Here is a 135,954-nt window from a genome sequence, read left to right as displayed (position 1 = left end):
AGTGCCACGGGCCAATGGAACTATTACTACCCAGACCGGTTGCTGCAACTGCCAGATGGGCCCCACCCACATGATGTGACACTGACTCGCACCTGTGTCCTACCATTGCCTTCCTCTACAAACACAGTTATGGGTCTCTTTTATCCAACCGTCAGTTCAGATTCAGACCTTAAGAAACCTATGGTGGCTCCAAGGCATTGCAGCTTTTCTAGAGGAGAGTGCATAGAAGCTCATAGGGCTGGATTCAGTGATGACTGGGGCCTTTGCAGCAATGCCACATTCCAAAGATGTCAAAGGAATGACTGCTCTGCTGTTAGATTCCCCTGCATGCTCCACCCTGTGGTAGAAATGTATAATATATATATATATATCTATACCAAAAATGTAGAAGGCCGCACTCAGTGGACTTATAAATCAATTCCCTATGATTTATTGTAGGCAAACAAACTGACATTTCGGCATATATATACTGTAGATAGATAGAAGATAGATAGATGATGGATAAGGGAAGATAAAGAAACATATACTGTAGATGATAGACAGACAGATAGATGATAGATAGAGAGAGTGAGAGAGAGAGAGAGAGAGAGAGAGAGAGAGATAGAGAGAGAGAGAGGGAGATAGAGAGAGAGAGAGAGAGAGAGGGAGAGAGGGAGAGAGAGAGAGAGAGATAGATAGATAGATAGATAGATAGATAGATAGACAGATGATAGATATAGATGATAGAGATAGATGATAGAGATAGATGATAGATAGATAGATAGATGATAGATAGATAGATAGATAGATAAATAGATGATAGATAGATGATAGATAGATAGATAGATAGATAGATAGATAGAGAGCGAGAGAGAGAGAGAGAGAGAGAGAGAGAGAGAGAGAGAGGTGAATGAGTGAATAGAGAGCAGGTACTTGGAGAGACAGCTAAACAGATATAGCCATAGAGACAAATGGATGACAGATACTCCCTCCTATTTTCTATATTTCAACACTCCTTCTTCTTCTTCTCCACCTTTCATATTTGACTCTCCCCCTTTCCCTTCAATTTTCCTTCTTGCCCCAAACCATTATCTCTACAACTTCTTGTGCTTTTCTGCTCCACTTTCTCCCCCAGCGCTTGTCTCCCCATTCCTGTCTCATCCCCCATTTTTCTGTGCCCTCCCTCCCTCTCTCTCTCTTCCCTCCGCTTTCTTCTCTCCAATGCCCCCCTCTCCTTTGCTCCTTTCACCTGATTTCCATCCCTATTTCAGCAGGCAGGTCTCTCTTGCCTCATAGGGGTGCTGCTATAGAGGAGGGGTGGGAACAGGTGAAAGCACTAATTCACTGCACTTCCCTGGTATATTACTGAATTTATGAACCCAAATCATGACAGACAGAAAACCCCTGGAGGGGGCATCATTAAAGATGGGGGGACTATACTGGAAAAACCAGGGCTAAAAGGAACCCAGTGCTGAGTTGATACAACAGCGCCACCTACTGTTCATTTTATCCCTCTGATGTGACCTTAGAACTGACCGGAGACCAAGGTCTGGTGACTCTTCTCACTTCAGTTTCTAAGCAGAGCAACATTACAAGATGTTCTTTTTCTTACTGAATACATTTTCAGCTGACTGTACACTGTCTCTGCCCAAATGAACAGCAGGTGGCACTGTTGTAAAAATGGGAAAAGTTGTGTAAACTGCAAAAGTGCTCAGACAAGGGTGTGGCGTAGCAGATCAAGGGGAGCAGGGAGGCCATAATTAGACAAAGGGGGCATAACTAGGTGGGAGCACCCACTGGGCACACTGGGTCACCTTCCCAAATAATAAGCACTTTGCTTTCATTCTCTATCTTGTAGTAGGCTGCTCATATGTAACTGCTGATTGTTACCATGGTTACTGCACTGCAATTTAGCACCTACATTAGTAAGGCACCCCTGCACTAGCAAGTTATTATTTGGGCAAATGTATTTTATGGCTCTAAGCCATGAAATGTGTTCATGGATCTCCCCCTAGTGGTCAAATTGCAGAAAAATTTTCCATCAGTGTAAAAGACTGATATATCCTAAATATTCCTTTGCGGTGTGATCGAATATTTTACCTCCCTATTGTACTTTTTTGATAAGAACAATTCAGCTACTGAACCCCACAACAGATGTCCAGCAAGGTTAGTCCCAGTCAACCCCTGTCTTTTTTGCTGTCCCAAATGCCTGAATGAGTTAGGGTGAGATTTGGGGTGAGTGCTAATTTGTGCCCTGGGTACCCCTGGAACTATAGCAGGGTGACACCCCAATGTTTCTATATATCTGTAACCTTGTTATGAGCTAAGGGGGCCCAGTCTGAAGGTCAGTTAGGGGGAGATTTGGGGTGAGTGATTATTTGTGCCCTGGGTACCCCTGGAACTATAGCAGGGTGACACCCCAATGTTTCTATATATCTGTAACCTTGTTATGAGCTAAGGGGGCCCAGTCTGAAAGTCAGTTAGGGGGAGATTTGGGGTGAGTGCTTATTTGTACCCTGGGTACCCCTGGAACTATAGCAGGGTTACTGTTACCCCAATGATTCTATATATCTGTAACCTTGTTATGAGCTAAGGGGGCCCAGTCTGAAGGCCAGTTAGGGGGAGATTTGGGGTGAGTGCTTATTTGTGCCCTGGGTACCCCTGGAACTATAGCAGGGTGACTGTTACCCCAATGTTTCTATATATCTGTAACCTTGTTATGAGCTAAGGGGGTCGTCCAGCCTGAAGGTCAGTTAGGGGGAGATTTGGGTTGAGTGCTTATTTGTGCCCTGGGTAACCCTGGAACTATAGCAGGGTGACTGTTACCTCAGTGTTTCTATATATCTGTCCTGGGTACCACAGGAACCCCAAATATTGGAGCCTAAATGGGTTGTAATGCCAAAACACTTGAGAACCACCAATATAAGTCATCGTTGAGTTGTAATTGTGGCCGTTTGCATGCAGGATGCCCAGACGCACACGTATTTGCTGAAGTCTCTGACCATGAGAAATGAGATTTATTCAGACAAGTATTTATATAAGAAGGCAACAATGAGGAATGTTCACGGACGCTGCACTTGAAACGTTGCCTTCCCAGTGAATTTCCTGGTAGGGCCGCGCATGTGTTTCCCCAATTCTGTGATATATCAATGACACCTCCCTACAGCGGAGAGACATGTTGGGGAGACATCTTTGGCATTGAAGGAATTAGTGGTGTTTAAGAGGACCCGGTGACGAGATGCTGAACATTTCCACCAGGACAGGGAATCAAAAGCCAAGATGGATCATTCATGCGCCGAGGCTTCATTGCAAACCATTAGCCATATGGAGTGAGTTATAGGGGAGCATGAAGTGCAGAGCAGAAGAGGTGTGCGGAACATGGAGACTGACTGATATCCTACATCATAAACACTCTACCTGCTGAGAGCACAGTCACCGTATCCGCAGCTTAAGGTGCCACCAAGGACAGAAGCCGATCCAGATGGAACGTTCACACTTTTCCTTTCCCAAGCCCAGACTTTTCCATTATGGATCCAGCATCTACCCTCCCCTCCCACCCAATGTCTTTGGATTCCCAAATCTTAAAGGCAAACTAAAAGTAAAGACTAATTATTGCTGAACATTTGGTGACTAGACCCGTGGGTTCTATCGTCCTTTGACCCGTCGTTATGGTCCATGGGGTTTTCACAAGAGCTGAAACCCTTTTTAATGATTTACAGTATTTTTGTAGGCACCAATCCCACATCTGACCACAAGCTAAGCCTGACCCGATGGCAACACCCATTGGGTGCAAATGAAGCCTTTTCCAGTAAAGTGCATGGAACGTGGCCCTTGAAGGATCAGCAGTAAATAAGGCCTTGAGCGTGTGCTGAGTGTAACAATAAACAGTGAGATGTTCAGGCTGAACTTGAAAAGGTCTGAGCACATAGCAGAGTAATGTGTGCTGGTTCTGCCTGTTCCCCAGAGTGCGTCTGGGCTCCGACTTTGCCTTTCCTGGAAGCTGGAAGAGCGAGCGAGAGCCAAGATGCCGAATTGTGGTGTCCGTCTGCTTCTCACATTTTTCTTTCTGCAGTCGCTCCTTTCTCTGGGGCTCAAGGTTTTGCTTCTCATTAGGGAAACCAAATGGCTAAAACAATACAATGGTTGGAACCCCCAAGCCTCTCTTGCCTGAGATCCATTGTATATTCCAGTAGGATCCCAGCCATTTTGGCATTGTCAGAAGACTGTAACTTGTTCCCACTATTCAAAGAATGTGTCTGATTTTAGGCCTACTGGGCCATACTTATTAAGATCAAGGGTGGGAAACTCTATCTTCTCTTGCCTTGTGGGATGTATGTGAAATTGCACAGCGTTAAACTGTAGTGTGTCCTAAACCTCAGCTTCAGCCACACCTCAGGGTCCTACACCTTCCTGGACCTCAGGTTAGGCCATACCATTGTGTCCTTCACTTTGTGGCAATGTGGCCTTCACCTTCTCCAGATGGAGAAAGCAGGTCAAAATGGCAGCATTGAGTTAAAAGGAAGACATTAGGGTAGCTATCTACCCTAATGATAGATATGATATGATACGATAGAGACAGTAGGACTGTATGATGACAGTAGTAGAAAATGGCGGCAGTTGCACCTTATATCAGTTTGCCCAAGCTGCTACCTTTCACTGAAGTACAACTCCAAGGACCCATCAATAGGTTTGAATTAAACAATAAGGTTTTTCTCCCAGTGCAGGACAATAAGGAGGAAGAAAATAATTCTTGGATTCCCAACCTTTCTTCTAACCACAAATACACCCTGAACTGAAGGTCTGGAATCTGACAAATGCACAGTCAAAGATAAAGACGATAAAAGATGCCCCGTGCGATACACAGAAATAACCAAACAAGCACAACTCATATGGAAACCATATTCCCCCTCAAATAAAGTCAGTGAAGTGGATCTTTATTTCAATTCCAGGCATTCGATGGACACCTTCCAGCCTGACCTGGGACCCTTGAGGCAAGGAATTGATTTATTCCAGGGGGTCTGTCCCAACTCAGGCAAAAGTGAATTGAGGCTATTTCAGCATTTTATAGAGTCACTGGGCATAAAAAATAATCTTAAACTTATTTCTCCTAAAGCTTTGCTCCAGTTATGCCAGATGTGTTTCCTGATAACCACCCACTGTACTGGGCTTCATGGCTGCTTGAAACGCATTCCATGGACTTCTTCTAAAATAATTACAGACAGTCAACATTTGGGTCCAGTTTCTAGTAGGGATGCACCGAATCCACTATTTTGGATTCGGCCGAACCCCCGAATCCTTCGCGAAAGATTCGGCCGAATACCGAACCGAATCCGAACCCTAATTTGCATATGCTAATTAGGGGTAGGAAGGGGAAAACATTTTTTACTTCCTTGTTTTGTGACAAAAAGTCACGCAATTTCCCTTCAAATCAGGATATGGATTCGGTTCTGCTGGGCAGAAGGATTTGGCCGAATCCTAATCCTGCTGAAAAAGGCCGAATCCTGGCCAAATCCCGAACTGAATCCAGGATTTGGTGCATCCCTAGTTTCTAGGACCTTTTCAAAGACAGGAATTTAATCTGAGACTTGCTGGATCATGAGACTTGAACCCCAGGGGCCCTAAACATTTTTTATTATGGAGCCTAGTAACTTCTGATGGCACCACAACCTTCACCCCCTGACAGTTACATCATGAGCAAATGGACAAGACCCTCTCTTTTGGGAAACTCCTTATTTTTTTCCTCTATAATTAACAATTCCCACCTCTGACCTGGGGGTTGTTTAAATAATCATAATTCCTTGTGGTCAGAGCTGACCAATAACTTTCAGACTGTTTTTGGCAAAATCCTTAGGGAACTGAATGCTGGGCATCTTGAGGTGCTTCAATGAAACATGAACAATGGAGAACCTACAAGCTTCTCTTTTTGCAAGAGAGTTTAATGCATCACTGAGTCATCAGAGCTTATGAATTGAAAACCAAACTTCTTCCATTTAAAGCAGATGGAAAGCCGACTTGTATCTGTCCTCGTCAGACCCTTTATTACTTGTACGCCAGCCATGTAATCCCATTGTGATCTTGGTGGTGAGCCCCACTGTGGGTGTCACTGTTCCTTCCATTGAAGGCAAAGATCTTCCAGGCTTCGGGTCCATCTGTGCACAAGCTGAGCTGTGGGTTGTGAGAGCATTTCTCCAGCCATGGTGATGACAGCTGCTCATAAGTCGCCTCCATGAGCAGTGCTTGGCTTCTTGAAATGAGGTATTACATCTAGGAGGTCATAAAAAACCCCCATCTGTTCCCACAGGACGCATTGAAGGCAGTTATGCTGCTGAGTCTGTTAATAGAACATCTTCGATGGATTAGGTCACCAGCTAACCACTTTCTCCAGAAGTGTCAATAAAAGATCCTTTTAACCTCAGTGTTAGTCTGCATACAGGCCCAAAGTATGGTCCTTCCATGTTGTTAATGGAGGACATCCAGCACCTTGAGAAAGTAGCGATAGCCAAAGAGTAATGGTTATCCCAAGGTCCAAGGTAGAGCAACAAGGAACTCATAGATCTCAATAGAAACCAGAACAAGGGAGTGGGCTCATCCACATAGGGGTAATAAGGAGAGTGTTGGATAGTAGAACAACATGGAGACAGTAGGACATGGCAACACTAGAGCAAGATGGCAGCAGATGGGAAAGATGGTGACAGTAAGGACAAAATAGTCTAGTAGAACAGGATGGCAATAGTAAGACAAGTAGCCAACTTTAGGACAAGATAGAGACAACGAGGAGATGGAGGTAGCAGAAGAAGATGATCACAGTAACATTTTATAGTAGCGTTGCCCAACCTGCAGCTCTTCAGTTGTGGTTGAATAAAATCCCCATAATGTCTTTGCCCAGGGCTCAACCATATAGCCAACTCTTGGTGGGACTTTGGAGACCTTGGGAGGTTGTCTTCCCCTGTTGACCCAGGTTTAGTGTTGCATGCAAAACTGGTTGATTTCCCTGGGTATCACATATAGTGGAGTACCACCAAGCATCAGTAGGTAGGAAGAGTGTGGGAAAATCCAATAAACTGGTGATTTCTAAACCAAAACACAAGAAAACAAAATTGCTGGTGTTTAATGAACATTGGGTTCTCAGGAGGCTTTGTGGGTACAGACCCTCGCCCGCTGACGTGCCATAAATGTCTCTGGCTTAAAGCTTGAATTTCTAGGGGGTCTTCCGCCATGGAAATGTTCATGCTTAGTGTGTCCCACTCCTATTGTGACGTCACACACACGCAGGCATTCCATTTGTGGTTTCAGGGAGTGGGAATGGTGAGTACTGGGAGGAAGGAAAAGCGGGATGGGTTCCCCCAGCCTCTGGCGTTTTGTGGGGTCTACGCCTGGAGGACATTCTTGGAGCCCACGCATGCAGATGTTTGCTCTTCTGTAATGGAGTGAGCAACATTAACCCTTTCTCTGCCGCAGGCCAAGCAACGTTTGTCACTACAGTATGGCTGTTCGTTTCTGAAGGACCTTTAATTTGGCAGATTGCCCCCTTATTTTTGCACCTGGTAGGAAATGCCCCTTATGGTGTTACTAAAGCTATCATTGGTTCCTCTAATGCCCCCCCTCAACCTTGACCATAATACACTGCATTTTCAATACTGACCAGGCCAATGGTAAAAAATATCAGCAACTTTAGTGTTAACATTGCTATTATTAAGGGTTTGGATGTTGCATGACTTGTGCCCATGAAAGGGCTGAGGACACACTGGCAGCCATTGGCATTACAGACACCAACTGTAACATTCAGTCCAGCACATACCCTGCCTCTCAGCACTACACTCCCTGCACCCCAATAAATCACGCCGCTCGCTAATCCCGATCTGACAGTTGCCTTTTGTTTAGTCATTTCTCTATGGGAAGAGGCTGGCGACAGTCCACCCCCCCATCCCCCGGGCGCCTCTATGTGACAAACTCCAGCTCTGCTGTTGCCTTTTTTAATTTTAAATCTGCAAATGTTCCATCCAAAAAGACCACTAATTAGTCAGTCCAATGGAATGTTACTACCGTTAATGAGAGGATGATTTCTCTTTCCATGATGTCTTCTAAGGACATTTACTAATAAATCTCAGCTGTAGCTCACATTCTCTGTGCAAACACAATGGCGGGTACACCTGGGCCTGCTTTATACAGATACTATTTTACTATCAGGACTGATAACTAGAAAATAACTAGAATCTCAGCTGCCATAAAGCAGGGCTGGAATGCTGCTTACAATGGGGATCATATAGGATCTGTGCAGCCACTGGGACAGAATGTTCTGTTATACAGATAGCTAGAATCTCAGCTGCCATAAAGCAGGACAGGACTGCTGCTTACAATGGGGATCAGATAGGATCTGTGCAGCCACTGGGACAGAATGTTCTGTTATACAGATAGCTAGAATCTCAGCTGCCATAAAGCAGGACAGGACTGCTGCTTACAATGGGGATCAGATAGGATCTGTGCAGCCACTGGGACAGAATGTTCTGTTATACAGATAGCTAGAATCTCAGCTGCCATAAAGCAGGACAGGACTGCTGCTTACAATGGGGATCAGATAGGATCTGTGCAGCCACTGGGACAGAATGTTCTGTTATACAGATAGCTAGAATCTCAGCTGCCATAAAGCAGGACAGGACTGCTGCTTACAATGGGGATCAGATAGGATCTGTGCAGCCACTGGGACAGAATGTTCTGTTATACAGATAGCTAGAATCTCAGCTGCCATAAAGCAGGACAGGACTGCTGCTTACAATGGGGATTAGATAGGATCTGTGCAGCCACTGGGACAGAATGCTCTGTTATACAGATAGCTAGAATCTCAGCTGCCATAAAGCAGGACAGGACTGCTGCTTACAATGGGGATCAGATAGGATCTGTGCAGCCACTGGGACAGAATGCTCTGTTATACAGATAGCTAGAATCTCAGCTGCCATAAAGCAGCCACAATTGCTCTGATGAGCCCAATAGACTCCGACAAAACAGTGATCTCTGGTTGTTTACCGTTGGGCATGTAAAGGCAAAAAAATAAAATCCAATTTTACTTACTTTAATGAAAAAGAAACCTATCTCCAGTATACTTTAATTAAAAAACGTGTACAGTTTTTATAAGAAACCTGACTGTATGCAGTGAAATTCTCCCTTCATTTACTGCTGTGGATAGGAATTGTCAGACGGTCCCTAACTGCTCTGCAGGGAAACAATCATACTTATGAACAGCAGGGGGAGCCCTCGCCTTACTTCCCAGCCATGCAGAAGTCAAGCAGCTTTGTTTGTTTCCCTGTAGAGCAGTCGGCGACTGTGTAGAGATTTATATTGGATTTTATTTTGCCTTTACATCCCCTTTACTGTTTCCAACTCCAGCTGCAGGGACAAAGATCATGGAGCCAGATTTAAACAGATTAACTGGGATTCTATTTGGAGGATAATTTGGCTGCAGCCACTGGTTCTGCAGAGTTGGAGAAAGTTTCTATTAAACAATACAAAAACTATAAAATCCACATTAGATTACATGACAACACAGGACCCAGTGCAGTCTGTATATTCTGATTATTAATCAGTCTTGTTGTATCGGCTTCTGGCAGATATTATTTGACTTGATGATAATTTATGACGGTCCCTAAGCAGCCCAGACCACACTGAGCATGTGCACAGTCTTGGTCTTGCAAAGATGTATAACAAAGTTACAAGATGGTGACCCCCTGTGGCCAACTTTGAAAGCATAAATCATTTATTTGATTAGGCTTGTGGTGCAGTAAGTTCATGTTTATGTTTAGTATACAAAATACTGCATTTCTAGCCTTATTCTATTTTAGACTTTACTTCCCCTTTAAACTTTAGGCTGAAGTTACATTCTCTCTTATATCTGAAACCCAAGGTCCCTCTAGGTACAAATCTAAGACTGTTCATAGGTTGGGGTTTTGCTGCTCTCTAGTGGCAAGATGAGGAACATACATCTCTATACAGATAGTGATGGGAATCAAACCCAGAGAAATAATAAATCATTAGCAGCATAAGGGAACAGACAGAAACATTATTAAACATTTTATGAAATATTCTTCATATAATTCCTTCCTAGGCACCCCCACCAACCGCTGATTTTCTTTTTCAAATCATTGCTCAAAATGACCATTGGATCAGCCCTTCTATTTCAGAGCTGAATATGAGTCTGTAGAAATACAAGAGAAAGAGAAATAAACCTGTTGTGTTTACTGTACCTTTGTACTTGTATTACAGGAATGCTGGGCTCAAGCCCGACGATGTATTATTTTTTCGTTTTCAAGATATCGGCAGTTTTTACGCTGCTTATCTAATGAATTTGAAACAACAGCGCCACCTGCTGTTTAATTTGGCCGACTGGACACGCTTGGCGGAGAATGAATTGCTCAGATAATGAAGTTAGTGAGCACGGATGAGTCAGGTGACGCCTCTGGTCAGTTTTAAGAAGCGCAACAGCACAAGACTTTCCTCTTCTCAGCAACTTAACTGTGTCCCCCCTCTTTCTATTTTTTCAAATGTAGAAGGTATTTAAAAAAAAGTATAAATATAGGTCTCGTTAAAGGGGAGGTATGCCCTCTTCTTCCAACATTAGTTCAATAAATAGGGTTTGTGCCGAGAGCTGCATTCTGCTTCTTGTGCAAGGGCTTCTCAGTGGATGGGGGTTTGTTTTCACTGTGCTCGGTGGAACCAGGAAATAATAAACCATATATATTACCCTAATTAAAACAACATGAGCCCTATTCACTGCACCTGTATTGGACAAGGAGGTTGTGCTGCTCCCCTATAAATACTTTAATAATAGTTTTCTCCGTTCCTCGCTCTCTTTAAAGGAGAACTAAACCCTAAAAAATGCATGCGGCTAAAAATGCCATGTTTTATATAGTGAACTTATTGCACGAGGCTAAAGTTTCAGCTTGTCAATAGCAGCAATGATCCAGGACTTCAAACTTGTCACAGGGGGTCACCATCTTGGAAAGTGTCTGTGACACGCACATGCTCAGTGGGCTCTGATTGGCTGTTGAGAAGCTAAGCTTAGGGCTCGTCACTAATTATCCAGCAGAAAATGAGCTTCCCTGGCTGTAATATAAGCTGATGCTACAGGTTTGCTGATTATTCAATTCTGATGCTAATTGCACTGGTTTCTGTGCTGCCATGTAGTAATTATGTGTATTAATTACTAATCAGCCTTATATTGTGACATTTCTATTCTATGTGTACTGTATATTGTGAGTGGGTCCCTAAGCTCAGTAAGTGACAGCAGCACAGAGCATGTGCAGTGAATCAGCAGAAAAGAAGATGGGGAGCTACTGGGGCATCTTTGGAGACACAGATCTTTACTGCTAAAGGGCTGTGGTTGCCTTGGGCTGGTACAGAAGCACAAAACATCATGTACAACATTTCTAGCTACTTCTTTAGTTAGGCTTTAGTTCCCCTTTAAGGAACGTGTTATATAAAATGTCACTTACAGATGATAATGCTAAATATGGCTGTGATTTATTCACCCCCTCCCCCCGCTCAGGGGGGATATTTATTAATGAAGCTGATGGAAGCGGCTTTAATACACAGTTACGCTGTTACCATTCCTATGCCAGCGTCAGTATCCCCTTACTTTCAGCTTCACACGCTCCAACAGCAACAGCTCCAGCCCAACACACTAACACTTATCATTAGGCTACTGGCACCCTGTTTGGGTTCCCACCTTTGATCTTGACAAAACCTGGATTAGGGAGAAGCCTGATAACATCTGGGAGCAGATGAAGGTTATTAATTCAACACTCAGAATTCATTGGAGAGAATTGATTAAAGGGGTTGTTCACCTTTAAATTAACTGTTAGTATGACGTAGAGAGTGGTATTCTGAGACAATTTGCAATTGGTTTTCATTTTTTATTATTTGTGGTTTTTGAGTTATTTAGCTTTTTATTCAGCAGCTCTCCAGTTTGTAATTTCAGCCATCTGGTTGCTAGGGTCTAAATTACCCTAGCAACCAGACACTGATTTGAATAAGAGACTGGGATATGAATAGGTGAGGCCTGAATGTATTAAGGAGTAATATATAAGGCAATAACAATACATTTGTAGCCTTACGGACCATTTTTTTTTTTAGATGGGGTCAGTGACCCCCATTTGAAAGCTGGAAAGTGTCAGAAGAAGGCAAATAATTAAAAAAACGATAACAAAGAAAAAATTAAGGCCAATTGAAAAGTTAGCCATTCTATAATATACTAAAAGTAAACTTAAAGGTGAACCACCTATTTATGGGTATGAATAAACTTGCAGGCGCAAGAAGCCCTCCCACCCCAAAACATTTCTTCTTCCCAGACCCCCTATACATCCAGTATAACCTGCACTTTCCTGACAAGATGCTCCCCTGACTCCTTATGTAACACAAAACCACCGGCTCTATTTTAGTCTCTAAATAACCCAGATTAACATGTGAGATTAGCTCAATCCCCGTCACCTTCTGATTTCACATTTACTAATCTCCTGAAGTCTCTGGGCTTCCAGTATAGGGACAAACTGCGAAGGAACCAGAGGCTACAGGGAAAAGTCCAACTGTAAAAAAAGGATTATTTTTAAAACCTTGTCCCGTACAGACCAATTTGTCCCATAATCTCTGGTCCAACCTGTGGGTTGTCTACAGGGCCGCCATCAGAAACCGCAGGGCCCCATATGAAAAAAACTCCTGGGCCCCCTGGGCTGCGCCCACCACAAGCCCCACCCACAGGTCCGCCCCCAACACACACTAAAAAAAATATTGGTGGCTATGGTTCCCACATGTTAATAAAAAAAATATTGGTGGTCAGGGCCCCCCCATTGAAAAAAACATTTGTGGTCAGGGTCCACCATTAAAAAATATTGGTGGCTAGGACCCCACATGGGGAAAAAAATTGGTGGCCAGGCCCCCCCCACACGTTATAAGAAAATTGGTGGCTAGGGCCCCCCTTAAACGTCCATGTAAAAAAACTTGCCCCCCCCAGAAGTTTAAAAGAGGTTGGTGCCCAGGGCGCCACCACACAACAGGGACCACAAAGGGTTACCTTTAGGGGGGCCCTGCCATGTTGCACTTACTTCATTAGTGGGGCCCACCTGCTGTCAGTGAGTTGCCAACTACAGAAGGGAGGAGGGGAGCACAGGCGGCTGCATCTTCTACAGTGACAGCATTTTCTTCCCTTATTGGTCACAGAATTTCAAGTCCTGGTAAAGCTGCATGGTGATTGGATGAGCTGGAGGAGAAGTTCAAACCTCAACCATCCAATCCCTGAGCAGCTCAACCGGGACTTAAACTCTGTGACCAATAAGGGGAAGTAATGGACAGAAGATACCTCCCCTTGTGCTCCTGCCCTGCCTTCCCAAAGTCAGCAGCTCTCAGAAAGCAGGGGGGCCCGGCTAATCAAGAAAGTGTGACGTGGCTGGGCCCCCCTTACCCTCAGGGCCCCTACAACTGTCCCCCCTGCCCCCCCCTGATGGCTGCCCTGGTTGTCTGTATGGGGTCCTTGAAATTCTGAGCTCATATTCTGATTTCTGAGTGCAAATTTTCCTTGCAAAACGTATATGTTTGGTACAGGATAACAAATACTATTGTTCTATCTTTTTTTAGCTCCCTTCAATCACTGCATGTAATTATCAGCCTGGTATAAATCAAAGAGTCAACCAGAAACCATAACCATGGCCATCTATTTGGCTGGCACTGTGGCAGGTGGAGGAGACAGAGATACAGTATATGTTTGGGCGCACCAGTCACTGAAGGTGTTGTTCCCCTTTAAATGAACTGTTAGTAGGATGTAGAGAGGGATATTTTGAGACAATTTGCTATTGGTTTTCATTTTTTATTATTTGTGGTTTTTGAGTTATTTAGCTTTTTATTCAGCAGCTCTCCAGTTTGCAATTTCAGCCATCTGGTTGCTAGGATCCAAATGACCCTAGCAACCATGCATTGATTTGAATAAGAGACTGGAATATGAATAGGAGAGGCCTGAATAGAAAGTAATAAAAAGTAACAATAACAATAGGGGGCCGATTCACTAACTTTGAGTGAAGGATTCGAAGCTAAAAAACTTCGAATTTCGAAGTGTTTTTTGGGCTACTTCGACCATCGAATGGGCTACTTCGACCTTCGACTTCGAATCAAAGGATTCGAACTAAAAATCGTTCGACTATTCGACCATTCGATAATCGAAGTACTGTCTCTTTAAGAAAAAACTTTGACCCCCTAGTTCGCCACCTAAAAGCTACCGAACTCAATGTTAGCCTATGGGGAAGGTCCCCATAGGCTTGGCTAACTTTTTTTGATCGAAGGATAATCCTTCGATCGTTGGATTTAAATCCTTCGATTTAATCGTATGATCGAAGGAATAATCCTTTGATCATACGATTGCACTATTTGCGCTAAATCCTTCGACTTCGATATTCGAAGTCGAAGGATTTCAATTCCAAGTCGAATATCGAGGGTTAATTAACCCTCGATATTCGACCCTTAGTGAATCAGCCCCCAAATGTGTTGCCTTATAGAGCATTTGTTTTTTAGATGGGGTCAGTGACCCCCCCATTTGAAAGTTGGAAAGAGTCAGAAAAAAGGGCAAATAAATAACTATACCAAAAATAAAATAATGAAGACCAATTGAAAAGTTGCTTAGAATTGGCATTTCTATAACATAAAGTTAACTTAAAGGTGAAGCACCCCTTTAAGGAAGAGATAAAATAAAAATGGAAAGCTGGAAAGAGTGAGAAGAAGACTATAAAAATGAAAAAATAATGTTTAGAATGTGCCAGTCTATAACATACTAAGGGGCAGATTTATCAAGGGTCAAAAAAATACTTCGAAATTCGACCATCGAATTAAAATACTTTGAATTCGAATATCAAATTGAAACTTTTTTCATTCTGCGGTCGGAGTAAAATTGTTCGTTCGAACGATTAAATACTTCGAATCGAACAATTCGATCGATTTTAACGTACGATCGAACGATTTTACTTCGACTTCAAACAACGTTGAAAAATGCTGTAGAAGGTCCCCATAGGCTAACATAGCAATTCGGCAGGTTTCATTTGGCGAAGTATTGAATTCAAAGTTTTTTTTAAAGAGACAGTACTTCGATTATCGAATGGTCGAATATTCAAACTATTTCTGAAGTAAATTCGAAGTCGTAGTATCCTATTTGATGGTCGAAGTATCCAAAAAAATTACTTTGAATTTCTAATTTTTTTACTTCGAAAATTCCCTCGAATTCACTTCCACCCTTGATAAATCTGCCCCTAAGGGGCATATTTACTAAGGTTCAAGTGAATTTTCGAAGTACAAAAAGTTCGAATTTACACATCGAATAAAAATCCTTTGATCGTAGGATTGCAAAAGTCGGTGAAAAAACTTTGAATTCGATATTCAAAGTTTTTCAATTCTATGGTCGAATTTAGATGTTTTTTGTACTTCGGAATTCGACCCTTGATAAATCTGCCCCTTTAAAAGTTCACTGAAAGGCGGATCGTGTCGAGAAGATCAGAACAAACAAGCGCAGTATAAGGTTGGCCGCTGGGTGGCGCAGAGTTCTGTTTAGCGGAGCCGTTGGTGAGAAAAGGCTGCGCATGGGAGGCTGTCATTCTCTATCTCCGCCGCTAGTCGGCAGCAGAGCGCCCTACCTTTGTCCATCTCCCCGCCCGCTTGGCTCGGGTCATTGAAACCAGACTGCACAGAAAGTTTCGCTCAGAGGAGCTGCAGGGAGTGCGGGAGTCGCTTGTACTGGGATTGGGAATCGGCATCTGATTAATACAACAGCCCAGGACCCAAATCTAATATTTCCACTGCCTTCTGGGACCAGGATCCTCCTCTAATCAGCAGCCTGAGATCTGCACTTACCTGGGAACTCACAAGCTCCAGCTGGAAACGCAGGTAACACTAGAGGGGAAGGTTTATTAGATACACAGGCACTGGGGCCCTTAGTGTGGCCCCTTCTGTAACAGACTGGGGCCCCTTGTCTCCTCTATTAACTGCTGCTTTGCTGAGCTGACTTCATCTGATCTATAGGGGGTTAACTCTCTTAACTTCCCCTTTATTCTCCTGACACTGATTCCCTGTCATGTAAGAACTTGCAGTGATTCTTGTTGTTCCAATGGATCTCTCTCTGCTGCCCAGTCACAGCCATATACCCAGCCATATACCCAGCCATATACCCAACCATATACCCAGCCATATACCCAGCCATATACCCAGCCATATACCCAGCCATATACCCAACCATATACCCAGCTATATACTCCGCTATATACCCAGCTATATACCCAGCCATATACCCAGCCATATAATCCGCTATATACCCAGCCATATACTCCCCAGCTATATACCCAGCCATATATCCAGATATATAACCAGCCATATACCCAGCTATATACCCAGCCATATACCCAGCTATATACCCAGCCATATACCCAGCTATATACCCAGCCATATACCCAGATATATACCCAGCCATATACCCAGATATATACCCAGCTATATACCCAGCCGGCACACACAAGGGCAGAAATTCCACTTTTATCAGGCTGAGATCCCTCCCCTGGGGCAACTGAAACTGTCCTGCCCCTTTAAAAAAAAAAAAAACCCAGGTGATTTTTGGAAACGGAATTGGCAAAATGCGGAAACTGGTATTGAAAGAAATATTGGACTTTCCGTGGATAGGAGGGAATTTTTAATATATACTTAAAAGATGGGGTCACTGTGCTATATAAATGCTATATAATTATATTTTGTGGGAAATAAATCTTCGACTGCGATATCTTATCTAAAGTAGGTTAAATTGGTAATGGGGTGTAAAAGCTCCATTGCTGCAGTGTCAGGTTCCTATAGGATTCAGTGATTTTGGGGAAAAGAGAAGAGCAGAAAGTGTTAATAACTGGGTGCAAAACCATAATATGATTTAAAGGGTTAAAGGGGTTGTTCACCTTTAAATTAACTGTTAGTATGACATAGAGAGTGATATTCTGCAATTGGTTTTCATTTTTTATTATTTGTTTTTGAGTTATTTAGCTTCTTATTTAGCAGCTCTCCGGTTTGCCATTTCAGCCATCTGGTTGCTAGGATCCAAATTCCCCTAGCAACCGTGCATTGATTTGAATAAGAGATTGGGATATGAATAGGAGAGGCCTGAATAGACGACTGAGTAATAAAAAAATAGCAATAACAATACATTTGTGGCCTTACAGAGCATTTGGTTTTGAGATGGGTTCAGTGACCCCCATTTGAAAGCTGGAAAGACTCAGAAGAAGGCAAATAATTAAAAAAAAAAAAACTATAAAAGAAATAAACAATGAAGACCAATTAAAAAGTTGCTTGGAATTAGCCATTCTACAACATACTAAAAGCGGTAAACCACCCCTTTAAAGCCTTAAGGTGCATAAGGCTTTAAAGGGGTGGTTCGCCGCTTATAGAATGGCTAATTCCAAGCAACTTTTCAATTGGTCTTCGATATTTATTTCTTATAGTTTTTCAACCCTAACAAAACCCCTCCCCCCCAACACAATGAGTGGAAATTGAAACAGTCGTTAAGCCTTTAGAAAGTTGCTAATTATTAACCAATCAGCTACGGCTTAATTGTCTTACCTGCAAAAAGGGGTGGAGCTGTGAGATATGCATGTCAGCTGCAGGAGCGGGTGAGACTATCGGATGCAAACGCAGCGTGTTGCGTCTAATCAACGATGCGACACCATCCGACAATGCCATTACTTACCTTATTTCCATCGCATGCAATTTGATGCCGGTGTTTTGTTGCAGCGTGTCGGATCGCGCCGAAAATGTCCATGTAGTCCTACCCTAAGGGCTCTTACAGACGAGCGTTTTTACCTGCGTTCAGCTTTCTTCCGTTCAGCCGCAGGGGAGCGCAGGAGTAGACGCACTGAATTATTGTCAATAGGCTGTACTCACACAGACGCATGTAAGCGCCAAACGCAGGTGGGACGCAGCATGTTGCATTTTACCTGCATTCGGCGTTTACATGCGTCTGAGTACAGCCCCATTGACAGTAATTCAGTGCGTCTACTCCTGTGCTCCCCTGCGGCTGAACGGAAGAAAGCGCAACGCAGGTAAAAACGCTCGTCTGTAAGAGCCCTAAATCAGCATTGCTCAGTATTGCAAGAATTCACAATAGGACTGCATCGTGCTGGTAACCCCAGGAGCTGACTATCTAGCCGGGTGTAAGAGGCACTGAACTCTGTTGTTGCTAGGCTCGCTGACAGTTTGACTTGTGGAGCAATCGCTTCCAGCTGTTTTCTTATGAAATTGGCCTGTGCCAACCGCAGACGTGTAACTTGAGTTCACATGCGGGTACGGGAGGCAAGATGGGTTGCTCCGTGCTATTTTAGGGCAGGGTCCTGCACCCTAGGAATAAAGTGAGGGCCCAGTATCCATGTATTAATACTAAATAGGCCCCATAAATAGGGTAAGAGATCTGCAGCACTAACTGGCGTTTTCTCGTGCAGCACTAACTGGCGTCTCTTCCTGCAGCCACATAAGCACTGGGGACGGAGTGGAAAAAAAAACAAAAAAAAGTGCTAAAATGTGAAAGTGCAACGTCTTCACTGCAGGGACCCCCTGATTGGCCCTGAAACTCCTTCCCAGGTATTGGCAAAGGCCAGTGACCCAACAGCAGCAGCAAATTACTACTGATAAGTTTTAAAGGGGTTGTTTATCTTTAAAGGGATACTGTCATGGGAAAAAACATTTTTTTCAAAATGCATCAGTTAATAGTGCTGCTCCAGCAGAATTTTGCACTGAAATCCATTTCTCAAAAAAAAATAGATTTTTTTATATTCAATTTTGAAATCTGACATGGGGCTAGACATATTGTCAATTTCCCAGCTGCCCCAAGTCATGTGACTTGTGCTCTGATAAACTTCAATCACTCTTTACTGCTGTACTGCAAGTTGGAGTGATATCACCCTCTCCCTCCCCCCCCCCAGCAGCCAAACAACAGAACAATGGGAAGGTAACCAGATAGCTCCCTAACACAAGATAACAGCTGCCTGGTAGATCTAAGAACAACACTCAATAGTAAAAACCCATGTCCCACTGAGACACATTCAGTTACATTTTGAAGGAAAAACAGCAGCCTGCCAGAAAGCATTTCTCTCCTAAAGTGCAGGCACAAGTCACATGACCAGGGGCAGCTGGGAAATTGACAAAATGTCCAGCCCCATGTCAGATTTCAAAATTGAATATAAAAAAATCTGTTTGCTCTTTTAAGAAATGGATTTCAGTGCAGAATTCTGCTGGAGTAGCACTATTTACTGATGTGTTTTGAAAAAAACATTTTTTCCAATGACAGGATCCCTTTAAATTAACTGTTAGTAGGATGTAGAGAGGGATATTCTGAGACAATTTGCAATAGGTTTTCTTTTTTTATTATTTATGGTTTTTGAGTTATTTAGCTTTTTATTCAGCAGCTCTCCGGTTTGCAATTTCAGCCGTCCGGTTTCTAGGGTCCACCTAACCCTAGCAACCATTTGAATAAGAGACTGGAATATGAACATCGGTAGCCTTACAGAGCATTTGTTTTTTTTTTAGATGGGGTCAGTGACCCCCATTTGAAAGCTGGAAACAGTCAGAAGAAGAACAAATCATTTGAAAAGTATATAGTAGAAAAAAAATGAAACGTTGCTTTGAATTAGCCATTCATGTAGATACATAATGTTGTTATTTCCCTGAGGCTCTTCCTGGTGACCTTGTGTCAGGGTGCAGAAGTCACCTTGTGTTTACCTGGGCAGCCGAATCTCCTCTTCCTCCTCCTCCTCCCGGGATCTGAGATTGAAGAGAGTCTTGTTTCACCTGGCTGCCATCCAGACTCACCCACCTGCACTGGTTCTCCAGTTTTAACCTGACGTACCCCAGGGAGGTGCTGGCTACATCCAGTCCGAGACTGAGTTTTATGTCTCTGTGGACTACCATACCCAGCATTCTTAGCGGGAAGCCAGTGAAAGAGTCTTGCACTGGACCATTGACAGCTGCTCCTGTATTAAAAGTCTCATGAACAGGCGGTTGATACTCCATACAGTTATAGAACACCGCGGTGATGTCTAATATCCCTTTGTGCTGCCACAGGAAATGTTATTTCCTGTATATTTGTCACTCTCTGACATCACACAGTCGCAGATATAAGAAGATATTTCACCTGTGTGATCAATGTACATTTTTTCTGTTAAATTGGAATATTCTTGGCAACTCTTAACGAGTGTTACCTGCTAATTACATGTCGTTAGGTGAGACATATGTTCTCCTCTGGCCTGAGAGCCTGATCAGCTTGTTTGTGCTTGTTACCAGCGAACGACCTGTATATTCTTCCCTCGCTCACCGTGTACTTTGGCATGAGAATCTGGTGCTGTTATCTGGATTCGTCTGTGTCTGGCAACCGCTCCGTTATGGAACGTTCTGTCCTCAAACAATCCAAATCAGGGCATTTTAACCCAGAATTTAACTCCGATCGTCCTGTTATATAACATATTAACAATCAAACACGTATGGCCTTCAAATATAGTTGAATATGATGGCACTGATGATAGTGTTTATAAAGTTCTTTAGTCTACTGGAGCCAAGTGATGCCCCCCAGCCCAGGGATTGCCTAGAATTGGCTACCCATCCCCCTACATCCACCATACAGTTCCCTGTATAACTCAGCCTGCAGCCTTGTGCCTTTATATGCTCACAGAACAACCCCTCAGTGACTTCTAATATCCTTATCATTTACAGTAGGGGGTACATTATCCCTTATAATACATGAGTGATACTCAGAGTTCCCTGTATAACTCAGCCTGCAGCCTTGTGCCTTTATATGCTCACAGAACAACCCCTCAGTGACTTCTAATATCCTTATCATTTACATTAGGGGGTACATTATCCCTTATAATACATGAATGATACTCCGAGTTCCCTGTATAACTCAGCCTGCAGCCTTGTGCCTTTATATGGTCACAGAACAACCCCTCAGTGACTTCTAATATCCTTATCATTTACAGTAGGGGGTACATTATCCCTTATAATACATGAGTGAAACTCAGAGTTCCCTGTATAACTCAGCCTGCAGCCTTGTGCCTTTATATGGTCACAGAACAACCCCTCAGTGACTTCTAATATCCTTATCCTTTACAGTAGGGGGTACATTATCCCTTATAATACATGAGTGATACTCAGAGTTCCCTGTATAACTCAGCCTGCAGCCTTGTGCCTTTATATGGTCACAGAACAACCCCTCAGTGGCTTCTAATATCCTTATCCTTTACAGTAGGGGGTACATTATCCCTTATAATACATGAGTGATACTCAGAGTTCCCTGTATACCTCAGCCTGCAGCCTTGTGCCTTTATATGGTCACAGAACAACCCCTCAGTGACTCCTAATATCCTTATCCTTTACAGTAGGGGGTATGTTATCCCTTATAATACATGAGTGATACTCAGAGTTCCCTGTATACCTCAGCCTGCAGCCTTGTCACAGAACAACCCCTCAGTGACTTCTAATATCCTTATCATTTACAGTAGGGGGTACATTATCCCTTATAGCCTGCAGCCTTGTGCCTTTACTCCCCAGATTTTTTTGACAAAGCACACTTTTTGCCGGCGGATTTTCGCTGCAGTTTTGCGAATTTATTTGCCTGCGGCGAAACGCAGAAATTCGTTGCGAATTCACGCCTGGCGAATTAATCCTTATCATTTAAAGTAAGGGTTACATTATCTCTTATAATACACATAATAAAGGGCAAGTGGGTCTGGCTATACCAGGTAGTTTGTATGTAAATATGGAATCTTTCATTGGCCGCCAATCTTATCTGCACTCAGTACAATGGCTGGTTATTCGTGTGTAAGAACAATTCTTGAAGATAAGGGTCATATGTCGCAACTACAGTTTTACACCCCTGCATGATACAGTGTAATTCAGTGTCAATATCCGCATGCCTGGCTGTGTGTGTTCCCAGGAGGAAGTCGGTGAATTTAAAGTCCAATTCCATTTCTTGGAACGGCTCAGGGTTCTCAGTGTGGGTGAAGGAACTAGGCCCAACTGTGTCTATGGGGTAAATGTGATATTAGGGACACAATGAGAATTGATACATAGGTGCTGGACATTTGTCTGGTTCTTATAATCCCACTGTGCTTTTCTCTATAAGTTCCAGTTGTTTCTGAACTGTCCTATTTTCTCCAATGCGTGAAATTGAGCATCTCCTCATTGGTCTGTGGGATGGTTTTTGGCAGATCCCCTGATCCTGTTTTCCATCCCGGAGCTGTGAGAATGTGCAGAGCCGTTCCATGTTCCACCTCGAGCCAGGAGTGAAGGGAAAGACGGGATGGTTTCCTACAGGGCTTTGTTGTAAAGTTGCAGCTGTTGGGAATTCCTGGCCCTCGAATGTCAGCGAATGGTCAGGGTTTATGGCCGCTCCTTCCTGAACCCAGGTACATAAATAAATCTGTGCTCAGGTTGGAAGGGAAGTCATAACTCAGTACCGCTGTATGAATAGAGATAGTTTTAGTTCAGCATCACAGGGGCCCAAGGGGGAGGTGAGGGCCAGGACATAACAGACTTTGCTTAGTAAAGTAGTAGTAGGAGGAATAAAAACATGTTGCTCTTCAGATATTGTTGAAATACAACATAATGATGCTGGGAGTTGTAGTATAACAACAGCTAAAGGGCTTCAGTTTGGACAATTGCCAATGACCACCATGCTCCAGGGATGGATATTGGTTGGATCAGGGGATTTGGCATGTGGGAAAATCCATACACTGGCCGTTATGGTGCATTGGCAGATGAGGAAGCGGAGAGGATTGGCCCACGCATGACCAATTTAAGACAGAGAATGTCCAACTCTGAGATAATTGCGAGTGACACAATGAGCAGATGATTATCCCATGAAAAGGTGAAGAAAACACTTGTCTTCTTCCTGCTGGGCCATTTGGTGGCAAACACTTGGGACCAATAATTATCCTTTTGTCAAACTGGAGGATTAAACCTCTGTCTGAAGGGGGGTGGGGGGGACACAAATCTGGAAGCTTCAAGGAAGAACTTTGCCTTGAGCAAGGAAAAAAAAAACCTTTAAATTTGTCGTATAATCCCACCAACAGGAACTTCTAAAGAGATCAGAAGACATCTCCCAGGGTTGTAGCCTTTGTGGTTTGACTCTAAATTTATCCACGTAATGATCTAGGGGGTTTCCGGCCCAAATGTGGAATTATAATTATCTCTGGTTGTTGAGAAGGCATCTGATGAGGTTCCTTGCGTAGGGTCACACCCTTGCTGCTGGGAGAGGGAATACTAGTTGTGTAGCTTCCAAGAACGGGAACCCAGATAGATTGATGCTCCGTGTGTTTGGCCATCAAGATGCTGAAGATGAACCTGAACTATGAAGGTCAGCAAGCAGCTGTCTCAGAGCTACAGGCAGCAAGTTTGGGGCCACTTTTCTTGGGTCTTTGGTGGTGCTCTTCATCCAGGACCATGAACCCAGGAAACAAGGGCCTTATTGGATTCCAATGTCCAGACATGGAGGATGCCAACCCTACTAAACTGTTCTGTGCTTTCAGTTTAGCTCAGGGGAGCAGGGTCATTCTTGGGGGAGTCATGTTGATGTGGTTGAGGTGAGGGAAGGGGGGCTGTGTAGGGTTTAGTTCTCCTTTAACCTATACCAAGGTATGGTTGCTTTTTGGTCTTTATGTACCATCTTTCGCCATCACTGGATCACAGTAACCCGAGTCCTGCCCAACCGCCGGAGACCTTCCCTCGTACACCCTCCCCAGCCACCTGGCATCATTATAATAGAAATATTATTCCTGCTTCTATTAAATGGCAATTATGAGTCAAGTCATTAGACTTTTGGCTCCGGATCAGAAAGATGAGCCCCATTCATCTGCATTGTTTGGTGGAGCTGGAAGAATGGCCCTTTATAACCTCCCGCTGTACATGCTGCGTCGAGGCCAAAATTCCCTGTTTTCATCGCTGAAAATTAATAAATATTACAAAATGATTTTTTTTTGTTTTTAATGGCCCAGACGATAGTTCAGTGTCTTTTTCAAGCACACTATAAGTCTATTCCTCTTTGTAGTCCCCCCATTAGCATTTTTGGTTGTGCATATGATTTCTTTAAGACGGTATATCGTTCACAAAAAGGCAACATCTTGTTAATTAACAGGAAGGTTCAGGTTGTTGTGTATATGCTCAAGATTCCATCCCTGTGTTTTATAAGGCACGGCAAAAAGGACAAACTAATACATAAATTCGTTAGAAATATAACAGGAAGGCCGATGCATCCCTTGGGAAGTCTTGCAGCCAACCAGGTACTCCATACTTAGGAGAGTAGAATAGGCTGCACATGTAGAATATTTGTGCTATGAAAGAGCCTGAACAGCAGATTTATAACAACTCAAAAGTATCCGAAGTTATGTGTATATAAAGCGAAGCTCGCGCCACAATTAAGCATTATCTTACTTGTCCGAGACCCCCCAGCATCCTAAGATTACCCTGGTGTCCTTGAGGGAAGCAAATTTTGGAGATTTTGAACTGTGAAGCCTATTAATTGCAGGTAAGAAAGTATTCGTACCTTGTTATAAATGTATATAAACCATCAAGAAATTCCTTATGAACAGTGAAAATTAAGTCGTAGGAGAATGGCCAGAATAGTGGGTACTTTTGACAGTATTTGGCCAGTCACCTTAAATATTGCATATATATGGACCAAGACATTCTGAGTTTGTTATATAAAGGGAAGCCTTTTTTTTTCAGTACCAGTGTTACTGCACAATAATGTCTCTCGTGTCTTGGTATGAATATAATTGAATAGTGTAATGGGTGGGCAGAGGAATCTTGTATTTGTCTATGAGTATTGTTGGTGGTCCCCAGAGGAGTGGTACCCGGCCACAACTGGTCGACACCACTCACCCCAGTAGTTCAGTATGGCGTACAGAACAAAGTGATAGTGTGGGAAAGTCCTAAAGCTGCTGTTCCCTCCCCCCACCCCCACTGTAGGGAAGATTGGGAGACACCATGGGAATGGGAAGGAATGGGGGGAGGAGCTGGTATGGGGTGAGAATAAAGGGGCTTTGCCCAAACAATGGCTGTCAGGGGAGACCAGGGGAGAGGGAATCTGTCTGGGAGCTTCTTTCAGAGCCTCGTGTTTGTACAGGGGGACCCCCGCCCCTTGCCCTGCGGTGGTACAGACTCATCCCTGCAGCCAATGAGGCTCATTTAACCCCTTTGTGTCTCAGCACAGACTCTGTTACAATAGGATTGGGGGTGGAAGAGGAGGGGAGGGGGTAGGCCTCATTTTCTGTTAGTCCAAAAGTGCAGTTTAATGAGTATTTTACTAGTGGGGACGTGGGGCGTGCCAGTAAAGAGGGAAGTTCGAGAGAGGGTTTATAATTAAAGCCTAAAGGGCAACAACCGTGAACGGGGATTAGCGGGTATTAGTTGTGCGCAACCCAATCCTCCTCCGTAACTTAGAAATGACCTTCCACTAATTAAACCCATATAGGAATCTTAAATGAAAATCAGATGAACTAATAATCAAGCGTCCCGACCGATAGTAGGACTGGCCAGATTATGAGGATTGAAGAATCGCGCAGCAGTATGGCACTCACGTACGAGGTAGAGGAACGACTTTTAGTTGTGCGGGCCGCAGGGCGACTTAAATCAATTGCACGAATCATTCAGGAGAATCTAACGAAGCACAAATCCCCCTGTTTGCTGTATGTGCTCAATAACCAGGGGAAGGCCTGAGGCGGATTTTTTCACTATATTTCAGTAGCACCACCGGCGGGAGTAAGTGGGAATGGCACACCAAATCTCTGTCGTAAGGGGACAGATAGACAGTATTATTATGATTAATTAGTCGTGGTTTGGTGCAGAGAATCTTTATTTGTCTACATTATAGTCTAGGGACACGATACTTACTAATACCATATCCTAGATACCATTCCGTGAGTGCATCATTCATACATTAACAATACTCCATACATACCATACATAAAGAAGATGTTGTCCATCAGGTAATCGCGGTGGGTTCACCAGACTATATAAACAGATCAGTAATACACAGGTTACAAAAATATAAATAAGTGGTGATGGCAGTTTTGCTGTATTGGGAGAGAGAAAAAGGTGCTCCCTCCCAGATATACTGATTTCAGGCTTCAGAGAACTTTACACATCTAAACGTCAATTCCACAGGGCTTTGCAGCTCCTGACTTTTCCTCTGATGAACCTGCATTTATTTCCCTTAAAGGGAATACTGTCATGGAAAAAAAGATTCAAAAATGAAATCAGTTTATATGGTGGCTGCGTTTGACCAGAAGAATTTGGCAAAATCCAGATAATTCGATGTACTATTTTCATCAAAGAGAACAAGGAGAAATACCCTGACACAGAGGATTTTTGTTCTGTTTTTTCTAATAATAGGATGTTCAATTTTTGATCTCTGACGGCTAGGATGTGGGGAGGCACAGACAAAACCTAGGCGGTCTATGAAAATGAAGCTAGGAGATGATCAATAAAAAAAGATAACAAAAACCCAATGCAGCTGGTACTTTCATTATCAGTTAATTTTTTTTAATGGAGACATACTGCATATAACAATTCAGCAATTATAGTGGTGTACACGTAAAATACTGTACCTCCAAAAGCTTGCCCCAAACAAGTCATCTAACTAGCAAATGAACCGAGATGCTTATAGAAGCTCCTCTAGAGATAACATTTTAGAATTGATATCAACATCTCTATAACCAAGCAAAGCCGTAAATCTCATTCGACCTCATTGCGTCTTTTACTGCTTATGATTAGCAAAACAAAAAACCAAGGGAAGCAATAGAACCTGAGCACCAAAAAGAGTTGAAAATGTCCTGGCACTACAAGGAAGTGAATGCCACAATAGGTCACATGCCAGCATCCACACAACTAACAAGGAATTCAATACCTCTATTAATCCGCTTTCACTATCCACCAATTGCTTGTCACCGTGGGAAAGGGGATGCTTGTTAAACTTGTTGAAATTCTCCCACCCCGAGGTGCGAGAGAATAGTAAGAAGTTAGAAAATACATGAGAATCTCATATAATACAGGGGTTTTTTGTAAGAAAAGACTAAAGAAAATCATATTTGTAGGAAGGATTTTCTTTGCAATTTATATTTGGACCATTACCAAAAATAATCAGGAGCATTCCGTTGCTTTGTAGAGTAGTGAAAGATTGGGTGTAAACTTTTTAATAATAAAAACGTACCTACCCCTGGTCATGAAAAAGATCTACAATGATACAAGAAATCTGATTTGATTCTACATTCGTTCTTTTCTTCCCCCGAGCCGCAAATAGTCAGTTTCTTCGGCGAGCGGTTATGGTTTCAGATCCCTAGTGAAATACTATAACCTAGAAATAATAGCACATGGGACAAGCATAAGAGTAGCAATTGTAATATTATTTTATTCCAGGATATATGAACTTGGAACACACACATTAGTAGTTAAGCGGGGCAAAGAGAGCCTCTCCTGTATTTAAACAATAGAAGATTACTGTTGTCATCAGATGACAATGATACAAACATCACTCCTCCCAACACCAGATAAAGTCCGCTCTAATGGTATAGATCTAATGAAGGAGTCGAAGATCATACGTACTTCGCACAATAGTAAAAACGACTAGGAACCCATAGATGTAACACAGCAACGAGATTCCCAGATTCAGGTTTCGGCCACTATCAGGGCCGATATCCAAAGAGAACGACTAGGTCCAACATCGAATTACACTGTGCAGAAGAAGAAAAAACAGCCAGCCACGCTTGGTTGCCGCAGACAAGACACGTTCTCTCCTATTAAGGTCAAGCACGAAAAAAAGCAGGCACAAGTTCACATGACCTGGGGCAGCTGGGAAATTGACAAAATGTCTAGCCTCATGTCAGATTTCAAAATTGAATATAAAAAAATCTTCTTTTTCTTTTGAGAAATGGATTTCAGTGCAGAAGTCTGCTGGAGTAGCACTATTAACTGATGCGTTTTGAAAAAAACATGTTTTCTGATGACAGGATCCCTTTAATATTCATTAACTTTCGCCTTGTTATGAGCTAAGGGGGCCCAGTCTGAAGGGTCAGTTAGGGGGAGATTCTGGGGTAAAAAGAACTGTTTGATTTTTGGATACGCCTAGGTACGCCTGGAACTACTAGCCAGAGTAGGGTGACTGAAACCGACACCAATGTCATTCTATAATCTGTAACCTTGTTATTTAGCCAAACGCTTAAGGGGCCTCAGTCTGAGGTCAAGTTTAAGGGCAGGGAGATTTTCGGGCGTGAGTGGTTCAACTTTGTACCTAGCAGCCATACTCTGTGTTCCCACTGGAAACTATAAGCAGAGGTGAATGCGTTTACCACACTATACGTTTGTGAATCACTAAATGTTTCTATAGCATGCTAAAAATTCTGTATAACTCTTAATGTTTTATGACTAAGGGGGGCCCATCTGAATGTCAGTTTAGGGGGGAGCATGGGGTGATGCTTCTTTGGTTCTTTTATTTGTACCGTCTGGGTCCCGACCTTGATACTAATAGCAGGTGTGACATGTTACATTACGCTATGGAAACCTCAAACTCCGTAAATACTATACTATGGATCTGTAACCTTGTTATGAGCTAAGGGGGCCCAGCCTGAAGGCCAGTTAGGGGGAGATTTGGGGTGAGTGCTTATTGCTATGTAGGATAATTCCCCCGCCAGTAAACAGAGACTGGAGTGTGGGTGCTGGCACGTGTCCGTATCACATGTTCTTGCGTAATGAGTAATGAGTAACACTGTACCTTGCGAGCAGACACCTGCTGGATACACAGGTGAGAGAAGACCAGGTGGGGCTCTGCCTCTCAGGGCTCTGACATAGATAGGCCATGTGACCACTTGTTTACCTGCTATGAGCGTGTGGGCAGATTTAAAGAGACAGTAAGACTTTCTTTTCCCCACTCCGCATTGATTTAAGGCAAGTTCCTTTACCAGCAGTGTCCTTTCTATTCCTCATATTAAGGGAAACAAATATGTAACAACTCTGCAGAAGTTTTAAAACAAGAAATGATATGAAATATATAAGTAGATGTAAATAATAACAGAAACTGTCCACAATGAACTGGAGCAGCAGAAATGATCCTGTCGGTGCCAGTAGTTTGGTGCTTGTGTGTGGCGTGCGATGATGAGGAGTGACGCATTTGGTGCGAATTGTTCAGTTCATCATAATCCTCTCTGTTTATCTGGTTGTTGGGAGAACGGAGGCAAAAAGCACAGAACATGACACATCTTTTAGTTATTTTCAGTATTTATCCATGTTCCGTTATTCTTCTTCCAAATTCTACCCAGCAAGGGAACAAAAGCCTATGGATGCTGGGATTCGGCTTAAATCTGCCTGATAACGGCAATTACTGTAATGCAAAATTTTAAAGCTGCCACCAACGGGCAGTTCATTTTAGCCAATTTAGGTATTTTATACAAAACACCCTGAGCTAATACAGCCAAATGTACCTACACACTATTATCACACTGTTACTATAGGCACCATCTCTCCCTACTATACCTGCTATCCCACAGTCACACTCCCTTCCCAGAGACTATTATCCCACTGTTACTATAGACACCATCTCTCCCTACTATACCTGCTATCCCACAGTCACACTCCCTTCCCAGAGACTATTATCCACTGTTACTATAGGCACCATCTCTCCCTACTATACCTGCTATCCCACAGTCACACTCCCTTCCCAGAGACTATTATCCACTGTTACTATAGACACCATCTCTCCCTACTATACCTGCTATCCCACAGTCACACTCCCTTCCCAGAGACTATTATCCACTGTTACTATAGACACCATCTCTCCCTACTATACCTGCTATCCCACAGTCACACTCCCTTCCCAGAGACTATTATCCACTGTTACTATAGGCACCATCTCTCCCTACTATACCTGCTATCCCACAGTCACACTCCCTTCCCAGAGACTATTATCCACTGTTACTATAGGCACCATCTCTCCCTACTATACCTGCTATCCCACAGTCACACTCCCTTCCCAGAGACTATTATCCCACTGTTACTATAGACACCATCTCTCCCTACTATACCTGCTATCCCACAGTCACACTCCCTTCCCAGAGACTATTATCCCACTGTTACTATAGACACCATCTCTCCCTACTATACCTGCTATCCCACAGTCACAGACTGTTGTCCTAGGCTAGGTAGGTAAATATATATTGGGTTATTTAAACAGTAGAATGCCAGATAAAATAACCTTGTTACTATCAGCACTTAGTGATGTGAAATGCATAAGGCATACTGAATCTGCTTAGAATCATACAGGTTCTGTTCAGACACAGAGTGAGAGATCCATACAGCTGATAATTTTATAGTTTCGCCCATACTGTACAGACATTGACAAATCTACAAATATATGAAATCACTTGAGTCATTTCTAAAGGAAAGTAGTAGCATTTAGCCCAATGAGACAATGTATTACCTGCAGTAGAATGAATGCTGATTTAGCTGGGGACAAGGGCTACTCATAGCGTGAGCTGAAGGAAGGGTTATAAAAATCATCCCAAGTAGTGTCACATACCTAAACTCACCCCAGGAACCCAATGAACTGCTCAGTGCAGCTTCTCTCATTCGATCTGGAAGATGATTTTGGGTTTTTCTTCTGTGCTTCTAAGTCTGCCTCTTGTGAGCTGAAAAGGTACAATATATAGTTATTATATATAGTGTCATTTTTTAAAGGGACATAGCACCTTATTATGGATAAGGTTTATTGTTATGGTAAGTGCCCATATATCATACAAAGAAATGGAGCAGAGAGCATGGCAGGGGCGGAGCAGAGCTGGCACAGGGGTGGGGCTAGGGGCGTGGCAGGCACAGTCAAGATGTCTCCTCATCATTTCGGATCCAGGTTGGCATCTCTGTATCAGGAAGTAGAAATTAATTCAGTCGCAATGTCTTGGATGATCAAAGGTAAGGTTGGCATCAGGCTGGCATTTTACTGACCAATTGATATTATAAATGTACCCGCTATGCATTCACTGTTAATTTTAGGCTTCCCAGATATGCCCTCAATCTGTCCAGTTACACCCATAATCCAAACCATAACCAACCGATGCTTCTCCTGATGTCCTGACCATCCCCCGATTTGCCCAATTTCCCGTCCCTTTATGTCAAAGCCCACTTCCATTTGTCTTTTATTTATTTTTTTTTATTTTTCTTCTTGTCATTTGCGGGTAATATTGACTCTTCCAGCCTCTCTGGTGTGAAATTCATTTTCCTGTAATACTCACGAGAACTTTACACCATCGTCCTGACTCGTAAATAAGGGAAGTGGCTGTTTCTGAATTTTTACCATAAACCAGTAAACGATGCAGAAAGGGTGAACTAAATATAATCTAAAATTGCCACCCACAGGTCCTAAAATCACTGCCCACAAGGTCATATGTTGTACATTAGGTTACTGCGAGTATCTTTTCTTTGGTTTTGTTTTTTGAAAGTGGTGGCTTTAAAAAGTGGAAGCCTTTAAATACACCCTCGTAAACAGAATACATTGGTATAAAAGGGAAAGTAAATATCTCTTCTGACGACAGGCTGAGTTATACGTGAGTATCACTCATGTATTATAAGGGATAATGTACCCCCTACTGTAAATGATAAGGATATTAGAAGTCACTGAGGGGTTGTTCTGTGACCATATAAAGGCACAAGGCTGCAGGCTGAGTTATACAGGGAACTCTGAGTATCACTCATGTATTATAAGGGATAATGTACCCCCTACTGTAAATGATAAGGATATTAGAAGTCACTGAGGGGTTGTTCTGTGACCATATAAAGGCACAAGGCTGCAGGCTGAGTTATACAGGGAACTCTGAGTATCACTCATGTATTATAAGGGATAATGTACCCCCTACTGTAAATGATAAGGATATTAGAAGTCACTGAGGGGTTGTTCTGTGACCATATAAAGGCACAAGGCTGCAGGCTGAGTTATACAGGGAACTCTGAGTATCACTCATGTATTATAAGGGATAATGTACCCCCTACTGTAAATGATAAGGATATTAGAAGTCACTGAGGGGTTGTTCTGTGACCATATAAAGGCACAAGGCTGCAGGCTGAGTTATGCATATCTTCAAGAAAAAACTAAGGAGCACTTTTGGAGCACTAGGACAATAGTCTAATCCTGGAACCTATTGGACAATGCCTTTACCTTTTGCACTTTTCCCCTTCAATTTGTGCCTTTATGTTAGCCACCCATCCGCTTAGACTGTAAGCTCTACAGGGCAGGGACCTCCTTCTTACTGTAACTCTTACTACTCCCTTGTCCTAATGATCATGACATCACTACTCCTGTTTCTTATGTTCTTTTAGCAGCTCAGGTGTCACCTTATTAGTCAAGTTTACAGTTTGTTAATTAGACGAGAACTTGCAGTGAAAGAAAAGGGATTTACAAGCTTGTTCCCAGCACACTCCCAACAGTAGGGAATGTAAGTCTATCCAGTCGGGCAGATTTATTGTAAATATAGGCGTACCTGTCAGACTCCTGTGATCCTCTGATGAGATTCTAAAGCTACAGGAAGGTGGTTGAGAACAGAAACCCTCTCTCTGCAGTTTATGGACTACAAACAGTTAAAGTGTAAGCTCATATGACTACCTTACCAACCCAGCGGATCTTTGCCTGAATGGCCCCCATTACACAATGGAAAGTTGTCGTCGGGAATCAAACCCAGGTCTCCCTGGGTCTAGAGGCTCATACATTTCTCATAAATTTGGGGCTTCATCACTAGTAATCAGTGTATTTTCCTGGTATCTTGTAGAACTGTTGAGTCTTGAGTGGATTTATAGCTCCATTGAACACAATGGAATTGCGGCTGAATGGGCGGGGGTGTTGTGTAAATGGCACATCAAAGGTATTTACATTCAGAGGGTGGAGGAGCAAAACAAACCTCAATAACACGGGCAGTCATGATTGTCTCGTCCAGCCCCTGTGCAATGTCCCCTAGCCGGATAACAATACCTGTTAAGCCAATGGCAGTTAATCATGATTCTCTTGTTGAGTCACTGGCCTATTAAAGGATAACTACAATGTAAAAATGAATCTGGCTAGAAATACTGTATTTTATATGCTGAACTTACTGTACCAGCCCAGAGGTTCAGCAGCCCTATAACAGCAATGATCCAGGCCTTCAAAGTTGTCCCCCATCTTGGATCTTGTTAGGCATCTCTTGTGAGTCAGTGGCACTGCACATGCTCAGTGGGCTGCTGTTGGGAAGCTGAGCTTAGGGAGCGTGGGAAATTATCAAACAGAAGCTGATGCTACTGGGCTGATTATAAAATTCCGTTGCAGACTGCACTGATTTCTTCCTCTGTCTGGATCAACTGACAGTCTGGTTAAAAAAGTAAAAATGTTGAACTTGATAGACGTGTGTCTTTTTTCAACCTAACTTACTATGTAATTAGTTACTAATCAGCCTTATAGTGTGACATTTCTATTCTATGTGTACTGTATATTGCGAGTGGCTCCCTAAGCTCAGTAAGTGACAGCAGCGCAGAGCATGTGCAGTGAATCAGCAGAAAAGAAGATGGGGAGCTACTGGGGCATCTTTGGAGACACAGATCTTCCCTTCTAAAGGGTTTAATGTAATACTCCTTTAATTAACATTCATTTTATGTAAACAGCCTGTCAGTGTATGCAAAACTCAGCGTGAGAGCTCTTGGGGTGTGTTACCCCAGCTGTACAGTATCAGGAGATGAGTAACAGCGTTGTACTATATATGGGCAGTGTTTGTTCTGACTGCTGACACACACACATATTACTTAACTTCAGAATACAGTCCAGTTCTGCCATATTCAATACTTGACTCTTTTTAATGCCATAATTACTCCGTATTGGATCCTTGACTTTATATCAAGCTTAAAGTCACACACACACAGTGTTGATATAGATGAATGGCCGTTTTGCACAATATCTGAAAACCCTGTGTGTCGCCAGCTTCAGTCATCACCCCCCAAGCAAGGGCACGTGGATCTGCTGCGAAACACTTTCCGTTCCTGTTCTGTCTCCTTCCAGTGTTACTAGGGGAGGATTCCTCTATTGCACATATGTGTTAAAGGGCAACAGAGCCATAACAAAGATTTCTGATTGTTAATTCTTCTTACGGAAATCTGGGGGTGTTTGTAGAGGCAGGAATAGGTACTTTTTGTAACACACTATCAGTGACAAGCAGAGTATCAAAGAGGGTCATTTTTCTAATTAGAGAAGCCCGTAATCTGCATCTTCATTTTCCCTTTTCTGTAGGCGGAAGTGCATTTCTATTGGGTTTTTTTTCAAGTCATCATTAAAAATAGAAGAAGTTACAGATAACTGCAAAACTAGCAGTTTTGTGTGTGTGTGTGTTGTATTAGAGAGATTTTGGATAGAATAAACAAACCATTAAAGGGGACGATCATCTTGAAATTGACTGTTACTACTGATGCAAATAAACCCTGACCTGCTCCCACTGGGAGGGTCCACATCGTAGGGTCAATACGAAGAAGACAAATGCCACAAAAGGTAGGGACCCTGTCTCAATTTGGACCCACCAGCCACTCAAAACCATGTACATGGGGTGATTTTTCTACCCAACCGTTGGGTAAAACAGAGGGTATCACAGGTTTCTGGCTGTCCTGAGCATTCCTAATTGTTATTTTGACCTTTCAGATGGGTTGGAGACCCTTGGCTGCCTAGGAACTAGGGTTGGAGAGCTTGGCCACCCATGTGCTAGGGTTGGAGACCCTTGGCTGCCCAAGTGCTAGGCTTGGAGACCCTTGGCTGGTTGGAGAGCTTGGCCACCCAGGTGCTAGGGTTGGAGAGCTTGGCCACCCAGGTGCTAGGGTTGGAGAGCTTGGCCACCCAGGTGCTAGGGTTGGAGACCCTTGGCTGCCTAAATGCTAGGGTTGGAGACCCTTGGCTGCCTAGGTGCTAGGTTTGGAGACCCTTGGCTGCCTAGGTGCTAGGTTTGGAGACCCTTGGCTGCCTAGGTGCTAGGGTTGGAGACCCTTGGCTGCCTAGGTGCTAGGGTTGGAGACCCTTGGCTGCCTAGATGCTAGGATTGGAGATCTTTGACCACCTAGATTCTAGGGTTGGAGAAGGAAAACACAACTGCCACTGTTGCCTGTGCATCATGCTATAGAACAGTGATCCCCAACCAGTAGTTTGTGAGTAACATGTTGCTCTCCAACCCCTTGTATGTTGCTCCCAGTGACCTCAAAGCAGGTGATTATTTTTGAATTCCAGGCTTGGAGGCAAGTTTTGGTTGCATAAAAACCAGGTGCAATGCCAAACAGTGCCTCAATGTAGGTTTACAATCCACATAGGGGCTACCAAATGGCCAATCACAGCCCTTATTTGGCACCCCAAGAACATTTTTCATGCTAGTGTTGCTCCCCAACTCTGTTTACTTCTGAATGTTGCTCATGGATTCAATAGGTTGGGGATCCCTGCTATAGAAGGAAGTGTGGTGAGAATGGTTAACAGACCAAATGATAAAGACTTCCTAGTTGACTGCCATTTCTCCAGACACTTCACATTTCAGGGACTTTTCTACATCTTGGTTTAATTTCCAAATAACATACAGACATACAACAACATCCTCTCATCGTTATCTAGATAGTCCTGGACAAGGGCCAACATTCAACAGTGCTTCTATTAAGCACTTCTAGGAAGTCCCTCCTGGGATTTACCAGAGGAGCCACTTCAGTGAAGTGTAGTGAATCCGGGGGTGTCCGTTTATAGTCATGGAGAACTGTTCTTCCCAGGAGGGCCCCAATGCTGGCATGGACAGTTAAGGTTAGTGGATGTCTATAACAGCAGCTGAAGCTTTGGTTACGTTATTACCAGCTTTTAGATTGTAACCTCTTGCGGGCAGGGCGCTCAGGCCTTATTTTATTCTGTATTCATGTTATAAATGATTGTAAAGCACTTGTAGGCACTATATAAATAAGTGATGGTGACGATGGGTATAACATGAGAGCTTTGCCACTTGTTCCTTCTCTGAGGATTAACTTGATGTAACTGCTTTGCCTGAAGCTGAGATTACAGATCATTTCCCATCACTTGTGTTTTGGTTTCAGCCCCTAACCCCATTTGCCCCCCTTGTGTGAAGCTGGATTCTATACACTGGCTGGCAGGGCTACACGTGGGAACCAACTCCAGCTCTGTTTCATTTACATGAGCACAATAGCAGCGCAGACACAATGGGTCAGATACGGACATGGCTCTTCTCCGCCGCTCCAGCTGCCAGACTCGGCTCTTCTGCTGCTTTTGTTGTCGGGGCCCCGTCAGCTGCTGCATTTAAGACTTTGCTAAGGGATATCCCAACTGTTCCACATACAGAGGGGGTATTGTTCTGCCTCCTTTACATACGCATCTCCCAGTGTGGCTGGGCTTGTGCTTCTCACATTATATCCAGCGACAAGTCGGGAGCAAACAATAAGCCCATCCTGCCTCTATCAATACTTATGTGTCCCCTTTATGCACATGGAAAGCAGCTTGTGGCCCCGGGAGGCTGACCTTGCAAATTAAGGATGACATTGGCCGTGCCCTTTGGGTCAAATCGGAGCGGGTGTCACCAAGGCTCTTTAGCGAGATGGAATGGATTTTAAACTTGCTTGATTGGCAAAACCACAACGCCCAAATTAACTTCACCTCCCCATGTGTTTATTGTAATGGGATGCTCTGGGTGTGGGAATTTTAGAATTACTTTTTAGGTTGTGAAACTGCTTAAGGTGGCCATACACAGGGAGATCCGCTCGTTTGGTGATCTCTCCCCGATATGCCCACATTGAGATGGGCGATAGGCTGATTCGATTGTGAGCCCTAGGGCCCAACAATCGGATCAGAATGGAGGTAATACGGGCGGTTGAATTGCGGTACCGCATCAACGAACAGATTCTGGAATTTTTACCCTGCCCAATCGACAACTGCCCGACTTTCTGCCAAATTTAGATTGGGGATGCCCGTCAGATGGCCCCACACACGGGCCAATAAGCTGTCGATTTGGCCTATCTGCAGCTTTTATCGGCCCGCGTATGGGGCCTTTCGAGCACGGAGTAGTCACAGCTGGCTAAGGATTCTGGGGATTGTAGTACAATGCCTGCTGCCGAGATAGGGTTTTTATGTTGTTGTTAACAAAACCAGCTGATGCTGTTATATTGGGCTTGTCACTAGAAGGATTTGTGACCTTGCCGATCCCCGGGGCACCATGTGATTGGCCCCGGGCCCTTAGAAAATCAGGAGGATTGTCATGAGAAACTTGTATGAACATCCTGCAACGCCTGCTACATCAGGGCATGTGATTTCTGACAGTCACTTGTTCCATTCCCAGAAACCCCCAACAGACAGGAGGTCTGGGAATCCCAATCCGGATTATACATGAAGCGTGCTGTATACTTGCTTCTTGGCACAAGAGCTGACTCTTTGGTAGGATACTTGCCAGCTGCCTGAATTAAATGTACAATTGTTTAACCTTCGCAGCTCTGTTTCTAAACTTTCTGTGCCTCATATATTTCCACTTGAAATTTTCCTCCCTTCTCCTGCCAACCCTGCTGGCAAGCAGTGCCCAGTCTTGCCGGCTCACCCATTTTATACCACCCACATACCCACATTTTATACCACCCATCTCCCGCGCTGTGTATGGGAAATAAATAACCAAGTTCTTGAGGCTTATAAACCAATGCAGTCAGCAGCATGCACCGGTGTTCATAAATTTTGATTTTCCACGGAGGGAGCTCATATATGGCAGTCAATATGTTAACGTTTTGTTGTTGGTGCAACTGTAGTTAAAAGGAAACTAAATCCCTAAAAAAAATTGCATAATAAAGACCAACTGGAAGGTTGCTGATGATGAGGACAACTTGCAACATACTATGGCTGAAGGGTGATAATTAGAAGTCAAGTTTTCTAGCAAATTAATTTAAGGCCCTTCATCAACCAGTCTCACTATGACCCATATACCTTTTCGAGTCGCAGGATCTGTTTCCTTAATGGGAAAAAAAGGGGTCACCCCATCTAAAAACAAATGTTCTGTAAGTTATTACTACTTTTTATTGCTCATCTTTCTATTCAGGCCTCTCCTATTCATATTTCAGTCTCTTATTCATGTCAGTGCATGGGTGCTAGGGTAATTTGGACCCTAGCAACCAGGTGGCTGAAATTGCAAACTGGAAAGATGCTGGATAAAAAGCTAAATAACTCAGAAACCACAAATAGTAAAAACTGAAAACCAATATCACTCTCTACATCATACTAAAGGTAAAATTTCACTTAAAGCACGGAAAATATGCAAAAAAGAAAAAAAAAGCTTCCGGCTGTTATTTTCATTTTCACTATATATAGTACATAATGATGTGTCTTTTTTGGCTAAAATGTCCTTTTCCCTTATACTAAAGATAGAAGCCACACACTTATTTTAAGCACGTTGCTGTGTAGTAGAGCTGTGTGTATCTGTGTAGGCTGTCCTGTCTCACCATTACGATAATGTGTGCTGTGCTAAATGTCATCTGTATCGTCTAAAACAATGCACCCCTTAAAGGATAAGTAAACCTTAATAATAAGTGAGTGTAAAATTGATGAGGTGCTATTCTAAGCATATTTGCAATGTACATTCATTATTTATTTATTTTTAATTCTGACATATTAAGGGATACATGTACTGTTAATATGAATGAATTTTGTTACAACAGCGCCACCTGCTGGTCTGTTTCCCACCAGTCTGACCAGCAAGTAGTCAAGGAAGTTGTCAGGAGAAAGAAAGAGGCTGCTCTGATGTTCTTCTGCTTAGGAAAGATTTGAGAAAGGTTTCTATTTTTTTCCTAAGCAGAAGAACATCAGAGCAGCCTCTTTCATTCTCCTGACAACTTCCTTGACTACTTGCTGGTCAGACTGGTGGGGTGGCGCTGTTGTAATAAAATTCATTCATATTAACAGTATATGTATCCTTGAATATCTCATTAAAAATAAATAAATAATGAATGTACATTGCAACGGTGCTTAGAATAGCACCCTCTGCAATTTTGACCTTGTTTTTAAGGTTTACTTATCCTTTAAGGGAAAGGCTGCTTTAGGCCTCCAGCACATTTAGAGGCCATAGGGTCAGAGTATGACCTTGGTTATATTACTTGCTATTTTCAGAGCTGTCAACTCCCCCTGATTTTATCTGGAGTTACCAAATTTTCCACTGTCCCCCAGCCTCTGATGCATTCCCCCAATTTTGGATGATTTCTGACGATTTGCAGGCAAAACTCCAGTGTGCGCAGAACATTTCAGGGACATCAGCGGAGCAAAGCGCACAGGCGCAGCGCAGTTTCAGTAGCTTCAGAAGATGTTTTACACGTGTGCGTGACGTCAGAAACACAGAAATTTATTGTGGTGTCCTGCATGTACTGCAAATTCCCCGAACTCTGGCTTTTGGAAGTTGACCGCTCTGTATTTAAGTTTGTAATAGGTATTCTATGGTATCACTGACTGGAGAGCTGCTGAATAACAAGCGAAATAACTCAAAAACCACAAATAATAAAAAATGAAAACCAATCGCAAATTGTCTCAGAATATCCCTCTCTGCATCATACTTAAAGTTAATGTAAACGGTGAACAACCCCTTTAAGTGATCTGACTGGGGTTAGATGCTTAAGGTGGCCATACACTGGCCAATTAAAGCTGCTGAGTTGGGCCTACTGGTGGTGTATGGGGGCCCACTTAGCCATACATTGGCCAATAAGCAAACCATTGGGATCACAGGCACCTCATTGACTTCTCCCTAAGCCAAAACAACATTCAGTCATACCGGATTAGTGTCTGTTTTTTGATGGGTGTCATAGAAGATCTGCTTTGAGCCTCCTGCACCCCGGGCAGTGTTGTGTCCCAGCTTGCCTTCATGTTGGAGCTGACCCTGCAGGTTCTGCTAAATACACCAAGAATTGGGGAGCGGCTCCTGCAATAACAGCTAACAGAATTTTGCTTTCCTGTGCAATATAAGCGAGCTGTTGTTGAGCTGCTACTCCCAGCTTATGCAAGATTCTGGGAGTTGTACAACCCCATTCCCTGTGGTTCTGGTCCCTAGACGTCCAGCCATCTTGTTTTTAGTCTTTTGAGACTGTACTGTCTTGTAATTGTGTTATACATCATATCAGGCCTACTGTTCCCCTGCACAGGAAGTAAATATAGTCACATGATTACCAGCAAAGGAAGCAGGAAGTACAACTGTAACTCCATATTAAACTATATAGTAAAGTATATCCAAACTGTGTTGTAACTGAATACACATAACACATTGCTTTCTTGCAAAAATAAAATCTTTTGCTTTAGTTTGTGCCACACTTGTGGTATGGGACGCCAAACCCAGGATTGGACTCAGGCGTCTGGGGCCCATGTAGGGTTGCCACCTGTCCATTTTTAACTCAAGACAGCCCTGTTTTTGGGAGGACTGTCTGGGTTAAAACTCCCTGCCCGGAAACGGGCAGGATTCTCTAAGATTGACACAGTAGCCACGTCATCAACTTGTCCACAACGTCACTAGCCCATCCCTGTGATGTCATTGTCTCGCCCCCAGCCTGGAGTTACCGGCAAGGAAAGATGACAAACCCAAACCCACAGGGGATGAACTCAAGGGCCCCCCTCCTGGTGTTCTCTCTCCACACTCCCTTCTTAAGTTTACTTATGTTTGAGGTCCAGGACTCCGTGCGGGGAGCAGGACTGGGCCGGCTGGGACCATGAATGTCGGGGCCCACCAGATTTTTTCCTGGTGTCCCGCCTAGGGTTGCCACCTGTTCGGTTTTGACCCAAACAGTTGGGTTTTTCTAAGGCCTGTTCGAGTCTCAAGTTTCTGTGCGGTTTTGAGCCTTGTGAAAACCAAACACTAATCTGGCCAATAAATTATCAAGTGAGGTTAATTTCTTATTACGGAAACAACAAAAAAAGAGCAAATCAATCAAAAATAAGAAACTGTTTTTCTAAACTGTCATTGCTGTATTTCAGGGCTTTCTGGATTACCGATTTCTAGATAATAGATCCCATCAGGCCCGGACTGGCAATTTGTGGGTTCTGGCAAATGCCGGAGGGGCTGCTGTAAGATGCCATAGAAAATGACTGTCAGGGCAGAGACACACGGGGAGATTTAATCTCCCAAACTCCTCGTGAGTCAACTTCGGAAAACGAAGTGCTCCGAGTGCCATCCTGCCGGCGGGAAGGAGGTTTGGGGAGATTAGTCGACCGAAGAAGAGGCGATTTGTCTAAACTCCCCAAATCTCCACGTGTGTCTCTGCCGTTAAGCGGGCTGGTGGGGGTTATTTGGGCCTCTGTGTAGTAGGAATTGCAGGGACTATTTTGAATCCCAGTCCAGTCCTGGATCCCATACCTGTAATTAAAGGATTGGGCTTGAGGCCCCCATACACAGGCTGATAAAAGCTGCCGACAGACCGAGTCGGCAGTTTATTGACACGTGTGTAGGACCATCCGACGGGCTCCCCCGATCGATATCTGGCCATCTTGATGGGGCAGGTTAAAAAATCCCGTCAGATCGTGGCCGCATCTGTGCGTCTATGCGGTCCCACGATCCGACCACCCATATCGGATCCATTCTGATATCGGGTAGAGATCCACTATTTTGGCGACATCGCCAAATGAGCGGATCTCTACGTCTATGGCCACCTTTATTCATCAGGCAGAGTATAGTTAAGAAAAAGGGTTGCCACCAGTGTGGTTTTGATCTGGACATCAAAGCTTTCTGTCCAGTTTATAACATTGAGAAAACTGGATGGAAATCCAGACAGTTGCACCTAAGTGATGCCCTGGCGCCATAACTCCACCTACTTCATTGTGTCTGCCTCTGTCACCACTGCTCCACCCCCAACGATATATGCCCCTTCCCCTTTATTCGGGTTTAGGGACCCTAGTCCCGCCAGCTCAGTCCGGCACTGGCTGAACCAGATTCTGTATCTCAGAAATGTTTATTTCTTTATAACTGACCTGTTTTACCTCAGATAGTCACACAGTTTGGGGTGCAAGCAAGCCAGGGAGTGGGAGTGGGCTGTGGATGTGTTTTGGGCAAAACCCAGGCATGTACAAATGACCCGTAAAATGGCTTTAGTTTAGGATTTTTTTCTCATAAGTTTGCAATGCACTGCTTTTATACACTTGTAACTTGTTGTCTTTTTCCTTTCCTTCTCAGAACCTGAGACACTGACAAAATGGCGACCAGCGGCTGCATGAAAGTCACCAAGTACTTCCTGTTCCTGTTCAACCTCCTGTTCTTTGTAAGTAGGGTGCACACCAGGGTGGGAGGTTTATTCTGGACCTACAAGCCTATTTTTTCCTTACTATTTATGCGTATTCATGTGAATAATGCGAGTGTCACATGATCACAGCTGCACGCATGTGACTGTCAGTATTATATTTTTTTACATGAATAATAAGAATGTATTTTTTTAAACAGAATGTGACATTGTAGGTCTTTACACAGAGGTTTCAGCCATAACTTTATTTTTTTATTTTAATTTGGACAAATTCCCATAGAACCCAAAGAAAGCCTGAAGACTGGACATTGGAGCTTTGGCATTATTGCCCTTTAGGGGAGATGTTGCCGTTAGTCTCCTGGTAGAACATTCACATCACTGTGCCCCATCATTCCATTCCTCTATTACTGTTACAATTGAATTGAGTTTAATCTAAGTTTTATCCCCTGCATCCTGAACCACTTACACCCACGAAGTGGTATATTCCGTGATGTTTTCATCAACCACCCTGTGCTTATGTGTCTCAAAAGGCTCCCCAGTAAGAGGGAGACCCCCCATCTACAATGTGCAACCCACCCATTATAATGTGCAGTCTGTGATCCTCAACCTGCCGTCATACCATAGAGATACGGCAGATAAGAAATGAGTCAGGTGGACTTTTCCTTTCCCCCTTGGAAAACCTTAAAGGGATACTGTCATGGGAAAACGTTTTTTTTTTTGAAAATGCATCAGTTAATAGTACTGCTCCAGCAGAATTCTGCACTCAGAAGAGCAAACAGATTTTTTTTATATTAAATTTTGAAATCTGACATGGAGCTAGACATATTGTCAGTTTCCCAGGTGCCCTCAGTCATGTGATGTGTGCTCTGATAAACTTCAGTCACTCTTTACTGCTGTACTGCAAGTGGGAGTGATATCACCCCCTCACTCCCCCCCCCTCCCCTCCCAGCAGCCCATCAGCAGATAAGAACAGCACTACATATAAGAACTGCACTCAATAGTAAGAATCCATGTCTCACTGCAACCCCATTCAGTTACATTGAGTAGGAGAAACAACAGCCTGCCAGAAAGCAGTTCCATAGTGCAGCACTGGCTCTTTCTGAAAGCACATGACCAGGCAAAATGAGCTGAGATGCACCTACACACCAATATTACAACTAAAATAAATACAAGTGTTGGGTTAGGAATGAAATTTTACACGGTAGAGTGAATTATTTGCAGTATAAATAGTGTCATTTAGAAATAAAAACTACACCATAAAAATCATGACAGAATCCCTTTAAGGCAGGGGTCCCCAAACTTTTTTTTACTCGTGAGCTATATTCAAGTGTAAAATAATGTTGGGGAGCAACATAAGCATGCAAATAGTTCCTGGGGCTTCCAAATAAGGGCTGTGCTTGGGTATTGGTCGCCCCTGTGTGGACTTAAAGCCAAAAGGAGGCTCTGTTTGGCAGTAAACGTGGTTTTTATGCAACTAAAACTTGACGCTAAGTTCAAAAATAATCACCTGCTTTGAGGCCACTGGGAGCAACATCCAAGGGGTCGGAGAGCAACATGTTACTCACGAGCTACTGGTTGGGGACCACTGCTTTAAGGAATACCTTCTAAGGTATTTAAAGCTGCAGTACTTCACTGTTTTCCATCCACTTGCTGTTTTAGTGCTAACTAAGCTCCACCCTCTTGCACATATCTCAGTGGATACCTGTGCCCGAAACCTGAAATTGACTACACTGGGCCCTGGCGAACGGCTGAGAGTTTTAGATCTGGAAAAAAACTTTGTGTTTTTGTCTTTTCGGTTAGAATTATTTGTTCGGCACACCCCAGAGCTATCTGTGCTCTTACCCCTTCTCCCGTTCTGATTAGAGGCTGTGCCAAAATAGGGAAGAGATAAGGCTCTGTGATCTATGGTTTCCTGTTGGCAAACATTGGCCTGCAACTAGATAACTGACTTCTGCTCAGCTCTGTTCTTTTAACCTTTTGGGTGCCACTAAAGAGTGTGACTCCCCCCCCCCCGGCCTTTAGCAGGACTTTAAGGTACACCTGACAAAGTGTCAGATCCAAAGGAGAAGAATTGCTTTCCTTTTTAATAGACCATATTGTATATTTGGATTTGGATAGTTTAATTGGATAAACATTATGCCATAAATGTGTGAGACTGTGGCACCACCATATCCAGCTTGGCATAAACATAGATGCGTATTCCCAGCCCAGGGCATCTCATTGTGCACTGCCAGCTGTTTCTGCCTTGTGTAAAGTATGGACACCCATTGTCATCCCTTTGTTTAGATAAGCAAAATGTATCCCGCTGTAGTGCACCCCAGTTCCTGTGTAATGATAGTGATCTGCTCCCCTCTATGGCACATCCCATTAAACCCACTATACTGATAATGACCTGTTCCTCTCCATAGCTATGTTACTAATAGGGACCGGCTCCCCTTTGGTGCTTCTGTATTTAGTGACCTGCTCCCCACTAAATTGCACCTAAGTATTCCCAGTGTAACATTAGTGATCTGCTTCGCTCTATATCAGTGATCCCCAACCAGTAGCTCGTGAGTAACATGTTTCTCTCCCACCCCTTGGATGTTGCTCTCAGTGGCCTCAAAGCAGGTGCTTATTTTTGAATTCCAGGCTTGGAGGCAAGTTTTAATTGCAGAAAAACTAAGTATAGTGCCAAGCAGAGCCTCTTGTAGGCTGCCAGTCCACATAGGGGCTACCATATAGCCAATCACAGTCCTTATTTGGCACCCAAGGGACTTTTTCATGCTTGTGTTGCTCCCCAACTCTCTTTACATTTGAATGTGGCTCACGGGTAAAAAAAAGGTTGGGGATCCCTGCTCTATAGTATTCCCTAGTAATCTTACTTTAAAGGAGAAGGAAAGGCTAAAACTAAGTAAGCTTTATCAGAAAGGTCTATATAAATACACCAGTAAACCCTCAAAGTAATGCTGCTCTGAGTCCTCTGTCAAAAGAAACAGCACATTTCTTTCCTTCTATTGTGTACTCATGGGCTTCTGTATCAGACTTCCTGTTTTCAGTTTAAACCTCCAGGGCTAGGGCTTGAGCATGCTCAGTTTGCTCCTCCCCTTCCAGCTGTAATCTGAGCCCAGAGCTATGAGAGAGCAGGTAGAGACTCGGGCAGGAAGTGATGTCACAGCAAGCTAATATGGCAGCTGCTATCCTAAACAAACAGAGACAGTGTCTACAGCTGATTACTCTGATATGGTAAAGCATTCTGCAGAATAAATATAACATTCTATCTTGCACTATTGTTTTTAATCTATTGGCAATAAACTGCCTCAGTAGCTTTCCTTCTCCTTTAATGAAGTGCAATACCCCCCCCCCCAAAATATCGTACCCCAGGTATTTGCATACCAATAGCAACCTGATCCTCTCAGTAGCACATCCCAGGAGTCTGGACTGATAGTGCTCCCCTCTGTAGTGCACCGCAGTATCTATGGGTTGACAGTGACCTACCTCCCTCTATATTGCATCCCATTTATTGACCATGACCTGCTCCTACGTATAGTGCACCCCAGATATCTCTGTACTGACCCAGGTCCCCAAACCAGGTATCGGTGCTGACAGCGGGTTCCAGAAGGTGCCAGACTGGAGGCCGTGAGTACAAAGGGCAGATAGAGAGATGGAGCAGGTGGTGGCAGATAGAAAGCAGCTGCCGGCCTGACTGTATCAGAATGGAGACAGCTGGATTCAGCCTGGGAATGCAGGGAATGTGCTTTCCCCCTTTTTTATGGGAATGGATTTTTCCACCCCAGTGTTAACCAGTTCTGTGCTGTAAGGACAGGCAAATGCATAATGGTATCCCAGACCTGGAGTGACCATAGAGGTAGTGCAGGATCCCAAGGAATAACAGAACAGGCTGGTAAGGGTTAAAGGGAGTCATGGTATTTTGGCAGTGGACATCCCTGAATGCAACTTGTCTACCAGAGGTCAGATTCTTCCCCAACAACTCGGCACTTTTTTTCAAGAGGGGGATGGGGGGGACTCTTGCAGTGCATGCTGGGAAATGCAGCAAAGCGGTGTCCAAAGTACATATTGCCTGTCCCAACCCAGCCTCCTGAGCTACAGAGGGGATTCCAGTAATAAGACCCATCCTGGCTGCTTTCCCAGAGATATGAGCCCCCTGTACCAGTGAGTACCAAGCACAGGCCCTCCCGTAACTCCCACCTACAATATATATATATTTCATTATTCTGCGCCTACCCCCACCCCTGCGCCTCTCCTTCTTCCCTGCGCTTGTCACCTTCCCTACCTTGTGGGACCAGTTGGTCCAGTTTGGTGGCGGGCACTATTGTTTATTGATATACAGAGTTAACCCTTTGACTGCTGTACCCAAAGTCTTCCTTGTTAAAGGGCACTTACAGCTTAATTTATCCTCTGAGTATAGGATAATATGATATTGTCTTTGAGACTAACTGCATAACCTTGCCTATTACTTCCCTTAACTCTCCTGCTGTGTTATAATTCACTAACATGAGTAGAGAGTGTGTGGGCAGCCAAACAGGATTATAAACTGTACATAGAGTTGCCATAAAACTATGGCAGCATAGGTATCCCCTGCACTAAGCACAATTCAGCAGGAACAGTCCCCTAAGTTTGCTCATAGTCTGTACAGAGAGATCCCATAAAACTATGGCAGCATATGTATTCCCTGTACTAAGCACAATTCAGCAGGAACAGTCCCTAAGTTTGCTCCTAGTCTGCACAGAGAGATCCCATAAAACTATGGCAGCATAGGTATTCCCTGTACTAAGCACAATTCAGCAGGAACAGTCCCTAAGTTTGCTCCTAGTCTGCACAGAGAGATCCCATAAAACTATGGCAGCATAGGTATCCCCTGTACTAAGCACAATTCAGCAGGAACAGTCCCTAAGTTTGCTCCTAGTCTGTACAGAGAGATCCCATAAAACTTAGAGGAACAGAACATAAATCAATGCCAACACAGTACAGTTCTAGCTGTGATCACTAGAGGGCAGTGACAGGTTCTGATATACTTTGTTGTTTGTCCCCCCAGATTCTTGGTGCCGTGATCCTTGGATTTGGAATATGGATCCTCGTGGACAAAACCAGCTTTATTTCAATCCTGCGTAAGTACCACGGTGCACCATCATCATCTGGGAGGTAGAAGGGGGTAAATAGTCAGACAATATTCTGCATTCCCCTGGGGATATACTGCCCTTTACAACTTCCAGTTCCCCACAACAACTTGTTGCTCAGAAGATCCCTCATGTAGAGTCCCCCAGTTCTCTGGAGTAAACAACAAAAACCTTTAGACTCTTAGAGTCATAATAATAACTGGTCAATCATTGTTTGTGCCTAATGTCCTTTGTTTTCCCCACAGAGACCTCCTCTTGGTACCTGAGAACAGGCTCCTACATTCTCATCGCTGTTGGGGGTTTAACAATGGTGATGGGATTCCTGGGCTGCTTGGGAGCAGTGAATGAGATCCGCTGCCTGTTGGGCCTGGTAGGTAACAAACAGCAGAAGATTTGCACCCAGTGGTGGTTCAGATGTTGCTCAACTCCCTGCAACTCCCAGAGAGCTACAGGTCTTTGTAATAGAGGATACAATGAAGACAGTCACACATATATATTATTATGCAATAGCCAATAGTAACCAATCAGGGTTTTCCTTTTTATTGATCTCAGGCAAACACTAACTGTTGATTGGTTGCTCTGGGTTACTAAATGTTGATTAGCCTTTGTGGGAACCTGTGTCCTTACTGAGCATCTGTTCATTTTATTGCAGTATTTCACCTTCGTGCTCATTATCCTGATCGCTCAAGTTGCAGCTGGAATTCTGATTTACCTACAGCGAGATGCAGTAAGTAGATTTGTGATTGGTCGCCTGGTGCTGTCCTTCTGCCTTTAAATGTATTGATCACCCCTTTGTTCTCCGTCTTTCTCTCGGGTGTGCCTCCCCTACTTCTGTGGCCCCTGAGTGCCACTTTCTGTACTCCCCTTCTCCAGTCTGGCAGAAGGATCTGCTCTCTACCAATTTAATGGAATGGAAACCCCTAAATCTCACCCCTTCTCATGTCCCTCAAACAGCTAAAGTCCGAGATGTCCTCCATCATCCATAAACTGATTGTCACATATGACTATGAAGATGGAAAGAACACGAGCTCCGAGACCACCTGGGATTATATCCAGAGAAATGTAAGTACAAGATTTGGGCATGGAAGAGAGAAAGACATGTCTAAGGGGTTCTCAAGGGATTTGGAGTCATTCAGCAGGACATTTGGGATCGATTATAAGGGGATAGGACTGGTATCATCTGCTTGTGGGAACACTATATTTGGGTTGGTTTAGGGACCTTAAGTTCCTGTTTTGTCAGTGATGTGGGGTCTGCCAGTGATACCTGGGGATCTTTTGGATGTGTCATTGGCGTTGTTTTGGTATGCCAGTAACACTGGGTTTTGGGTGTGCTAGTGACATTTTACTAGCTGTTGTGTATACTGGTGGTAAGGGGTGCCTGGCGGGTAAGTCAGTGGCACTGAATAATTATAGGGTGTGCTGGTTGTATTTGGAGTGTTCCAGTGACACTGGGTAGCTGTCATTTGGGTGACCCTTGGGTGAGCTGGTGATACTAGGTATCTTTTGGGTGTGCCATTGATTCTGGGGGGAGTAAGGAACACAGTATAATTTGGGTGAACTGTTGATACTAGATATCTATTGAATGTGCAATTTGCACTAGGTGTCTGATAGTAAGGGATATCTGTTGGGTATATAGGAGTCTGTTGGGTGAGGGACATTGGGTATCTGTTGGTTGTGCTGATAGTAATGGAGATTTGTTGGGTATGTGGATGTCTGTTGTGTGAGCTGTTGATACTTGGCATATATTGGGCGTATCATTGACACTAGGTTTAATATATTGGGTGAGTTGGGGATAGAGGGTATTTGTTAGGTTTGCAGTTGGTAATAGGTATCTATTGGTTGTGTCAGTGGCAGTAGGGTGAAAACTGGGTGTCTATTGGGTGAGCTGGTGACTCTAGGTATTGGGTGTACCATGGACCCTGGACATTTGCTTGATGAGTCAGGGACACTGGGAGTCTATTGGTTGTGCCAATAACACTGGGTTTTGCTGGGTATGTCAGGGACACTGGGTATCTATTGGGTGTGCCAGTTGCCTTTGTTATATATTGGATATGCAGGCACCCCATGGTTTATTTTTCTGGGGTGTCCCTAGGCATCTGTGGGTTGCACTTGTGGCTGTGTGGGCAGAGCTGGTGGCACTGGATATATGAGGATGGGGAATGTGTTACTGACTATCTGGGGGTGGGGACCACATGGCTCTGTTAGTGGCACTTTTGACTTTAATTTGGGCAAGGCTGGTATCACTGTGTATCTGTAGTACAATGCCACGCCATTCATTTGTCTCGGTGTTGCTTTTATTGCCAGCTCCAGTGCTGCGGTTGGACCAGCTATCATAACTGGACTGAGAACGCCCTGCTTAAAAACTCCACCAATGAGTATCCTTGTTCCTGTATGACCAACCAGACTTCTTCCAACGGCTTCTGCGAGTACAAAGGTTCCTTGGACTCGGCCGTGTACAAAGCGGTGAGTAATGGCGGAAGCCTATTACTAATCTATGTGGCGCCCCCTGGTGCTGTGTATTTACTCTGTGCTGTGCTGTGTTGCAGGGCTGCATTCAGGGAGTGGAGAGTTGGCTGCAGGATAATCTTGGCATCATTCTGGGAGTCTGCGTTGGAGTCGCAGTCATTGAGGTAGGTCCAATGTCACCCATAATAGTTCCTGGAATAAGATCACCACTTTTTTGTTTTGTAGTTAGCCATATGAACATGCCGGGGGTAATGGTAATCTTAGACCACACATCCTCCATTTCTTTTCTTCAATATTCCATGTTTTCTATTAATCACATCTCTGCTGAGCGGCTGCTCTGTGACTACCTCTTTTTCCCCCCAACTCACATTTAATTTTTACTTTTTAACCCCTTCAGCTCCTGGGTCTCATCCTTTCCATGTGCCTGTGCCGCAGCATTCAAAGCGAAGACTACACCAAGGTCCCCAAATACTGAGAATAAACTGCACCCCTGTAACCCCAACTGCTGATGGAAGGGGGAGAGGAAGAGTATCGCCAACTCCCTGAGACCCTTCCAAATTCTCTCCCAAAAAAGCCACCGTGTATATAGACGCCCCCACCACAAGGACTAAGTTAATAGACAAATGTTATTATTTTTTACCCCCTTTACTAGGTATTTTGGATCCGTTGCACCAACCCCCCCCATCTAGGCAGTTAGGAGAATAAAGGCAAAGTAGCAAGTAGTATTTCTTTTTTGGGGTGCAAGGGGGAACGATGTATAAATATATATATAAATATGTGATATAGGGAGGAACGGACCAGATCCTTACTGAATAGAAACTTTTATTTCTGTAAAAAAAGAAAAAAAAAATATTGATTTGTGTCTGTAAATAAATTTTGGTTGCCCTTAGTAACGCTAATTTGCTGCTTGTGTGGGTGTGGTTATAAGTATTTGAGAATAGCCCCGGGCGGGGCAAACTTTTGTACAGACAGGGACAGGATCAAACGGAATTCCTGTGTACTGGTTTAAAGGCAAAGTAATAAAACGCTATTGCTACATTTGATATTATATTACATTTACGGATTTAAGGTTTATTTTTTTTTATAGCTTGATAGAATTTAATCGTTGAAGTTAATTTTCTATGCTCTGATTGGTTGTAATATTTACCAGCCCCCTATGCGACACTTCCTGGTTGTGGACTGAACCCTGCCCTATGTGGGAGGTGCGATTTTTTTTTTTGGCAAAAAAACCAGAGGATTTTCCGAACACTAGGGGGCAGTACAGCCTCCGACAACACGGAATCTGCTTTCCTGAAGTCCTTGCTAAATAAGATAATGGACCTGTATGGGATAAAACACATGAGAGAAGGAAGCCTGAACTTTCTTTGGATGCATCTTCAATGCCTGGAGGATTAATATGGAGTTCAAGGGATAAGGGCACATGACGACCCCAGCGTCCGATTTCTGGGGCTCAATTGTATTTAACTTGCACACGCAGGCATCAACTATTCCAATGTGGGGGGCCCCCAATTAAAAAGTAATGTTTAATTTAATGTGTGTAATCTCACAATTAAAGGGTTCAGCTACGTGTTGTATTTCAGTGTTTATTGCCTATGAGTATATATACTGGGGAAACGCTGGGGCAATGGGTTTGGGGGGCTGCGCTGTTGCAGTTGAGCCACTAGAGGGCTCTACATTTTTTATTTTGATTCCCTGTAACTGTATTCTCTTATATAGAATTGCTTTAGCCTGAGGGACCCAAACCAGTGGCTACAGCCCCTCCGAGTCATTCCTTTCTTATATTTCCCATTAATCAGCCAGGGCTGTAACTGGAAGCTACTGGGCCCTAAAGTAGGATGTCAGGGGCCCTGAATTATTAGTTTCTGGGAATAGGATCAGTTTAGAGCATATGTAAAAGAGTTGTTCACCTTTAAATTAACCCTGGTCCAAATAGGATTGACCGTGAACAGAGCGCTTTCATTAAAGGGGTGGTTCACCTTTAAATGAACTGTTAGTATAACGTAGAGAGGGATATTCTGAGACAATTTGCAATTCGTTTTTATTTGTGGTTTTCGAGATATTTAGCTTTTTATTCAGCAGCTCTCCAGTTTGCGATTTCAGCCGTCTGGTTGCTAGGGACCAAATGACCCTAGTAACCATGCATTGATTTAAAAAAGAGACTGTAATATGAATGAGAAGCCTGAATAGGAAGATGAGTATTAAAAAGTAGCAGAAGAAAATAAAATAATGAAGACCAATTGAAAAGTCGCTTTACTAAAAGTTAACGTAAAGTAACCTTTTTTTGAATTATTTGCTTTCTTCTTCTAACTCTTCCCAGCTTTCAAATGAGGGTCACTGACCCCATCTAAAAAACAAATGCTCTGTAATACATATTTATTGTTATTGCTGCTTTTTATTACTCATCTTTATATTCAGGCCTCTCCCCCAATCATATTTCGGTCTCTTAGTCAAATGAATGCATGGTTGCTAGGGGAATTTGGACCCTAGCAACCAGATGGCTGAAACTGCAAACTGGAGAGCTGCTGAATAAAAAGCTTAATAACTCAAAAACACACAAACAATAACAAATGAAAACCAGTTGCAAATGATCTCAGAATATCCCTCTCTACATCAACAGTTACTTTAAAGGTAAACAACTCCTTTAAGTTTTGTGTTGAAGACAATACATGCAATAGACTGTATACACATCACCTTGGGGCACCCTTAGGTCCCCCTATTCAGATCCCAGCATGCATTGCTGCCCAGGAGTTTTTAGGAAAACAAAGAGTGCAAGTCTTACCCTAATTGGACCCCTCTCAGCCAAGGTTCTGGGTCTCCCTGGGAGGGGGGACAACCTGTGAACCTCTGTCCTAAGCTTTCTGGGTACATGACATTATTTGTGCAGGGTATAACAGGTTGTAGCTTGTCCTCCATCAGGGGCCCTTTGGGTATAACAGATAATCCAGAGGGTGGAGGTTCTGTAGTTACAGGTTAAGACCACCCAGAAGTGAAGAGGTTAATGGACTCCCTGCAGGGCTCATTTCCCCATATTGCTACACCCCGTCACTGCCAATACCGTTGCCCCTGTATTATCACTAGGAGAGCTTCCTTCTGGCAGATTAACGTTTTAGTTCCCCTTTAAAACCTTTCATGCTTGCCAGCTGATTAAGGCATGGGTGCTAGGTGATCATGTGACATATGAGAAGCAACTGGAAGATTAGCAAATGCACTCGCACACCCTAGCCTTGGATAGAAGATAGTCCCTGGTGCACAGCAATGGCAGAATCGGCGTCCCACCTTGAATTGACGATGCAAAAGGAAATTCACTGGCACACAGGTAGTACTAGCAGGGTAAACCCTTGCTGTTTTATTCGATGAATAGCAGCATGCAACGTTTCGGGGTAACCCCCTTTATCAAGCATGCTGCTATTCATCGAATAAAACAGCAAGGGTTTACCCTGCTAGTACTACCTGTGTGCCAGTGAATTCCCTTTTACATATGAGAAGCACCCACGCTCAAACCTGTAACTTGTTCAATACATATGTATTGGATAATGTTCTTATTTGTAAATATGAGTTCATTACTCTAGGTACCCCTCTGGCCATTTTTATATCCTCCCCCACAGCATCCGATTTGACCTGACATCCTGATATATAGAGCGAGTGTTACTAGGCCAAAGATTGCTAGCCAGTGGATTTTGCAAGATGATGGGAGTTGTAGTACAACAAGAGCTGAGAGTGCGACAGCTGAACCCTTGTAACAGTTGTAAGAGTTACAGTTCTGGCAACCCATAGCAATCAATCAGCGGATAGCTTTTACTGATCAGCACAGATGTGAGCGGTTGCCATGGGTTACTAGACCTGGGTAAACTTTGTGAATGAAAATAATGTTACTGGACCTTTAATTCCTGTAATTACCTGGACTTGCCACAAGGTGGAGGCATAAGGCAATTTTATTTGACCAGTAACCGTTCGCTGCCATTGGCTTTATAATTATGTGCTCAGGCCTCTGGCAGACAAATGGTTAACATTAGACAGATGATATGGGAGATAATAGTTGGGATACATTGGGTGCCTCATTTTTGGGAATAATAAGGATCCCTTTGGCTTCTGGAGCTCTGCGGTGCCAGGACTGATTGAGAAGGGACCTGGTCATTAGGGATCTGAGATTTTCCCAGGTCTAGAGAGAGTGAGAATCTGTTCAACTCAGAAATTAACTAATTCTAACGAGCCAAGGGGGGGGGGTGCAGCCAGGGAACAACAGACAGGGCGTCCTATTGGCTTGGCTGGCCCCAAGGCAGATGCACCACTATAAATATACCCTTCTGTTAATTTGGCTTTATGTTCCCTTTATCTTGCAATTAACGTTCAATAGAAGGACAGTCGGCATTAAAGGAAAAGTAATGCTTAGTGATACATAGCAGACTGCAGTACTCACCTGATTTCTGTCTGCTTCCTGGTTCTGCACCAATTAACTGCCAGGTCACATGATCAAGGAATTAATGCTGATTAGCCCCACTGCACTACTATGAGCATAATATAATCCAAGTCTGGGACTGCTGGGGCTTCCCTGGAGATTATATAAACAGCTCCTGAATGACATGATTACATATAGATATTCCAGATTCAAATGTGTTCCCCTTTAAATTGAAGCCTCAGCTGTACTAAGTACAATTCAGCAGGAACAGCCCCCTAAATTTGCTCATAGTCTGTACAGAGAGATCCCATAAAACTATGGCAGCATAGGTATTCCCCTGTACTAAGCACAATTCAGCAGGAACAGTCCCCTAAGTTTGTTCATAGTCTGTACAGAGAGATCCCATAAAACTATGGCAGCATAGGTATTCCCCTGTACTAAGCACAATTCAGCAGGAACAGTCCCTAAGTTTGCTCATAGTCTGTACAGAGAGATCCCATAAAACTATGGCAGCATAGGTATTCCCTGTACTAAGCACAATTCAGCAGGAACAGTCCCTAAGTTTGCTCATAGTCTGTACAGAGAGATCCCATAAAACTATGGCAGCATAGGTATTCCCCTGTACTAAGCACAATTCAGCAGGAACAGCCCCTAAGTTTGCTCATAGTCTGTACAGAGAGATCCCATAAAACTATGACAGCATAGGTATTCTCCTGTACTAAGCACAATTCAGCAGGAACAGTCCCCTAAGTTTGCTCATAGTCTGTACAGAGAGATCCCATAAAACTATGGCAGCATAGGTATTCCCTGTACTAAGCACAATTCAGCAGGAACAGCCCCTAAGTTTGCTCATAGTCTGTACAGAGAGATCCCATAAAACTATAGCAGCATAGGTATTCCCTGTACTAAGCACAATTCATTTTGATAAATTAAGTTTATAGTGACCTTTAAGAAGTGCGTCAGTAACATGACCTCCTTTTTACTTTGTGGCAATGTTGTTGCTGATGCGACTGGACTGGAACGGAGAATCGTGTCTGAGATTTATGGTACTGCTGTCTTCATGGCGCCAATCCATGTGACAAGTCAGTTGAAATAAGCTAAATATATTTCCCCTAAATATCCCTGTTCCCTTTCTGACATAAAACAGTTGGAAGTGAAGATTGTCTGTTTGTCTTCTAGAAACCATTGGCCGTTAGGACCTTCCACCTCCATGTGTCTCCGTCTGCTATTTAATGAAACACTTTGTCGTAACCAATACCGTTACTGGCTGCCCTCTACCCTCTATTTATTTGCTCTAACAGGTGTGTAGTGTGGTGCTTTCTGATTGGCTCAGACAGGTGTCCTGGAGTTTGTCATTGGCACCGAATACTCAATTTCCTCATAATTATTGTATCTATATGTTTGCATATTTATTACCAATTCAGTATTTGTAGTCTGGAAATTGTAAGACAGAATGCTCAGAATCTCAGCTGCCATAAAGCAGGACAGGACTGCTGCTTACAATGGGGATCAGATAGGATCTGTGCAGCCACTGGGACAGAATGTTCTGTTATACAGATAGCTAGAATCTCAGCTGCCATAAAGCAGGACAGGACTGCTGCTTACAATGGGGATCAGATAGGATCTGTGCAGCCACTGGGACAGAATGTTCTGTTATACAGATAGCTAGAATCTCAGCTGCCATAAAGCAGGGCAGGACTGCTGCTTATAATGGGGATCAGATAGGATCTGTGCAGCCACTGGGACAGAATGTTCTGTTATACAGATAGCTAGAATCTCAGCTGCCATAAAGCAGGACAGGACTGCTGCTGCATGAATGCTCTATTATACAGACAGAATTAACCCGTTATTGTCATGCCCTGGCACAGATGCCTCAGCTGTCTATCACATCACAGGAGGAATGTGCCCGGGAGGAGGGCCGTTCAGGTTTCAGTATTGACGGCACATTATGACACTAAGTGGTTTGGGTGCTGCTTGCGCCTGTCAGTGTGGACGTCTGTCTGACCCTAAGTGATGTTTGCCCCCCCCAGTGCTCACACTAATAAATTACACAGAAAACCTGATTTCAGGTCGTTAGAGAGGGTCCCTTCCCCGCGCAGTAATGAGATCAGCCTCACGTGATTTCTCAGATATAGAAATAATAGAAGGAGGTGGTGGGAGACACACAAGTCCCCCGAGTCACCGGGAGTCGAGTCGGACCAGTCTCTGATGCACAAAGAGAAACAAATTCACATAAATATAAAATGATTAGTTTGGGCTTCGGGGATCCTGGGTCTGGTCCAACAGCTCTAGGAATCCAGTAACATTTCCAGGTCTTGTATTGCTTCTTACATTCAGTTTGCCCCATTCAGTATTTAGCCCCATGATTCTACCCCTGGAATCTGATCCCAACTAGTCATGTGACCCTGACTTGCCCTCCTTCCAAATGTGTAAGATCTGGAAGTGCCCAAGTCATAGCCAAGGCTCAGGGCACTCTGATGAAGTGCCCAGCTATGGGGCATGAAACGCGTTAGAATTGTACACCCTCCACTGTTATCCTTCCCATGCGTGAATAAAGCCGAACATTGATGTTAACTGTGCCGGATTCCTGGTGTTCTTGATCTGCGCTCCGCAGCGGTTCGTGGGTCCAAGGCTAAAGGTGCCTGTTATTTATTATAACCCCATTTGTCTCATATTCTAATCTACAGAGGTATTATTGGTGCATGCCAATCAAGTGAGATACTGAAGGAAAATGCTTGGCACAAAACACAGTAAGAGTGATGCAGGCAGGGCGTACAGTAAGGTTGATGCCAGGCAGGGCGTACAGTAAGGTTGATGCCAGGCAGGAAGTACAGTAAGGTTGATGCCAGGCACAAGATACAGTAAGGTTGATGCCAGGCAGGAAGTACAGTAAGGTTGATGCCAGGCAGGAAGTACAGTAAGGTTGATGCCAGGCACAAGATACAGTAAGGTTGATGCCAGGCAGGAAGTACAGTAAGGTTGATGCCAGGCAGGAAGTACAGTAAGGTTGATGCCAGGCAGGAAGTACAGTAAGGTTGATGCCAGGCAGGAAGTACAGTAAGGTTGATGCCAGGCAGGAAGTACAGTAAGGTTGATGCCAGGCAGGAAGTACAGTAAGGTTGATGGCAGGCACAAGATACAGTAAGGTTGATGCCAGGCAGGAAGTACAGTAAGGTTGATGCCAGGCAGGAAGTACAGTAAGGTTGATGTCAGGCAGGGGGTACAGTAAGGATGATGCCAGGCAAGAGGTAAAGTCAGGATGATGTCAGGCACAAGATACAGTAAGGTTGATGCCAGGCAGGGGGTACAGTAAGGTTGAAGCAAGGCAAGAGGTACAGTAAGGATAATGTCAGGCAAGAGATACAGTAAGGATGATGCCAGGCAGGAGGTACAGTAAGTTTGATGCCAGGCACAAGACACAGTAAGGATGATGCCAGGCAGGGGGTACAGTAAGGTTGATGCCAGGCAAGAGATAGAGTAAAGGTGGTCATACACGGAGAGATCATCGCCATCGCCAAACAAGCAGATCTCTCCCCGATATGCCCACCTTGAGGTGGGCAATATCGGGCTGATCCAATCGTGGCCCTAGGGCCCAACGATCGGATCCTAACGGTGGCTTTACGGGCGGTCGGATCGCGGGACCACATCAACGAACAGATGCGGGCGCGATCTGATGGGATTTTTAGTCCCGTCCGATTGAGATCTGGCCAGATCTCGATCGGGGAAGTCCATCGGGGGGCCCCATACACGGGCCAATAAGCTGCCGACTCAGTCTGTCGGCCCGTGTATGGCCACCTTAAGGATGATGCCAGGCAGGGGGTACAGTAAGGTTGATGCCAGGCAAGAGATACAGTAAGGATGATGCCAGGCACAAGACGCACTACGGTTAATGCCAGGAAGGCGGTACAGTAAGGATAATAATTTCTATTTCTTCCTTACGTAGGTCTCCAAGACTTTAGCAAGTGAAAGGGGTGCTGGGGGGGGGGCTGCCTCAGGACACAGGGATACAACCAGTCCTCTCCTCCTAACAGTCCCTTTCCGTGTGTTTATGGTAAGTGGCCAAGCTCTGTTCCTGGGCATCACTTTTGCCCCCTCTGCCTCTCATAAGCCTGAGCCAGTTGGTGCCCCAGATCAGGGAAAAGAACCTACAGACCAGTGAAGATGTCAATTATAAAGGGGAAGTAGGACGTGACATCTTTCTCCTATAATAAGTGCATTTCATTTGTTCTGAGTGCATATCCCCCCCCCCAGCTGGGACAGACCATAATGGCCACAAAAAACCAAAATGTCATTGCAGGTCAGGACCCAACTGACACATTAATCTCAATTTACCTACAATATGCTAATGAGCCTTCTTGCATGACGAGCTTTCTAATTGCAAGCTTAATTGCACTGACCTGACATGCAGCCGTCAATATACTTCTCTGCTCTTCCTGGGGAGAAAATCAGGATTAAAGGGGAACTTCAGCCAAAAGCTGTTTATTGACTAATGCAAGAAAATGTCAATTTCAAATACGCAGTTCCGCTTTAAATGAGATTAGCCCTTTTCATGGCAGTTTGTCCATATGTCCCATTCTGACTCCTGTTTACTGACACCCTGGGGCACAAGCATCTCCCGGGCACAGCTAAACCTACACCCCCACCCTCTATGTACTGATCCCCTATTGACACCGGCATTCCTGACTGCCCAAACAAACAGGGACAATAGAAGATTCCTACCAGGAATGTCCAAATCTTCCTCTCTACCTCAACTCCCAGAATATCATCAAGGGTTGCTGGGAGTTCATAGTGGGTATAGCACCCAGAGAGCTGCATCTAAAAATAGGGGCACCCAGCATGGTATGCAGGGGCATCACTATATATGGTAAAAATAATGTTACTTGATGCCAATGTCTTGAATAGGGAAGATCAAAGTCAAGGGCCTGAATCATTTGCATTCATTGTATATATTTATATCACCCAATAAAAACATCACTTCATATGTAGCACCTATAGAGATGTGTATCTTTATAACAAAGGGATACCCAATTTTGGGTACCCCTGGAACCATATCAGGGTGACTGTTACCCCAATGTTTCTATATATCTGTAACCTTGTTATGGGCTAAGGGGGCCCAGTCTGAAGGCCAGTTAGGGGGAGATTTGGGGTGAGTGCTTATTTGTACCCTGGGTACCCCTGGAACTATAGCAGGGTGACTGTTACCCCAATGTTTCTATATATCTGTAACCTTGTTATGAGCTAAGGGGGCCCAGTCTGAAGGTCAGTTAGGGGGAGATTTGGGGTGAGTGCTTATTTGTACCCTGGGTACCCCTGGAACTATAGCAGGGTGACTGTTACCCCAATGTTTCTATATATCTGTAACCTTGTTATGAGCTAAGGGGCCCTGACCAAAGCTCAGACCTCCAAGAAGGACCTGAAGTGAAAAAGCCACACAACGACTGTTATAAAACAATATGACCCATAACTCTCCACCTGCTGTTGTACTACTATTTCCCAGAATTCTTAGACAGCCAGTGGATGTAGGGGTTTGTGAAAGATATAGTGCAACTGGAGAGCTGTGGGCTGCCATTTACATATAAAACCCTTTGGGTGCAGCGGAAGGTCAGGACAAGGGTGTCCTTATCATTGGTGAAACCAATTGAGTTACTTGGGTCACAGCAAGTTTATAGAGAGAATGAGGATCAGAACGGTTCTGCCCAACACAACCCATGATTAATGCTGTGTATTACTCACAATGAGGTGACTCATCACAACGCAGCGTCTCCTCGAAAAACCTTGTCTGTATTTTATCAAATGAGTTATTTGTATGAGTTCAGCCATGGAATGTTCCTGATACCAAGATGGCGGCGATCAATCTAATTTACTGGCTCCCTTAGTTACCTAAACACAACTAACATGCAGGATATAAGCAATATACAGTAATATTGTCTTTATATTGGCCTGACCTGGGTCTGTTTATTTATAATCTATTCATATCTATCTATCGATCTATCTATCTATCTATTAATCTGTCTCTCTCTCTCTCTCTCTCTCTCTCTCTCTCTCTCTCTCTCTCTCTCTCTCTCTCTCTCTCTCTCTATCTATTAATCTCTCTCTCTCTCTATTAATCTATCTATCTATCTATCTATCTATCTATCTATCTATCTGTCTGTCTGTCTGTCTGTCTGTCTGTCTGTCTGTCTGTCTGTCTGTCTGTCTCTCTCTCTCTCTCTCTCTCTCTCTACTATCTATCTGTCTGTCTGTCTATCTATCTATATTTCTATCTCTTTCTCTCTCTCTCTCTTTCTCTCTCTCTCTCTCTCTCTTTTGCCCATCTTGCCCCAGTTCGGCCCCCTTGTGTGACAAAACATGATAGAAACCTATTTGTATGAGTTCAGCCATGGAATGTTCCTGATACCAAGATGGCGGCGATCAATCTAACTTACTGGCTCCCTTAGTTACCTAAACACAACTAACATGCAGATTATAAGCAATATACAGTAATATTGTCTTTATATTGGCCTGACCTGGGTCTGTTTATGTATAATCTATTCATATCTATCTATCTATCTATCTATCTATCTATCTATCTATCTATCTATCTATCTATCTATCTATCTATCTATTATCTATCTATCATTATATCCATCTCTCTCTCTCTCTCTCTCTCTCTCTCTCTCTCTCTCTCTCTCTCTCTCTCTCTATCTATTAATCTCTCTCTCTCTCTATTAATCTATCTATCTATCTATCTGTCTGTCTGTCTGTCTGTCTCTCTCTCTCTCTCTCTCTCTCTCTCTCTCTCTCTACTATCTATCTGTCTGTCTGTCTATCTATCTATCTATATTTCTATCTCTTTCTCTCTCTCTCTCTTTTGCCCATCTTGCCCCAGTTCGGCCCCCTTGTGTGACAAAACATGATAGAAACCTATTTTAGGCTGTGCAAGAGTAAAAAATAAAGCGGTAAATGATTTCTATCCGTATTCTTTCCAACACAACAGCCTTTTGTATGGAACATAGGGCCGGGGTAACGCTACAGATGGGTCATTGGGCAGAGCATACAGACAGGCCTGTAGATGAATATGATGCTGGAATCTCAGTGCCACAGAAAGGATCGTTTGTCCCACGCAAACTCAGCCTGGGGCTTCAGTCAAGGGTAACACAGAGAGATCTTGTATGTTCCTCCTGCCCTTAAGCCCTAATAACCCCCTGTGAAGGGGATACACCACTCTCCATCTGTGTCTGGATGTCCCACACTGGCCCGCTCCACTGTACAATGATTAAACAGCCCTAGAAGGTCTTCATGGGAATTCCTTAATTGATTTTCCAGAGAGCTGGGCTGCAAGACTCGGTACAAAGGATTCTGGGAGACTGTGGCAAAGGTCCTGTCCATCAGCCTTTCATTGTTCTCTGGTAGCTGAATGTGGATTGGCTGCTGCCAATGGGTCTGAGCTCAGGAGTCAGGTCCTGGAGACTTGCAAATATTCATGGGATGCAGCATTTGTTGAGTACGTTGGGTTTATAGTAAATTACAAATAAAACAAGAGCAGGAGGAAACACAAGACCATCTGTAAAGAGCAAGCGGAAACCCAAGGCAAAACAAGACTTTGCCAGGACCCTGTAGCTTCTGCTGAACTACAATTCTCAGCCCCCTTATAGCCTTCTGCAACTTACCCACCAGTTTTAATGATTTTCATTTTCAGCTACTGTCTCTATCTGTTGCCTGCTACCTCCTTCTAGTCTGGTCTCTCCCTTGCTCTCTATGGTACATGGGAGAAGTTCTGTATGCTTTCTTTGCTTTTAAGCAGCCCAAACTGGCGTCCAAGGTATTTCAAGTTGAGCTGCAACTTGGGGCAATGCCAGTGCCAATGTTGACTAGCATAGTAACATAGTAAATTAGGTTAAAAACACACATCCATCCAGTTCAACCTTAAGTCTATATATAACTTGCCTAACTGCTAGTTGATCCAGAGGAAGTTTGATTAAAGCCTCTCCAAATTGCCTCAGAGGGGGATAAATTGTCTTCCTGACTCCAAAATGGCAATGGGACCAGTCCCTGGATCAACTTGTACTATGAGCTATCTCCCATATCCCTGTATTCCCTCACTTGCTAAACACCATCCAACTCCTTCTTATACCTATCTAATGTATCAGCCTGTACCACTGATTCAGGGAGACAATTCCACATCTTCACAGCTCTCACTGTAACAAACCCCTTCCCAATATTTAAACATTTATACATAGTTATCATATCACCCCTTAAGCGCCTCTTCTCCAGCGTGAACATCCCCAACTTGGCCAGTCTTTCCTTATAGCTAAGATTCTTCTCTGGACCCTCTTTAATTCAATAATGTCCCGTTTGAGTGCTGGAGACCAAAACTGTATGGTACCCCCCATCCATGATTACTTAGTTATGAGGGGTGGCTTTTTGCTACCTCTCAAGTGGTTCTCACCTTGCCTCATGGCAGGAGCAGCTCTGGATGTTTGGCTAAATTAATATGCCAACTTTTTGTTAATTTTGATCTTTTGGGACTTGCCAGAATGGTGCTACTCTGTAGTCAGCATAATTCCCATCTAAACTAAAGCAGTTGAGGCCTACAGAGGATATCTCTTAAAGGTAACCAAACATGGGCAGATTTATGTGTATGGGGCCCTCCGATGGTCCCACCCAACCAATATCTGGGCAAAAACAGTCCAGATGCCGACCGGGCAGAGTATGGCACACACAGGGAGCATAGGGCAGGCAGAGTATGGCATAAAAGGAGCATAGGGCAGGCAGAGTATGGCACACACAGGGAGCATAGGGCAGACAGAGTATGACACACACAGGGAGCATAGGGCAGACAGAGTATGGCACACACAGGGAGCATAGGGCAGACAGAGTATGGCACACACAGGGAGCATAGGGCAGGCAGAGTATGGCACACAAGGAGCATAGGGCAGACAGAGTATGGCATAAAAGGAGCATAGGGCAGGCAGAGTATGGCACACACAGGGAGCATAGGGCAGGCAGAGTATGGCACACACAAGGAGCATAGGGCAGGCAGAGTATTGCACACACAGGGAGCAAAGGACAGGCAGAGTATGGCACACACATGGAGCATAGGGCAGGCGAGTATGGCATAAAAGGAGCATAGGGCAGGCAGAGTATGGCACACACAGGGAGCATAGGGCAGGCAGAGTATGGCACACAAGGAGCATAGGGCAGGCAGAGTATGGCACACACAGGGAGCATAGGGCAGGCAGAATACAGCTGGTGCCCCTCCAGCAGTTTGTATGAGGTGTGAACAGGTGAACAATGTGGGCACATTCATTCTGGGTCTGAGGTGTGAACAGTGCAAGGCTTTAGGGATATGAACAATTGAGGTGTGCACTATGCAGGAGTTTAAAGGCCGAATTTGAGATGTAAAGGGCTGGGGCCAGTTAATCTCAGTACTGATGCCTTTTAAAGCTTGCACATGGTAAGCAGACACAGCAGGCAGACTTTCATGTTGGGGGGCCACACACCAATAGGACAGCACTGCTCTATGGTATTAACTTTTTCAATAAGCCTAGATATAAAACTTGAGTTAAGCAACAAGCCAGTGGCAAGGAAGAACGAGCTGATAGCCGGAGATGAAAGGATGAAAACAAAGAAAGAGCTAGGAGATAAGTCTAAGCCTGGAGCTCAGTCATTCAAGGTTTTGATGACTTACACTGTTGAGGTTGGAACATTGGCAAATACTGCTGGCGGTCTCTGGAGTCTACTCAGACATGACCAACGGTATCTCAAGTGCCACTCGTGTTATTACTTATTGAAATGGAGTGCCAAACCGGTTCTGTTTAAACACAAGACTACTTGTTACCAAAGCCAGTGTCAGGGAGGTGACTTTGTACTGTTTGTTATATGGGTCAGAGCCAGAAGGACCATTTGCTCCTGGAGAACCTATGTAGACCCTACGCCTACATACTTGAGTCCCTTTTTGTGTCTTTAAGCCTATTACCTTGCAATTCATGTCATGGAACTTAGTTTGCAACCAAGAGAATCTGCTGGGTCATAAGCAGCCCAGTGCACCAGTTGGTTAGTCCATTCCCTGGTCCCCTTCACTCCAGTCGTGCACCTCCAAAACGGTAACTAAAACTTCCAAGACAGAATGATAGCTGGCCTACCCTTTGGACTATACGTGCATTTGTTCAAGTCAATGGTTTCCAAACCTGTTTGGCTTATCCCCCAATATTGGTCCAAACCAGTGGAAGGGGTGATACACCTTGTTGAAGAGCAAGCAGAAGTGTTTGAAAAGAACAGATGAGCTTCAAACCCCTTGAGCAGAAAGGTTGAGTAATATGGACCTTGCCTCCAGCCTATCACCTACCTAAGCAATCTGTGACTGCCAATAAACACTTGAGATACACAATACCCCTAGCAACTAGCTAACGTCACTGGAGAAATGTTACCAAGGAAGGTTCCTGAGTGAGACCTTCAGCTAACACCTACTTACTTAGCTAGCTAGATTTTTTAAGGGGGAGTATCTAAGGGAGAAAATAAACATTCTTCCTTAATTTCTTCTAAATAGATTAGGTTCAGAGTCCCCCTAAGGGAGCCAGCCCCCATTATATTAGTCTTTAGGCGTGGAGCATAGGAGCTCAATACATTAGGCTTCCTGACTGTCTCTCCATTAAAATGTTATTTTTATGTGGATATTGGACCAGGGCCAGCAATACCTAAATGTATATGGGGTCTGTTCATTCTTGGGAGCTACAAACTCTGGAACCCCTGAGACAATTGTGAGATGTTCTTTCCCCACCCTGGTGTGTAGTACAAACTCCCACCTGATCCAGTGCAATGTGAAGTAGCCTCATTGAGTATTCTATGGAGCGTTCCTTTGTGCTTGAGTTCCAGTGATTCACAACCTATCTATATTACAACTGGGCTTTACATTGTCAGGACTGCAGATGGTTCTCAGGTAATTGGAAGAAAAAAATGTCCATGGCACAACCATAAAGCACCGGTATCTCAGGGAACTTTAGCAGGTGGGGTCCAGCAATAGGAAGGAAACCTACATGAAGGGCAATTGAAGTTCCTGAGATACATCAAAGAGAAAACTTTCAATTGCCTTTTAATGACTCAGGATGTTGGAGGGATGGGCAGTCCCAGTCATTTCCTATCAGCCAATGGAGACTCTCACAGTGGGAAACAATGGCAGAACATTGGCAGAACCAACACAGCGACCAGCTTCTATATAATGGGATGACACAACTTCAGGGTGGTCTGATTCATTTGGGTCATTTCCAATGGAGGTACTGTCGTTGAAATTCATTTACCGGAGATGGGCGCCAACATACTTTAACAGTACTAACTGCTCGGCTTATTGGACCATGTAAGGGGTCCTTGGGAGGACCTGCATAGTTACATAGTTACTACATAGATTTTCGGATCGTGTGTGGCGTGTGCCGACATCTTTCGTCCGGCGGAGATCGGTCGTTTGGTCGATCGAACAGGTTTGATTTTGACCCGACCGATCCCGCCCGAGCCCATTGCACATCGTAATCGGATCATACGGTAGTACGGCTGAACGTTCAGATTACCCCTGATATAGCCATGCTCATTAATGGCATATCGGGGAAAGATCCGCTCGTTTGGCAATGTCGCCAAATGAGCGGATCTTTGCGTCTATGGCCACCTTAAAGTGGCCATACACGGGCAGATAAAGCTGCCGATATCGGTCGTTTGGACCAATTTGACAGCTTATCTGTCCGTGTATGGGGGCTTCCGACGGGTCTTCCCGATCGATATCTGGCCACGATATTGATCGGGAAGGTTTGATTTTTACCCGACCGACCCGCTGGAGCCCCTTGGCGTATCGTGATTCAATCGTTCGGCCATACGGCCGAACATTCGAATTACCCCCGATATAGCCATGCCGTTAGTGGCATATCGGGGAAAGATCCGCTCGTTTAGCGATGTCGCCAAACGAGCGGATCTTTGAGTCTATGGCCATCTTAAGTCTTAGACGTAACAATTACGATCTTTCTTCGTTTCAATACACACGTGTAGAGCTGAATGGTCAGATATACAGAGAGAAACAATAGAATTCTACCTGTATCTGACCATTCAGCACTAACAATGGCCGATGTTCTGATGCCTTCAAAGGCGCCGATTAAAATTATCCAGCCCGATCAACAAACCGACCGATATCCAAGTCTTCTGCCGATATGGGTCGGCTCTTTTCCCACCATACACGCGGCGAATATCGTACGAAAATTTGTTGTGTACAAAATTATCTGTGCGTCTATGGCCATTGAGGGCGTCTAGATCATCCAGCGAGACCTTTCCTTTAAACTGAGCTACACACAAGTGATACAAAGGCAACACATTATTCCTGGTAAGCGGCCCAAGCTGCCTGGCACCACACAGAGTGGGTATCTGTCTTTGTTAGTAGCCGGCACAAAAGAGAAGTTGCGACTGCTGGCACCGACAGTAAGTTCGGCTGCTTTCCTGGGGGCGCCTTTTCTTTCTGACCACCAAGGAGCCCTTGTTTGTGAAACCCTCGAGAGTGTTTAGAAACGGCTTTGGGCACACGATTCAGATGAAAGTTGCAGTAACCATGGAAACCGTGAAAGAAAAATAAAAGTGAAAGACAGAGAAGGTTTGGCAGGGCAACAAAGAATACTTGGCCTTTCTCGCTAATGCCTGGAGATACGGGGGGGGGGGGATCTGTGCGGCCTCCTCCTTTCACTGTAAATAAGTCGAGAATCGATGGGGACCCAGGGGAGGGCCCACTGTGGAATGGTAAACTTTCCCCCAACAGTATCAGCAGTTTGGGGTACCTGATGGGGCTGCAGATTTAGTCATTCCTGGTCCTGCTTTAACTATAGCACAGCAGTGATTTTATTTGTATTTATTTATAGTAGGGATGCACCCAATCCAGGATTCGGTTCGGGATTCGGCCTTTGTCAGCAGGATTCGGATTCGGCGGAACTGAATCCTAATTTGCATATGTAAATTAGGGTCGGGTAGGGAAATCACATGACTTTTTATCCCAAAAAGAAGATTTTTTTCCCCCACTTTTTCCTTTCCTGACCCTAATTTGCATATGCAAAGTCGGACTTGGGTCGGTATTTGGCCAAATCTTTCACCAAGAATTTCGTGGAATCCCAAATAGTGGATTCGGTACATCCCCAATTTATAGGGACGTGTATACCCCCCAACAAGCAAAGCTGCTGTCTCCCATGATATTTGCCCCTGTGGCCTCGTCAACAGGGAATCCTGGGACAGACATTACTGCTAAATTGGTTATATTTACCCCTTTAACTTTGGAAACTTGATACTAAGTGTGTTTTTGCAGCAGTCAGGGGGAAGCAAGATTCTATTACACACCCCACTTCCTGTGTGTTAGTTGGGGGTGGGGGGTACAGCAGGATGTGAGGAATGCAAAGTAACATTGGGCTCTCCTATCTGCCAAGGAAAATCAGCAACTGAACAAACCCGTGTCTGTGGATGCTGCATGGCAGTTAGCAAGGTGACAGATGGTATCTATGAAGTCCATAGTGTATGAATCAGCTCAGTTTGTATGAGTTCCCAATGGATTGGCTCCAGAGTCCAGGGCAGGATTTAGGGAAGGCACAGAGGGCACCACAACAGCTGGTAGAAATATTCATTATATTCATCATATACATCAAACCCTACTGATCAGCCCAATAACAAACCCTGCACAAAAGATCATTTATCTGAATATCAAGACCTCTAATTTGCATATTTAAATGTGAGACATTATTGTGTTCAATTGTCCGGTGCTTTAGAGTCAAATTACAGAATATTATGAGTTTGGATTTGGTTCCATCAGACTCTGCAAAAAGTGTTGGAAAACGATAGAGCTGGGGGGTGAGAGAGGAGCAGAGTGTAGTGGGGATACGTGCACGAGTTGTGTTTCTGCTGCAAACAATTAATATAGGTGGACCGTATAAAACGTGCCAGACTGGCAGTGAATGGCATAGGGGCAAGTTAGTTGGTAGTGAAGGGCTCAGTAAAGAATATGGGTGGCAGTGAGGGGAGGCCACAGTGATAGACTGGCAGTGAGCAGCAAAGGTCCAGGCTCAGCTGGCAGCAAGAGGCACAGTTACAGGCTGAGTGGCATAGAAACATGTCGGATTGGCAGCTAGACATATAGTGACAGACTGGGCAGGCAGTTAGAGGTATAGTGACAGTCTGGATTGGCAGTTAGAGGTATAGTGACAGGCTGGATTGGCAGTTAGAGGTATAGTGACAGGCTGGATTGGCAGTTAGAGATATAGTGACAGGCTGGATTGGCAGTAAGAGATATAGTGACAGTCTGGATTGGCAGTTAGAGGTATAGTGACAGGCTGGATTGGCAGTTAGAGATATAGTGACAGGCTGGATTGGCAGCTAGAGGTATAGTGACAGTCTGAATTGGCAGTTAGAGGTATAGTGAGAGTCTGGATTGGCAGTTAGAGGTATAGTGACAGGCTGGATTGGCAGCTAGAGGTATAGTGACAGTCTGGATTGGCAGTTAGAGGTATAGTGACAGTCTGGATTGGCAGCTAGAGGTATAGTGACAGTCTGGATTGGCAGTTAGAGGTATAGTGACAGTCTGGATTAGCAGTTAGAGGTATAGTGACAGGCTGGATTGGCAGCTAGAGGTATAGTGACAGTCTGGATTGGCAGCTAGAGGTATAGTGACAGGCTGGATTGGCAGTTAGAGGTATAGTGACAGGCTGGATTGGCAGTTAGAGGTATAGTGACAGGCTGGATTGCAGTTAGAGGTATCGTGAAAGACTGGGGCAGATTGGGTGGGTAATGGGGGCACAGAGGTAGGCAGGGTATTAAGTGTGAGGGGCACAGTTACAAAGTGGATATAACAGGCAGTGAGAGTGAAGGTGCCAGAGTGCCAGGCAGAGTGGCAGGAAAGTGACAGTCGGGGGCTCAGCCAGGGACAGACAGAGCTGGGGGCGGAGTGAAGTGTCCGGTTCCTCCTCCTGTTCATTTGCCGCTGGTGTTGGAGCCAGAGCCGGGGAGTGAGAGGCAGAGAGAGCGCAGCTCCGGGTGAGAGGGACGTTTAATTTCGGGAGAGAAGAATTTTGGGTACCGGGAAAAAAGCAAAGTAAGAGGTCGGTGCCCAGCGGGAACATTTACCCCCCCCCTGTGTCAGGACTCGAGGTGACAGTTGCGCGCAGAGGAGTTGGAGAAGGTCCCCGTGGGACTGGCAGCATGTGACTGGCACCTCCTCTATCTCTCAGCACCCAGGGGCCCGGCACTGACACCTCAAGGTGAGTTACTCTGCGGGTTCCTACTTGTTCCCCCCACTCAGTGTCAGATATGGGAACTAAAGTGTCAGTTACAGCTAGTTACATTACAAAGTGCCACTTGCATAGATGTGGGTACATTTACATTACACTCAGGACAGTACATTACACAGTGGGTACATCACAGAGATATGGGCACATTACACTGGGTGCCAGTCAGTCTGATGGCTACAGTGCCACCCTGCTAGGAGCCAACATACACATTAAACACAATTCCACTAAGATATATAGTAAATGCCACCCACTTACATCTTGCCTTGTTACTGCGTCACTTTGCTCAGTGGGTACATTACACACACCCTGTTTGGTGGCTACATTATTTGGAGAAGGGGCCACCAGGTTGGCATTATGGGCAACTGTGAGAAGACATAGGTCATGACCCTACAAAGCTTGTCTGTGCAGCACCAACTGTCATGCGCCACCTGTCAGTCTCACACTCCTATACACAGACTCAGTGCCACTCACTTTGTTAATGACCAACCTGTTGGCTTCCAGCTGATCATTGCCCAGTGCCGCTCACTACAGTCTGCCCCATTCTGCAATTTCTTTTTCCTTCCGCCACTCGTTGCGGCTTTTGTTCTGCAACTGTTGCTCTGAAGTTGCAGCAGTGAAAATGAACTACAGTAAAACCTCAATTTAAAGTCCCCCTGATTTTTAAGTTGTCCCACACTTTACAGTTTTTTATTTGTGGTCCCACCAATTTATAATGCATTTCAAAGGGTGCATTTCCCGGATTTTAAGAATGTTTTCCCGGATTTTACATCAAAAAATGTTCCTGATGTTCCCAAAAACTGCTTTTTTTTCATTTATGAATGTTTTGAATCACTTATTGCTTTAGGTTGTGTATGTGACTGACAGAGAGTCTTGCCCTCCATAGTGTAACATTAACCCTGCAATGTTTAACCCTTGTTATTAACACACTTAATAGTGTATCTCCTGTGCTTATATCCTTTCAGTACTTTAAGAAAGAGTTACTTTAAAGGGGTTGCCCACTTTTGAGTTAACTTGTAGTATGACGTAAAGAGTGAGACAATTTACAATTGGCTTTAATTTTTTAATATTTGTGGTTTTTGACTTATTTAGCTTTTTATTCAGCAGCTGTGCAGTTTGCTATTTCAGCCATCTGGTTGCTAAGGTCCAAATTACCCTAGCAACCATGCATTGATTTGAAGACTTGAATATGAATAGGAGAGGCCTGAATAGAAAGATGAGTAGTAAAAAGTAACAATAACAATAAATGTGGAGCCTTACAGAGTATTTGTTTTTTTTAGATGGGGTCAGAGATCCCCATTTGAAAGCTGGAAAGAGTCAGAAGAAGAAGGCTAATAATTTAGAAACTATAAAAAAAAATGGATAATGAAGACCAATGGAAAAGTTGCTTAGAATTGGCCATTCTATAACATACTAAATGTTAACGTCAAGGTTAACCACCTCTTTAAGGGTGGTCAGATTCAGGGAGATAAGTTGCCTGGCAACAAATCTCTTCTTCTTTAGGCAACTAATCTCCCCAAACTGCCTCCCGCCAGCTATAATGAAAATCGCCGGTGGGATGGCACTCGGAGTGCTTAGTTTTCCGAAGTCGCCCGAAGTTGCCTCACATGGAATTCCGATTGTCATCCTGCAGTCGATTTTCTATTCTTGCCGACGGGAAGGCCGTTCGGGCAGATAAGTCGCCACGAAGAAGAGGAGATTTGTCGCCGGGCGACGAATCTCCCCGAATCTGAACTTGTGTCTCCGCTCTAACACAATTCCCTGATTTTACATTTTCCCGGATTTTACATAATTTTTTCCTGGTCCTCTGAAAAAAGTAAAGTGGGGGTTCTACTGTATTGTGATGGGGTTTTTTTTAAGGTGGGTGTGTGTATACTGCGGTGTATATTGGGCTGCACTGAGCACCCCCCTGTTAGAATCAGTGTGAAGTTCAGTCAGACGGGGATCAATGAAAGTCCTTTGTATGGTAATGGCAGGGGCACACGGCAGATTCGGGGAGATTTAGTCGCCTGGCGACTAATCGCCTCTTCTGCGGGCCGAACTGCCTTCCCCCTGCCTTCCTCCTGCTATTATGAGAAAACACCAGTGCAATGGTACTTGCGGCGCTTCAATTTCCGAAGTCGCCTGAAACTTCGGGCGACTTCGGAAATTGAAGCCATGCGAGTGCATTGGCGCAGACGATTTTTAATTTTAGCAGGTTGGAAGGCAGTTCGGGAAGATTGTCGCCCCGAAGAAGAGGCGATTAGTCGCCTGGAGACTAAATCTCACTGAATCTGCCCGTGTGCGTCTGCCGTAAAGTTGTACAGAGCACTTGTATCAGCATTGGGGGTCGGAGAGACCAGGCAGGGATATCACAGGGCTGTGTGTGTCTTATCACACTGATACCCCCCCCCCCCGAAAGTGCCAGCGTGTTGGTATTGTCCTGAGCACAAAGCAAGATTTACACAAGATTCTGATAGATGGGCTTGTAAATAAATATCAGTAGCCTAATCCCACTTAGTAACAATTTGTATCACACATGGAGATAAAAGGGTTCAGGGGGTTTTCACTTTATCTCTGCCCTGGTGGTTCTGACTTCTGAAACAATGTAGCTGTGAAAAAGACCTGCTCCTTTGTTTCCAAAGTCAGAAGCAGCAGGACAGAGAAGAGAAAGGGACAGGGGCCCCTGGATTCCAGCAGAACAAAGCGACGTTTTCCAATAATAAGAATTTCCTGCCGTCTCCCCTGTGACGCCCCGTGCTAAATATACCTAATCCCAAAACGCTCCGACTCGAAAATTAGAGTCAATTTCGTGAGAGGAGAGAGAGAGAATGCATCCAGCCGGGTTTTCTTTTCTATCACTTTTGCTTTTAATATTGTAAATGACCCTAAAAAGTCAGCTGTAATGTATTGGGGGTAAAATGGGATTAACTGGAGAGGGGGGGGGTGACTATGTATTTGTCTCCTTGTGGGGACCCAGGGGAAATAGCTGAGTGATGAGCTTCTGACAATTCATTCTTTCTCTGCCCTGCTGGTTCTGACTTCTGAAATTACAATAGGCAACCGTTTTTTTAGACATGGGTTTATATCCCCTTTAATTCTTATTTTTCCGTTGCACAGAATGTTTGTTAGGATGAAGAAGCCTATCTGTCAAGCTGGGCAGGCAGAACACAGCCCCATATGTATATATAATGGGTTAATGTTGATTTATCCTGGTACAAGGCAGAGGCAGAGTAGGACATAAGAGATTAATGCAGATCTGCTGTTTCCTCTGCTCTTATCTGCTTTCTCCAGTCTGTTTTGTCTCAAGCTGCGGGGAGCCCTCTTAACCTGCGCACTGCTGGTCTGAGCAAACTAAGGGGGCTGTTCCTGCTGAATTGTGCTTAGTACAAGGGAATACCTGTGTGTCATAGTTTTATGGGATCTCTCTGTACAGACTATGAGCAAACTTAGGGGCTGTTCCTGCTGAATTGTGCTTAGTACAGGGAATACCTATGCTGCCATAGTTTTATGGGATCTCTCTGTACAAACTATGAGCAAACTTAGAGGACTGTTCCTGCTGAATTGTGCTTAGTACAGGGGAATACCTATGCTGCCATAGTTTTATGGGATCTCTCTGTACAGACTATGAGCAAATTTAAGGGACTGTTCCTGCTGAATTGTGCTTAGTACAGAGGAATACCTATGCTGCCATAGTTTTATGGGATCTCTCTGTACAGACTATGAGCAAACTTAGGGACTGTTCCTGCTGAATTGTGCTTAGTACAGGGGAATACTTATGTTGCCATAGTGTTATGGGATCTCAGTCTGACAGTTAGTGTCTTTCTCCATCTTCCCGTGTGACCAACACCTCATTTCATTTTGGGTGATATCCACTATAGGCAGGATATCCTCGCTGTATCTCTACTCATCACCCCTGAAGGTTTCCTGTGTTTACAGATTTGATGATGATTTCACAATGTTGAACAAGTGAATAAATGCATGGACACCACATCAGATTGATTTGATTGATATCATCTGTCTCCCATATCTCACTTTCATCCTATGAGTCTCTGGGAAAGGTAAACAAAATTGTTGGACAGTGAGATGATTAATTAGCCGAATATAAGCTCTAGTTCATAATTGCCATTAGTGGGAGCAACCCCCAGGCCTTTATATGGGCCAGAAATGTTTTTGTGTGACATATAATATTCTGATAATACAGGACGCCTCTATTCCATGATTGGCACATGTTCAGGACAGAAGGGTTGGTAATGAGTTGGCGAGTTTGGTCATGAGTTTGGCAGGTTGAGAGTTGTCATGAATTTAATGGGTTGGCCATGAGTTGGTGGGTTGAATGTTGGTCATGAGAAGTTGGGTGTTTGTTGTGCGTCAATGGATTAAGTGTTGGTAATGAGTTGGTGGCTTTGGACATGAATAGGTGGGTTGGGTGTTGGTGGGTTGAGTGTTGGTCATCAGTTGGTGGATGGGGTGTTGCTTGTGAGTTAATGGGTTAAGTGTTTGATTATGTTGGTAATAGGTTTGATTATGAATTTGGTGTTGGTGGGTTGAGTGCCGGTCATAAATTGATGGATTGGTTGGTAATGGGTGTTGGTCATAAGCTGATGGACTGGGTGTTGGTGGGTTGAGTGTTGGTCATCAGTTGGTGGGTTTGATCATGAGTTGGTTGATTGAGTGTTGGTCATGCGTTGGTTGATTGGTTGTTGGTCATGAGTTGGTGGGTTGGGTGTTGGTCATGAGTTGGTGGATTGGGTGTTGGGCATAAGTTGGTGGGTTGGGTGTTGGTTACAAGTTGGCAGATTGGGTGTTGGTTGTGAGTCAACGTATTAAGGGTTTGGAATGAGTTGATGGGTTTGGTCATGAGAATTGGCGGGTTGAGTGTTGGTCATGAGTAGGTGGGTGTTGGTCATGAGTTGATGGTGTTGGTCATGAGTTGGTAGGTTAGGTGTGGGTCCATCAGGTTAGTCCGATACAGGTGTCTGTAGAATCAAGAGTACTCCATATAAACAGTGGATAATAATAATCCATTTAAGTTGACCTTGGATATTATTCTGCTGCACTGTGCTGTTGGGAAAGATACATTTATATCAGTATTGTGTGACACACTCTGACATTGGTGTCTTTACCTTCATTATTCCATTACAATAAAAGGAATCTGGATCCGTTAATAACGTGACTGCTGCATGATACATGCTAAGGGCCCCTCTGTAATGTCTGTAGCCAGTGGGAGGAGAGCAGCGGTGTATGTGATGGAGCTCTCACATGTGTAAGAATGGAGACTTCTTTCCCTCCCTGAGGAACAATAGAAATTGTTGTTCCTTTTAGTTCCATTTACATTTCAGAACACAGCCCCGAGCTCTCGTTACTTCCCTCCATCATAATGAACCCCCCTCGCAGAGCTCAGAATTGCCCGTGTAAATCAGCCTGTCACCCAATGCCCACAGCTCGCAGCACCCAGTGTATTATCTGCACTCACACAAACACACTGAGCACTTGCCCCCAGAGCAACAGTCTCACTGTCACCGGGATTTATAGGCCTGAAAATGAAGGCACGTTTAGTGTCAAGAAATATATTCTGATTTTATAATAAAGGGTATTTTGTGCAATTTGCATCCGGCCACAGATCTGGAGAAAAATCCCATTTATAGATCCCCCCGAGTACCTTCTGCATTTAATTATTTACTGGAATATTATCATACTAAAGTTTATATGTTCCTATAAAAATGTTGTGCTTGCATTAGGGAAGTGCAATCATTTTTTAAAGTCCCCTTCCTTTCTGTCATAAAGCAGCAGTCCTGTCCTGCTTTATGGCAGCTGAGATTCTAGCTATCTGTATAACAGAACATTCTGTCCCAGTGGCTGCACAGATCCTATCTGATCCCCATTGTAAGCAGCAGTCCTGCCCTGCTTTATGGCAGCTGAGATTCTAGCTATCTGTATAACAGAACATTCTGTCCCAGTGGCTGCACAGATCCTATCTGATCCCCATTGTAAGCAGCAGTCCTGTCCTGCTTTATGGCAGCTGAGATTCTAGCTATCTGTATAACAGAACATTCTGTCCCAGTGGCTGCACAGATCCTATCTGATCCCCATTGTAAGCAGCAGTCCTGCCCTTCTTTATGGCAGCTGAGATTCTAGCTATCTGTATAACAGAACATTCTGTCCCAGTGGCTGCACAGATCCTATCTGATCCCCACTGGAAGCAGCAGTCCTGTCCTGCTTTATGGCAGCTGAGATTCTAGCTATCTGTATAACAGAACATTCTGTCCCAGTGGCTGCACAGATCCTATCTGATCCCCATTGTAAGCAGCAGTCCTGTCCTGCTTTATGGCAGCTGAGATTCTAGTTATCTGTATAACAGAGCATTCTGTCCCAGTGGCTGCACAGATCCTATCTGATCCCCATTGTAAGCAGCAGTCCTGTCCTGCTTTATGGCAGCTGAGATTCTAGCTATCCTTTAACAGAGTTTTCAGACCATAATAGTCACATATCCAGGCTGATACCCTGCCCTGTGTAGTTTTGCATGATTTGTTGTGTTCATAATGTCCCTGTTAATACTGTATGTAGCACCTATGGGATTTGTAGTTACTTTGTAGCATCTTGCTTACCTGGCTTTAATAATCTTATCGAAAATACACGAGTGATACTAGAATTAGCTACTTCTTATATCCTTATTATTTACAGTAGGGGGTACATTATCCCTTATAATACATGAGTGATACTCAGAGTTCCCTGTATAACACAGCCTGCAGCCTTGTGCCTTTATATGGTCACAGAACAACCCCTCAGAGACTTCTAATATCCTTATCATTTACAGTAGGGGGTACATTATCCCTTATAATACATGAGTGATACTCAAAGTTCCCTGTATAACTCAGCCTGCAGCCTTGTGCCTTTATATGGTCACAGAACAACCCCTCAGTGACTTCTAATATCCTTATCATTTACAGTAGGGGGTACATTATCCCTTATAATACATGAGTGATACTCAGAGTTCCCTGTATAACTCAGCCTGCAGCCTTGTGCCTTTATATGGTCACAGAACAACCCCTCAGAGACTTCTAATATCCTTATCATTTACAGTAGGGGGTACATTATCCCTTATAATACATGAGTGATTGATTGATGAGTGATTCCTTATATAACTCAGCCTGCTTCTGGTGCATCGGTTGATCTTATTTCTGGCTTATTCTTGCACAAGTGAATTTTATTTGACTTATAATGTAAATAGTGTTTTAGATTTCCCTTTAAAGGGGAACAATGAGACATAGATACCATAAGGATTTGGGAGGAGATGGAGCTACTGTAACACTTTCCATGTAAAGCAGCCATTAGAGTGGAGAAGGAGCACATGCTCAGATTAAAGGGAAAGTACACAAGGAAAATCAAGTGCGAAATCTTTGGTTGCTGCTGTACTTGGAAACAGTTATAGCAACTGGCTGGTGTAGTTCAACACACCCCCATGTAGTCATTATATTAAAACAAATGTTAGGGCTTTTGCTCTCCTTTGAAACCATTTTCTTTGCTGAGATGAGTCCACTGACAGTTGTGTCACTCGCTTGGTAGTTCCATATGTTCCAGATGCTGAATGTGCAGAAGATTATGCAGAACCAGCCCGGGCCTGACAGCCTCTAAAATGCTCAGAAAACGGAAGATGAAAAATGCTTAATTGCCTTATAATAATCTCATCACTCAGCGCTGTCACACGGGCCCCTGATACCCCCTGACTGTTACAGGGACATCTCTGTAAGTTTGGCTTGTGCCTATTTAACCGAGACACCACTTTCAGCTTTTCCCCCCGAGGCAAAGTGACGGGATGTTGGACCCGAGATTCAGCCCCAGATATTGGTACCTGCATATTGTCACTGGCTGATGCAATAAGTGTCTTCTAAGCATCCAAAAAGGCTGCTGTTCCTTATGCTGAGAGCTGTCAGAAGATAATAGAAAATAGTAGGGCAAGATGGAGACAGTAGGGCAAGATAGAGACAAAAGTGCAAGATAGAGACAGTAGAATAAGATGGAGACAGTAGGGCAAGATGGAAACAGTAGGGCAAGATGGAAACAGTAGGGTAAGATAGAGACAGTAGGGCAAGATGGAGTCAGTAGGCCAAGATGGAGACAGTAGAATAAGATGGAGACAGTAGGACAAGATGGAGACAGCAGGACAAGACGGAGACAGTAGGGCAAGACGGAGACAGTAGGGCAAGATGGAGACAGTAGGGCAAGATAGAGACAGAAGTGCAAGATAGAGACAGAAGGGAAAGATGGAGACAGTAGGGCAAGATGGAGACAGTAGGGTAAGATAGAAACAGTAGGGCAAGATGGAGACAGTAGAATAAGATGGAGACAGTAGGACAAGATGGAGACAGTAGGACTAGACGGAGACAGTAGGGCAAGACGGAGACAGTAGGGCAAGATGGAGACAGTAGAACAAGATGGAGACATGAGACAAAATGGAGACAGTAGGGTAAGATTCTAGACAGTAGGACAAGATGGAGACAGTAAAGCAAGATGGAGACATTAGGGCAAGATGGAGAATGTCGGACAAGATGGAGACAGTAGGGCAAGATGGAGACAGTAGGACAGGATTTTATACAGTAGGACAAGATGGAGACAGCAGAGCAATATGGAGACAGTGGGACAAGATGGAGACAATAGGGCAAAATAAAGAGCCAGTCACATCCAAAATAGTGATAAGCTCCCAGGTTCCACCCAAATAGAATTCAGGCTGCCCCCCACCCCCAACAGACATGGGGAGACAACACGACATTAAATTTGGTTAGCACTGATTTAGATGCTGTGATAAAAGAAAAGGAAAGCCGTGACAACTTCAGTTGTCAACACAAGGTAGAAAGGGAATTTTCCTTTGCACCCCTCACTTCCTGGTCAAGTGTCAAATCCTGTTGTGAAAGATAAAGCAGGAAGTGGGGAAGTATTTTGGCCGACCCTCGGCCCTGGGAAGGAAACTCCCTAAATTCTATCAGACATCAGTAAAATTAGGGATTCATTTTAAGCCTTCTGGTTCATGTATAGACTGGGCCTGAATCAGTGGAAACATGGGGTAACTTGGCTAGTTTAGCTATTATAACTAGCTATGACTTCATGTGGGAGCTGCCATGCTGCTTGCTGGAACAAGAATACATGTTTTTTGATTAACCTTTGCTCATGTAACTTAATGGAAGCCCCAAAATAGCTTCTATGCACACAGAGTGGAACCCCAAAGACACCCTTATCCTTTTCCCATTCTTACCCATAACCCTATAATCCCCAGTCCTGCTTCCTATACAATTAGGGCGCCTAATGGAGCCACAAATCTTCCCCATGCCAGAGTACAGTGCTTTATAAATTGTTTCCAAACTGTATACATTGTCCAGATCAGCATGGGGGCTTCAACTCCAGATGACTAAAAGCAGAGGAATTCCATTCCATCAGTAGTCGGGTCATTTGCAGTCTTAACAGGGAGTTCACCTTACAATCTATTGTTCGTATAGTGTAAACAATTTACAATCCAGGCTCCTTTTTACGAAATGACGCATAGGGGAAATATGAAAAATAACCTTAATGTTAGCGGGAACTTATTTGCAACAGCTGCATTGTGGCGGGAGTCAGGACCAGCAGTGCAGAGAATATAAACCACCTGATTTGGATAATAAGGAGTTACTGTAAAAAAGCCATTGGAAACGTTTCATTGTTTCTGGGAAGGGGGTGAGAATTGAAGAGGAAACGTTGCCTTTGTTCCCTGCGTCGTCCTGTTGTGAGGCTTCCTCTGTGCTGATAAAACATTCCAACTGCCCATCCTGAGGCTGAAGGGCCCCCGTGGGAAGGGTTCTGTTATTTGTATGGGGCCTGGTCTGCAGCGCAAGTATAAATAGTCAAATGGGAACACAAACGTCTTGGCTCTGTTTAATGTAATGGGGTTTATCATCTTCCTGAGTTCTGTTCCAATCAGAGCCTCCCTCTCTGTGGAGTGTGAATGTTCTTCAAGGATTTTGGTGGGTTCTCTCCCACAGTCTCGAGTTTTGTTAAACCTTCCCCTGTCCAACCCAATTGTGTTCACTTGGGTGGTCAACGTAGGCAAAGATCTACTTGTTTGATGACCTTGTCAAACAGGTGAACCTTTCCCTGTCTTGGCCAAGGTTTGCAGATCTTGATCCTGGTTTGATCACCCAACTCCACATGAACCACTGGGGTTATAGAAGGGGGGGCTCATTCTGACCTATTAGCTGCCTATCATCTTACTCAGCTTCATAAGCAGGGGCTCTTGGCTGTTGCTGGGAGTTTTAGTTCAGTGACAGCTGGAGAGCCACAGGTTGCAGAGTAGATTTGCCACTCGCTTGGCCAGGCTGTGGCCAACTCATAATACTGTGATTATTCTCTGGGCCAGGGCCATTAATAAGAAAGTGATTTATGCCTGACAGATCGGCTGGCAGTCGCAGGTGGCAGAGCCAATAACTGGAGTCCTAGGGCTCAACTCTGGCCAGGGACGTATCCTTTTTCCTCTCTGCGGAACCTACATCCCATTGTTATGCACAGCCTTCTCGTTGATAGACAGGTTTGCTTTCTTTCATCTCATGTGAGGCTCCCTGGGGTTTATTTTCAGCTCAGTAAGAAACACAGACAAGGCATTCCTTTCCCGCGTGAAGACAGAGAGAGAGACAGAGAAAGAGAGAGAAGCAACTCTGTGTGTAACAATAATGCATTTGTGATGGGAAAGTAGGAGTAGAGAACAGAGTTTTCTTTAGGGAGTCCAAGCAGAGGCGGCTGTATATGGAACCCACACATACTGACTCCCTGCGGAACACTGGCTATAAATACAGAGAATCTAGGGAAATACAATATAAATACAGTTGCCTCTTGATTTACAATGAGCAATGCAGCGTCTACTAAGCCAGTGTATAATAACCTATGGGAAGGGAGTGTAATTGTGGATAGCAGGTATAGTAGGGAGAGATGGTGTCTATAGTAACAGTGGGATAATAATAGTCTCTGGGAAGGGAGTGTGACTGTGGGATAGCAGGTATAGTAGGGAGAGATGGTGTCTATAGTAACAGTGGATAATAGTCTCTGGGAAGGGAGTGTGACTGTGGGATAGCAGGTATAGTAGGGAGAGATGGTGTCTATAGTAACAGTGGATAATAGTCTCTGGGAAGGGAGTGTGACTGTGGGATAGCAGGTATAGTAGGGAGAGATGGTGCCTATAGTAACAGTGGGATAATTGTCTCTGGGAAGGGAGTGTGACTGTGGGATAGCAGGTATAGTAGGGAGAGATGGTGCCTATAGTAACAGTGGATAATAGTCTCTGGGAAGGGAGTGTGACTGTGGGATAGCAGGTATAGTAGGGAGAGATGGTGTCTATAGTAACAGTGGATAATAGTCTCTGGGAAGGGAGTGTGACTGTGGGATAGCAGGTATAGTAGGGAGAGATGGTGCCTATAGTAACAGTGGATAATAGTCTCTGGGAAGGGAGTGTGACTGTGGGATAGCAGGTATAGTAGGGAGAGATGGTGCCTATAGTAACAGTGGATAATAGTCTCTGGGAAGGGAGTGTGACTGTGGGATAGCAGGTATAGTAGGGAGAGATGGTGCCTATAGTAACAGTGGGATAATAGTCTCTGGGAAGGGAGTGTGACTGTGGGATAGCAGGTATAGTAGGGAGAGATGGTGTCTATAGTAACAGTGGGATAATAGTCTCTGGGAAGGGAGTGTGACTGTGGGATAGCAGGTATAGTAGGGAGAGATGGTGTCTATAGTACAGTGGGATAATAGTCTCTGGGAAGGGAGTGTGACTGTGGGATAGCAGGTATAGTAGGGAGAGATGGTGCCTATAGTAACAGTGGATAATAGTCTCTGGGAAGGGAGTGTGACTGTGGGATAGCAGGTATAGTAGGGAGAGATGGTGTCTATAGTAACAGTGGATAATAGTCTCTGGGAAGGGAGTGTGACTGTGGGATAGCAGGTATAGTAGGGAGAGATGGTGCCTATAGTAACAGTGGATAATAGTCTCTGGGAAGGGAGTGTGACTGTGGGATAGCAGGTATAGTAGGGAGAGATGGTGTCTATAGTAACAGTGGATAATAGTCTCTGGGAAGGGAGTGTGACTGTGGGATAGCAGGTATAGTAGGGAGAGATGGTGTCTATAGTAACAGTGGATAATAGTCTCTGGGAAGGGAGTGTGACTGTGGGATAGCAGGTATAGTAGGGAGAGATGGTGTCTATAGTAACAGTGGATAATAGTCTCTGGGAAGGGAGTGTGACTGTGGAAAAGAGACTTATGGTTGCCATGCTCATTGATTATAGGATTCATAGATTTGTTTGAGTGCCAGGATGGAGGATGGATGATAGAACACTTGATACTAAAGATGATACTTACTTGAAAGTAAAGATGATACAGCTGTCACTGACCTGACCTTACAGATATTTTATTTTAGACATGGGAAAAGGCAAAATAAAAGACCAATGGCAGAGCTGCTTAGATGTATATATGTATAAGCAGGAATGTAAAAGTTAGTTTAAAGTCCTTTTAAAGAAAATCGTTGTTTTAAAGAAATAATTGTCTACTAAATGGCGCTGTTAATCATTTCTCAGCAGGCGGATCACTCGTGCATTGTTATTTAATGGGCTGTGTCAGGCTAAAGACGTATCCGTATATTAAAATCTTATTAGCAAAATGGATCTCACAAGGCAGTTGCACGGAGCAGCGAGACACTAACACAATTACATCTGATCAGAGAAAAGACTGAGCCAAGAACCAGCTCTCAACAGCTTGTGACCCAGCCAAGAACAAGAAGGAGGAGGGGTCGGACAGGAGGGGTCTGTTAGTCCAAATAGTTTGGTCAAACGCAACTTGGCAGTGTAAAGGGAAAGTAGCACGGGCATGTTTTGTATGTGGCAGGGCCCTGGCTCTGTTTTTGGTGCCCTGTTGTGTATATAAAGTAAAACTACCTTTGGCTGTGAGTGGGTCCTGGGAGTTGCGCTACCTTTGGCTGTGAGTGGGTCCTGGGAGTTGTACTTCAGAAGAACTACCGTACAGCAGGTTTGACAACATTGATGTAAAGTGCTACTGTCTCCACATTCTTTTCCTACTGTCTCCATTGTACCCTACTGTCTACATCTTATACTAGTGTTGCCTTTTTGTCTCCAGCTTGTCCAACTGTCACCCAAGTGTCCTGACTCATTTTTTATCGACCGTCTCCAACGTGTCCTACTATTTCTGTCTTGCCATAGTATCTCCAGTTTGTGTTGCAGTCTCCATCTTCTTCTCCTGCTGTCTCCATTGTACCCTACTTGTCTACATCTTATGCTAGTGTTGACATTCTGTCTCCAGCTTGTGCAACTGTCACCCAAGTGTCCTGTCTCATTCCTTCTCCACAGTCTCCACAGTCTCCAGCTTGTCCTGCGGTCTCCATTGCACTCTACTGTCCTACTGTCTCCATCTTGCCCTAATATCTCTATCTTGTCTAACAGTTTCCATCTTATCCTAGTGTCATCCAATAGCCATATATTCTACCCCAGAGTCTCCATTTTATCCTGCTGTCTCTAGCTTGTCCTACTTTCTCCATCTAGCCCTTTTATCTCCAGCCTCTCCTACTGTCTTCATTTTGCCCTACTGGCACTATCTCGCCCTAATGTCTCCATCATGTCTTACTGTTTCCATCTTGTTCTAAAATCTCCAGCTTGTCCTAATGTCTCCATCTATCCCTCCTGTCACCATCTTACCCTACTTCTTTTATCTTGCCCTAATGTCTCCATGTCTTACTGTTTCCATCCTATCCAAGTGTCTCCAACTTGTCCTACTGTCTCCATCTTTCCCTCCTGTCACCCTCTTTTCCTCTGACCTATCCTATCCTACTATCTCATTCTCTTCCTCATATCTTCATCTTGCATTTATGTCTTTTTTGGCAATTTTTGCAATTAGAAACCTTTCTCAAATCTTTCCTAAGCAGAAGAACATCAGAGCAGCCTCTTTCTTTCTCCTGACAACTTCCTTGACTACTTGGTGGTCAGACTGGTGGGAAAATGACCAGCAGGTGGTGCTGTTGTAACAAAATTCATTCATATTACCAGCACATGTATCCCTTAATATCTTGGAATAAAAACAAAATAAATAATGAATGTACATTGCAAAAGTGCTTAGAATAGCCCCCTCATTAATTTTACATTCACTTATTAAGGTTTACTTATCCTAACATCATAGCTGTAGGGGCAAATAACCATAGCATTAGTGTTGCACGGGCAGGACCCACCCTGCTGGTGACATCACTGCACTTCTACAAAAGAAATTGAGATTGACTGGGTAATGGGGTAACTCCAACTCTCTATCTCAGTCAGACACCTCCGCTCCAGGTGCAACAAATGAACCAAAAAATTCAGTAAGACCGAGAGAGAGCACACGATGCAGATTAACTGCTAAGTGGTTTATTCTTCACAACATGTTTCAGGCTACACGCCCTTTATCAAGTGGGTGACATCACTCCATCTGTGACCAAGTGGGGTAACGAGAAGATACTGCACCCCCTTCCCAGCAAAAATCATTTTAGAATCCTCATTTTAAATGACTTGCTGGCTCTGCCGTTAGTATCGTTAATGAATGTGATACGAAAATAACGGCGTGTGCCAAGAATGTAAATATCAGCCGTGCCAGAGACATCACAGGGCCCGGCGGCCCCTTCTTGCAAAATAGACCGTGACTCTGGGACAGGCTAGAACCAATTAAACGGACTTAATGAGGCCTTCATGCAAATCAGATTGCTGTGTGTGTGTATATATATATAAATATATATATGCATAAAGATTGGGCTCATTTGTTTGAAGCTTGACTGCAGGGAGGGGACACAGGGGGGTGCTCCAGTCAGAGGCCTCATGGCAGAGGGGGCCCCTAGAGACACAGAAGTGGGATTTGAGGGTTGTTATGGGACTGGGTTCCAGGATTCTGGGTGGGTTTTTGCATAATGAGGCATGCCAGGGGCATTTATTTCTTCACTGGGGCCCCATTCTGCTTATAGTCAGGGCCTTCGCTTCAGGGGACCCAGTTGACCAATGGGCTATTAATTGGGAGGAGGGCCTTAATAACATGATTCCTCTATAGTTACACCACTGGGGCAAAGGGTGCCCAAACTTAAAAAGAGGTTGATTAGCGGTGTGCAAGTCTAGGGGTTGGGGTTAATTTGGGCAACTTGTGTCTCCAACTAGTGGAGAGGACCTGAAGTTTTTTTATTTTGCTCTGGGGCAGGAAGGTATCGGCCCTTGTTTGGCTCCAGTACAATAGACCAACATTGCATAACCTCCCGCACTGAGGCAATGTTTTGACCACGCCAATTTTGAGGCCACACCCCCCTAATTACCATGTTCATTTGGTTATGAAAGTTTGAACATATTTCTGTGTTTTTTTTCCCAGTTATTCCAGTTTTGCTAATGAAGGTGAATTGCCCTTTAAGCTGTGAGTCTAAGTTCTCCCAAGGGACCTGTTATCTTATATTGCTACAATTACTTATTTACTTATCTCCAAATTGTTACAAAAGTATCTTATCTGCGCCTTGTAGCTGTTCTGGGCTCTCTGCCAAAAGCCAATTAAGTTAGAAACATTGTTTCTTTTTTCTGCCTGTTCCGTGCAGAGATAATCGGGACCAGTACAAACGAGGGACTGCGGGTTGAGCTGTAAAAATAGGGACTGTCCCTCTAAAAACAGGACAGTTGGGAGGTATTCTTTTGGGATCATTGTTATACTTTGGTTTGCCGGTGGTTATAAAGGCATCTGTCCCTTTCTAGAAGCTTTCTATTGTTTCCTCCAGCACAACCACCTTTATTCTATCCTACCTCCCAATGTTCATGTTTATTAACCCCCCTCTTTAATTTAGGGCCCCATATTAAATGCACTGCCAGGGGCCCATCACTTTCTCTCCGGGCACAGGCCGGGTTACAGCCTCTCCCAGGTGATGTCATACTAGTGGTGGGTGGGGTTACAGAATGAGCCTGCCCCCTAGGGGCAACACAGAGTATATTCTGCCCCAAACCCTCTCTGCCTGTATATTCTGTGTCCAATGCCCCCAGTACAACACAGGGAAGATTGTGGCCTTTTTATGCTCCTGTTCCAATATTTGTATCCACATTACCCCCCTCGTATTGAGCAGAGTGACAGCTTTAATCCATGGGGGAGTCTCAGTTATTACAATTTCACATCTCACTAAAGCATCAAAGCGGCATTAATTAAGGGGAATGTAGGGCTGGTGAATATTTATAAAGCCTTTATGGCTTCTTGGTCGCGCTCAAATAATTACGGCAGTTATTAGAGCCCAGAGCCAAAACATTTCTGCCGGAGCTTCATGTGTCCCGAAGGGGAGTCTCTTCATCACTCACAACTGACTCAAACCCATGCAAATATATTAACCCCCAAATTCTACCTCTAACTCTCAGTGTCTATGTTTATATACGTTCAGGGCTGTTCCTGCTGAATTGTGCTTAGTACAGGGGAATACCTATGCTGCCATAGTTTTATGGGATTTCTCTGTAGAGTCTATGAGCAAATTTAGGGACGGTTCCTGCTGAATTGTGCTTAGTACAGGGGAATACCTATGCTGCCATAGTTTTATGGGATTTCTCTGTACAGACTATGAGCAAATTTAGGGACTGTTCCTGCTGAATTGTGCTTAATACAGGGGATACCTATGCTGCCATAGTTTTATGGGATTTCTCTGTAGAGACTATGAGCAAATTTAGGGGCTGTTCCTGCTGAATTATGCTTAGTACAGATGAATATCTATGCTGCCATAGTTTTATGGGATCTCTCTGTACAGACTATTAGCAAACTTAGGGACTGTTCCTGCTGAATTGTGCTTAGTACATGGGAATACCTATGCTGCCATAGTTTTATGGGATTTCTCTGTACAGACTATGAGCAAATTTAGGGACTGTTCCTGCTGAATTGTGCTTAATACAGGGGATACCTATGCTGCCATAGTTTTATGGGATTTCTCTGTAGAGACTATGAGCAAATTTAGGGGCTGTTCCTGCTGAATTATGCTTAGTACAGATGAATATCTATGCTGCCATAGTTTTATGGGATCTCTCTGTACAGACTATGAGCAAACGTAAGGGCTGTTCCTGCTGAATTGTGCTTAGTACAGGGAATACCTATGCTGCCATAGTTTTATGGGATCTCTCTGTACAGACTATGAGCAAACGTAAGGGCTGTTCCTGCTGAATTGTGCTTAGTCCATAGAAATAACAATATAAAATGTGCATCCCTTTGACAGTTATCTTCAGAGTGACCACAGAAGCAGGAGGGTGTTTTCTTAAGAGACAAATCAATGTTGATGCTGATGAACACAAGCAGCAAATGTTGCTCAGAAATAACCTATTTGTTGGGCAGTTTCAGGCCTCAGCTGTCGGCAGGTCACAGAACTTTGAGCCGTTGTTACGAAAACAGCTTTTGTTGGGTATCTCTTTAAAGGGAAACCACACCCAAAAAACAGTATTTTTTTTAGCGAATCAAAGAAAATGTCATTCTAAACAACTATATAAATTTGTTACACACTTTCAGTTATTTGATAATGTAATTCCCCCTGAAACAATGTAGCAGAAGCCAGCTGATTATCAGACCTGGGGAAGAACAGACTCCTGCTTTTAAAGGGGTGGTTTACCTTTAAGTTAACTTTTAGTATGTTATAGAATGGCCATTTGTAAGCATCTTTTCAATTGGTCTTCGTTATTTCTCTTTGATCGTTTTTTTAATTATTTTAAATTTTCTTCTGATTCTCTCCAGCTTTCACTGACCCCATCTAAAAAAACAAATGCTCTGTAAGGCTACACATTTATTGTTATTGTTACTTTTTATTACTCCTCTTTCTATTCAGACTCTCTCCTATTCATATTCCAGTCTCTTATTCAAATCAATGCATGGTTGCTAGGGGAATTTAGACTCTAGCAACCAGACTGTTGAAATTCAAACTGAAGAGCTGCTGAATAATGAGCTCAGAAAACACAAACAATAAAAAATGAAAACCAATTGCAAATTGTCTCAGAGTATCTCTCTCTATATCATACTAACAGTCAATTTAAAGGCGAACAACCTCTTTTTTGGCAATTTTATTGAAAACTTAAAATTCATAAAAAATTAGAAATCACATTGTTTCAACATTAATTCGAAGCAACTCTCTCTCTATATATATTTATGAACACCTTATTATAATCATCTAATGGTATCTATTGCTACCATGTTATATATCTATAACCTTGTTATGAGATGTTGAAGGGCCAACTACAAAAGGGGGTTGAACCCACAAAGTCTCATCAATTACCATAGACCCCAAGTATTTTATATGTACTATATCCACTATTTGGGGACCCCTCTAGAGGGATCGGCCTCACAGTTTTCAGGGATTCTACTCTAGGGATGATAAAACCTACTGTATACAGCAGACCCCACGACCAACAGTGTAGGGGTCAGGGTCCATGAGGGCCCGGACCACAGGGTCCCCTAAATGATATGTCACCTTCATCAGCCACTTTTTCATCACTTTCTCGGGCTGCAAGTTAATTAGTTAATTGCTAGGTCTTGAGTTTGATTCCAGCCAGGGCTCTCCCAGTTACCGCCCACCCTCCAAAAAACATACAGTCAGGGTGCCCGTAATGTGTGTAAATGAAATAGGGGTCTTAGATTGTAAGCTCAACTGGTGCTGGGACTGATGTATAATGTCTCTGAAGCGCTACGGCATATGTGGGTGCGATATATAAATAAAGTATAACAATCCATTGTAGGCAGACTTAGGGCTCTTACAGACGAGCGGTTTTACCTGCGCTCCCCTGCGTTCCGTTTATCTCCGTTCAGCCGCAGGGGAGCGCAGGAATAGATGCATTAAATTTTTTCCAATGGGGCTGTACTCACACAGGCGCGTGTAGGCGCCGAACGCAGATTGAGACGCAACATGCTGCATTTTTCCTGCGTTCGGCGCCTACACGTGCCTGTGTGAGTACAGCCCCATTGGAAAAAATGTAATGCGTCTATTCCTGCGCTCCCCTGCGGCTGAACGCAGAAAAACGGAACGCAGGGGAGCACAAAAAAAAAAAACGCTCGTCAGTAAGAGCCCTAAGAGTACGTTTTTAATTTCCAATCCCAGGATGCATTGGCTGCACATTGAAATAGTTTTTTTTTTTTAATTTATTATTGAGGTCAAGGACTTTTCGATGTTTTAGTCTAATTTCACATGAAAGAAGCCCAGCTTTGGCTTTTTCTCTTTTTTTCCCGCTCTCTCCCTCCCTCTCGCTATTTCTCTTTCTCTCTCCCTGTTTTTTAAAGCCGATCCAGAGTTAATGAGTGCAATTCTGTCGCTGCACTCGGCACCGGGAGCCTTTGATTTGAATCAGAGTCTATTGTGCGTTATATGAAATGGAAGAGTCGCACTTAACTTCCAGGCTTAAAGGGGGATTCACTCCCAAAAACTCATATTTTTTTCCTAATAAAATAGAACATAGGGGTCATTTACAAAGCCTTTGCAATTAGAAGCGACTTCCCAATACAGGTATGGGACCTGTTATGCAGAATGCTTGGGACCTGGGGTTTTCCGCATAACAGATCTTTCCGTGGTTTCGATCTTCATGCATTAAGTCTACTAGAAAATCATGTAAATATTAAAACAGACTTAAAGGGGGATCCACTCCCAAAAACTCATCATTTTTTCCTAATGAAATAGAACATAGGGGTCAATTACAAAAGCCTTTGTAATTAGAAGCAACTTCCCAATACAGGCATGGGACCTGTTATCCAGAATGCTTGGGACCTGGGGTTTTCTGGATAACAAAACTTTCCATGGTTAAGATCTTCATGCCTTAAGGCTACTAGAAAATCACGTAAACATTAAATAAACCCAATAGGCTGGTTTTGCTTCCAATAAGGATTAATTATATCTTAGTTGGGATCAAGTACAGGCGACTATTGTCGTTTTATTATTACAGAGAAAAATGAAATTATTTTTAAAAATCTGGATCCTGATAAACATCTACAGCCGGTAGCTGGCGACATTATTGCAGACAATGGCAGGACAGTTAATGAAGTGGCTGGATAAGTTTTCCTTGAATCTGACTCTATTTTTCTTCTGCAGGAAGAAAGCGGAACGGGGTCACGTGACCGCGGGATATCCAGCTCGTAAGGTAAGGAAAAACAATCCCACAACGTGTACAATCAGAAACATTGTATATACTTTTAGATTGTAAGCTCTGATGAACAGGGCCCTATTCTCCTCCTGCATTGGTCAATATTACTTATGTCATTTGCATGATGTATTCAACCTTCTTTTGTACAGCGCTAGAGAATATGTTGGTGCTTTATAAAGAAATAATAATAATAATAAGACACTCTTTTTTCATTGTACTGGGGGTAGCCAGAGTCAGGCTGGCCCTCTTGATAATCTGGTGGTCTCAAGGGTCCCTAGTCTGACACTTGGAATACATGGAAGCATCTGAAGGACTTAACCCTAACGGATCACTTTTCCTGCAGCCGCCATCGCCAAGGCTCCCCCTCACTAGGACCAGGGACCAGTGGGATCTATCCTGGCACCCCAGTATCCAGACTGACCCTGACATCACTGTTGGTTGCCATGTGCTCTCACTGATTGGCAACCACTTTCTGGAGACTAAATGTTGGGCTGTTTGGTGCAAGAGTTAAAACATCTGTATTGCAAACTGAATGCTTCCATTGGAAGCCTTTACTTCCCCTTTAAAGGAGAACTAAAGCCTAACTAAAGAAGTAGGTAGAAATATTGTACATGATGTTTTGTGCTTCTGTACCAGCCCAAGGCAACCACAGCCCTTTAGCAGTAAAGATCTGTGTCTCCAAAGATGCCCCAGTAGCTCCCTATCTTCTTTTCTGCTGATTCACTGCACATGCTCTGTGCTGCTGTCACTTACTGAGCTTAGGGAGCCACTCACAATATACAGTACACATAGAATAGAAATGTCACAATATAAGGCTGATTAGTAATTAATACAGATAATTACTACATGGCAGCACAGAAACCAGTGCAATTAGCATCAGAATTGAATAATCAGCAAACCTGTAGCATCAGCTTATATTACAGCCAGGGAAGCTCATTTTCTGCTGGATAATTAGTGACGAGCCCTAAGCTTAGCTTCTCAACAGCCAATCAGAGCCCACTGAGCATGTGAGTGTCACAGACACTTTCCAAGATGGTGACCCCCTGTGACAAGTTTGAAGTCCTGGATCATTGCTGCTATTGACAAGCTCAAACTTTAGCCTCGTGCAATAAGTTCACTATATAAAATATGGCATTTTTAGCCACATTCATTTTTAGGGTTTAGTTCTCCTTTAAACATGTTGGGTACTCTCTTCTATCGGCATCAGGGATGGTTCTGAAACTCACACACTGCTCCATAAAACTTTCACTCACCTCTCTGAGGCCAAAAGACCCCCAAGGATCCTCCAATGAGAATTCTGCCCTATAGTCTGAATGATTAAATGATGAGCCTTCTGATCAGAGGGGTAAATATAGGGGCGCAGATACATACACTGATTAATGTAGTTTGGGGGATGGTCATTGAGGGGGTGTTGACTGCTGGGGTCCCAGGTAAATCAAGTGATACCCCGGTTTCTGATGTTTATAAGAGTAAAAGAGATGGGGGGATGATATGGGAGAGAGTCGTATCTTGACTTTTATGCAGGAGAAATATTTCTGGCTGATCTGAACCTCAGAACATATAGTGACTGGATAAGCAATAAATCTACTGAAGAAATAGCCATAACCTTGAGGTATAATCTGTACTTATAATCAGCCCCATCTACTAAACGGCTTCAGGGCAGAACATTATGGCTCAAGTGCGAGTTGTAAATTACTTACCATTGTCTGTGTGTTCAGCTGCTGCACCGTCGCTCCAATAACTACAGGTGGCATTCCGTAGTCAGAACCGCTTGTTCTTTTCTTTTGTTCTGTGTTCATAGATCTATAGTCGTGCAAATATATAGTGAATAAAGTACCCCCTCTTGTAAAATATAAGGATATTATAAGTTACCGAGGAGTTTCATGACCATATAAAAGTACGAGGCCGAAGGCCGAGTGTTTTTATACAGGTCATGGAACTCCGAGGTAACTTCTAATATCCTTATATTTTGCAACTGGGGGTACTTTATTTATTATAATACACAAGTTTTAGTTAGTCATGTGACAGAAATGACATCAGAACTCACCGTTTATAAGGATATAATTTACAGGATATTCATGGCTTTTGTGTATTATATACATATAATTACTATATATGAATGCACCTCTTATATAACCCTTTTAACTCCTTACATATCCCTTACATACCCCATTTAACTCTTCACATACCCCTTGCAACCCCTAATTTAACTCCTTGTCTGTGTGTTCAGCTGCTGCACCGTCGCTCCAATAACTACAGGTGGCATTCCGTAGTCAGAACCGATTGTTCTTTTCTTTTGTTCTGTGTTCATAGATCTATAGTCGTGCAAATATATACATATAATTACTATATATGAATGCACCTCTTACATAACCCTTTTAACTCCTTACATATCCCATTTAACCCTTACATGCCCCTTTTAACCCCTTACATACCCCATTTAACTCTTCCCATACCCCTTGCAACCCCTTATTTAACTCCTCGTCTGTGTGTTCAGCTGCTGCACCGTTGCTCCAATAACTACAGGTGGCATTCCGTAGTCAGAACCGCTTGTTCTTTTCTTTTGTTCTGTGTTCATAGATTTTAACTCCTTACATATCCCATTTAACCCTTACATACCCCTTTTAATACCCTACATACCCCATTTAACCCTAACATAACCCATTTAACGCTTCACATACCCCTTGTAACCCCTTACATACCTTATTTAACTCCTTACACACCACATATAACTCATTACATACCCCTTTTAACTCCTTACCAGTGGCGGAACTACCGGGGGAGCAGGGGGTGCGAGCGGGCCAGGGCCCGCATCCCCTCAGGGCCCCCCGGCAGTCCGTGGGCAAATGCGGCCGTACGGAGGGGGGTGGGGCCCGGCTGCGCGTCACGCACCAGGGCCCGCCCCTCTCTAGGATCGCTTCTGCTCCTTACATACTACATTTAAATCTTACATACTCCTTTTAACTAGGGATGCACTGAATCCACTATTTTGGATTCGGCCGAAGACTGAACCGTATCTGAATCCTAATTTGCATATGCAAATTAGGGGTGGGAAGGGGAAAACATTTTTTACTTCCTTGTTTTGTAACAAAAGTCATGCGTTCCTAATTTGCATATGCAAATTAGGATTTGATTCGCCCTGGTAGAAGGATTCAGCCGAATCTGAATCCTGCTGAAAAAGGCCGAATCCTGGCTGAATCGCTGCATTCGGTGTATCCCTACTTTTAACCCCTTTAGTGCCATATATGGTAAAATCTACTTGCCCATCAGCACCCTAAATTCTGCATTTCTGGGCTCCCCTATCAGAATGACATCTTGCTGGGCATCGTGTGGTGCCAGCCGTGCCCTGTGCGGTTTGCATTCAAAGGGTTAAACCCCTGTTTCTTGTCCTTGGCTCCCCAGATGTGGAAGAACTGGGAGATACTGAGCCATTGAATTAAACTTAGTAACTGAACACCAGTGTTGAATGCTCCCCTGGGTGCCATTTGCCCGACATTCAATTAATCTTATTCCTGCTCAATATCCTCCTTCCCATTTATAAGTCACTCCATGTACATTTCCATTCTTCACTCCCCCCCCACCCCTGCGCCGGAGCTTTCAGATCTTACAGGGAAATTAGGTTTTTGTGAAATGGGCTGCAAATACAGGCATGTCTGATGGTGCTGCTTATTCTGCATCAGCCTCTACCCCAGTGAGCTTACAATCTAAGGCCCATATTACATTCACACGCACTGTAGTCTTTGGAGGAAACCGGCGATGCCCTTCCTCAGGGGCCCCAAATTAGTGTTGTGTCTGGGCTGCAGTTTCTTTATCTCCCAACTCTTGTTTCATTTCTGGCACCGGAGCTAAAAGATGCCAGTAGGAAGGAGATGGCAGAATTTGGGCAAGGAGCGGGAACGGCTGGGGACTCCTTTTTTTGGAAATTGATTTTACATAATGACAGGGTTTTGTGCTTGAGTGTCTAAGGACAATAAGGAGCCCGGCTAGTGACATTACACTACTGGGCTAATTTGGCATGAAGTGTCCCAGCTAATTGCCTGATATGTTTAATTAATAACAGGCACCTTCTGTCCCTCAAAGAGGCTGCAGCTGCCCCCCTGGGGTGATTAAAGATAGTGAATAAAGCAATAATTATAGAGCTTGCTCTGGGGGAAGAGATCAGGGGAACTCGTTATCCTTACAAGTGATAATTACTGCTTTTGGCCTCTTTCCCCATTAACCACCTCTGCCCTGGCGATGGCTCATACAGAGGACAATGACTGTAAATTCCGTGATTCTTATTTCTAAGTGGCTTTTGCTGAACTGTATGTTATGAGCAAACTCAGGGGCTGTTCCTTCTGAATTGTCCTTAGTACAGGGAATATCTATGCTGCCATAGTTTTATGGGATCTCTCTGTACAGACTATGAGCAAACTCAGGGGCTGTTCCTTCTGAATTGTGCTTAGTACAGGGGATACCTATGCTGCCACAGTTTTATGGGATCTCTCTGTACAGACTATGAGCAAACTTAGGGACTGTTCCTGCTGAATTGTGCTTAGTACAGGGAATACCTATGCTGCCATAGTTTTATGGGATCTCTCTGTACAGACTATGAGCAAACTTAGGGACTGTTCCTGCTGAATTGTGCTTAGTACAGGGAATACCTATGCTGCCATAGTTTTATGGGATCTCTCTGTACAGACTATGAGCAAACTTAGGACTGTTCCTGCTGAATTGTGCTTAGTACAGGGAATACCTATGCTGCCATAGTTTTATGGGATCTCTCTGTACAGACTATGAGCAAACTTAGGGGACTGTTCCTGCTGAATTGTGCTTAGTACAGGGAATACCTATGCTGCCACAGTTTTATGGATCTCTCTGTACAGACTATGAGCAAACTTAGGGGACTGTTGCTGTTCTGGGCTCTCAGCCAAAAGCCAATTAAGTTATAAGGTAGGACTTCACAGACGATTTTGGAGCGATCCGTCGCGCTGCGCAAAAACGCAGGCGTCACGACAGATGCGACAGAAATAAAGTAAGCAATGGAAATGACTAGGGATGCACCGAATTCACTTTTTGGGATTCAGACAAATCCCTGAATCCTGCGTGAAAGATTCGGCCTAATACCAAACCGAATCCTAATTTGCATATGTAAATTAGGGGCAGGAAAGGAAAAGGTGGAAATAATGTTTTTTACTTCCTTGTTTTGTGAAAAAAAAGTCAAGCCATTTCCCTTCCCACACCTAATTTACATATGCAAATTAGGAATCGGATTCAGTTCGGCCATGCACAAGGATTAGGCCGAATCCGTCTTAAAAATCCCGAATTCTGGCTGAATCTCGACCTGATTCCTGGATTCGGTGCATCCCTAGATTGGACCCAATCAGACTCCATTCTATTCAGATTGCTAGCTCCTGGGTACTTGGTGCTGATGAAGAATATAAACGTGTGAGTGATCATTACTTCTTATCACTGACATTCACACAGGATTGCAATACGGTAGTTGATGGTAGTTACAGCGGCACCGGTTAACTCCAGACCCAATGGCACATTAATAAGGAAATAAACATAGAAGAACTGAAATAGCCGAGGAGCCAATCAGGCAGCAGCCACTGCAGACTGGGCCCCAAAGCTGCATCTTGGGATGAGACAGATGGGGGCGAGATCTGCCGCGTGAGCATTTCGGTGGCTGCCAGGCAAAACGCTGTTACTTTCTAATGTTATTTTCTGCTTTGTTGTTTCATTGCTGTTTGATGTCCAACACTTTGACAAAGGCGGGCGTATGAATTGTAGGACAAGATGGAGACAGTAGGACAAGATGGAGACAGTAGGACAAGATGGAGACAGTAGGACAAGATGGAAACAGTAGGGCAAGATGGAGATAGTGGGGCAAGATGAAAACCATAGAGCAAGATGGAGACAGTAGGGGAAGACAGAGACAGTAGGAACAAATGGAGACAGTAGGAACAAATAGAGACAGTAGGGCAAGATAGAAAAAGTAGGGCAAGATGGTGATAGTGGGGCAAGATGGAGACAGTAGGAAAATATGGAAACAGTAGGTCAAGATGGAGAAAGTAGGGCAAGATGGTGAAAGTGGGCCAAGATGGAGACAGTAGGACAAGAGGGAGACAGTAGGACAAAATGATGACAGTAGGGCAAGATGGAGATTGTAGGGAAAGACAGAGACATTAGGAACAAATGAAGACAGTAGGACAAGATGGAGAAAGTAGGGCAAGATGGTGATAGTGGGGCAAGATGAAAACCACAGAGCAAGATGGAGACAGTAGGGGAAGACAGAGACAGTAGGAACAAATGGAGACAGTAGGGCAAGATGGAGGAAGTAGGGCAAGATGGTGATAGTGAGGCAAGATGGTGATAGTAGGGCAAGATGGAGACAGTAGGACAAGATGGAGTCAGTAGGACAAGATGGAGACAGTTGGACAAGATGGAGACAATAGGGCAAGAGGCAGACAGTAGGACAAGATGGTGACAGTAGGGCAAGATGGAGACTGTAGGGAAAGACAGAGACAGTAGGACAAGATGGAGTCAGTAGGACAAGATGGAGACAGTAGGGCAAGATGGAGACTGTAGGGAAAGACAGAGACAGTAGGACAAGATGGAGTCAGTAGGACACAGTGTCGGACTGGGCTCTTGTGGGCCCCGCCGGCCCAGATCCGCTACTTAGTGGGGCGGCGCGACCCCACTTTGTTCGGGGTCGCCGGTCGCGGAAGAATAAAATATCTTCCAACGCCTGACTCCTGTGCTTTGGCTCAGATGAGTGTGAGGCGTGGGTACAAGACATGTGAGAACTGCTGACTTGGAGGGTCTCCGTGTTCTCCCCCCTCCTTCGACTTGTAGAAACCACATCTGCTGGGAAATCTCTGGGCCATGTTTCGGTGGGAGCCTGGGCGCGGTGCTGCGAGTGTGTCAGCCTTGCTGGCAACGATTTATACGATTCATATGCCTGCCTTTGTTAGAGTGTTTGACATCAAACAGCAATGAAACAACAAAGCAGAAAATAACATTCGAAAGTAACAGTGTTGTGCCTGGCAGCCACCGAAATGCTCACGCGGCAGATCTCGCCCCCATCTGTCTCATCCCAAGATGCAGCTTTGGGGCCCAGTCTGCAGTGGCTGCTGCCTGATTGGCTCCTCGGCTATTTCAGTTCTTCTATGTTTATTTCCTTATTAATGTGCCATTGTGTCTGGAGTTAATCGGTGCCGCTGTAACTACCATCAACTACCGTATTGCAATCCTGTGTGAATGTCAGTGATGAGAAGTAATAATCACTCACAAGTTTTTATTTTCTTCTGCCATCAGTTCCAAGTACCCAGGAGCTAGCAATCTGAATAGAATGGAGTCTGATTGGGTCCTCTCTAGGGATGCACCGAATCCAGGATTCAGGTCGGGATTCGGCCAGGATTCGGGACTTTTAAGCCGGATTCGGCTGAATCTTTGTGCATGGCCGAACTGAATTTGATTCCTAATTTGCATATGTAAATAAGGTGTGGAAAGGGAAATTACGTGACTTTTTGTCACAAAACAAGGAAGTAAAAAACATTATTTCCACCTTTTCCTTTCCTGCCCCTAATTTACATATGCAAATTATTATTCGGTTTGGTATTTGGCCGAATCTTTCACGCAGGATTCAGGGATTCGGCTGAATCTCAAAAAGTGCATTCGGTGCATCCCTAGTACTCTCAGTACCAACCAGAAAGAAGGGAGTATAAATCACACCTCCAAACATTTTGGAAATAAAAAGAGGGACAAAAACGGCGGAATATTTTGACCACGCCCATTTTTGTGCCCACCCCCCCTAATTACCATGTTCATTTTACAAAATTTTGCAGGTTATGAAAGTTTGAATATATTTCTGGTTTTTTTTACAGTTATTACAGTTTTGCTAATGAAGGTGAATTTCCCTTTAACCAGTGAATCTAACTTCTCCCAAGAGACCAGTTATCTTATATTGTTACAATTACTAATTTGCTTATCTCAAAATTGTAACAAAAGTATCTTATCTGCAGCTGTAGCTGTTCTGGGCTCTCTGCCAAAAGCCAATTAAGTTTTAGGGTAGGACTTCACTGGCGATTTAGGAGCGATCCGATGCGCTGCTCAAAAACCCAGGCATCAAATCGGATGCAACGGAAATAAGGTAAGTGAATGCATTGGCGGATGGCTTCGCAGCGTTGATCTGACGCAACACGAATGTCGGATGCAGACGCAGCGTGCAGCGTCTGCATCCGACAGTTGTGTCGTGATGGATCAACGCTGCGACTTCATCCGACATTTCCATTGCTTACCTTATTTGCATCTGACATGACGCCTGCATTTTTGTGCAGTGCGTCGGATCGCTCCAAAATCATCCGTGAAACATTGTTTCTTCTTCTGGCTGTTCAGTGCAGAATAAATCTGGACTTTCTAGTACAAACAAGGGACTGTGGGTTGAGCTGTCAAAAGAGGGGCTGTCCCTCTAAAAACGGGAGGTATGTGTAAATGTTGTGAGCACCTTTGATTACCTAGAAACAGTGCTGGAATTAGGGTGGGATACACAGGGATGCCATCCCTTCACTTCTTTATTTCTGTGAAATGGAATCCCCAATCCCAGAACTTTCTTTTGCTCCTCTTCACTTCTGCATGCAAATAAAATGCAGAGGTAAAATATAATATACTGTAGTTAAGTATATAGAGGATAAAAGGAGAGAAAATATTGCTGGGAGAGAAGTAGAAAAGATAGAGAAGGTGGAGGGATCAGAGAGGGTTATAGAGAAAAGGAGAAAACAGTAGGAAACAAAAAGAGAAAATGAAGGTATTAAACAGCAGCAGATTAAGGAATAGTGAGAGAATGATATATATGAAATAATCTTGGGTAATATAGAATATGATGGGGTCGTTATGTCACAATACACAGGCAAGGATCTGGGTTTGCAGAAAATGAATTGACTACCAAGAAAAGTCATATGTAGGGATGAGGGAATTTTTTCGATGCGGAAATGCTGCCCATAGACTCCAATGGGAGTAAAAATGAGGCTGCACGTGAAAAAAAAGACTTTAATGCATTTGGCCGAAATTTTGGCGAAGCATAACGGGTCAAATTCACCCATCTCTAGTCATATGCCCAATTTCATTTTGGGGTTCCTACAGGTCACATATGTAAATCTACACATACTGGGCATTAAACTGTGCATTAGAAATATCAAACTGTACATTAGAAGGAAATACCAAAAAGGAAATAGCAGAAGGGCTTTGCTTTAAAGTGGGTGAAAGCAGAAAGTATTGGTGCGTGAGGCTTTTTATAACAATGGGTGTGGCTTATGGTTGTGGGAGGGGCTTTTTTTTAGCACACTGCGCTACACTCAGCACACAGCACCACTTTTTTCACCCCAATTCAAGCACTCTCTGGAAATGCCCATTTGCCCCAATTCTCACCCTAACTGGTCTTCATGCCGAGACCCTCAGGGGGTGGTCGGAGATCCGGTGCCTAGGGCAGCACAGGGACCCAAATACGGCTCCGGCCTAGAGAATATGTTTTTAGAATTCTTTGCCCTTGGATTGTGGGCAGCACAGCAGGTTTCACGGTGCCCATTAGATGCCCCTTATGGAGTCTCAGATACAGGAAGCCTGATTGGTGGCCAGGGATGTAACTACAGAGGAAGCAGACCCTGCGGCTGCAGGGGGGCCCAGGAGGTATAGGGGCCCAATGAGGCTCCATGGTCAAACATTAGACATTTTGGTGGCCTGCAAAATAATTAGCTGTGGGGCCCAGTAATATCTAGTTACACCCCTATTGGCGGCTCCAGAAAATCCCTTGCTAATCTGCGTGACTGCACGTGCAATTCAAGCGCCGGGGGACACTGACAGATTAATGGCTCCATTTCCCTTTGTACATTTTATAGGAAGGAAACCGGAGCTAACAATTATCTATAAACACGTTACAGGGTTACTAATACCCAGTCCTGTAAACATTCAGGGAGGGGTTGTTATAAAAGTTACATGGTCTAATAACCCACTGGGACCAATTACATGCTTGCTTTTAAAGAAGAGGCTTGCTGATTGGTTGCTATGGGTTACTAGACTCTTTTATCCAACAAGTAGTTTATATACTGTAAGGTTTGGTTACATCCGTGTCATGTACATGATGATGGTTGGTCCCGAAATGAATAAATGAGGTGTTGTTTATAATTAGGGAGGTTTTGCTTTTACCGGTTCTGTTCTATGATATGGCCCATTCTGACTATGAATATAGAGGGACCTATAATAGGCAGTTAACATGAGGTGTATAGGGTTTTCTATGCCTTTCATTTTACAGTGAGGTCAGGTAGATCTAACCAAGGGTCCATTGTATTTAGTGGTCAGGTTTGACCCAAAATGGACAAATACTCATCTATTGCAGCAGGCACCCCTCACAGCAATAACCCATCCCAGTAGTCACTTATCCTTGCAGGCACCCATTGCAATTTACAACAGGCACCCATACCAGTTGTCACCATTGCAGTAGTCACCCATCCCCAGTCTCTATAAGCCATAAGTGGTGGGTAAAGGCAGGACAAATGCCTCAGAAACTACCCGACAGCTGCAGCATCTCTTTCACCTGCCGTGACTCCTATATAGTCGGAATGTGCTTTCTACAATAATATCAGATTACTGCTCTGTGCCTCATGCTTTGTGTTTGCTGTCAGTGCTATTAAACCCTCCTCAGGGAACTCCAGATTCCTTCCCTGTCTGGGGATCGGGATTAATGGCTCCTTTCAGAAAATAAAGCTATAGCGTGTCTTGTTATTAGAGAAGGGGAAAGCTCTAATGTTGCAGGGTCCCCCAGCTCTGAGCAAACTCCAAGGGGACAAAATCACAAACAAGACACCTGGTGCAGGGAGGGTCCAAGTGGGCAGGGCAAACTGTGAGTCAGGCCCCCATTGGGTTGGTTGGGGAGTCTCAGTTTGTAGATCGGTTAGGGTGAGATTTAGCCAAATTGTTTTAGGAAAATCTGTAAAACCCAACCAAAGGTCAATTGGGGTGAGATTTTGACCAAATTGCTCTCCTAGAAACACTGAAAAACCCAACCAGAGGTCCATTTGGGTAGGATTTGGCCAAAATGTGCTCCTAGAAACACAGAAAACCCAAACTAGAGGTCAGTGGGTGAGATTTTGGCAAATTGGCCTTTTAGAAACACTGGAAAACCCAACTAGAGGTCAATTAGGTTGAGATGTGGCCAAATTGGCCTCCTAGAAACACTGGAAAACACAACTGGAGGTTAATTATGGTGAGAGACTGAGTTGTTCAAATTGCTCTCATAGGTATGCTGGAAAACCCAACTAGAGGTCAATTAGGTTGAGATGTGGCCAAATTGGCCTCCTAGAAACACTGGAAAACACAACTGGAGGTTAATTAGGGTGAGAGTTGTTCAAATTGCTCTCCTAGGTATGCTGGAAAACCCAACTAGAGGTCAATTAGGGTAATATTTGGGGGTGAACACTTATTTGCTGCTCTAGATATTGTTGGAACTATGGCTGAATGGCTGAGACACCAATGCTTTCTTGCATCTTCAGCCTTACAATGATTTAAGGGGGGGGGGGGGCTTGATCCTTCAAGTGAACTCATCCTACTATACCTGCTGTTCCCCAGACTTTTTACCTTGATGTTCTGCTAAATATCCAGTGCAGCTGCTTTTCTTAGGACCCCATAGAGACCACCCTGTGTTTCTGAGAGACACTACATTGACAGTAGAACGAAGGGACCCCAAATCAGTTTGAATGCCTAGAGCCCTGATCCAACTCTGAGTTCGATCACACTTTCCACAACACAGATGGGTTTGGGGAGAGTGGGGGGAGATATGGGTGTCAGTATCAGCTCACTGTCCACTCAGGGGGGGAATTCCTCGCATATTTCAATAAGCAGCCCCCTCGCTCTTGCTGAGACAGTTGTACTCTGAAAAGTAATGATTCTGCCAAAAACAAGAATTGCTGTCCCCAAGAACAAGGGCCACAGAACTTCGAATTATTGAAAGCAAAAAAGGAGAAATCAGCGTTATTCCTCCCCCCCCAAGCCAAGTGCAGCTGCGAGAGATTTGGGGCTATTATGGATTCTTTTGATAAAAACATCTGGGGAAAGAATTAGCAAGGCAGGGTCTCTACGCTTTTTCTGCATCCGTGCACAAAGAGACAATTATTGCACTTTTTTTTTTTATTGTTTTACCCATTTTAAGGGAATTTTAGACTTGTGGAAAAACCCGGATGCTGACTTCATGCCGATGCCTGGAACTTCACGTTTTTTACTTAAAGAGACAGTACGCCATTCTAAGAACATAAGTCTTTCTGTCTCCCATGCCCTGATACTCCCGGCCCACATATCCCAGGTGGCACAAAGCTGGCCCCTGATACTTGCAGTATAGAGAATAACTGCCCCACCCCATGGAAACAGTTGGATAGCACTGGGTTAGCCCTAGAAGACAGTAGAGCCTTTTACATAATTCAGCTCTGCTTCCAGAGTAGATCTCCTATAAAAATGAAATAATTTTGCCTGTTGATATTACTCCCTTTTCTTGCACCCGCTGATCTATCCCATCATCCAAATAAGATCAGGAACAAATCCACAGGCACCAAAGCCAATTTACAGTACGTGGCACTTACATCCACGCCCGCTGAGCTGCTCTGATCTCATTTGTTTGAGAGCTGACATCCCATAATAGAACAGAGATAGAGGAATGCCTGTCTCTTCATGTAGATTCTGGCAGGGTGTAAGGAGTGGGAATTATTATTATAATAGAGTAAGATCAATTCTCCGCACAAAGAACAGAGAGGTCAGACAGATCTGTACATGCTTTTCAGATATCTCGGGGACCGGCAGGCGGCAGTCATTTGATTTACAAAGCGACCAATGTAAATATTCCCAAGTAACCAGGAATTAGTTTTAATCGATTAACTTCCCTATGTTTGCTTTGAGCCTGTAGAGATCCCATAAAACTATGGCAGCATAGGTATTCCCTGTACTAAGCACAATTCAGCAGGAACAGTCCCTAAGTTTGCTTATAGTCTATACAGAGAGATCCCATAAAACTATGGCAGCTTAGGTATTCCATGTACTAAGCACAATTCAGCAGGAACAGCCCCTAAGTTTGCTCATAGTCTGTACAGAGAGATCCTATAAAACTATGGCAGCATAGGTATTCCCTGTACTAAGCACAATTCAGCAGGAACAGCCCCCTAAGTTTGCTCATAGTCTGTACAGAGAGATCCCATAAAACTATGGCAGCATAGGTATTCCCTGTACTAAGCACAATTCAGCAGGAACAGTCCCTAAGTTTGCTCATAGTCTATACAGAGAGATCCCATAAAACTATGGCAGCTTAGGTATTCCCTGTACTAAGCACAATTCAGCAGGAACAGCCCCTAAGTTTGCTCATAGTCTGTACAGAGAGATCCTATAAAACTATGGCAGCATAGGTATTCCCTGTACTAAGCACAATTCAGCAGGAACAGCCCCTAAGTTTGCTCATAGTCTGTACAGAGAGATCCCATAAAACTATGGCAGCATAGGTATTCCCTGTACTAAGCACAATTCAGCAGGAACAGCCCCTAAATTTGCTCATTGTCTATACAGAGAGATCCCATAAAACTATGGCAGAATAGGTATCCCCCTGTCCTAAGCACAATTCAGCAGGAACAGCCCCTAAGTTTGCTCATTGTCTATACAGAGAGATCCCATAAAACTATGGCAGAATAGGTATCCCCCTGTACTAAGCACAATTCAGTAGGAACAGCCCTATACGTTTGTTCATAGCCTATACAGAGAGATCCCATAAAACTATGGTAGCATATGTATTCCCCTGTAATAAGCGCAGTTCAGCAGGAACAGTCTCATAAGTTTGCTCATAACCTGTACAGAGAGATCCCATAAAACTATGGCAGCATAGGTATCCCTCTGTACAAAGCACAATTCAGCAGGAACAACCCTATAAGTTTGCTCATAGCCTGTACAGAGAGATCCCATAAAACTATGGCAGCATAGATATTCATCTGTACTAAGCACAATTCAGCAGGAACCTCCTTCATCCTCCCCAATGAATTTCCCTGTTTAGAAGATGACTCCCAAGCTTGGCCGAGGCTTAGTGTTCTCCCCAGAAGAACCTTCAAATCAAATGGCTCATTAGCCAAGGTAACGAAGCAGTTAACGTTGTACTAGAGGAGAAAACAAATCTGCCCTCCCTGTGAGCCATTCCCAAAGAATCATCCCATAGGAAAGTATGAAAACCAAGGCCGGCCCCTGACAAGCAGGTCATAAATCTTCATTATCCAGCAGGGATATAAATATACTCCTATTGTAAATGAAAGTCAGATGGAGGGAGCTGTCACTTCACATTACGGCCTCTAAATAAATATGTGTTAGTTACAAGCAGGCAGCAAGGTCACCGCTCATAGCCAGGCCATGAGGCTTCCTGCAGGGAGGGTTCCGTTCTCTGAAGGCCAAAAACTCAAGATCACTTTCCTCCAACTCCTCCATTGCCAAGTGCAGCCAGAGGGAGGTCGACAATAGAGAACTGAGATTTACCAATCCCTGCCAGCAGGTCAGGCTGCCTATGCTTCCATCTGAGGTTCTCATCAGTTCTACCATAGCTAGGAGACCTAAGAACAGGGCCTTGTTTAGTGTTGGCAGGGCCCTAATTTTAACATATTCAGATCTATGGACTTTGACCCTTAGATTGAGCAATGATAATCTAAAAATGTTACCAGTGGTCAACTTTGGCCAACATCAGGCATCAGGCGGCTGGGATTACAAAATGGGACCTGTTGTATTGGGTTTGGGGCCTCCGGAAAGGTCTACTTGACCGATATCTTGGAGAAGAATTGGCTGGATACCTATGCCAGGTTGAAAATTCAGTTGGCGATGACTGTGTTGGAGCAATTATGTTTTTCTAGTCCAACAAGTTTCCATTGGCCTGATTTCGGGCAAAGATCTTGGACAGCTTAAGACTGGCCTGGCCTCACACTTTAAGTAGACTCTTTATCATAGGGCCCAGCAGGGTCCAACGGCTAATGTCCCACCCTATTCTATGGAAACGTATGGGGATACAATGTTGGATTGGGTATGGGGCCTCCAGAAAGGTCTACTCGAACGATATCTTGGAGAAGAATTGGTTGGATAATTATTCAAGGTTGAAAATACAGTTGGGTGATGACCATGTTGGAGCAATGATGTGGTTTTAGTCCAACAGGATTCCATGGGCCTGATTTTGGGCAAAGATCTTGGACAGTTTAAGACTGGCCTCACACTTTAAGTAGAATCTTTATCATAGGGCCCAGCAGGGTCCAATGGCTAAAGTCCCACCCTATTCTATTCAAATGTATGTGGATACAATGTTGGATTGGGTATGGGGCCTCCAGAAAGGTCTACTTGACCAATATCTTGGAGAAGAATTGGTTGAATACCTATGCAAGGTTGAAAATTCAGTTGGGTGATGACCACGTTGGAGCAATGATATGGTTCTAGTCCAAAAGGATTCCATGGGCCTGATTTTGGGCAAAGATCTTGGGCAGCTTAAGACTGGCCTAGCCTCACGCTTTAAGTACAATCTTTACCAAAGACGTGTTCTGGCCATAGGGCCTAGCAGGGGTCAACAGCTAAAGTCCCACCCTACTCTATGGAAATGTACCTCCATGTAACCCATTTAACACTCTAGGCATGACTTCTGTATAAAAATTGGCCGTGTTCTTGCTAAAGTGAGTGAGGTGAATCAGGCCTGGGTAGAATGCGAATTGGATTCAGATGAAATAATCTAATTGTCAGCTCACCCCCCTTGCACGTGTCATTCCCCAGACACATCAAGACGGAGCTGCCGTTCCACTTTTCCAACCTCCCACACAGTAACAAGCAGCCTGGGACAGGCACATCTCCGAAGCACTTAAATGCCTAAACTATTATGGCCTCCCTGCTGATACGCCTGGTGCCATTTAGAAAGGATTTGTCATTAAGCCGTTACCCTGTTGGGGAAGAAGAGGGGGTGTGAAATGGGCTTAGTCAATGCACGTTCCAAGGGACGCCGAGTCTTATTTGTAAAGTTCACTGGAGGATTTCTGAAATGTGCAGCGCAAGAAGAACACAATGGAGCGAGCAATGGTGCCGCATTTGTTTTTTACAGCGTGTAGAGAATCCCCCCTCCCAGAACAAACGAACGTCTCGGAAAAGTCACTGTAGCTTTTGTTTTTAATGTCAAGTCAAGCTAAAATCTTTGCAAATTCACCATCTTTTTTTATTGGCCATTTTATTGCACTTCTTTGTTTTGTTTGAAGGGAGTAGAGCAAACCCTCAGCCAAAAAGAATATTCACAGGGCTTTACCAACTTGCAGCCAATGAGAGCATTAGGATATGTACAGAATTTAACCAGAATGTTGCCAGTGAGAGTATAAGGACGGTCACGGGGCTCAACAAACTTATAGCCAATAAGAACATTAGGACATTCTCAGGGCCAACTTAGAATATTCTCAAGACTAGATCAGAATGTTGCCAATGAGAGCATAAGGACCTTCACAAGGTTCAACTAATCTTTAGCCAATAAGAGCATTAGACTATTCACAGGACAAGACCAGAATGTTGCCAGTGAGAGTATAAGGACATTTATAAGACTCAACCAACTTATAGCCAATGAGAGTATTAGACTATTCAGAGGACAAGACCAGAATGTTGCCAGTGAGAGTATAAGGACATTTATTGGGCTCAGCCAACTTTTATAGCCAATGAGAGCATTAGACTATTCACAGGACAAGACCAGAATGTTGCCAGTGCAAGCATAAGGACATTTATAGGGCTCAACCAACTTATAGCCAATGAGAGCATTAGACTATTCACTAGACTAGACCAGAATGTTGTCAATGAGAGCATACGGATGGTCACAGGACTCAACCAACTTATAGCCAATAAGAAAATTAGGGCATTCTCAGGACTAGACCAGAATGTTGCCAGTGAGAGCATAAGGACCTTCACAAGGTTCAACTAATCTTTAGCCAATGAGAGCATTAGACTATTCACAGGACAAGACCGGAATGTTGCCAGTGAGAGTATAAGGACATTTATAGGACTCAACCAACTTATAGCCAATGAGAGCATTAGCATATTCTCAGGACTCGACCAGAATGTTGTCAGTGAGAGCATAAGGACCTTCACATGGTTCAACTAATCTTTAGCCAATGAGAGCATTAGACTATTCACAGGACAAGAGCAGAATGTTGCCAGTGAGAGTATAAGGACATTTATAGGACTCAACCAACTTATAGCCAATGAGAGCATTAGCATATTCTCAGGACTAGACCAGAATGTTGCCAGCGAGAGTATAAGGACATTTATAGGACTCAACCAACTTATAGCCAATGAGAGCATTAGCATATTCTCAGGACTAGACCAGAATGTTGTCAGTGAGAGCATAAGGACCTTCACAAGGTTCAACTAAGCTATAGCCAATGAGAGCATTAGACTATTCACAGGACAAGACCAGAATGTTGCCAGTGAGAGTATAAGGACATTTATAGGACGAAACCAACTTATAGCCAAAAAGAGTATTAGAATATTCTCAGGAGTCAGGACTAGACCAGAATGTTGCCAGTGAGAGCATAAGGACATTAATAGGGCTCAACCAACTTATAGCCAATGAGAGCATTAGACTATTCACAAGACTAGACCAGAATGTTGCCAGTGAGAGTATAAGGACATTTATAGGACTCAAACAACTTATAGCCAATGAGAGCGTTAGAATATACACAGGACTAGACCAGAATGTTGCCAGTGAGAGCATGAGAGCATTCACAGGGTTCAGCCATCATTAAGAAAGTTGGGCATGAAACCCCCCATAAACTACCAGCCTATTGTATGACTTTCCTCCTCTCTCAGCCGAGACAGAGAGTTTGGCACAAAGACTTCATTCTGTTAAGCGATGACCGCAAACGACAAACCGTATTTTTCTTGTTCATCTGCTGCGACTGCGAGGGTGTAATGTTTGGGTTTTATTTTCCAAGGGGAGTTAAGCCTCACAAATGCCGACAATATGAATAATGAGATGGGGAAGCATGTGTGAAGGGTGTAGGCTGGGTGTTGTTAGGAATGAGAAAAGAGAAAAGAGAGGCGTAATGATTCCGGAATGCACAATATTAATACCAAATGGCACAAGCGCGTGTGTGTTCCCATCTCTCTGTCGCCCTTTGTTTGTGTTTGTTTTGTGTCATTTCACACTACAGAAAATACCCAAATGGATAAGGAACTACTTGCAGGTTTTTTGCCCCTTTTGAATCTCTATAGACAGGGCCACAGGCAAAAGTCACTGAACCTCATACTACATAGCAGGGCCCCCAGGGGCGATCCTGGCCCCTCCGCTACCTGAGGCAGCAGCAGTTGCTGCTGCCCCCCCTCCCCCCAGAAATTCGCTCTTAAAGTACCAGGAGCAGCATTTTTGCTGCCCCTGGCACCTAGTGGGGTGCTGCCACCTGAGGCGACAGCCTCAACGGCGAAGCACCCCTGAGGGCCCCTCCCTAGGGGGGTAGGATTGGGTTGTCCAGTTCAGTAGATCTGCCCAACCTTCACCTGTAATATATTATTCCCACCCCGTGACATTATTACTCCGCCCTCAATGCAACAGCCCACCTGTAAGTTGGCAACCCTACCAGGGGGATCTGGTTTATTAGCCAACCCGGGACTCCTGGACAGTGGTCCCTGGCAACTAATTAGGGGGCCACAATAAAACAAAATCCCTATCCACCGGGTAAGGTCCAGTTTCATGCAGGTTCTCCATCAGGGGGTACAGCAGTCAGGGAGCCCATGGCAGAGGGGACCCAGAGATGGATTTGCAGTTGACACAAGAGCCAGACCTCCCTCCGCTGAGGCATTTCATCTAACCATAGACTCCAATGCAAGAGCCTCCCTAGAGGCCAAATAATCATTTTCAACTGTCGAATTCTTGGGTTGCTGTACTGTGAGTGCAGAACGCCTAAGACATTGGAGTGAAGCCACACAAAGCATTTGTCATCTTTGGAATCCAACAACGGTCTGTGTTTTGTCTTTTAAAGGGAAAGTAAACCAATCTGCTACTTTGTAGAGACAGCAGTGCTCCCTGTCATGAATGAAACTAATGAAAAACTAAACTGACAGTGGCCTTTAAAGGAGAAGGAAAGGCTAAAATTAAGTAAGCCTTATCAGAAAGGTCAACCTAAATATACCAGTAAACCCTCAAAGTAATGCTGCTCTGAGTCCTCTGTCAAAAATAAACACAGTATTTCTTTCCTTCTATTGTGTACTCATGGGCTTCTGTATCAGACTTCCTGTTTTTGTCTTAAACTTCCAGGGCTAGGGCTTGAGCATGCTCAGTTTGTTCCTCTCACCCTCCCTCTCCCACCCTGCTGTAATCTGAGCCCAGAGTTATGAGTGAGCAGGGAGAGACTCAGGCAGGAAGTGATGTCACACCAAGCTAATATGGCAGCTGCTATCCTAAACAAACAGAGAGTTTCTAGAGCTTTTTACTCAGGTATGGCAAAACATTCTACAGAATAAATATAGCGTTATGGCTTGCACTATTGCAGCTAATCTATTGGCAATAAACTGCCTCCGTAGCTCTCCTTTAATTGCTCCTCTAAGGGCTCTTACAGACGAGCGTATGAAGCTGCGCTCCCCTGCGTTCCGGTTATATGCGTTCAGCCGCAGGGGAGCGCAGGAGTAGACGCATTCAGTTTTTTTCAATGGGGCTGTACTCACACAGGCGCATGTAGGCGCCGAGCGCAGAAAAAATGCAGCATGTTGCGTCTCAACCTGCGTTCGGCGCCTACATGCGCCTGTGTGAGTACAGCCCCATTGAAAAAAACTGAATGCGTCTACTCCTGCGGCTGAACGCATAAAACCGAAACGCAGGGGAGCGCAGCTTCAAACGCTCGTCTGTAAGAGCCCTAAAGGTGGCAGTTTCCACGTTCAGTGATTTCAAGGCTTATATATATATATGTGTGTGTGTGGATGATGAAAAAGGAGCAATTTAATCTTCTTTTATCTGCGGAGACACTGTAACAGTCATGCAAATTTATTATTTATTTGCAAACCGTTGATGGCTGAGCACCATACAAACAGAAAGTGAGGCGGGTCTGTTCCTTAGTGATTCCTGGGAGGTCTCCAGACAGGAGCTGGCATTCCTGATTAATGTCGTTTACCTAACGAGGGGGTCTCGTTCCTGGAAGCCTTGGTCAGCTGTGTTTGAGGTGAGGGGGGTCTGGGAAGGAAGAAGCTCCCCTATCTTTGTAGTGGGTGTCCGTTGGGATGAATACCCCCCCCGAGCGTGAGTGCACCAGCGCTTGTGAGAATGCACCTGTGCAAATATTAATCCTGCGTGCGGTAAAATGTGCCCTTTATTCTGTAGTCTTGCTCCATGTGCTGAATTAAACACCCAGAGAATTCCGAGACAGACAAATATTAAGTGGCTGGAGAATGTTTTTGAGTACATAAGGACAAACAGATTAGTTATTGCACCCAAAGAATCAACCATACAAGAGAGAATCCGCTCATATCTTCTTTGTTTATATAGTGCCGACATACAGAGGGTTTTACATCATTCCCTGCCGCTGCAGAGCTTACAATCTAAGGACCCTATGGCAATAATTTGCCTCCCTGCAGGGGTGTAACTATAGAGGAAGCAGACCCTGAGACTGCAGGGGAGCCCAGGAGGTATAGGGGTCCCATGAGGCCCAAATTCATATATAGTTCAATAAATGTTGGTAAAACGAGTCAACCTTTCGTGGACCTGAAAAATAATTTGCTGCGGGGCCCATTTATATCTATTTAAGCCACTGCCTGCCTGTATGTTTTTGGCGTGTGGGAGGAAACCCACAAAGACACAAGGAGAACATACACACTCCTCCCAACATTTTTGAAATAGAAAGAGGGACAAAAGCATGGGGGAAAAAAATTGACCACACCCATTTTTGGCCACACCCCCTAATTACCAGGTTTCTTTTACAAAATTTGGCAGGTTATCAAAAGTTTGAACACATTTCTGTGGTTATTATGTGTTATTACAGTTTTGCTAATGAAGGTGAATTGCCCTTTTTAGCTGCAAGTCACTGTTACCTCAAGAGACCTGCTTATCTTAAATTGTTACAATTGTTTCTTTGCTTATCTTAAATTGTTACACGTGTATCTATGTGCAGCTGCCACATATTCTGGGCTCTTTGCCAAAAGCCAATTAAGTTTTAGAAACATTGTATCTTTTTCTGGCTGTTCAGTGCAGGAGATCAAAGAGAAAGTCGGGACATTTGGGTAACAAATCCGGGACTGCGGTCTGAGCTGTCAAAATCGGGACTGTCCCGCACTAAACGGGACATTCGGGATGTATGCAAACAGACTGCATGGGTGCAACTGCAACTGCAACTCTTGTAGTAGCTGGATTTTGCCCACTTAGACCACTTTTTTAGGCTGTGGGGAGGGTCCTGGGCATACCACCAGCGTGCAACCCAGTAAAGGTGGCCATACACGGGCTTCCCAGATCGATTTCTGGCTGAAAGTCGGGCAGATGTCGATCGGGCAGGCGGACCGCATCTGTTTGTTGATGGGGTTCCGCAATCCGAACGCCGAACTGCAGTATGATACGATTGGATCAGTCCAATATCACCCACAATATCGCCAAATGAGCAGATCTGTCTCTGTATGGCCACCTTAAGAAGTCGGCCTGAACACACCGAATCTATAAGTCCCATCGGTTTTTTTTTTCCACCTTGCTCAACCTATATGGCAGCTTCAACTCCGAGTATAATTCCAGTTACTGGAAACTGTTCACAGCGATTTATATACCCTGAGTCACGGCAGGCTTTGGCGCTGTACTGATATGCTGGTCGCCAGCTGCTGGGCAAGGAACAGACAAACTGAATTACATGGTGTTCTGCAAAAAAAAAAAAAAACAACAGGCGCCGGGCCTAACCCATTCGGTTCCAGAACAGAAATCCTTCCCCAGCTGGCGCTCCCATGGTACGGCTCATTCACTGCCCATGAAAGTCAGGATTTTTTTTTGGGCTAGGGGGAGCAGCTGAACAACAACATTTTGGCATTTTAAAAAACAAAATTAATTGCGTGCGTTGGTCTGAGAATGGAACAGCCGAATTCCTCCCTTTCCTGCTGGGCGGGGTCTCATTTGGAATTATTGTCTGGAGAAGAGAATAGAGGGGTGATTGGAATTGTTTGTGTTGGAACAAGTTGACACAAAGTAGGGTCCTCGGTGTTACTCTGGGGGGGTTTCTGGTGCCGTGGGGTGTCCGTGTCTTATTACAAGATATCAATATTTATGAATAATTATCCGTGGAAAATGGCATTGCTGCAAAGCACTCACTCGCTTGCTTTCTTCACCCTCACAACACCAGTCTGTCTGTCCCACTGCCCACCTCTAGTGCACCCTGGGTATGTACCTACCCTGCCTATCGCTAGTTCTGCCCATGACTTTACAGCACATTCATCCCACAGAGTCTAGCTTCACATTCAGACCTGAAGGAGCCTATGGCAGGAGAATGCAGTTAAGCAAGACCTTAATGTTGTGCTTGTGCTGTTCCAGATTGAAGGTCAGTGTAGTGCTGGTATTTGCAAGAGAGTATGGTTCAGCCATAATTAGTGGCTTATGATGGTCTTCCAAGGGGCCCAGATGACTAGTGGGCTAATAATTGTGGGTCTTGTAAGAGTAAGGAGCCCTATGATTGATGATGGCAGCTCTTGGTGCTGTTGCTGAGTAGCACCGAGCAGTAACACTCATGGAGTATGAATTAATGATGGCAGCTCGTGGTGCTGGGGCTAAGTAGCACCGCGCACTAACACTCATGGAGTATAAATACTTAAGGCAATGGAAGGCCCTATTGACCTAGTAGTAGTATGGAGCCCTATAATTAATGATGGCAGCTCTTGGTGCTGGTGCTGAATAGCACCGAGCACTAACACTCATGGTGTATGAATACTTAAGGCAATGAAAGGCCCTATTGACCTAGTAGTAGTATGGAGCCCTATAATTAATGATGGCAGCTCTTGGTGCTGGTGCTGAATAGCACGGAGCACTAACACTCATGGAATATGAATACTTAAGGCAATGGAAGGCTCTATTGACCTAGTAGTATTAAAGAGCCCTATGATTAATGATGGCAGCTCTTGGTGCTGGGGCTGAGTAGCACCGAGCACTAACACTCATGGAATGTGAATGTTTAGGGCAATGGAAGGCATTCTGACTAATCGGCACATCTGTGAGATTTGTAAAGTGATGTTAAGCAAGAAATAAGATCAAAGTGCCGGGAATTTTTCCGGATCCTTAATAAATCGGCCCCTATGCCCCTTCTTTCAGCACATTGCAGAATTACACACAAGCTTTGCTCTCAGGTATTAGTAGTATTTTGTTACTCTTTATCCTGCCGGCAGTTTCCCATTAGATGGGGAGGCTTCAGTTTCCCTGTAAAAGGATTTTTCGAGATCAGTTCAAAGAGCAGAAAATTCCAAGGGTGGATTAAGCCTTTGCAAGCTGCCGTCCTTAGAGAGTTTGGGGAGATCCGAGAGCCCCCCCTTCCCCAGCAAATTGTTCTGTTGTGTGACAGATTGTAAAGTGCCGGGCAGCTTGTGCCTTGGTCACATACACGGGTGGACGAGAGCCAGCTGGCCGCCCAATATAACAAACCGTCTCCTTTCTTAACCACAAAATAATGATAGGGGGAATTATTGGCCGGGGCAGATGCATGCACTTCCCCATGCGACTCATGATGCGGCCCAGATCATGTTGCAGCCGACTCAGGACAAAGCTTTAGCAGCTGTCAGTGTTTGGCGTGTAATAGCCGTGTATATCCTCAGCATAATGACTTATCAGCTGTAATTTGTGGCTTTTGGCAACGGCAATACCTCCGAACCATTTTGGAAATAAAAAGAGGGACAAAAAAGTTTTCAAAAAATGTTTTGACCACGCCCGTTTTTGTGGCCACACCCCCTAATTACCACGTTCATTTAACAACATTTGGCAGGTTATGAAAGTTTGAACATATTTCTGTGTTTTTTTTTTCCCAGTTATTACATTTTTGCTGATGAAGGTGTATTGCCCTTTAAGCTGTGAGATTTAACTTCTCCCAAGGGACCTGTTATCTTATATTGTTACAATTACTTATTTGCTTATCCGGAAATTGTTACAAAAGTATCTTATCTGCAGCGTGTAGCTGTTCTGGGCTCTCTGCCAAAAGCCAATTAAGTTAGAAACATTGTTTCTTTTTCTGCCTGTTCAGTGCAGAGAAAAACTGGACTTTCCAGTACAAATGGGGGACTGAGCTGTCAAAAGAGGGACTGTCCCTCTAAAAACGGGACAGTTGGGAGGTATGCAATGGGGGTACATGTTCAGCTGGAACAGCCCGGGTGCAGTCAATGAACAACTGAATTAGATCAGGTCAGTTCAGCCCCCCTTGCTTGTTTCCCATACTGTGGCCTTTGAACTACAAGTCCCAGCATTCCTAGCTAACCATAAATCCCAATATATCTGTGCAAGGATTCTGGAAGCAGAAGGAGAGGTTGGAAAGTGTCCCAGATATAAATGTATGTTTCTCATTTCTTGCCTGATTTGCTGGTTTTCTTATACTTTCCTTTTCCTCGTCTGCATTTCTTAAAGGGGTGGTTCGCCTTCAGGTTAACTTTTAGTATGTTATAGAATTGCCAATTCTAAGCAACTTTTCAATTGGTCTTCATTATTATTATTTTTTTATAGTTTATGAATTATTTGCCTTTTACTCCTGACTCTTTCCAGCTTTCAAACAGAGGTCACTGACCCCATCTAAAAACAAATTCCCTGTAAGGCTACATATTTATTGTTATTGCTACTTTTTATTACTCCTCTTTCTATTCAGGCCTCTCCTATTCATATTCCAGTCTCTTATTCAAATCAATGCATGGTTGCTAGGGGAATTTGGACCCTACGCATGTAAGTGCAGAACGCAGGTAAAATGCAACATTCTGCGTCCCAACCTGCGTTCGGCACTTACATGCGTCTGTGTGAGTACAGCCGCATTGAAAAGAATTCAGTGTGTCTACTCCTGCGCTCCCCTGCGTCTGAACGCATGAAACCGGATCGCAGGGGAGCGCAGCTAAAAACACCCGTGAGTAAGGGCCCTTAGAGCCCTAAAACCAAACACATATGGAATCCACAGCCTGCATGGCTAATTAGCAATTCATTTAGGGCTCTTACAGACGAGCATTTGAAGCTGCGCTCACACAGGCGCGTATAGGCACCGAACGCAGGTTGAGACGCAACATGCTGCATTTTTCCTGCGTTCGGCGCCTACACGCGCCTGTGTGAGTACAGCCCCATTGGAAAAAATGTAATACGTCTATTCCTGCGCTCCCCTGCGGCTGAACACAGAAAAACGGAACGCAGGGGAGCGCAGCTACAACCTCTCGTGAGTAAGAGCCCTAAGATGCATGATGCATGGTTGCACATAAACCAGTTCAGTCTGCAGCATGCATCTAAATGAATTGCTAATTAGCCATGCCGGCTGTGGATTCCACATGTGTTTGGTTTTAAAGGGGTGAGGTGGCAACCCTAGTCCCATTGCACCCAAATATGACCCCACCCTATGATTAAATTGCACCCTCCCCTATTGATCATCATTAGATCACCATCTCTACCGCTGTCACTGCTGCTATTGGGCCGCATTGAAGGCAGGCGCCCCCTGTTATTTATGTCATTAACCCCTACTTCTCCCCTATTGCACCTCTGCTACACTCCTCCTACTCCAATTCTGCATCCACTTATTCTCTGCTCCACAGCACCGGGCCCACTGGGAATAAAATAATAATAAAACAGTCGCTTGTACTTGATCCCAACTAAGATAAAATTAATCCTTATTGGAAGTAAAACCAGCCTATTGGGTTTATTTAATGTTTACATGATTTTCTAGTTGATTTAAGTTATGAAGATCCAAATTACAGAAAGATCTGTTGTCCAGAAAACCCTAGGTCCCAAGCATTCTGGATAACAGGTCCCATACCTGTACTTTGATATGATTTCAGCCAATGCTATTTTACTTGTCCTTTAAAAAATATAAATGAAAATTCAATCTTTTTATGCCTCTAGACTTTACTCCAGGGACAAAAGAATTTCTTTTGGGTTCGAGTTCCCCCCTCTCACATGCCCCATGGAAATTGTCTTCCTTTTAGGCAATTTAACTGCCTTCTTGCACTTGAGTTTTTTTTATTTATTTTTTTGGGCCTGTGTCTCGCCACTGGAATAAAAGTCCTTTCTGCTCAGAAATGAAGACGTCCCATGGAGCCGGCAAGACGGCCGCGGGCAGAAACATTTCTCTTGTATGAAAGACTTCCCCTTGAAATGTCAGACTTGTGCTAAACGAACAGGGGGCAGCTTGAGCCGACCTCAAATAAACACGGATCTGAGAGAAAAGGAGTCCTTCTGCCCATTTCTATGGCAACAAATAAAAGACCCTGATTAGAAAAAAAAAAAAAGGAAAGGGGGGAAAACACGCAGCTAAGCTCCATAGTGCGCGTTGGCGAATAAATTCAGCGTTTCCCAATGGCGCTTTCCCACAACGCCGACCACTTGCTATAGTTCCAGGGGTACCCAGGGTACAAATAAGCACTCACCCCAAATCTCCCCCTAACTGACCTTCAGACTGGGCCCCCTTAGCTCATAACAAGGTTACAGATATATAGAAACATTGGGGTGTCACCCTGCTATAGTTCCAGGGGTACCCAGGGCACAAATAAGCACTCACCCCAAATCTCCCCCTAACTGACCTTCAGACTGGGCCCCCTTAGCTCATAACAAGGTTACAGATATATAGAAACATTGGGGTGTCACCCTGCTATAGTTCCAGGGGTACCCAGGGTACAAATAAGCACTCACCCCAAATCTCCCCCTAACTGACCTTCAGACTGGGCCCCCTTAGCTCATAACAAGGTTACAGATATATAACCAGGACAGTTGAGTTCCTATAAGAAAGTCTCTACTTCCTTCCTGGCCATATCGCAGCAGTGCTGACTTGCTTTATGGTAGGGGTTCTCTTAGTCTAGCATGAGAATCAGAGCAGTTTATGAATACAGTATATTTTCCTTTAAACTGTAGGCACAATAGCGTCATATTAACTTAATTATACAGACAAGAAAGAAATATGTGACTCAAGGTGACTTGATGTTACAGTGTTATAAGTCTCAAGTACAACAAATATCTGTGGGTGCTGGTTGGTTAATTGTAGGTCACCCTGCAGCCTGTACACGTGGCCTGACTCATTTCCATCGTAACAAGAGCGGGTGCTGCTGGTGTGGGAAGAAGAAGAAGAAGCAGTGTAGAATTTAAAGGGCAAGCAGGCCCTGAATGCCAAGCATGAGAATAAGCCCCTGCCGGAGATGCTTAATCCTGTGTGGGTGTTTAATGGCTTGTGGAGAGCGCCTGCACTTCTGTATTATAAACTAACGAAGCTGTGTGATTAACACAGGTAATTGCCCTCAGTATGTATAATCCCTTACAGACTTTCCTTTAATTGGAATATCACTTTACTTAATGGATTGCAGAAAGCCCTGGGACAAGTTGGTAGGAAGTAGGAAACAATAAGTTCCATGTAGATTCCCTTCTTAAAAGGAGGGTTTGTGTTCCCTTTAATTATTTCTAAGTCGTAGGAAATGCATCTCTGGCCACTAAGGGCGCTGTTACATATTACTGTTCCTAATGTCCCTTTTCCTTTTTTTTTACTTCTGCCCTGCTCTTGCCTAACCTCTCGTTTTCTTTTTCTTCTGAAGCTTTCAAACTGGGGTCGTTGACCCCATCTAAAAAACAAATGCTCTGTCAGGCTAAAATGTATCATTATTGCTACTTTATATAACTCATCTTTCTATTCAGGCCTCTGCTATTCATATTCAAGTCTCTTATTCAAATCAATGCATGGTTCCTAGGGGAATTTGGTCCCTAGCAACCAGATGGCTGAAATTGCAAACTGGAGAGCTGCTGAATAAAAAGCTAAATAACTCAAAAACCACAAATAATAAAAAATGAAAACCAATTGCAAATTGTCTCAGAATATCCCTCTCTACATTATACTAGCATTTAATTTAAAGGTGAACAACCCTTTTAACCCTTGAAATTCCAGGCAGGGAAAAGGCTGCAGGAGGTGGGATTTGTAGTTCACTGTCGACATCAAGTTCATTGCTTTCTACTTACCCCCCCCTCCTTTGGAGATTGTTTAGTACATAAAGCAGGAGAGAGATGAGAGATACCCCCCTGCCCCATGTGTGCAACTAATCAGCTCAGATGTTGGTGTCCAGTAATCCCATCTCTCCCATCGGCCGCTGTTTTGCGTTGCAGTTGGTCAGTGACATGTGGAGTACACATGGTTGTCCCTGGAGAGCGGCCTCAGCTGTCAGTCACTCTGCCCCGGCTGCACTTACAGAAGTCTCCGGGGTCTGACGGCTCCACATCTTATCCGGATAATAATATTGGGGGGAAAGCTGAGAGTGAGGCAGGGGCTGTGCATAGTGGGGAGTGTGTTTGTCTTTGCGCAGAGACTCTGGCTTCCCGGCATCTTTTGTCCTTATACTGAGCCCTGGGACAATTTTACATAAAGCAGGTGGGGAGGGCGCTGTGTCCCTTTCAGTAGTCACAACCAGGGATGCAGTGCTGATAATGAAAAACAGAAGGTGGAACTTTTCGGCTTCTTAAAAGAGAACAAATCAAAATCAAATCAAATCAAATGAGCTTTATTGGCAGGACCAAAATATCTCTCTCTTTATCTATTAGTCTTTTTGCCTATATCTATCTGTCTGTCTAACTATCTATCTGTCTTTCTGTCTGTTTTTATCTATCGACTATCATCTGTCTGTCTGTCATTCTGTCTATATCTATCTATCTATCTATCATCTTTCTATCTATCTATCTATCTATCTATCTATCTATCTATCTATCTATCTATCTATCTATCATCTATCTATCTATCTATCATCTATCTATCTATCTATCTATCTATCTATCTATCTATCTATCTATCATCTATCTATCTATCTATCTATCATCGATCTATCTATCTATCTATCTATCTATCTATCTATCTATCATCGATCTATCTATCTATCTATCTATCTATCTATCTATCATCTATCTATCTATCAATCTATCTATCTATCTATCATCTTTCTATCTATCTATCTATCTATCTATCATCGATCGATCTATCTATCATCGATCTATCTATCTATCTATCAATCTATCTATCTATCTATCATCTTTCTATCTATCTATCTATCATCGATCTATCTATCTATCTATCTATCTATCTATCTATCTATCTATCTATCTATCTATCTATCTATCTATCTATCATCTATCTATCTATCTATCATCGATCTATCTATCTATCTATCTATCATCGATCTATCTATCTATCTATCTATCTAACTATCTATCTATCTATCTATCTATCATCTCTCTCTCTCTCTCTCTCTCTCTCTCTCTCTCTCTCTAACTCTGTCTATCTCTGTCTTATCCAGATGTCTGTCTAGCTGTCTCTGCGGGGAGTTGGTATATACGGGGCCACTTGCTGGGAGTACAATATGCTCAGTTTGATCCCTGCGAGGGCGACAAATAATAATAACATGAATAAAATCTTTTCAATCCAACTCTTTGCTTTAGACAAGGTGTAATGGCACCGGCACTTTCCTACTTGTGTTGCCTTTAATCTCCCACTAATGCCACTTAAGGGAAAGTGAGTGTAACTGCCACTTTATCTTCACTTTATTTCCCCTAATAAATAGACTGAATAGCTATAAGGGCAGAGCCTCGCTGAAAATGCCATCTCCTTATATTATTACACATGGGGGCGCTGCATGGATTCCATTAAGGGCCCCCAGCTCACTGGACTAAATCAGGCTGATCCAACAGCTGGCCCTGGGGCCAACAATCATATTATAATGAGGCCCTACAGAGACCCGTTGGGAAAGGACACATCAATGCCTGCCCTATAGATATCTGCCTGTTGTTTTGGCCACCAGAAAAAGTGGGTGCACTCTATTGGGTTCTATGCTGCCATAAACTGTATGACCAAGGGAATTCTGTTATATGGAGTGCCAACCACATGGCTGCCATCTTTTGAATGGCAATGTCACTGGATAATACCAGCTGGGCACTGGGGGACAGAACTCTTCTTTTTCATCTGCTCAGTTTGCGTAATGGGGTAAGCAAACAGCAGTCGTGCGGTGTAAATGTCAGCCTAACCTGTATGTATCTATGGGGTCACTGGCCAATAGAATTCTCAGTCCTAATAGACCAACTTCTTAAGGTTTATTGCCCCTTTAACAACGTCCTTTTAGCTTGTGCATCTAATTGCCAAAGAGAGCCCGTTGGCTGGCATTTAGAAGGGCAGTGCCGGTGGGGTTCAACCACTTGTTCTGCCGGGTCTAATGTTCTGGGGAATATTTCCATAATCGCTGCTACTCGGTGATTGCATGATGCCAATTAAGACCCACCGAGAGGCCATCCAACCCACTCCAATAGATTTGTTTTGTGCGCAGTATAAATTGCCATAGTTACAAACTCGTCTCTATTTTTATATCCCACAGAAAAATGTACCTTCAGTTAATTCCCCTCTTAGAGGACTCGGGCGCTGAGAGCTCTTCAGCCCAGGCTTGATTGGTAAAAGCTGTGTTTTGTACTGGCAAATAGCAGTAGGGGACAGGGAGTAATATGTGGGTCTCCAGGCAATTGAAGAATGGAGTATTTTCTGAAGAACTCTGCAATTTACTCAGTAGTGCGATAAAAATTCAATTTTATCAGTTCTGCAGCAGATTTAATCATTGTTTTACTTTATGGCCCACAAAGCTGACCAACAACTCCCAGCACATGAGACTTATACTCCTGAAACTGCTGAAGGGCTGAGCTAAAGTGTCTCCATCTTGTCCTATTTTCTTCCACTTTCCCCATTATCTTTCCCTACTGTCTTCTTCTTACTCTACTCCTGTCCCTCAGTCTCCATCTTTCCCTACTGTCTTCTTCTTACCTTACTCCTGTCCCTCAGTCTCCATCTTTCCCTACTGTCTTCTTCTTACTCTACTCCTGTCCCTCAATCTCCATCATTCCATACTCACTTCTTTTTAATCTACACCTGTCCCTCGGTCTCCATCTTTCCCTAATTGTCTTCTTCTTACTCTACTCCTGTCCCTCAGTCTCCATCTTTCCCTATTGTCTTCTTCTAACTCTACTCCTGTCCCTCGGTCTCCATCTTTCCCTACTGTCTTCTTCTTACTCTACTCCTGTCCCTCAGTCTCCATCTTTCCCTACTGTCTTCTTCTTACTCTACTCCTGTCCCTCAGTCTCCATCTTTCCCTACTGTCTTCTTCTAACTCTACTCCTGTCCCTCAGTCTCCATCTTTCCCTAATGCCTTCTTCTTACTCTGCTCCTGTCCCTCAATCCTCATCTTTCCCTAATGTCTTCTTCTTACTCTACTCCTGTCCCTCAGTCTCCATCTTTCCCTATTGTCTTCTTCTAACTCTACTCCTGTCCCTCAGTCTCCATCTTTCCCTAATGTCTTCTTCTTACTCTACTCCTGTCCCTCAGTCTCCATCTTTCCCTATTGTCTTCTTCTAACTCTACTCCTGTCCCTCAGTCTCCATCTTTCCCTACTGTCTTCTTCTTACTCTACTCCTGTCCCTCGGTCTCCATCTTTCCCTACTGTCTTCTTCTTACTCTACTCCTGTCCCTTAATCGCCATCATTCCATCCTCACTTCTTCTTACTCTACTCCTGTCCCTCAGTCTCCATCTTTCCCTAATTGTCTTCTTCTTACTCTACTCCTGTCCCTCAGTCTCCATCTTTCCCTACTGTCGTCTTCTTACTCTACTCCTGTCCCTCAGTCTCCATCTTTCCCTAATGCCTTCTTTTTACTCTGCTCCTGTCCCTCAATCCTCATCTTTCCCTAATGTCTTCTTCTTACTCTACTCCTGTCCCTCAGTCTCCATCATTCCCTACTGTCTTCTTCTTACCCTACTCCTGTCCCTCAGTCTCCATCTTTCCCTAATGCCTTCTTCTTACTCTACTCCTGTCCCTCAGTCTCCATCTTGCCCCACTGTCTCAAGTTCCCCTTTCTATTGCCATCCTGTCCTGTTTTTGCCATCTATAAACATACTAATACAAGATCCGCAAGAGCTCACAATTAATAAAAGATCGGCACCTGTCATTTGTGATGAACACATCCCTCTGCAATTCGTTTTGTCAGATAATTAATAAAGATATTGTCTTCTATCCACAAAATGAAAGGGTAAAAAACGATGCAGATAATTGACTTTTAGGAAATTCTCATTCTCATCTGTTTGTGTGTGTGAGATTCTTCTGTAACCAGATGCCTGTGGCTCTCACAATATTGTATAAATCAATACTACTCCTTCTATTCCTCCCCTGAGGGCTTTTAACACTTATGTTACAGATATTTGCTTGTCTGGTGATCCAGTAGTGGGGCAATAGGAGGTCTGGTTGTTTCAAACATGAATTTGTAGTCTACGCTGATGCCTCCTGTAATCAATAGGCCACAAATACTCATTTACATTCACAATACCACTTTCTGAGATGAAATATAAAATGTGACTCTCAGCACCATTTACAAACTTAATTTTTCAAAGTTGTTTGGGGTGAGAGAAGTAGCAAAGGGGGTTTCAGCTGTCCCATTAGTTACAGGGACCTGTCATATTTGGCCTTCAGACTGGGCCCCCTTAGCTCACAACAAGGTTACAGATATATAGAAACATTGGGGTAACAGTCACCCTGATATAGTTCCAGGGGTACCCAGGGTACAAATAAACACTCACCCCAAATCTCCGCCTAACTGACCTTCAGACTGGGCCCCCTTAGCTCATAACAAGGTTACAGATATATAGAAACATTGGGGTGTCACCCTGCTATAGTTCCAGGGGTACCCAGGGTACAAATAAACACTCACCCCAAATCTCCCCCAAACTGACCTTCAGATTGAACCCCCTTAGCTCATAACAAGGTTACAGATATATAGAAACATTGGGGTAACAGTCACCCTGCTATAGTTCCAGGGGTACCCAGGGTACAAATAAACACTCACCCCAAATCTCCCCCTAACTGACCTTCAGACTGGGCCCCCTTAGCTCATAACAAGGTTACAGATATATAGAAACATTGGGGTAACATTCACCCTGCTATAGTTCCAGGGGTACCCAGGGCACAAATAAGCACTCACCCCAAATCTCCCCCTAACTGGCCTTCAGATTGAACCCCCTTAGCTCATAACAAGGTTACAGATATATAGAAACATTATTACTGCTCTTTCTATTCAGGACTCTCCTATTCATATTCCAGTCTCTTATTCAAATCAATGCATGGTTGCTAGGGGAGTTTGGACCATAGCAACCAGATTGCTGAAATTGCAAACTGGAGAGCTGCTGAATAAAAAGCTAAATAACTCAAAAACCACAAATAATAAAAAATGAAAACCGATTGCAAATTGTCTCAGAATATCACTCTCTACATTATACCAATAGCTAATTTAAAGGTGAACAGCCCCTTTAATGATTGGCTGAACGTATTTACCAGTGCAATTGATTAGTATGTGCATGATGTTAGATTGTAAGCTCTTATGTCCTGTATCAGTCAGTACTTATGACATTCTAATACTGTATACAGCGCTTTGGAATATGTTGTCCCCTTTTTAAACAATTTTGGTTCAAATCTGCCCGTATTTACTGATCTTATCTTAGATCTATATGTTTCTATTCTCTCCGGCCCCCAGAAACAAACAGTCGGGCTGTAGTCGGCGGGTGCCTGCGGGCTAAAAGCTTTTCATTAATGATAATGTAAGTCAGCGGGGGGGAGTGCAGTAATTACACTAAGTACACCCAGGCCGACTGCAGGAGCGGTTGCGACTGCTGCTCTTTAGTACATTGTTTGGAAGAAAAGATTTTTCTTTATTGACTTCTGCAGTAATTGGATATTGGACATTATGTAGGGCAGGTAATGCCCATACCAGTGACTGGCACAGTCAGGCTAAAAGGAGGCAATGCTTGCACATATTAAAGGGGAAATAAACCCAAAATTAAATTTTGCCTAATGATAGAAAATATAATTCTGAGAAAGATCCATGCACAACGCGGCTGAGATTAGATTAGTGGTTCCTAGGTAGGAAAAAAAACCACTTAAACCTGCCCTGTCTGTCAAGGGCCCCTCTCGGACAAACTGGTTTCCATGGCAGCGGCTGGAGTGAGTCCTGAGAGTCTGCGAGACGAGGCGCTGGGGTTAAGTGGATTTAGAGAGGGAGCACCCAGCTAGGGTGACCACTTGCACCACCGGCAGAACAAGGGCCCACTTTTTATAAAGTGCAGAATTCATTATGCCGAGCTCATTCGCATCAAGCTACGATATTGGGTCAGGCAGGTTTATGCACATGAACCTTTATTATGTTATAGAATGGCTCATTCTAAGCAACTTTTCAGTTGGTCTTAATTATTTATTTTTTCATGTTTTTTTTAATTATTTGTCGTCTTCTTCTTCTACTACTTTTACAGCATCCCCTGAGAAAACTAGGGGTTACATTTTAAGATTGTCTTTGTGAATAATGTTTTATAGTTATTTCAATTTATTTGCCTTCTTCTTCCTCTGACTCTTTCCAGCAATGAATTGGGGGTCACTGACCCCTTTTAAAAAACAAATGCTCTGTAAGGCTACACATTTATTGTTATTGCAATTTTTATTACTCCTCTTTCTATGCAGGCCTCTCCTATTCATATTCCAGTCTCTTATTCAAATCTATGCATGGTTGCTAGGGTAATTTGGACCCTAGCAACTAAATGCCTGACATTGAAAACTGGAGAGCTGCTGAATAAAAAGCTAAATAACTTAAAAACCACAAATAATAGAAAATGAAAGCCAACTGCAAATTGTCTCAGAATTTACCTCTCTACATTATACTAACAGTTGAACAACCCCTTTAAATGACACAATATGGCTTTAAGAGGACGGCTCAGAAGAGTAATTTTACTGGAAGCTTTATGGATGGGTATATCTCCCCTTTAGGTTATGATATTCTTAGACAATCTGCAATGTGCCTGAACTGCTTAAAATATTGTAGAAGCTTTTTCATTTTGAAATTTATGGGGGCTATAATTAAAGGTGCAAGTTGTCCTCCCGGTCTAGTAACCCATAGCAACCAATTGGATAATTGATTTCGCACAGCCAGCCCATATATGGGCTAAAGCTTATATGTTCCTAAACCTGGTAAATGAAAAGTGTATCTGGTTGCTAAGGCCCCACACACGCATTAGCAGTGATTTGATTATCTTACACAATTATCCCAGAATGCAATTCACAGATAAAGAAGACCAACTGCAAATATTTATTGCTGCATCCTGCTTCCCCTTTAATAATAGGCCTCTGCCTGTTTTTTTCTCTTTTGCAGAATCCTTGGCCGTACCACAGAAATGGAGGGGGACAATCTGAGCTGCATCAAATATCTTATGTTCATCTTCAACTTCTTCATATTTGTAAGTGTCCCCCGCCCCCCTGGGAGGGGCCCTGCTCCCGGGATTTGCATTTCGCACTTTCCTGAGAGATTCTCTCACCTGTTTAATGAGAAACAAAAAACAAATGATTCAATTGTGCAGCTCTGTTAGAAGCAGGATTGACTGGCAGAGCTATGGTTGGGAATTTAAAGGGAAACTAAAGCCTAAAAATCAATATTACTGTATTTTATATGCCGAACTGTACCAGCGCAGATGTTCAGCAGCACTATAACAGTAACGATATAACAGTAACGATTGAGACATTCAAAGTTGCCGCAGCAGCTCCCCATCTTGGATCTTGTTAGGCTTCTCTTGTGAGTCAGTGGCACTGCACATGCTCAGTGGGCTCTGGGCTGCTGTTGGGAAGCTGAGCTTAGGGAGCGTGGGAAATCATCAATAGTGATGAGCGAATTTGTCCTGTTTCACTTCACTTAAAAATTCACCAAACTACAAAAAAATTAGCAAAACTGCGAAAAAATTAGCAAAACTGCGAAAAAATTTACAAAATGAATTGAAGTCAATAGGCGACAAACGTTTTTTTCTCCCTCCAAATGCACTAAAGTCATTGGGCGTTTTTTTCTCAAGCTGTTGCTCACTCAAAATGCATTAAAGTCATTGAGAGGTTTTTCTTGCGGCGACTTTTTTGTCTTTGCGGCTTATTTACCGCTGTGAATTTGTGCCGCAGTTTCGCAAAATGCAGAAATATATATATATGTATGTATATTCTATACTGTACATATATTATATTTACTAGGGATGCACCGAATCCAGGATTCGTTTTGGGATTCGGCCAGGGTTTGGCCATTTTCTGTAGGAATTCGGATTCAGCCGAATTGAATCCGAACCCTAATTTGCATATTATTATTAACATGTATTTATAGAGTGCCAACATATTGCGCAGCACTGTGCATATGCAAATTAGGGACGGAAAGGGAAATCACGTACGTTTTTATCACAAAACAAGGAAGTAAAAAATGTTTTTTCACTTTTTCCCTTCCCGGCCCTAATTTGCATATGCAAATTAGGATTAAGATTTGGTTCTGTATTCGGCTGAATCGTTCACAAAGGATTTAGGGATTCGGCCGAATCCCAAATAATGGGATAATAATATTTACTGTAAGTGTCACTCTTGCTGTTTTCTCCTCAGCTTGGTGGTGCCTCGCTGCTTGGACTTGGGGTCTGGGTCCTTGTCGATCCTACTGGTTTTCGGGAAATCATTGCCACCACCCCTCTGCTGTTCATGGGCGCCTATCTGGTCCTGGCTATGGGAGGCATGTTGTTCTTGCTGGGATTCCTGGGCTGCTGCGGAGCCATCCGTGAGAATAAATGTCTGCTGGTCTTCGTAAGTATCCACCAGCCTGAGACCGTCGTGGGTCACTTACCTCCTATTTCTTACAGGTTGGTGGTCCTTTAGCTGGAGAATAGGAGCCAAATGCTCCCACTATATAGTTTTCTCTGTATAATGAGCTGCTGCTTCAGAGCCTAACAAAATGGAGGGGGTTGTTTATACAGAGCTCATCTCCATTACCCTGTCTACAGGGAAGAGAACATTTTCCATTAGTGCTCATTAATAGCAATAGATATATATAGATGTCTACTGCCCCTTTCTCTGATCCCACTGACCCAACTCTGTGTGTTGCAGTTCTTCATGTTCATCCTGGTGATATTCCTAGCGGAGCTGTCGGCTGCTATCCTGGCGTTCCTATTCCGGGAGAATGTAAGTCGGATTTACGCTTCCCCTTATCTGACATGTTTGTGTGATAATAATATCCATTTGCCTTATCAGCTCTTCCCAACGGCTCTGGGTATCTCTCTAGTCTCCTTCAGCGGAAAATAAAAGTAATGTCTGCCCTCCTTGTGTGGGATCCGTTATTCTGAAGTCTGTTATCTAGAAAGTTCTGAATTACGGGAAGGCCATCTCCTATAGGCTCCATTTCAATCAAATAATTCAGATTTTTAAACAATGATTTCCTTTTTCTGTGTAATAATAAAACAGGAGCTTGTACTTGATCCCAACTAAGATACAATTAATCCTTATTAGATGGTAAAACAATCCAATGGGTTTCTTTAATGCTTACATTTTAAGTAGCCTTACAGGCAGGTTAAAGGATAAGTAAACCTTAAAAATAAATGAATGTAAAACCGATAAAGGTGCTATTCTAAGCACTTTTGCAATATACATTCATTATTTATTTTTCTTTAATTCCAAGATATTAAGGGATACATGTGCCGTTAATATGAATGAATCTTGTTACAACAGCGCCACCTGCTGGTCATTTTCCCACCAGTCTGACCAGCAAGTAGTCAAGGAAGTTGTCAGGAGAAAGAAAGAGGCTGATGTTCTTCTGCTTAGGAATAAAATTAGAAACCTTTATGACATCTTTCCTAAGCAGAAGAACATATTGACTTATTGATATTGACTAATTTTTAAGGTTTACTTATCCTTTAAATAAACTTTTAGTACGATGTAGAGGGTGATATTCTGAGACAATTTACAATTGGTTTAAATTTTTTTTTAATTATTTGTGGTTTTTGAGTTATTTAGCTTTTTATTCAGCAGCTCTCCAGGTTTGCAATTTCAGCCATCCGGTTACTAGGGTGCAGATTACTCTAGCAACCATGCATTGATTTGAAAAAGAAAAGAGAAAAGAAAGAGAATATGAATAGGAGAGGGACTGAATAGAAAGATTAGTAATAAAAAGGAGCAATAACAATAAATGTGTAGCCTTACAGAGCATTTGTTTTTTAGATGGGGTCAGTGACCACCATTTGAAAGCTGGAAAGAGTCAAATGAAAAAGGGAAATAATTTAAAAAAAACTATACAAAATAAATAATGAAGACTGATTATCCATGCTATTACATACTAAACGTTAACTTAAAGGTGAAGGTATGGAGATCCTCATTACAAAAAGATCCCTTATCTGTAAAACTCCAGGTCCCAAACATTCTAGGTAGGTCTCAGCCATACCTATATATTCAGGAGGCAGCTCAGGATGACTATGGGTAAATCAGTTTTAGGCCATCTAGTGGTCAGAATTGGGTGGTGCAGGCTTCAGGGCAGCTGCCATTTCTTTCTTCTTCTGACTTTTCTTCTGACTTTGCCCCCTCTCTCTCTCTCAGTTGTCCAAAGACTTCTTTGCGAAGGAGGTGAAGAGACATTATCATGGAGAAAACAGCACAGAGGTCTTCTCCTCCACGTGGAATTCCATCATGATTACTGTAAGTATGGCAGCTCCCGATGTATAAATCCTGGGCCCATTGTTCCATTAAAGGGATACTGTCATCGGAAAACATGTTTTTTTTCAAAACACATCAGTTAATAGTGCTGCTCCAGCAGAATTCTGCACAGAAATCCATTTTTCAAAAGAGCAAACAGATTTTGTTACATTCAATTTTGAAATCTGGCATGAGGCTAGACATATTGTCAGTTTCCCAGCTGCCCCAGTCATGTGACTTGTGCTCTGATAAACTTCAGTCACTCTTTACTGCTGTACTGCAAGTTGGAGTGATATCACCCCCTCCCCCCCCCAGCAGCCAAACAAAAGAACAATGGGAAGGTAACCAGATAACAACTCCCTAACACAAGATAACAGCTGCCTGATAGATCTAAGAACAGCACTCAATAGTAAAATCCCATGTCCCACTGAGACACATTCAGTTACATTAAGTAGGAGAAACAACAGCCTGCCAGAAAGTAGTTCCATCCTAAAGTGCAGGCACAAGTCACATGACTGGGACAGCTGGGAAACTGACAATATGTCAAGCCCCATGTCAGTTTTCAAAATTAAATATAAAAAAAATCAGTTTGCTCTTTTGAGCAATTATCATCAGTGCACAATTATCATCATCATCATCATCATCATCATCATCATTTATTGATATAGCGCTGTCAAGATACGCAGTGCTTTACTGCAGTTATAGCAAACAGGGAATAAATGGTGGATAACAGACAAGGATTACAGAGTACAATAGGGTTTACAAACTAAAAGGTTAGGGTACAATTGAGACATTAGGATTATATAAATACTTTGTCATTTTTGATACAGCAATGATTAATTAAGGTACATCGAATAGGCCTCTTTAAACAGATGGGTCTTTAAGGAGCACTTGAAAGTTTGGAAAGAAGGAGAAAGTCTGACAGCTTGTGGCAGAGAGTTCCAGAGAAAAGCAGAAGCCCGAGAGAAGTCTTGTAGGTGAGAATGGGCAGAAGTGACCAGAGGAGAAGTGAGGCGAAGATCAGAAGCAGAGCGTAGGTTTCGTGAAGGAGTGTATTTGGAGATTAGAGATGAAATATAGGGAGGGGTTTCATTATTAAGGGCCTTGAATGTGAGTGTAAGTAATTTGAATTTGATTCTAGAAGAGATTGGGAGCCAGTGAAGGGACATACATATGGGAGCAGCTGATGTTGAGCGGTGAGCTAGATGAATGAGTCTAGCGGCCGCGTTTAGAACAGATTGGAGTTGTGAAAGGTGACTTGTTGGAATACCTGTGAGGAGTAAGTTGCAGTAATCAAGGCGGGAGATGATGAGAGACTGAATCAGTGTTTTAGTTGATTCTGAACTGAGATAGGGTCGTATTCGAGCAATGTTGCGCAGTTGAATACGGCAAGATTTTGCAAGTGTTTGAATGTGTGGTGAAAAAGACAGATGAGAGTCTAAGATGACTCCTAGGCAGCCTGTGTGGTGGAATGAAAGGTGGTGTTGTTTACGGTGAGTGATATCTGAGGGACAGGGGAAGATCTTGGAGGAAATATAATGAGTTCTGTTTTAGAAAGGTTCAGTTTCAGGTGGTGCTGAGACATCCAGGAGGAGACAGCAGAGAGACAGTCTGTGACTTGGGAAAGGACAGAATTAGAAAGATCAGGAGTAGACAAGTAGAGTTGGGTGTCATCAGCATAAAGGTGATACTGAAGTCCAAATGACTTCAGTATCACTAGCAGCACTATTAACTGATGTGTTTTGGAAAAAACATGTTTTTCCATGACAGTATCCCTTTAAGAATCACCCCATAGGGGATATTGGACCCCAACAAGGGGGTTTCCTACTGCCATTGATTTTTAAGGTCCATGCAAAAGCAGCTTATCGGAGCAATAGCTCCCTCTAGTGGCCGGAGCTCATTTCTCTTCCTGCAAGAAATTAAAGGTACATGGTTTGCAATTAGACATATCAACCTATATAGCAACCTTGCTATTGGTCCCTTGCAGTTTGGATGCTGCGGTGTGAACGGACCGGAAGACTTCGATGACGCCCTTCGCTTTAGGGCCTTGCACCCGTACGATGCCGTGCCCGAGGCTTGCTGCCAGAGGGAGGTCCAGTCCAGAGCTGGGAAAATCATCAGCAGGGGGGATTGCCTGCTGGGCCGAGAGAACTATCAGAACCGACAGGTATCATCAATATTATTATTAGCCCAAATCACATTCTAATAGTCAGAGATGGATTACAAGTTTAACTTCCCTTTATTTCTGTTATACTGTTGCTGAACTGGAACGCTCAGAGTTCCCCTGGCAGCCAATGGGAGGCATAACTAACATATATTCCCTTGTATTGCCTTTCCTCAGGGCTGCTACTCGGTGATACTGAACTCCGTGGAGCCGTACGTGTATCTCGCGGGGGCCCTGGCAATCGGGGTATTAGCCATAGAGGTAAGAAAGTCGCCAAAAAGACTCATTTATCAACACTGTGCCAATTTACCCATAGCAACCAATCCGTGATTGGCAAGTAGAGCAATGAATGCAACTGTTTGATTGGTTGCCATGGGTTACTGCCCATGGGAAAAGTTGCCCAGTATTCCCATAAGCCGATTATTATTATTATTAACTGCCAAAAGACGCAGGAAAGCAGAATTATGATTGGTTGCTTTGGGTAACTACTCAAGATGAAAGTCCCTTTAATTTAAAGCACCATCTATTAATATTATCAAGCTGCCAATCTATTGCATTGATTAATAATTTACAGCTAATGCCGCCCCCTATAGGCCGAGTACTTTCTTTTCGCTTGATTCATTTCTTTTCCGTCCTGTAGCTCCTGTCGATGGTGTTTGCCATGTGCCTGTTCCGAGGGATTCAGTAAAAGCAAAGAGACTGCAGAGAGGAGAGTATGTGCAAAACTTTCTGGGTCTTCACCCCCTCCCCCATCTCCCATAGGAAGCGACAGGAACTTATTAAAATAAATGACAACCCTTTTCCCGGCCTGGAATGTTCTGCAGCACAACTTTTTGGATTATTCTTCGCTTGTGGTGCGATTTGCTCCCCGTCTGCAGCCCGGAAACAACAGCTTATAACAATTAAAGGATATTTTATCTCTTGGATTATGAATTAATGATCGACACAGGGCCCCCCATCTAGAGGCAGGAACAAGTGCTGAATAAAACAATTGGATTCAAGGATCCTGCTCTCAAGAGCTTACAGTCTAAAGACATTTTGAACTGTTTATTCCTGCCACATGACAGGAGGAGAAGTGACACTCTTTTTGCTGAAACGAATCCTCTCAACCCATTGCTGGACTTTGTTGCAATTGCCATAATATTAAATACTTGTAATGGGGCGTTCCTTCGGGGCCCCCATTGTTGTTCCTCAAAACTGGCAGTTGCATTAATAGGAAAGGGGGAAAGAGTGCGTCGCTGGGGACACCAGCGGGAGAAAATGATTTCCTTTAGCCCATTGGCAAGGAGAATTTATTGCTACCGTGCTGCAGAGATGCATCCTGGGAATGCGCACTTACCCACACGACTACTGATTTACTATTATTGAGCATCCCAGGACTGCAATAAGGTTCTCATTGCGCTCATGATCCAGTATCTCTTTACATCTATGGGTTCTACAGATATAACCGCCAGTTGGAATTAGGGGCCACTGTAGAGTAGGACCTCTTACAAGTAGTATTTTTGGTTTAAATATAAGGGGTGCCCATTGGACCTCCCTAATATATAAATCTCATTTCCAGGAGCGACAATTTCAAGACGCTTATACAGGTCTCGCCCGAGTTAATGCAATAGGCTGGTGCACAAGTGGGAGGGGCTTGCACTATTTTGCACATTGCGACTCACCAGTGGGTGCATTACGAGGGGGGGGTCCTCTGTGCCTTAAAACTGAGCCGTTTCCAGCGATCTAATGAGGACAATCCCAATAAATGGGGCTGAACGTTCCTGGAGGGCAAAGGGATTATGGTGACGCCATTTTGGATTTGGATTTAGAGATTTTACAACCCAACGAAAAATTTGATTTGCTTTCGTATCAATAGAAATCCCAGGCTTGACTCCATAGGCCAGTAGCCTGATCACTTCCCCCAGGGATGATCTGCTCCTCGAAGTAGAGGCTTTGGGCTGGCGGCCCACTGGGCATTTAGGAGTTTGATACCTCTGTGGCTTTACTTGGCCTTTAATTCAATTTGCACAACGCTGCTTTGTGATTTGCTTCAGCCACCGAAACCACTTAATCGTGTAAATCAATGTGAATACAATACAGTTGTGTCCATTGTGTCTGTGCTTGTGCGTCTGTGTTACCCCCACCAACTCGCTGTAATCTAGAGCCCAGGGTTACCAGGTCTAATTTTCAAAACCAGCCAAAGTCGGCTACAAAACCAGCCTAAAACTAGCCAAGCGGAACGTCAAAAGTAGCCCAAAATAGCACAATATGTGCAGTGAAAAAAAGTCTAAAAATAAATTAGGGATGCACCAAATCCACTATTTTGGATTTGGCCGAACCCCCTATTCCTTAGCGAAAGATTCGGCCGAATACCGAACCCGAATCCTAATTTCCATATGCAAATTAGGGATGGGAAGGGGAAAACTTCCTTGTTTTGTGTCAAAAAGCCATGCGATTGCCCTCCCCACCCATAATTTGCATATGCAAATTAGGATTGTGATCGACAGGCTGAATCCCGAACTGAATCCTGGATTTGGTGCATCCCTAAAATATGCCTTTTTCAAATTTTTCCATGAAGCAAAATGGGACAGACTCGCCCGTCGCTGGGGGTTTTAGGATCCCCATAAGTCCCTGATACTTATATGATTTCAATAAATATCGCTAAAACAGGTCAAACCTCATTTTGGTGGCCAGCAGATTTTTGCCCCAAAATTGTCGGAAAGTCACCAGAAAATGTGAGAATGCTTAAGGGCAGGACTACATGGCCGATTCAGCCGCGATCCGACGCGCTGCGCAAAACCGCAGGCGTCACATCGGATGCAACGTAAATAAGGTAAGTAATTCAATTGTCGCATCGTGTCGCAGCATTGATGGACGCATCAACAATGCGACACAATCGGACACTGCCATTACTTACCTTGTTTCCGTCGCATCCGACGTGACGCTTGCGATTTTGCGCATCGCGTCGGATCGCGGCTGAAACGGCCATGTAGTCCTGCCCTAAGGGTGATGGGAGACTGGGGCACAGAGCCCACAATCTGCTAACTCCTGACTTCTACACAAGTCCGTCCCATTGCATGCTGGGTATTGTAGTCCTACATTAAACTTGGCAAATGGTTAAACAAAAACGACATTACCCAACATGCATTGGGAGACGCAGGCGTGGCACATTAGGGCAAGAAAAAACGTTGGCTAGTTTCCAAAGTACAAACCAGCCAAAGACGCCAAAAAGTAGCCCAAATCCGTATCTTGGCTAGTTTGTACTTTCAAAACCCGCCTGGGCTATAAATCAATAGCCCAATTTGGCTGGAAAACCGCCAACCCTGCTAGTGCCGGGACTCCCCTGTTCCCCCTATAATGGTCTGTCCCCTTCTCATTTGCAAAACTGGGCCCTAATAACCAAGAGCTCCTCCCAGGCCACTCCCACTCAAGGGGAAGGGTGGGGCTTAACTGTTCAGAATTTTGTAACTGTAAATGCTTCTTTCTATCCAAATTCTGCTGTCGTACTGTGATATTTTGCTACTGTCCGATGTTCTTTTTTTTTCTATGAGCAGACTTCTGTTTTGTAAACGACCGGAGAGGCCTGACCGCCTCTTATTTCTGTAAAAAAAAAATAAATCTGAAAATATCAATAAAAATCGTGAGAAAGTGACGTTGATGCATTTTTTCCCCTTTTTAAAAGTGCGGCTCCAGCGAGCGCTTTTAAAGAAACTGAAACGCTTAATTTTATTATACAGTTTTCAAGATAGAAGTAGTTTTTACACTACTAATAAATAAACTTGAAACAACGGCACCACCTGCTGGTCATTTCAGTTACAGTCGGCTGAAAAATTTCCAAGAAATTTAAACCAACAGGAGGCGCTTTTGTATCAAACTCATATCGGCAGTGTAAAAATCGCTAATTCAAGTGCACCACAAACAGTTTTGTATTCGTTTGTTTTAAGGGTTTCAATTCCTTTAAAGGGGTTGTTCTCCTTTAAATTAACTGTTAGTATGATGTAGAGAGGAATATTCTGAGACAATTTGCAATTGGTCTTCATTTTTCATTATTTGAGGTTTTTGAGTTATTTAGCTTTTTATTCAGCAGCTCTCCAGTTTGCAATTTCAGCCATCTGGTTGCTAAGGTCCAAATCCACCTAGCAACCATGCATTGATTTGAATAAGAGACTGGAATATGAATAGGAGAGGCCTGAATAGAAAGATGTGTAATTAAAAGTAGCAATAACAATAAATGTGTAGCCTTACAGAACATTTGTTGTACAAATGGGGTCAGTGACCTCCTTTGAAAGCTGGTTTGAGTCAGAAGAAGGCAAATAATTAAAACTATAAAAAATGAAGGCCAATTGAAAAGTTGCTTAGATTTTGCCATTTTTTTAACATAATAAAAGTAAACTTAAAGGAGAATAACCCCTTTTAATACAATTCTGCTTATTTTTTACTAGCTGCAGCTGTGATTAAAACCCTCCAACAATTAAATGTTTTTTTCATATTCAAGATATTAGCAGTTTTACACTGCCAATATCACAATTGTATAACAGGAGTTTCCCCTACTGTTTTGTCTGGACGGTGGCCGGAGAGAATCTTAAATTGCTGATGTAGGAAGCGTCTCCTTATGCTTTCCTGCTCGATTCTATTCCTTAAAGGGACCACACCACCACTACCATGGATTTTAAGTTATGAATTCTGGGTCGCCACCCTCTTTTTATAGTAGGTGGTGCATAGATTTTGCTGGAAAGCAGAGGGACGTCAAGACCCAGAATCCATCACTTTAAGGGCAGAGACAAGCTCACATTCGGGGTGATTTAGTCGCCCGGTGATAAATCGCCTCTTCTTCGGGCGACTAATCTCCCCACAATGCCTTTCCGCCGGCTAGAATGTAAATTGCCAGCAGGATGGCATTGGGAGCGTTTCGTTTTCCAAAGTCGCCAGAAGTTTCCTGCTTCGGGCGACTTCGTGAAACCAATTGATACGTATGCCATCCTGCCGGCGATTTGCATTCTAGCCGGCGGGAAGGCATTGCGGGGAGATTAGAGTTGCCTGAAGAAGAGGCGATTTGTGCTGGGCGACTAATCGCCCCCAAATAGCATCGTGTGCCTCTCCCCAAAATGCAATAAGATGAGGGAGATTCTCTGCAGACAAACAGGTGGGGAAATGACCCTTTCAAGTCTATCGAGATTATAATGGTTTCCTCCTCATCAGAGTAATCAGGTATCTCTGTGTTAATAATATACATGTTGGCAGCTCAGAACTGAATGATCTGATTTTAAAAACAGGGATTTATTTCCCCTTTAATCAGAAAGGCACAGTAGAATGGAGCAGAGAAGTGACAGGGGACACTTCCAGCATCAGTAAGCTAAACTTCTAGACTTCCCCTCCAGCCAACGTTTAGACAGAATAGTATGAGATGCTCCAGTAACACATTCATGATAATGGTAGTGTAAAACTGCTAATATCACAAAGAA

At 43.8% G+C, this 135,954-nt stretch overlaps 2 protein-coding genes across 3 annotated transcripts; both read left to right on the top strand.

Annotated features, from left to right (window-relative positions):
* Positions 1-15,694: 15,694 nt before the first annotated feature.
* Positions 15,695-50,686, top strand: cd82.L (CD82 molecule L homeolog). Its single transcript, NM_001091678.1, is given in 9 exon segments — positions 15,695-15,882; positions 42,204-42,288; positions 47,300-47,372; positions 47,627-47,751; positions 48,034-48,108; positions 48,336-48,443; positions 49,686-49,844; positions 49,928-50,011; positions 50,245-50,686. Coding segments are annotated over 8 exon segments (768 nt in total). The 5' UTR covers positions 15,695-15,882; positions 42,204-42,222; the 3' UTR covers positions 50,323-50,686.
* An 18,402-nt stretch (positions 50,687-69,088) lies between these two features.
* tspan18.L (tetraspanin 18 L homeolog) lies at positions 69,089-132,604 on the top strand. 2 transcript variants are annotated; one of them, XM_018257308.2, is made up of 9 exons: positions 69,089-69,482; positions 89,582-89,630; positions 125,027-125,111; positions 126,277-126,471; positions 126,772-126,846; positions 128,251-128,349; positions 130,334-130,513; positions 130,688-130,771; positions 131,151-132,604. In XM_018257308.2, exons 3-9 carry the CDS (start codon positions 125,049-125,051, stop codon positions 131,196-131,198), a joined length of 744 nt encoding a protein of 247 aa, XP_018112797.1. In that variant the 5' UTR covers positions 69,089-69,482; positions 89,582-89,630; positions 125,027-125,048; the 3' UTR covers positions 131,199-132,604. The 2 variants fall into 2 exon arrangements, with proteins under 2 accessions (XP_018112797.1, XP_041445684.1); XM_041589750.1 differs by lacking the exon at positions 69,089-69,482 and adding an exon at positions 82,325-82,521.
* The last annotated feature ends 3,350 nt before the right edge of the window (positions 132,605-135,954 follow it).

The sequence above is a fragment of the Xenopus laevis genome, chromosome 4L (genome assembly GCF_017654675.1).
Source record: "Xenopus laevis strain J_2021 chromosome 4L, Xenopus_laevis_v10.1, whole genome shotgun sequence".
NCBI lineage: Eukaryota > Metazoa > Chordata > Amphibia > Anura > Pipidae > Xenopus > Xenopus laevis.
This window is presented reverse-complemented; position numbering and strand designations above follow the sequence as displayed.

Bases quoted from the DNA above. Each gene is read 5' to 3' on its own strand.
- tspan18.L (XM_018257308.2), top strand. From the start codon at position 125,049: ATGGAGGGGGACAATCTGAGCTGCATCAAATATCTTATGTTCATCTTC. The intron at 125,112-126,276 runs GTAAGTGTCCCC...TTTTCTCCTCAG, and splicing joins TCTTCAACTTCTTCATATTT to CTTGGTGGTGCCTCGCTGCT. The intron at 126,847-128,250 runs GTAAGTCGGATT...TCTCTCTCTCAG, and splicing joins CGTTCCTATTCCGGGAGAAT to TTGTCCAAAGACTTCTTTGC.